This window comes from Aotus nancymaae, unplaced genomic scaffold (genome assembly GCF_030222135.1).
Source record: "Aotus nancymaae isolate 86718 unplaced genomic scaffold, 86718_ANA_hifiasm-v0.15.2.pri h1tg000030l, whole genome shotgun sequence".
NCBI lineage: Eukaryota > Metazoa > Chordata > Mammalia > Primates > Aotidae > Aotus > Aotus nancymaae.
The window spans coordinates 36,949,931-37,094,109 of record NW_026988443.1 but is presented as its reverse complement, the minus strand read 5'-3'; the positions used below and the strand labels follow the sequence as shown (position 1 = coordinate 37,094,109).

At 42.0% G+C, this 144,179-nt stretch overlaps 1 long non-coding RNA gene across 1 annotated transcript; it reads right to left on the bottom strand.

The window, feature by feature from the left end:
• Positions 1-39,578: 39,578 nt before the first annotated feature.
• LOC105726625 (uncharacterized) lies at positions 39,579-90,001 on the bottom strand. Its single transcript, XR_001109591.2, has 3 exons — positions 89,891-90,001; positions 88,209-88,252; positions 39,579-39,666 (listed from the first exon to the last, which is right to left on the bottom strand). It is a non-coding gene; the product is annotated as an uncharacterized LOC105726625 (long non-coding RNA).
• Positions 90,002-144,179: the final 54,178 nt, after the last annotated feature.

The following is a 144,179-nucleotide window of genomic DNA, read 5'->3' as shown; positions in this document are numbered from 1 at the left end:
AGATAATATCAACACGTGTAACGTGTTTTTCAAAGAAGGTGATCATCTTAGTGAGGACTGAAATAGTTAAGGAGGCTGGAACCTTGACCTTAAATATTTTATCCTATCAAGAGGGACTTGGACAACCCTAAGTTCAGAGGTAAGGAACTAGGGGTGAAATCCAAATTTTAAACATATGAAGGTCGGGTGCGGTGGCTCACACCTGTAATCCCAGCAGTTTGGGAGGCCGAAGCAGGTGGATCACTTGAGCCCAGGAGTTCGAGACTAGACTGGTCAGCATGGCAAAACCTGGTCTCTACTTAAAAAAAAAAAAAAAAAATTGGCAGGTATGGTGGCGTACACCTGTAATCCCAGCTACTCGGGAGGCTGAGGCAGGAGAATCGCTTGAACCCGAGAGGCAGAGGTGGAAGTGAGCCAAGATCGTGCCACTGCACTCCAGCCTGGGCAACAACAGAGTGAGAGACTGTCTTAAAATAAAATAAAATAAAACATACGAGGGATGCCAGGTGTTTCACCGTCATCATCTCCAATACACTGACCCTTTTCTTATCATTGCATCCTCCCTTCCCTTCTTACCCAGCTTTTATACCACCTGAGATTCCCCTCCCCATAGCCTCTCACTGGCCTATGGAAGTCTCCTAGTTTCCCTCTTTTCTTTCTCAGCACCCCACAGTGAGCCAGCAAACTCGTGGGTCATGGCAGTGACAATGCTGCACAGAGGTACAGCACTTTACAGTTTACCAAGTGCTTGCACGTCTATTATCTCATCACCATTGGTGTAAAGCAGCTTAGTCTTGTCCTCTGGAGCCCCAAAGGACAGAACTGAAACCAATGGCAGACACTTTTAGGAAGACATTGGGAACTATATATTTCTTTCTTAATCCAAGAAAGAATATCTTAATATATGGATTCATGCAACCTGGTGAAGCAGGAAGAACAAGTTTCTCTACCAAGAAGGAAACTGAGGCCCAGAAAGCTTCAGTCACATGACCACTGCTTCACAGCATGTTGGTGGCAAAGGCCAAACCGGGAACCCAGGTCCTGAGACTGGAGTCTGCTGCTCTTCCCCCTGCTCCATCACAAAGAAATTCTCCTTTGGGAGAGGTGGAGGAGAAAGGAGGACCACAGAGAAAGTACTTTGTCTGTCACAGAGCAGAAGCTCAGGTGGTGGCAACCCTCACCTGCTCCCAAGAGCTGAGGGAGATAATGGTTCACTCTTACCAGTCCTCATTCATCTCCCCGTCCCCTTGTGACATTCATTATTGAAAACACAGGCAACAGGGAAGGGCAGGGGCTGGAATCAGAAGAATGCACGGGCGCCCTTTGCAACTGCTAGCAGCTTTCTTTTCCATTTGTAATAAACTCTGTTAAAAGCCTGTGCCTGGGAGTGTAAAAAAGTGGAGCAGAAGGAACAAAGGCGAACATCTATTTTATTTTTGTAACAAAGGCTCATGGGAGAAGCTGGCTTTAGCATAATAACGTGCCTCTTGTCCGAGATGTTACATGAGCGAGAAAATTCAAAATAACTTATGGGAAAGACATGGGATTAGTTGGAGCCTTGGTAGGTTTAGGGAGCAGAATAGGACGGACTCCACCAAGGTGAGGGGCCTAGAAGGGTAGAAAGGGTTTCAGAACTGAGCAAAGAGAAGCATGGCTACCTCATCCCCAGAGGCCCGGTCCGGGGGAAGAAGGCTAAGGAGAGGTTGCCGGAGGAAGCAACCGCCTGAATATGGCTCTGAATTCACGATCCCCCAGTAAGGTGTGAAGTGGCTTTGTCCTTCCCGCTCCCACGATGCAGAGTGGTAACTTCTTACATCTCAACACACAATTGCAAATGACTCAGCAGAGCCAGCAGCAAAAAAGGCCTCTTCTATCAACTCAGAGGAAGCAGGAGTAGGAAGATGGAGGACTCCTCAGTCCCCAGGATATGCCTAGGACTACTGATGCTAAGAGTACCTACTTCCCGTCATTCCACCCCCTCTCCTCATGTCTGCAAAGAAGACCCAGGTCTCAACAGAGTTTCATTTAGGATGAATAAGTCAGCGCTTCCCAAAGTTTAATGAGCAGCCCAGAAATCAGGGTGAAATGCAGATTTCATGTTAGTAGGTCCAGAATGGGGCCTGAGATTCTGAATTCCTAACAAACTCCTAGGTGAGGCTGATGTAGCTGGTCCATGGACCACACTTTGAGTAGCAAGGCAATCAGCTTCTGTTCTCTCTGCTGGTAAAACAGATTTGATGAATAATGGCTACTGTTTAATAATGGTTAGTGATTCATATGGTTATAATACTATTACCAGAAAGAGGTCCCAATCAAGACCCCAAGAGAGGGTTCTTAGATCTCATGCAAGAAAGAATTCAAAGTGAGTCCATAAAGTAAAGTGAAAACAAGTTTATTAGGAAAGTAAAATGGCTACTCCATAGGCAGAGCAGCCCCAAGGGCTACTGGTTGGCCATTTTTATGGTTATTTCTTGATTATATGCTAAACAAAGGATGGATTATTCATGCTTCCCCATTTTAGACCATATACGGTAACTTCCTGATGTTGCCATGGCATTTGTAAACTGTCATGGCACTTGTGGGAGTGTAGCAGTGAGGAGGACCCGAGGTCACTCGCATCACGCCATCTTGGTTTTGGTAAGTTTTAGCCACTTTCTTTACTGCTGCCTGTTTAGCAGCAAGGTCCCTATGACCTGCATCTTGTGCCAACCTCCCACTTCATCCTGTGACTGAGAATGCCTTAACTTACTGTGAATGCAGCTCAGCAGTGTCAGCCTTATTTTACCTAGTCCCTATTTAAGATGGAGTTGCTGACAACACTATCCTCACTCTCTCATCGCCAGACATAACTAAAACACTGGTTCTAAAACTGAGGAGAACCTGTAAAGCTCCTTACATAGGTAGTTAATATTCCGGGTGTCCTCAGAGCACTGCCCAAACACACTTGAAAGCCAGAGAAATGTGCTCTAGAGACACAATGGCGTGGGGTAAGTGGTGGGCCACAGTAACACCCAGATGATTTCTCTCCATACATTAGAGTGGAAGATTTCAGAAAGAAATTCAGTTCCAGAATCCTGCATCCAAATCTCTTTCTCCTTTTGACTTTTACTATAATTGTAATAGAACCAAAATTATTCATCTGCAGGGATTCAACAACTTTCTCCTTACCCAGCTCAGACAGAGCTTTCAGGTACCAAAGATGATTGAACAGGTTGCTGTGGATGAGAGAGGGCTAGGAGGAGGGTGAGACAACAGGCCATGTGAGAGATCCAGACATCAGGAGAAAAAACAGTCAAATTGACCATGGACCCTCAGAGCAGATGCTACCCTTTAACACCCACCATTTCAGAGCATGCTGGCAGCTTCTTACTGCAGAAAACTGCGATAGATAATCTGCCCGATGGCATTCTCTGGTACAGAGAGCTCGTTCCTGGGGTGCAGAGAGCAGGCCAGAGGAGCCAGAGACTTGATGTTCCCCAGAGTAGCCAAATGTGAACTGAAACCTATGGTGTATGCAAACTCCAGTTTCCTTGCCCTGCAGGTGAGACAATGGGAGGTGCAGTACTTAGGTCTCTAGGAGCCCCCCAGTTACCCACAGGAGTAGCTGGTTTATTAACACACCATAGATAACTTCCTTAACTTCCCTGTCATATTAATTTCCTGTGGCTGCTGTAATGAATCCTCATACATTTGATGGCTTTAAACAACAAAAATGTATTCTCTTGCAGTTCTGGTGGCCAGAAGTCTGAGATCAGGGTGTCAGCAGGGCTGTGCTCCCTCTGGAGGCTTGAGAGGAGAATCCTTCCAGCTCTGGCAGCTGTGGGGATTTCTTGATTTGCTTCACACCACTACAATCTCTGCCCCTATGGTCATATGCCCTTCTTTTCTCCTGTGTCTGATCTCCCTTTCCCTCCTTCTTAGAAGGGTAAATGCGACTGTATTTAGGGCTCACCCAGATAATCCAGATCATCTCCCCAACCTAAGAGCCTAATTTTATTATATCTCCAAAGACTTTGCAATAAAATGTAATATTCACAGATTGCAGAGATTAGGACAGGGCTGTCTTTTGGTGCTTTTTTTTTTTTTTTTCTTGCCTGCCGCATCTGCATCACTCTCCTACTTCCCCACTGGAGCTTCCTGGGATTACCTCCCAAACAAATTCTTTGCACTCAAATCCGAGTCTCAGGGTCTGCTTCTGGGGAAACCATATCAAGACAACCCCCCTTAATTGCTTGAGAACATTAAGAGAGACTGGAATTTCCACCTGCACTAGACTTTGAAACACACACACTCACCATGGGATTAGACCACATGGGCCAGGGCTTTCTCAGTGTCCCACAATGAAAGAGAAACTCCTCACAGCAGAGGCGGGGTCTGCTGGCTCCCCTGCACGCTCCGGCCCTCCCACCTTCTCAGCATCCCAGCCGTCCTGAGGGTCTCCTCACTGTCTTGGTGTTCAGTCTCCTCTCTTCTCTACCTCCTTCTCCAGCAACCCACTGTCGAGCCTTTCCCATCTTAGAGAGGAGGTGCCGCCTGCAGATGGGAAGCAAAGGCTTACCAGGATTGAGGTCCATGGGGCCAGCTGACAGCCCACTTGCTGGGAAAAACATAGCAACCTTACTTTTTTGCCCTTTCCTTGCCCTTCTCTTGCTGAGAGAAATAAGAGGGAGAAGCTCAAAGGATCACTCTGGCCTCTCCCTTCTGAAGCCTTAAAGTATGACCCCACAGGGGATATCAACAGGATTCTCTATCATTTTCCTCCAGGGCCCTCACATTTTCTTGAAAAACACTGTGGACTGAACAAGCCTTGCTTAGGAGGTAATGGCCTGGAAGGGCATCATAAAAGCGGCTGTTCTGCAAAGCACTTTCTCTGCCTGTCACATCCCTGGGAAGAAGTTTCATTTCTAAAGGCCCCATTATACACAGAAGAAAACTGAGTCGTGTAGAAATTACGAAGTGAATTCACAGTCCTGCAATTAGGAAGTGAGGGAGCAAACATTCCAAATGAGCGGTTGGGCTTCTGACCGCTGCTCCACACGCTGCCTATTTCTTGGGTCAGCTCTAGGCTCATACTGTGGCTGCTAGTGACTGCCCAGGGCTCCAAGCTTAGCTACACACCCACTACCCATACCCAGGTACTCACCCCAAGTCACCTCCTGGGGCCTCACTGGTTCTCTGAGCTGCCTTTGACTGTTTCCTGGAAATTGACATCAAGGTTGACTGACAGGGACAGGAGCTCAGCCTTGGGCAGAAGGAAAAAGGGGAGGCCTGACTACAGCAAGGGAGTGTGTCTGCCTCCTTGGCAGGAGTCTGCCAGCCAGCACCTTATTATGCTGTGAGAGTACGCACAGGCCCCCCTCTGGCCCATTCATCATTGTTCTGCAAAGTCCATTGCTTTGACGCAGTAGCCTTGATGGCGGTTTTTCCTGCCGCTCTCGGCTTCAGCAATCTGGAAAACAGGGCAATGGATAATCAGTCTCACCACCACTAAGGCAAATGGGAGAAATGCTCCTGTGGACATGGCCTCCCAGTGTGGGTGAGCAAAGGGCAGGACGAGGCTTTTACGTGAGAAGGCTGGCTTGTGGAAGCCTGTCTCCAAACAGAGGCAGCGAGAAGATGAACGGTGCAGCTGCCTGGAGCCCAGACAGTGTCCTTCTGCTTAGATGTTGTCAGTCAGGGATGGGCTTGGGATAGGCTGTGTATGGAGAGCTCAGTCACTCTGGATGTCAAGAGAGTAGGCACTGTTTCCAGAGACGGCCATGAGAGGCTGCCTGGAGGAAGTTCTGCCATAGGTAGAGCTAACTATCTACTCAACGGGAACCCAGCACAGCCATTAGCACACAAACTCCAGAGTCCTGTAACCTGGGCTTCATTCCTGATGGCCCTATTTTTCTAGCTGTATGATCTTGGCCATATTACTTATCTACTCTGAGTCCAAATTTCCTAAACAGTGAAATAGAAATAATAAACATCACTGGATTTTTGAGGTTCACAAGGTATAATCCATGTACATAAAGTGTGCAGGATATAATAAGTCTTTGATAACTGTGAGTTGTCATCAGCCTCGTCATGGACAGAATGTGGGGCTCAATTGTAAGGATACTCTGGTCAGCCTTAAAAATGAGAAAGACATATTTGGGTCCTCAAATGGTCACCACGTCCAAGCAAAGGCCTTAGGGGCATGGGAAGGTAAGAGAGTTTTATTATGAGACAAAAAATAACAAGTGTTTTTAATCAGCATAGCACTAACTGCTTGAACAAATAAACCCCCAATCTCCAGTGGCTTAACAAAATATAAGTTATTTTTTACTTGCGTAACCAATCAGGTGTTCCTGGTTGGTAGGCAGCTTGGCTCATCTTTAACCCGTGTCCCCAGCATCACCCTGCATGAGTACATTCAGCTGGTGGAAAGGGAAAGAGTGTTGGGGAAAGAGTGTGGGAGGTTTGCATCAGCCAGGCATGGGAAAGGTGCGAACTCCATCAGCCCTCATTCCACTGGTCAGAACTCAGTCACATGACCTCATTGAGCTGTAGGGGAGGCTGGTAAATATTTTAGGAGATATTTGGAGGAAAAGAAAGTGAGTTTGGTGGACACATTTGATGAACAGAAATGAATAATTACAGTATCACTTCTCAAGAGGCCAGACCCACTGCTGGAACCTTGACATCCAGGTTAGAAAGGGATTTGGTATGGAGAGACACTACTGAGCCTCTAGATCTTAAAATTTATCAGAGTCATGTGACCCCTAGCTGATCCCTTTTTAAAATTTTTTTTGGCCTGCCTTTAGATTCTGAGCCCATTCTCATGGCAGGACAAACATAGGACATGACCTCTTCTGGAAGAGTAGTAATTATAAACATGGCATCAAAGAGAAGAGAGAGAAGCTGACTTCTGTTTTTCTTGAGGATGAAGAAAGAAAGAGAGATCCAGTGCCAAAAACCAAGCTTTAAGAAACTACTCGATACAAGAGTCTCCGTTCTTTCATTTGAGTCCATGAGGTGACACATGCCCAATCTTAGGTGGTTTTCCACTGCTATAACAGAACACCACAGACTTCATAATTTATAAAGAATAGAAGTTTATTTGGCTCATGGTTCTGGTGGCTGGGAAGTACAAGAGCACTGCACTGGCATTTGCTTAGGGTCATCGCATGACAGAAAGACAGAAGCAAGTATACAAGACAAGATATGGGAGCAACTTATCCTTTTAACAAAAGCCCACTCCTGTGATAACTAAGCCACTCTGAGATAACAGCATTAATCCATTCATGAGGGTAGAACCGTCAGGAACTAATCATCTCTTAAAGTCCCAGCCTCTTAACTGTTACAATGGTAATTAAGTTTCAACACGAGTTTTGCAGGGGACACTCAGACCATTGCATGCCCCTGTTATTTCGGGCAAGTTGACCAGACCAGACTCACTGAGGTTATACTGACACTGGTCTCTCAGTCCTTTTGACAGCTGGGAAAATGTGAATCAATCCTTGAACAATAGATTATGTTTGACACATTGTCGCAGATTGAAACCAGAAGATGGCCATGGTTTGATTGCCCAAGACCAAGACTTGGGTTTTAATTAACACTTCCCTGATTTTGGAAAGAGAAGAGATTCAAACCTGGGTCATGTAATCCACTCACAAGCTATCATCCAAATTATCTGTGATCATGCTGATCAACTTTCAACAGGTCACAATGTGGTCACTGCCATCCAGGCATTCACTGGATGATAGGAGAGTCATTCTGGTCCTTTCTAAAGAATAACTGTATATTTGATGACCAAGTATGTGAAAATGCAACAAATAACAATTTTGTTGTTAATACAATATGTTTTCCCTGAGTTTCAGCTGAGAACTATTATGCAGACATGGTATTGATCTTACTGTGTTTCCACTTTCACATCTAAAAAACAGAAATTTAACGTTATTCCCTGTACAGATTAGCTTATTATTTGGTAAATATTCTCTCTCTTTCCCTAAACATTATGCGAACACTGCACTTTCCTGCCCCACAACGTTGGACTTGGTCATGTAACTTGCTTTGGCCAATGAAATGTAGATGTAAGTGACAGTATACCACTTCTGATCCTAGGTACTAAGAAACACTGTGTAATTCCACTCACCCCGCTAAGGGCTTCCAGCCTCCACCATGAGAAGGCCTTTTCTCTGCCCTAAATAAATGCTACCCCTTCATTCTGGCCACAATAATGAAAATGTACAGAACAGAGCCAGTGAGCCAACCCCAGCAACCTCACAGATGTATAAGCAAAGAATTTTGTTATATTCTGCTGAGTTTGGGAAGGCTTGTTATACAGCATTATGGTGGCAATAGCTAACTGATACATTCTCCATATGGCAAGAATACGGCAGTATGGTCATTTTGTAATAGAAGACAACTTACATCATCAAGCAATGATCTTGAGTTTCTTAGAAACCCTAAGGTTGGACCATGTCTTTGAACCAGAGCTCTCCTCTTTTGTCAGATTAGTTCTGTGGGTCAGGTACCAAGAAATTTGTTTTCCTTCCAGCAGACAGTTTTGTATATGGCTCTATCTTCATTTGCCGGACAAGTGAAGTCAGAACTTAGAGGTAATTCTGTTCTTCACTTGGGAAGTTTATCATTTTATTTTATATCTCCAAAGTCAGGTTGGCCACACAAATCCTGTTTTTGAGAGTGCAAATTTCCTCTATTCCAAGGAAGGCAGAGATAACGACTCTAGCACAGATGGAAGAGATTTCTTCAGGGAAGGAAAGCAGCATTTAGGTTGGTTAATGCCTTCCCTGGTGAGCCATTGTATTCTTGTTTGGGGTTTCTGGGCCCTCAATTTGGATACAGCAAGACTTTTCAATGGAGATTTATGGCATGGAAACAGTCAACAAGAGCACATGAATCAATCTGGGAAGCCATCTTGCCCTCCACACAGTACATTTCCTTCTGCTTCCCCCACGTATTTACCCTTTTCTTGCAATCATTATTTATCTGATGAACCATATTAAAGCAGTTTCATGGGCATATTTAGCCGAAGGGTAACATAGTACACACGTTAATATGATTGCTGCCTTGCTTAAATATGTGTTTTTATTTATGATCTATTTTACAAAGCATCACATATTTCTATTATGAATATGTGCTAGGGAATACAAGGTGATATTCCTTGGGTCCAATCATATTCTACATTGCAGAGGGAAGTGGGTAACTGTGAAATCTCCTTAGTTGTTTATTCTTCACACCAGTATTCTAGGAGAACTCTTCTCTAGCCTGGGTCTGGACAATAAGGAGTACTGGTAATGTTGGGAAGATGTACACGGAATGCTGCCACCTCTCCTCTCTAGCCTGTGCTCTCCTCAATCTACATACCTTTCCTAGGTAATTTCATCAATTTCCATGGCTTTTGACAACCCTTATAGTTAGACCTCTAGCCAGAACACACCCCTGAACTCTAAATTCACAATAACAACAGGATATTTGACACCTCCATTTTGATCATTTACAGACATTTTAAACATATTACATCCAAATGGAATTCTTAATACACACTCTCCACCCACATAGAAACACCACATCTCCAAATGTGATTTTCTTCCAACATTCCCTACTTTCAGTAAAAGACATTTTTATCCTTTCAGGGGATTAAGTCAAGAGTCTGGGAGTCATCTGTGCCCCTCTGTTTCTGTGAGCCCTGATAACTAATGTCTTACATACTGAGTCCTATGGAGTCTATTTTCAAAACACATGTAGAGTTCATTCACTTTTCTCCACCACCACCACTCTAGCTGAGCACCTTAACTCTTCTCTAGGCTTTTACAAACTCTTCTACTTGGTCTTCCTCTTCTTGTTCTCCCCATAGTCACCCAGTTGTGTGTGTGTTTTTTAATGTGAGTTAGTCCCTATCACAGTTATCTTCAAAACCTTCCAGGAACTTCCTGTTGTAAATAAAAATCACAGATTTAGTGGCTTAAATCAACAAAAGCTGATTATTTTACTGCTCTGGAGGACATAAGTTTGACATGCATCTTGTGAGTTAAAACCAAGGTATAAGCAGGGCTGGCTCCTTCCTGGGAACTCCAGTTGGGGGTCAATTCCTTTCCTTTCCCACCTTCTGGAGGCTGCCTGCATTCTTTGGCTCATGGCCCCACATCATTCTAACCTCTGCTTCCGTTGTCATATCTTCTCCCTCCCACTTCCCCCTTACAAGGAAATTTGCCACAGCATAGGGAACACCTTATGCCTAAAGACATTTCAAGATCCTTTATCTTCAAAGTCCCTTTTGACACATAATAGATTCATAAGTTTGGGGGTTAGGGCCTAGGGGCCTAATTGGGGACCATTATTCTGTCTATCACATTTCCTGTCACACTTAGAACAAAATTAAGTTGTTTTCCTGGCCCACAAAGCTGAACACAATCAGAGACCCTCTGCCTCTCAAACTGCATGCCCTGTACTCTCTCCCTTATCCAATCGAACCCCAGATGGTTTTCTCACCATGCCTCAAACATGTCAGTCCTGCTCTATTGACTGTAGCTAGGAAGCTCTCCCAAAATACTCACACTTCCTCATGTAATCCAGGTCTCTGCCTAAATGCAACTTATGTAAAGGGCTTCCCTGACCAACTGTCTAATACAGAACCCCCAGCCATACATACACAAACACACACACACTTACACACATGCATATGTGCAAAAGCACACATATCCCACAAATACCCCATATATGAACATACACACCACACACACACACACACACACACACACACACCATCATTGTCTTTACCCAATCTTATTTTTCTTCTTTGCAGCTCATATAGTATATATTTATTTGATTATTTATTATTAAGTCCTCTCTTCTACATGTAAGCTCCGTGAGAGCAGGGACTTTGCACTGCTCTTCATACAGCACCTCAGCAGTGCCTGGTGCACAGGAAGCATTCAGTATATATTTAGTGAAAACAATGAAAGACTAATAGAATTATATAGGTGTAGTGGGTTATGTACAAGGGGTTTGGCTAACTCTAACTGTTTAGAGTGAGACTTAATAGAGAAGGGAAAAGCTAGGCAAAATCTTGAGGGATAAATAGACATCAAGCAAGTGAACAAAACACTTATCAGCCCTCCCAGGGTTGATACTCCCTTGGTGAAAGGAGATCATTGAATCATTAAATCTGTGAACCAAGAAGGCTGAAAATCCTTTCACCTCAAGGAAAGTACCAAAGGGCTTCTTGTCTTGGACTATGTCTCTTGCTCAGATGTTTATTGGTTAATAACTGTTGTTTTATTTCCAGTTCACCCAGGGCTGCTTGCCAATGCCAACCAAGGCCGGCAAACAAACTCAAGTATAATTGGGAAAAAAATATTCACATTGAGTGAGGAGCCAGGGCCTTTCTGGTGGGAGATTTTGAACAATGATAAAATGGAGTTTAGCTAGGCTGCATCTTGGGAATGCAGAACCTGTCATTTTCCACTGAATCATGTACTCTTAAAGTCCCTATCATGTGCCATACATGCAGAGTGCAATTTTGGCCATTTCCCTGAGGTGCCTGTGGTCTAGTGACCCTATTCATGACAGTTCTCTTCCCAGGGTGAGGGTCATGGGAGTAAGATCTCATTCTTCCTGGAAAGGGAGGGGAAGCTGAGCCAGCTGGACTTCAGTTTGAAGTTAGATAAGGTAATGAATATGGTAATGGGACAGTGTACAGAATGGGGGATTGTGTGTCTCTATTGATTACATTAAAGGTCCTAATTTTTCATGCCTCCCTGATTTTTTGGTAGTGTCTTCACACTGATTCTTGTGGCTTGCTTTGGCCAAGTGGATCAGAGGTTTGATAAAGTACCTGAGCAATCTGTTTCTCTCTTGGATCTGTGCCACAGCCCTGAGACCATGCCCAGGTTTGCCTATAGGAAGAGGTAAGAAACACACAAGGGAAAGCTGGCATGTCCCAACAAAGGTCTTCTATCCTTGAACAACTGTCTCCAAGCAGATCTGCTAACTGACCACAGACCTATTAATGAGCCCAGCCCAGACCATATGAGCCTTAACCAGATCAATGGAACTATCCAGTTGTCAGTTACTCATGAGAAATGGTAAGTAGCTGTTGCTTAAGCCTCTAAATTTGGGGGTGGTTTGCTATACAGCAATAGCCACCTGATACAGGGTAAAGACAGATTGTCCTGGGAAGAGGCCAACACAGAGAAGTATGGTTTGGTTAATTATAACTGTTTAGAGTAAGACTTAATAGAGAAGGGAAAAGCTAGGCAAAACTCTGAGGGATAAATTGATACTGAGCAAGTGAACAAAACACTTATCAATCCTCCCCAGGGTTGATACTCCCTCGGTGACAGGAGAATATAGAATTTGTGAACTAAGAAGGCTGAAAACCCTTTCACCTCAAGGAAAGTAACCAAAGGGCTTCTTCTCTTGGGCCACGTCTCTTGCTCAGATGCTTGTTGGTTAATCACTGGTTTTGTTTTCTTTTCTGTTCATCCAGGGCCACTTGTCAGTGACAACCAATGCAGGCAAATGAACGGTGGTGCAATGGAAGAAATTACACTAGAGTCACTTGCTGCTGTGTCCCACAGCTAGGTTGCTGACCGCTGGCCCACTGGACAGAGTACCCTGGCCACAGGTTCACATCTAAGACCTTCGAAAGGCAGGCTGTGCCACCTGCCTGAGGGTGGTCAGTTCAGTCGTTGTGGTAGTTCTGCTCCCAGTGTCTGGACTGGTCAGTCATACTGTTTTAGGCATCTAGAAAAACAAGTCTGGGCTGATGCTGATGGCCTGTGAGAGGCTCAGGAAAAAAGAAGAGAACAAAAAGCAGTGCTCTCTCTACCCATAAGGAAAGATCCTCCTTAGAAATCAAGGGCAGGATATGATGCTTAACAAGTCACCCTCCCCTGCAGGCTCAGCAGCTACCCAGACATGACCTTGAAGAAGCAACATCTATAGCAAAACAAGTACAATTTCAGCAATTCCCTCTAAAGTTTTACCAGTGTTTGATGGACACAGATAGACATTCCTCAGACAACAGAGACTTCTCTCTCAGATTCGCCCTCTCCTTGGAATAGAATCAGCTGGACAGAATTTTTTTTTCCCAAATGTAAAACATTGTTTCCCAATAAAAAAAGTGAGATGTTTTCTACAGCTGCTCCACATCCATTATCCGTTTGCAGAAGCATTGTTTGTGAGGTTTTTATGATGCAAAAAAATAATTAAGACGAGAGGCATTTCTTGTCTCTGAATCTTTTTTGTTTAAACATGTTTTGCAAATGGCCAATATCTCCTGTTACTTAGGTTAGCTTCCAGAAAATGTTAGCACTTGATTATAAAATCAGCAGCTAATGTGCTTAATGACTTTCCATTATACCCAACAATAGCTGCAGTGTGTTTTAAAAATGCATTTGCATTCATACTTCTTCGACCTATCCATCAGAACACTGAGACAACCATGCTCTAACCATTTACTAATAATTGCCCTGGTTAACCTGGGGGCCCTCCGTGTGGTGTACCCATAGAGGGAAGAAAGTGCCTTCTGGAGGGAAGAGCACAACTTGGCTCACAACTCACTTTGTCTTTCAAGAGCCCAGAGCCTGTCTGTTTACTATTTAATAGGCTGCTGGGCTTCCCATGAACTACTGAACCTCGTGTTTCAATGGGGAAGATCACAGAGAAAAGGGCCAGGATTGGCTCTGAGAGGAGCCCAGTAAAGAGGAATGAAAGATCTGGATGTTGAGGGGTACCTGGGGGCAGAAAGAAGAGGGATGAACTGTGTCTCCCCAAAATTCACATGCTGATGCCCTCACCCCCAGTACTTCAGAGTGTGGCTGCATTTGGAAATAGGGCCTGAAGAGAGGTAATTAAGGTAAAATTAGGTCATATGGGTAAGTCCAAATTTAGTATGACTGGTCTCTCTCCTTATAAGAGGAGGAAATTTGGACACAGAAGTCTACAGGGGAAGACCACATGAAGGCATGAGGAGCAGTGGCCAGCTATTTACAAGCCAAAGAGAGAGACCTGAGAATAAATCAATCCTACAAGCACCTTGATCTTGGATTCCTGGCCTCCAGAACTGCGAGAAAATTAATTTCTGTCGTTTAAGCCACCCAGTACTTTGTTATGGTAGCCCTAGCAAATGAACACAGGCAGACTCTAACAACATCCACATCACTGTCCAGTGCAACAGCCAGACAGAGTGGTTTCTGATGGTTTTCAACATAGGTATTCACCAGTGTGGTTCCTTTATAAGCTTTGCTACCCATTTCCAGAAAATAAGCTACATGCAATGCGGATTCAAGCTCTCCTTAGAACCACTAGCCCCATCTCACTCTTCACACCACAGTCCCTCCTGTTCTCCATGCCCCTGGCTCCTCCCAGGGACTGGTTCCCCCATTTCCTCTCCTGCCTTGTCTTCCAGACCTGTTGCTCTGTATTCAGCTAGTTTGCCACTGCAGTCTTTTCCTCTCTTCCCATAATTCCATAATCACTTTTTAGGCGTTCCTTCCACACAACATACATCCTGTTAGTTCCAAACTTGGTCCTTCCCATTCCAGGGCAGGCCTCCCAATCAGCAACACTGCAGACACTTCAGCACAAACCAAGTAAGTTTTGTTCTAGCACAGTACTTCTCAAACTTTAACATGCATAAGACACCTGGGGATCATGTTAATTGTGTTAAAATGCCAATTATGATTCAAGGAGGCCTGGCTGCAGTCTGGGATTCCACATTTCCAACAAGGTTGTAGGTGTCTCTGAGGCTGTAGGTACAAAGATAACCCTTGAAGAGCTCTAGCCCATGGCTTTGCAACCTTAGCACTGTTGGCCTTTGGGGCCAGATAATTCTTTGTGGTAGGTGCTGTCCTGAGTATTGCAGGATGTTTAGCAGCATTCCTGCCCTCAACCCACTGGATGCCAGTAGCACCTCCAGTTGTGACAACCAAAAATGTCTCCAAGCATTGCCAAACCTCTCCAAGGGGGAGGTGAGGGGTAAATGGCTTCTCAAACCTCTATGCTTAATTTCCTTTTTTTTTTTTTTTTTTGAGACGGAGTTTCGCTCTTGTTACCCAGGCTGGAGTGCAATGGCGCGATCTCGGCTCACCGCAACCTCCACCTCCTGGGTTCAGCCAATTCTCCTGCCTCAGCCTCCTGAGTAGCTGGGATTACAGGCATGCGCCACCATGCCCAGCTAATTTTTTGTATTTTTAGTAGAGACGGTGTTTCACCATGTTGACCAGGATGGTCTCGATCTCTTGACCTCGTGATCCACCCGCCTCGGCCTCCCAAAGTGCTGGGATTACAGGCTTGAGCCACCGCGCCCGGCCCTCTATGCTTAATTTCTAGCGTTGCTTCCTGAAGTCTTCTGACCACAGTGTCTATTGAACAGGAAAACAAACAAAGAAAGCACCCATGATGTGCCGGGTAACTGAGGAGGTAGCTTGCTGCAGAAAATGTCCATTCCACGGACTTCAGTGCCCCAGATCCATGATGGCTACCAGGAGTGGCTACATGACTTGCAGGCCCCAGTGCAAAATGAAACTGTGGGGTTCCTTATTCAGAACGTATTAAGAAATTCAGGATAGCAAGAGAAGAGCATTAAACCAAATGCTATGTGACTATATAGGTGGCACATTCATAAAGCTGGCCCTGCTGGACATCCTGAAGGCCAGTGAAGGGATTCATACTCATCACCTCCAGTGGCTGGTATGATCCACCACAAAGCAATCTCTCCCCCAGCAGTGTTAAGATCACCAATAGCCTTGTGCAAGTTTGATGAGCTGAACATTAGAACAGCTGTTTTCACACTGTTCTGTTTTGTTAAATTTGTGGTTCAATATATTTCCCACAAAGAAGGTGAAGAACTTGACTCCTTTTTAAAAGCCCCAATTGGCAACAAAGGATCAAAGAAGGCTATAAAGATGCTGAAGATGCTCACTCTTAGCAAAGCCATTTGGTACAATGACAGAAGGGCCAGTGTGGATGAATTGAGAATTGAATTCATTGACACATTGTGGTAAAACTTTCCCAGGTGAATTTCTCCCGAATAGGAGGAGACTGTCCATGTATTCTCATCGCTTAGCTTTCACTTATATGTGAGAACATGCGGTATTTTGCTTCTGCACATGTACCTATGAGCCTTAAATTAAAGAAAAAAAAAGACAAGGAGACTGTTGTGGAGAACTCAGGCTACCAGCAAAAGTAGAAAGTCTTTATTATCTCTTACCATTTTGCTTTAACCAAGATGTATGGAAATCAGAGCCAGGAGTTAGACTAAGGGGCAACCAAACAATGATGCACTAAAAACCAGGTGCAACTATTATCTCCCATACTATAGGTGGTCTGCTGAGTCTGCTGAGTCTTTTGCCGTGCAGAAGCTCTTTAGTTTACTTAGATCTCATTGGTTGGTTTTTGCATTTGCTACAATTGCTTTTGGCATCTGCATCATGAAATCTTTGCTAGTTCCTATGTCCAAAATGATATTGCCTAGATTGTCTTCTAGGATTTTTATACTTTTGGGTTTTACACTTAAGTCTTTAATTCACTTTGAGTTGGTTTTTGTATATGGTGTAAGGATAAGTCTTGTTTCAACCTTTTGCATACATATAGCCAGTTATCCCACACCATTTATCAAACAGAGTTCTTTCCCCATTACTTCTTTTTGTCATCTTTGTCAAAGATCAGATGGTTGTAAGTGTGCCACCTTGTTTCTGGGCTCTCGATTGTGTTCTGCTGGTCTATGTGTCTGTTTTTGTACCAGTACCATGCTGTTTTGCCAACTATGCATCTGACAAAGGTCTGATATCCAGCATCTAGAAGAAATTTAAACTAATTTATATTTTTAAAAACCTCATTAAAAAGCAGGCAAACGACATAGATAGGCACTTTTCAAAAGAAGACATACATGCAGCCAACAAGCATATTAAAAAAAAGCTCAGTACCACTGATCATTTGAGAAATGTAAACCCAAACCACAATGAGATACCATCTCACACCAGTTAGAATGGCTATTACTAAAAAGTGAAAAATAACAAATGAGGCCAGCACAGTGGCTCACACCTGTAATCCCAGCAGTTTGGGAGGCCAAGGCAGGTAGATCACTTGAGGTCAGGTGTTCTTGAGGTCAGGTGTTAGAGACCAGCCTGGCCAACATGGTGAAACTTCATCCCTACTACAAATACAAAAATTTAACCCTAACCCTAACCCTAACCCTGGTGGTGTGTGCCTGTATGCCCAGCTACTTGGGTGGCTGAGCCAGGAGAATCACTTGTACTTGGGAGGCAGAGGTTGCAGTGAGCCGAGATCGCACCACCGCACTTCATCCTGGGCAACAGAGCAAGACTCTGTCTCAAATAAATAAATAAATAAATAAATAAATAAATAAATAAATAACAAATGCTAGAGAGGTCATGGAGAAAAGGGAACACTTATACACTGTTGGTGTGAGTGTAAATTTGTTCAGCTACTGGGGACATCAGTGTGGTAATTCCTCAAAGAGTTGAAAAGAGAACTACCATCTGACCTAGCAATCTCATTACTGGGTATATACTCACACTAATATAAATCATTCTATCATAAAGACACACCCATGTTTACTGAAGCACTATTAGCAATAGCAAAGACAGACAGGAAATTAACCTAAATGCCCATCAATGGTAGACTAGATAAAGAAAAACGGTACATATACACCATGGAATACTATGCAGCCATAAAAAGAAAGAGATCACATCCTCTGTAGGATCTGGAGACTATTATACTTAGCAAACCAACACAGGAACAAAAATCTAAACACTGTATATTCTTACTTATAACTGGGAGCTAAATGGTGAGAACACATGGACACAAAGAGGGGAACAACACACATTGGGGCCTACTTGAGGCGGAGGGTAGGAGGAAAAAGAGAAGCAGAAAGCACACCTAATGAGTAGTAGGCTTAGTACCTGGGTGACAAAATAATCTGTGCAAGAAACCCCCGTGACATGAATTTAGCTATGTAACTAACCTGCACATGTACCCCTGAACCTAAAAAAGTGAAAAAAGAAAAAAAGAAAAGCCCAGATGCCCCTAGAGGAGCCTGTAAGCAGAGGAGAGCTGGGTAATCATAGCTCCCAAGGCGCCTGCTGCCTCTTGGCACAAGCCAGAGCAAACCCTCAGCAGCGAGATTGGTAAATAAGCTCCAATAAAGCCCGGATGAAAGAAAATTACACGTGGGTTATAAACAAGGGGACAAACAACTACAGCTCTAAACAGGGATAGCAAACAGCTGAACTCAGAGCACAGGTGAACAGCCTACTCTTGATAGTCTCTTTCTAATTTGGACTAGAATGCCATTTTCTTCTTTCATTCTTAGGGTAAATGTGTAAGTTTCCTAGGGCTGCTATAGCAATAATCAAAAACTAGGTGGCTTGAAATAATAGAGCTTTATTCTCTGATAGTTCTGAAGCCTTGAAGTCTGAAATCAAGGTGTCAGCAGGGCCCTGTTCACTCTGGAGGCTCTAACAGGGAATCCCTATTTGCCTCTTCCAGCTTCTGCTGGCTCTAAGTGTTCCTTAGTTCGTGGCAGCATCACTCCAAGCTCAGCCTCCATCTGCATATCCGATTCTATTCTGCACCTTCTGTCTTTTATAAGGATCTTTGTCACTGGATTTAGGATCTACTTGAGTAACCTAGGGTAATCTCATTTTGAGATCTTTAATTTAAATGTATCTGCTAAAAGCCTTGTTCTAAATAAGATAACATTCACAGGGTGCAGATACTCATATGCATCTATCTTTTGGGGGCCCACTAACTCATTACATTAAACAAAAATTAATAGTCTGATTTTTTAGAAAAATCTGTAATTTCAAGGAAGATATCTAGAAAGCCAGATTATGTGCTATGTTGAGGAAGACCCAATTCCCCTGCTTGCATATTTTCATGAAGGGATTTCTATCGCATTTCTTAGGAGACAGCAGGACTAGGTGCTTCTGGTTCTCTGTGTACCCCCTTACTCATTCATCCGTATGGGAAGGTCACAGACTAATCTGTCTGTGAAGAGAAGGGAAGGTTCGACATCCCCTGGGCCACCAACCAAGAACAGATGAGCAGTTAGGTTAACAGTATTTCTCCTGCAGATGATGGCTCCCTAGGGAGCTGGAGACCCTCTGCTGGCTGGGAACTTGCTTGGACTGAACGCTGAAAACCTACTTGCTGAAGATGGGTTCAAGGTCTAGATTTAAGGGTTACCTGTGAAAACACTCACTTGGACCTAAGGCCTAAGCTGTGTTCTCCAGCATGGCTAATAGGAGACCCTAAATATGAAAGGTCTGGACACTGGCCTCCTCATTAATATACTATATCAGGTGTTTCACTTGACAATCTCCTGGTTCTTCAAGCCTATCTTCAATTGGATAAGAGTTTAGAGAGGAGAGAGGAAGGAATAGAACCCCAAAATCTCCAAAATGCCACTTTTCTTTTCTTGCTTTTTTTTTTTTTAAATGGAGTCTCACTGTGTGGCCCAGACTAGTGCAGTGGTACAATCACAGCTCATTGCAACCTCTGCCTCCCGGGTTCGAGTGATTCTTTTGCCTCGGCCTCCCAAGTAGCTGGGATTATAGGCCTGTGCCACCATGCCCAGCACATTTTTTTGTATTTTTAGCAGAGATGATGCTTTGTCACATTGGCCAGGCTGGTCTCAAACTCCTGACCTCAAGTGATCCACCTGCCCTGGCCTCCCAAAGTGCTGGGATGACAGACGTGAGCTAAAGTGCCTGGCCCAAAATGCCATTTTTCTATTTTCTCAGATTTATGCATCCTTAACCATGGCTCTCATAGCCAAGGCAGGGCCACTACTGCTTATGGGCTCTTAGCCATGAAAACTGAAGTTGTATTATCTAGAAATGACAGTCAATATTTATAGATGTGGTCTTGCACACTAAGACATGGAAAGCGGTAACACATACTATCATAAAATTCAAAAGGTGAATTACATAATACAAGTTCTGGACTTGACAGCAAAATGTCAACATAAAATCTTAAATATTTACTCAGCCATATGTTGACTGTAAAATATCAAGCATTCCCCAGAATGAAAGAATAAAGAATTACTCTCATAATACTGAAAAACAAGAAACCACCTAAATGCCCACCAATAACAGATGGTTAAATGAATCCTGGCACTTCCATTCTCTAGCGTAGCATATAGCCACCAAGAAAAATAAGCCATGTTATGTAAAAACAGAAGTTACAAAATAATATGTAGCATAAGAACCTATTTTTGATAGAAAAAAGAAACCATATATTTCTATATGTTCCTATAAATGAGATGCTAGACAAAAAGCTACAGATATTCACACTAAGCTGATAGCAGTGAGTACCTCTGGGAAGAGCAGACAGCTTGGAGGGAGTGGGGCACGAGAGAAAAGGGAGTTTTACATTTGAGGAATTATTTAGATGTTTGATGATTAGAATGTATTATCTTCCTGAACAATTTAAATCATCATATCAATTAATTATTTTATTTCCTAAAAAGGGCAAGAGACAGCAATGGATCTTTTCAGAAACTGTATGAGTCAGGTTCTCTAGAGGGACACAACTAACCAGACAGATGTATATATAAACAGGAGTTTATTAAGGAGTATTGGCTCTCAAGATCTCAAGGTGAGTTCCCAGACAGGCAGTCTGCAAACTGAGGAGCAAGGAAGCCAGTCTGAGTCCCAAAGCTGAAGAACTTGGAGTCCGATGTTCGAGAGTAGCAAGGATCCAGCATGGGAGAAAGACATAGATCAGAAGACAAAGCCAGTCTAGTCTTTTCACATTCTCCTGCTTGCTTTTATTCTGGCCTTGTGGGCAGCGGATTAGATGGTGCCCACCCAGATTGAGAGTGGGTCTGCCTTTCCCAGCACACTGACTCAAATGTTAATCTCCTTTGGCAGCACCCTCACAGACACACCCAGGATCAATACTTTGCATCTTTCAATTTAATCAAGTTGACATTCAATATTAACCATCATGGAAGCTGTACAGGGATAGTTAGGTTTTATTTAAATAACAGACACAGTAAAAAAATACAATAACCCAAACTGTATATCTATAACTGTATACACACACACACTCCTATATCCATAAGCAAATACATATATGCATGTATATGTGGAATTTTATATCTATAATAGAAATTTATTGACAATCATCTAATTTCAATTTACAGATTACATGGAGCAACTCATGATTCTTTTTCAGAACCTTCTTTTTTCTTTCTTTTCTTTTTCTGCTTCCAAATAAGCCCAAGTTGCATTTAACAAAAGAGCAATTCCCTACTCCCCCTCTATCCTGGCTCTCCAAGGCACGCCCCTGGATGCTGATTGAAGTGAATCAGCTCTGTACCCTGGGAGGTCCCAGCAGCCAGACCTCCTTCATGTGATTGGTGTAGGTGGAGAAAGCTCTAGTCATCACTGTGGGATTGAAAGAGAAGGCCACATGACGTGGTAGAGTCATCAGGGATTTGGGAGTCAGATCAACCTACTTTAGGATTCTGGCTCTGCCAACTTGTAATTAAATGACCTGGCAGAATAATTCAATCTCACCTATACAATGAGGGATAAAAATAAATACTTCCGAGGGTTAGCATGAAGATTCAAGGACATGCCATACAGCAAATATCCAGCTAGAGCTCCATGTCTGGCATGAAGTCTGACTGCAAACGTTGCCTCTTGCTATCTATCACCTTTGGAGGATGGGGACGTCTGTCTTGGTCTTCCATGAGGAGAGGCTCTGTGCCTTGGGTTAACAAAAGATGGCAGAGAGTAGCAGGGATGGTTTACTTACTAACGTTGTGCCCTTGTGTGTCTTGACCAGTGTCAGATATAAATGCTATTTTCAAAAGTTTCTAAGACCCCGGTAGATACGCACTTCCTTCTCCATATCTTCCAAGGCTTTTGTGTGACTGAAAGTACCCCACAACCCACATAAGCTTGATTCTTTATTTAGTCTAATTAAAGCATGCTTTCCTTCCTCTTATTTTTGGGGCAAGGCCAATTGCATGAAATCAGTTTCTAGAGTTCCTTGAAGAAAAATACCTTCCATTCCAACTGGCATTTAACTAGTTTAAAATTACGATCCTCATTAGTAAGGCTCTATTGTCAATCTTCTTGTTTTCTTTCCGGATTCTCACTGATATCTTCAGCCGCTGGTCATACCTTCCTTAGTATTCAGAGTTTCTGAATGCTAGGGACACCGTTCAAAATTTCCCTGGGTGAATCAGAAGCTAAAATTAGGGCAGCCACTCTTCCCTATAAAACCTAGACTCTGTCCCGCCCTCTCATCTCCATAGTTTGCTCATTTGCTGCCAGTCACTGCCAGCACCTCCCTTTGCCATCTGACGCTTCCTACACACCCATCAGACCACGGCGAAGAGTCGTGAAGTGGAAGTAAATATTCAAGTGCCAGGCGGACTTTGCTACATGCATACCAGAAAAAATTAGAGGCAGAAAGGGCGGGTGAATATTGGCTAGGCTTGCTGTGAACGTTAAATTACATAACGTACGTAAAGTGCCCAATATAGCACCTGGCACATACTACTGGTGATGACAATAACTTGTCTCCTCTTTCTCCTCCTCCTTGCTTCTCCTCTTCCTCCTTCCCCTCCTCCCCTTCTTTTTCTCCCTACTTCTTCTTCTCCTTCTCCATCTCCTCCACCTTCTCCTCCTCATGATTATTATTTTTATATGAATAGCAGCCATCCTTACTTATGGAGCTCTTATTAAGCTAAGTGTTCACTTACAACATTGCATTTAATCCTCAAAATCATTTGGCAAGGCACATATTATCGAGCACCTCCAACTGTGGCAAAGGCAATAATTAACAGTTAAGACATTGAACTGTTGAGTCCAAACACCCAAGTTTGAATCATCACTTGACACTTACTCATTGTTGGGCTCTGAGCAAATAGTTTCTTCTCCAGAAGCTTTATCTGTAAAATGGTAAAATAAATATAGCAGTATCTCTTTTACGTTGGGCTGCCAAGAGGTTCACAGGACAGGGCCCAGTGTCTGGCAAATAGTAGGGCTCTCCTTGTCATGACCTTTTCTCCTCATCCCCTTCTACTGCTCCTAATTCTATAGACCAGCACTGCCTAACGGAATAATGAACTTCTGGCAATTACGTGTGAGTTGCATATAGAACTTACATTTTCTAATGGTCACATGAAAAGAAAGTAAAAAGAAACAGAGGAGATTCACTTTAAAAACGAATTTTATCTAACCTAATATATCCAAAATATTATTATTTCAACATGTCAAGAGGTAATCCAGGCAGGACATTATTAATGAAATATGTGACATTCATTTTTTTCATCTTAAGCGTCTGTAATCAAGTGGGGACTTGACGTGTGTAACACATCTCAGGATACATGGGCCTCACCGGCCACATTTCAGCAGCTCCGTAGCCACATGTGGATAGTGGCTGGTTTAAAATTATGATCCTTATTAGTAAGGCTCCATATTGTCGTTCTTGTTTTCTTTCCAACTCACTGATATCTTCAACTAGGCATATCTTCCTCAGTATTCATGGTTTCTGAATGCTGGAGACACTGTGCAAAATTTCCTTGGGTGAAACTGTCAGTGCTGGACAGGGCAGTAAGAGACAAAGAGGATACAGACAGATCGTTGAGGGTAAGTGAACCATCCCAGCTTACATGACTGACACGTCCTTCTATCAGGAGTCAAATCCTGTCTGTCTAGTTCCAAAGCCTGCCACAGTTCCATGACAGTCACACAATCCATTAGATCGTGGCTCAAGGGCCTAGTTTTATTCTTCCAGGTCTCCATGTGGAATGATAATTCTATTCAAAGGGGGGTGGGAGAGCCACCCCTCTGAATCTGGCAGGCTGCATCCCATCTCTCCAGCCAGCTGCTGTCACGCTAATGTGCACAGGCCTTTCTGTATGGAAGCCACCTCTCTCTCTTACCCTCTAAAGAAACAGAAGGTTAGAGATGCTGTGAGTCCCCCTCCCTCACCCTTCTCTGCCAGAGCTAACCTCTTCCCAGAGGCTGGTATGTCCTTTCCACTTAAGACCAGACTCATGTCAGCCTTGGGACGTCTGAGATGTCCTCAGGGTGTGCAATGACTAATTGGTGCTGGTTTCCGAAGACAGCATGCCACTTGCTTACTCACCACAGCAAAGGACACATAAGTCTTGGTAATCTCTTCAAATCACTTTGAATTGCTTGGCTCAAGTTCATGCATCTCTATCCCATCTAACATGCTCCCTGACCTCTGAGCACTCTGTAAAGCATGCTGGGCTGGGATGATCTTCAGAACAGGAGCCCTGAGGGGTCTGTCTTCACCTTTCTATCCCACTTGCTCAGAGAAGGTTGCTGGGAGCCTTGTGTTTTCTGAAAGCTGATGATTTCCTACAGTCTATACCAACAATTCCCAAAATCTGGTTAGAGATCAAATTTTTGTCCACCCTCAGCAAATGGACAACATTTCGAGTTCTGCCACAGAGCTAAATTTATTCAGCATGCAGGCTGATCTTTTTTGGTGTTCCAGTCACACACTCCCACTATTATCATTGCGACCAATGTCAGTTGGTTAGTAGGTGCCTGGATGGCACAGCCAGTGTCCTTAAGTGAAAAAACAAGAACTAATTATCTTCTTTCACATCAGAACTGAGGATCCTGGCACCCCAGAAGCATGTATTGCAAACACCTGCGCTAACCACTCATGTTAAAAAGAAATGAAAAATCCGTAACACTGTATGTAATTTTAGATTCTTCTATGAAATGGTGAGAGTAGATGGTGGTGTGGTGTTTGTCTTTGAATGTCCTTAATTGGCATAAGTTGACACTCCCATTTAAGTTCTCTAGAATTATATATGTGTAAGTGCCCACACACAATGTTGTATTTAATCCTTAAAACTGATCTGCAATGTAGACATATATAGAGCTATAAAATCTCCATGTCTGGAAACTACTGAGCCGATACTTGCATAATGGCATGAGATCTGGAAATTCTTGAAGACTAACAAGTAATGTAAAGGTGAACAACATTTTGAGGGGCAGCAGGAGAGGAGAGTTGACTCAGTTCTACACTCCTTTGGACTCCTTATTTCCTTTTCTGAAATGGGTGGACCAGCTCCTTTCTACGAGGACAACATCACAAATAGCAGCTAACACTGGTTGTGCCAGGCATCATGCAAAGTACCTGTGTACATTACCTGTGCAAAGTGCCAGTGTGCATTACCAACTTTAATTTGTTTTCTTTTCTTCTGAGACAGAGTCTCATTCTGTTGCCCAGGTTGGAGTGCAGTGGCAGGATCTCAGCTCAAACTGCAACCTCCACTTCCCAGGTTCAAGTGATTTTCCCATCTCAGCCTCCCAAGTAGCTGGGACTATAGGCATACACCACTATGCCCCGCTAATGTTTGTATTAAATATATATATATATATATATATATATATATATATATATATATATATTATTGCACTTTAGGTTCTGGGGTACATTTGCAGAACATGCAGGATTGTTGCATAGGTACATACATGGCTACGTGGTTTGCTGCCTCCATCCCCCTGCCACCTATATCTGGTATTTCTCACCATGTTATCCCTCCCCAACCTCCCTACCCCCACTGTCCCTCCCCTAGTCTTCTCCAACAGACCCCAGTGTGTGATGCTCCCCTCCCTGTGTCCATGTGTTCTCATTGTTCAATACCTGCCTATGACTCAGGACATGTGGTATTTGATTTTCTGTTATTGGGTCAGTTTGCTGAGAATGATGGTTTCCAGATTCATCCATGTCCCTACAAAGGACAGGAACTCATCATTTTTTATGGCTGCATAGTATTCCATGGTGTATATGTGCCACATTTTCCTTGTCCAGTCTATCATCAATGGGCATTTGGGTTGGTTCCATGTCTTTGCTAATGTAAACAGTGCTGCAATGAACATTCATGTGCATGTGTCCTTATAATAGAATGATTTATAATCCTTTGGATATATATCCAGTAATGGGATTGCTAGGTTAAATGGAATTTCTATTCCTAGGTCCTTGAGGAATCGCCACACTGTCTTCCACAATGGTTGAACTAATTTACACTCCCACCAACAGTGTAAAAGTGTTCCTATTTCTCCACATCCTCTCCAGCATCTATTGTCTCCAGATTTTTTAATGGTCGCCATTCTAACTGGCATGAGATGGTATCTCAATATGGTTTTGATTTGCATTTCTCTAATAATCAGTGATGATGAGCATCTTTTCATATATTTGTTGGCCTCATAAATGTCTTCTTTTGAAAAGTGTCTGTTCATGCCCTTCGTCCACTTTTGAATGGGTTTGTTTGTTTTTTTCTTGTAAATCTGTTTTAGTTCTTTGTAGATTCTGGATATTAGCCCTTTGTCAGATGGGTAGATTGCAAAACTTTTTTCCCGTTCCGTTGGTTGCTGGTTCATTCTAATGACTGTTTCTTTTGCTGTGCAGAAGCTCTTAAGTTTAATTAGGTCCCATTTTTCTATTTTGGCTTTTGTTGCCAATGCTTTTGGTGTTTTAGTCATGAAGTCCTTGCCTATGCCTATGTCCTGAAGGGTTTTGCCTAGGTTTTCTTCTAGGGTTTTTATGGTGTTAGGTCTTATGTTTAAGTCTTTAATCCATCTGGAGTTAATTTTAGTGTAAGGTGTCAGGAACGGGTCCAGGTTCTGCTTTCTGCCCATGGCTAGCCAGTTTTCCCAACACCATTTATTAAACAGGGAATCCTTTCCTCATTGCTTGTTTTTGTCAACTTTGTCAAAGATCAGATGGTTGTAGATGTGTGATGTTGCCTCCAAGGCCTCTGTTCTGTTCCAATGGTCTATATCTCTGTTTTGGGACCAGTACTATGCTTTTTCGATTATTGTAGCCTTGTAGTACAGTTTGAAGTCAGGTAGCATGATGCCTCCAGCTTTGTTCTTTTTGCTTAGGATTGTCTTGGCTATGCAGGCCCTCTTTTGGTTCCACATGAAGCTTAAGGTGGTTTCTTCTAGTTCTGTGAAAAGGGTCATAGGAAGCTTAATGGGGATAGCATTGAATCAATAAATTATTGTGGGCAGTATGGCCATTTTCATGATATTGATTCTTCCTAACCATGAGAATGGAATGTTTTTTCATCTGTTTGTGTCCTCTCTTATTTCCTTGAGCAGTGGTTTGTAGTTCTCCTTGAAGAGGTCCTTTACGTTCCTTGTTAGTTGTATTCCTAGGTATTTTATTCTCTTTGTAGCAATTGTGAATGGCAGTTCGTTCTTGATTTGGCTCTCTTTAAATCTGTTATTGGTGTATATGAATGCTTGTGATTTCTGCACATTGATTTTGTATCCTGAGACTTTGCTGAAGTTGCTTATCAGTTTAAGGAGATTTTAGGCTGAGACGACGGGGTCTTCAAAATATACAATTATGTTGTCTGCAAATAGAGACAATTTGACTTCCTCCTTTCCTAATTGAATATGCTTTATTTCTTTTTCTTGCCTAATTTCTCTGGCTAGAACTTCCCATACTCTATTGAATAGGAGTAGTGAGAGAGGGTATCCTTGTCTAGTGCCAGATCTCAAAGGGAATGCTTCCAGTTTTTGCCCATTCAGTATGATATTGGCTGTGGGTTTGCTGTAAATAGCTTTTATTGTTTTGAGATACATTCTGTCAATACCTAGTTTATTGAGAGTTTTTAGCATAAAGGGCTGTTGAATTTTGTGGAAGACCTTCTCTCCATCTATTGAGATAATCATGTGGTTTTTGTCTTTGGTTCTGTTTATGTGGTGGACTACGTTTATAGACTTGCATATGTTGAACCAGACTTGCATCCCCAGGATGAAACCTTCTTGACTGTGATGGATAAGCTTTTTGATGTGCTGTTGCAATTGGTTTGCCAGTATTTTATTGAAGATTTTTGCATCTATGTTCATCAAGGATATTGGTCTGAAGTTTTCTTTTTTTTTTTTTGAGTCTCTGCTAGGTTTTGGTATCAGGATGATGTTGGTCTCATAAAATGATTTGGGAAGGATTCCCTCTTTTTGGATTGTTTGGAATAGTCTTGGAAGGAGTGGTACCAGCTCCTCTTTATATGTCGGTAGAATTCAGCTGTAAACTCATGTGGACCTGGACTTTTTTTGGGTGGTAGGCTATTAATTGCTGCCTCAACTTCAGCCCTTGTCATTGGTCTATTCAGGGTTTTGACTTCTTCCTGGTTTAGGTTCGGGAGGGTGCAAGTGTCCAGGAATTTATCCATTTCTTCCAGGTTTACTGGTTTACGTGCATAGAGTTGTTTGTAGTAATCTCTGATAGTAGTTTGTATTTCTGTTGAATCGGTGGTGATATCCCCTTTATCATTTTTTACTGCAACTATTTGATTCTTCTCTCTTTTCTTTTTTATTAAACTGGCTAGTGGTCTATCTATTTTGTTGATCTTTTCAAAAAACCAGCTCCTGGATTTATTGATTTTTTTGAAGGGTTTTTTGTATCTCTATCTCCTTCAGTTCTGCTCTGATCTTAGTTATTTCTTGTCTTCTCCTAGCTTTTGAGTTTTTTTGATCTTGCTCCTCTAGCTCTTTCAATTTTGATGATAGGGTGTCAATTTTAGATCTTTTCTTGCTTCTCATGTGGGCATTTATTGCTATAAGTTATCCTGTAGACACTGCTTTAAATGTGTCCCAGAAAATCTGGTATGTTGTGACTTCGTTCTCATTAGTTTCAAAAAACATCTTTATTTCTGCCTTCATTTCATTGTTTATCCAGTCAACATTCAAGAGCCAGTTGTTCAGTTTCCATGAAGTTGTGCGGTTCTTAGTTAGTTTCTTAATTCTGAGTTCTAATTTGATTGCACTGTGATCTGAGAGACTTATGATTTCCATTCTTTTGCATTTGCTGAGGAGTGACTTACTTCCAATTGTGTGGTCAATTTTAGAGTAGGTGCAATGTGGTGCTAAGAAGAATGTATATTCTGTGGATTTGGGGTGGAGAGTTCTGTAGATGACTATTAGGTTTGCTTCGTCCAGATCTGAGTTCAAGTCCTGGATATCCTTGTTAACTTTCCGTCTCATTGATCTAATATTGACAGTGGAGTGTTAAAGTCTCCCACTATTATTATGTAGGAATCTACGTCTCTTTGGAGGTCATTAAGAACTTGCTTTATGTATCTGGGTGCTCCTGTATTGGGTGCGTATAAATTTAGGATCATTAGCTGTTCTTGATGCATTGATCCTTTTAACATTATGTAATGCCCTTCTTTGTCTCTTTTGATCTTTGTTGGTTTAAAGTCTATTTTATCAGAGACTAGGATTGCAACTCCTGCCCTTTTTGTCTCCATTTGCTTGGTAAATCTTCCTCCATCCCTTTAGTTCGAGCCTATGTGTGTCCTTGCATGTGAGATGGGTTTCCTGGATACAGCACACTGATGGGTTTTGACTTTTTATCCAGTTTGCCAGTCTGTGTCTTTTGACTGGGGCATCTAGCCTATTTACTTTTAAGGTTAATATTCTTATGTGTGAATTTGATCCTGCCATTTTGATGCTAGCTGGTTGTTTTGTCTGTTAGTTGATGCAGTTTCTTCATTGTGTTGATGCTCTTTACCATTTGGTACATTTTGGGAGTGGCTGGTACTGGTTGTTCCTTCCTATGTTTAGTACTTCTTTCAGGAGCTCTTGTAAGGCAGGTCTGATGGTGATGAAATCTTTGAGCAATTGTTTGTTTGTAAAGGATTTTATTTCTCCTTTGCTTATGAAGCTTAGTTTGGCTGGATATGAAATTCTAGGTTAAAGTTCTTTTCTTTAAGGAGGTTTAATATTGGCCCCCACTCTCTTCTGGCTTGTAGGGTTTCTGCTGAGAGATCCTCTCTGAGTCCGATGGGCTTCCCTTTGTGGGTAACCCGACATTTCTCTCTGGCTGCCCTTAGCAATTTTTCCTTCATTTCAACCCTGGTGAATCTGACGATTATGTGCCTTGGGTTTGCTCTTCTTGAGGAATATCTTTGTGGTATTCTCTGCATTTCCTGGACTTGAATGTTGGCCTGTCTTGCTAGGTTGAGGAAGTTGTCCTGAATAATATCCTGAAGAATGTTTTCCAGCTTGGCTTCATTCTCTCCGTCACATTCAGGTACACCTATCAAACGTTCATTAGATCTTTTCACATAATCCCATATTTCTTGGAGGCTTTGTTAATTTCTTTTCACTCTTTTCTCTCTAATCTTGCCTTCTTGTTTTATCTCATTGAGTTGATCTTCAATCTCTGATATCCTTTCTTCTGCTTGGTCAATTCAGCTATTGAAACTTGTGTATGCTTCGCGAAGTTCTCATGTTGTATTTTTCAGCTCCATCAAGTTATTTATATTCTTCTCTAAGCTGTTTATTCTCATTAGCATTTCATCAAACCTTTTTTCAAAGTTCTTAGTTTCTTTGCATTGAGTTAGAACATGTTCTTTTAGCTCAGAGAAGTTTGTTATTACCCACCTTCTGAAGCCTGTTTCTGTTAATTCTTCAGACTCATTCTCCATCCAGCTTTGTTCCCTTGCTGGTGAGGAGCTGTGATCCCTTAGAGGAAGAGAGGCATTCTGGTTTTAAATGTTTTCATCCTTTTTGTGCTGGTTTCTTCCATCTTTGTGGATTTATCTACCTGTGGTCTTTGTTGTTGGTGATTTTCAGATGAGGTCTCTGATTGGACATCCTTTTGGTTGATGATGAACTTATTTCTTTCTGTTTTTTAGTTTTCCTTCTAACAGTCAGGCCCCTCTGCTGTAGGACTGCTGGAGGTCTACTCCAGATCCTGCTTGCCTGGGGATCAACTGCAGCAGCTGCAGAACAATAAGGGTTGCTGCTAGTTTCTTCTTCTGTTATCTTTGTCCCAGAAGGATACCCACCAGACGTCAGCCTGAGCTCTCCTTTATGAGGTGTCTCTTTGGATATAAAGCGGTCGGAGAGCTGCTTGAGGAGACAGTCTGTCCCTTACAAGAGCTCAAGTACTGAGCTATGAACTCTGCTGTTCTGTTCAGAGCTGCTGGGCAGGTACATTTAAGTCTGCTGCAGTGGAACTCATAACTGTCTTTTTTTCCCAGGTGCTCTGTCCTGGGAAGGTGGGAATTTATTTATAAGTTCCTGACATACTGCTGCCTTTTTTCACAGATGCTCTGTCCACCAATGAGGTAGCCTAGTCACAGTCTGCCAGCGGAGGCATTGCTGAGCTGCCATGGGCTCTGTCCAGCTGCTTTGTGAACTTCCTTGTGATTTTGTTTACAGAGGTATAGTTAGAACTGCCTCAGTAATGGTGATCTGCCTCAGTAATGGCAGACTGTATCTGTAATGGCAGACTGCCTCAGTAATGGAGGATTGCCTCGGTAATGGCGGACTGCCTCGGTAATGATGGACTGCCTCTGTAATGGCGGACTGCCTCGGTGATGGTGGACTGCCTCGGTAGTGACGACTGCCTCAGTAATGGCAGGTGCCCTTCCCCACACAGAGCTGGACCATCCTGGGTCCAGCTGTGCTTGCTCTGAAACTCTCAATCCAGAGTGTTTCAGATTGCTGGTGTTTGTGGGGGTGGGACCCGCCAAGCCAGATCACCTGGCTCCCTGTTTCAGCCCCCTTTTTTCAGTTGAATGGGCAGCTCTGTCTCCCAGGCTTTCCAGGAGCCAGATGAAATGGCCACCCAGATTTGTGTGAGTTTTGATGCAGAGACTCACTGCGCTGGCTGAAACAGCTGTGCTGGAAACTCGTGGCACTTTTCTGCCTGGGAATCTCCTGGTCTGTGGGCAGTAATAACTTGTTTGGAAATGCAGTGATCACTCACCCTCTGCGTTGTTCTCGCTGGGAACTGCACTCCAGAGCTGTTCCTATTTGGCCATCTTGGATAGCTCTCCTGTATGTATTTTTTTGCAGAGGTGGGGTTTCACTATGTTGGCCAGGCTGGTCTTGAACTCCTGACCTCAAGGGATCCACCTGACTCAGCCTTCTACAGTGCTGGGATTACAGGTGTGAGCCATGGCACCTGGCCACAACTTGAATTCTTATAATAACGCTGTTGGGTAGACTAAGTATTCCTGCTATGGCAATGAGACTATCAAGAGGAAGCAAGAGAAGGCAATTGATCCAAAGCTGCAGAGGTAATAAGTGGTGTGGCTGGGATTCAAATCCAGGTTGTCTGAGTCTAGAGCTTGTGTTCATAAGTACTGTGTTATAATATATTGTGTAGCTATGTGGAAGTAAATGAAACATTATGGGTGTGAAAAGTCATAGAGGATCATGGATTTTGCATTTCTTTTGGACTTAGATGGTTAGCTGAGGTGTTTGGTATATATGATTTTGGGATGCCAAGATCTCTCTCCAGTTCTGATGTGGTAGAAATGAATTAGATTTTTGACCCAGGAACCTCAGATTATACCATCTTAGGCACCTGCCTGACTGACATTGGTCACAATGGAAGCAAAGAGAAGAATGTGAGTGGTTCAGGGAAAATCCATCCCAACCACTTGCCAGGTTGCACAAAGCACATATACTCCACTGCAGAAGACAGATAATTATCTTGCCATCTCCCTGAGTCTAGCCTGAACTCTGTAGGCACAGTGTACAAGGATTTTCTGGATACTTACCATTTCATCACCAACTTCTCCATGTTGCATTCTTGCCAGAGGAGTTATAATCGCACTAAAAATATGAAGTATGCTGGGCATGGTAGCTCACGCCTGTAATTCCAGCACTTTGGGAGACCAAGGTGGGTGGATCACTAGCTCAGGAGATTGAGACAATCCTGGCTAATATAGTGAAACCCCATTTTTAAGAAAAATACAAAAAATTAGCTGGGCGTGGTGGCAAGTACCTGTAATCCCAGCTAATCGGGAGGCTGAGGCAGGAGACTCGTTTGAACCTGGGAGGTAGAGGTTGCAGTGAGCCAATATTATGCCACTGCACTCCAGCCTGGGCAACAAGAGCAAGACTCCGTTTCAAAAATAAAAAAATTAAAAAAATTCCTTTAAAAAAAATATGAGGTCTAAATGAGGTGGTTTGAAGTGGAGCCTCAATTTGCCAGAAGTCTTTATTCCTGCTTTCATCATTGTTTCTCTACACCCCTCTCTTCAAACTGGAATAGTAACCACCACAAAAAAAAAGTTAGCAGATTTAGAGTTCCATGATATGAAAGTTATGATTGCACTTGGCTACAAAAAGGGGACTCAAGTGAACTCAACTAATCAACATGGCGAGCCACATGGCACATTGCTCCAATTTAGTTAATCACTCAGCCAGCTCCAGGCAGGACTTGAGTTCCTCATTGTAACACAAGAAAATAGACTTGGCTCCTGCCACCCGCCACCTTGGATCCAATCTCAGCCTGCTGCTGATCAAAAGCAGAACAACCACACATTTTCATCTGCACAACCTTTATGAGTATCTATCTATGGTTTGGTTCAGATCCAGGCACAAACTTGCATTAAAGGTTGAGATCGATGACTCAGAGCTTAGCTAGAAATGCAGGCGAGAAAATGGAGCTGTGAACTGGGAGGAGAATGTGTCTGAGGGTGAGAGGGAGAGATGGAAACGCCAAATGCTCAGACCCACATCCCAGCTCATCTGCCCCAGGAGCTCCCATTAAGCTGCGGTGCTCTGAGCAGCAGAGGGCACTATTAATACACTCTGAAGTAACTGGCACACTTAAGGAAGAAACACGGGTTTAGAATAAGCTTGTGTGTGGCATTTGGATGGGGAAGGTCATAAGATGATGGCTATTGCCTTCGGTCTCTCTTGTTCTCAAATCCAAATATTAACAAGAATCTAAAGAAAGCCTACAAGGTAAAATTGACTCTTGTGTGTAACTTCAAGTTTTTAGGATGTAAAGAATACACATACACAAATCCATGTTAAATAGAAAGATCACCAAATGCCTTGCATGCATTATCTTACTTAATCTATAACCCTGTGTGAGCAGGGACTGTTATTATCTCCATTTCATACTTAAGAAAACTGATACCCAGAGAGGTCAAGTGACTTGCCCCAAGTTACCAACTCGTAAGTGCAGAACTGGAATCTAAGCCAACTTCAGATAGCAAGGTCCATGCTTCTAACCTCCGTGCTATACTTCCTCACAGACATCTTGCCCATAACGTGAGAAGAAAACATCAACTCCTTAACCGCCAACAGGAATGGAAGGTGAAGTGAACTCCATGTTGCTACTACCTCTATGCTTCAGAAGTTAGGAAAGGCAAGGATACCTAAACCCTGCTGTAATCTATCTTCCTCCACTAGCCAGCTCCTCACTTTGTTTTGAAAAAGTTGTGGGTTAAAAAGTAGATGGCTCTGTCAAAGGTTAAACAGTCTCCAGATTCTGAAAATCTGCCTGCGGCCCAAGAGTTTTAACCTTAATGCCAACCAAAAGGTGAGGAACCAATCAGGGTTTTGAGGTTAGTAGTCACAGAAACTAAGTCAGGCCATGCTTAGAAAATCAAAGGGGTTTATTTGGAGGAAACTGGTAACTTGCTGAGCTAAAGGGGAGTTGAGAGAAGTACAGAAATAAGGACACGAGAAGTAAACCGTCATCATAATGGCCAATCCCTTTGGACACAGCCTTTGTCTGTCACTGGCCTAGCTTGGACCCTGTGCCCACTCTTGTAGTGGGTAGGAGGAAAGGGTGGACAGTCTATGCATTCTGCTATATACAAGGGCTTCATAAAATGGTAGAAATTTCCTAAAATAAATATAGGGGCTTTTTCCTGAAAAGAAAAAGAAGTAGGCTAAATGTTAGACAAGCGAAAGCAATTAAGGACCATGGCAGATACCTCTAAGTGGCCCAACTTCTCAGGAAGCCAGAGTTAGGAGTTGTTCATCATTTGATCCATCTATACCTAGACAATCTAGCACAGAACATGGCACCTAGTAAATGCTTAATAAATGATGAAAATACACATTAACAAACCAACAAACTCAATGACAAGCAAATGGAATCAATGAAAGAAGCAGACTTCATAGGTGGTTGACTTTCTAGAGATATAACCAATGTGAACGCACGATCCTCCCACCTCTAAAACAGTCTATTTTGGAACTCTTATTACACTTAATTTCTGGACTTTCCTGAAGCATTGCTCTGGCTAATATCACTAATCCTGTTCCCATAAAGTATGTGGATGAAGATACAGAGGCCATTTGTCTTGGTACTCTCAGTGTTCAAAGTGCACTGCAATTCTCTAGTTCCGTTCCTTTCCTAGGGATGACAAATACATAGTGTGTGCACCCCCATCCTCCCCACACTGCATGTCCAGGACACACCTTGTTCATGGATCACGACATTCATCCTAGTGAGCCCAGACATCCAGGAACAATTCATCAGGCTGGACCCACAAGGTAAAACCCACTTATTATGCCTGACTCAAGACATCTGAAATCACTACTTCAGCACACAGCCAAGTGATGACCAGCTCATGCCTGACCACCTTTGCAGATGGGAAATATGATCTCATGGAGGCAGCATATTCCAGCTTCAGAACTCTGTTAGAGTTTTTTCCTTTAGAGACACTTCTGGGTGAACACAGAGATCGCACACCTGGGCCTGCTGTGACTGCCTCCTCCAAAATTTTTATGAAATACTCCTGAAGATACAAACAACAGACTGCAGCTGCCCCTTGCAGAAAAAAAAAATGACAAAAATCCTCGGGGAATTTTTACTAACTGTATTGATGACAAGGATTGGTGGAAAGGCACATTTTTTGATATACACACCATATGTACCACCCTTTCATTCATAACAGCATAAATGACCCCCCCCCGCCCGCAAACACACACAAAAGTAGGGAATACTCCAGCCCCTTACTCCATTAAATTTTACTTCATCCCCTTATTCCTACACTTCCCAGGAAAGAAATGGAAGCCAATCTCCAGGAACACCCTTCTGAGATACCCAGAACTAGAGTCAGGGAGGTCCTTTTCTCCTTCCCCATCAATGATTCTTCTTTACCTCCATTCATTTTAAGAAAATGACATTGGCATGTGCTCTGATGATAATTAGGGTTGATTCTGAGACACTTTACTATCTAAGGAAAGGTTCTCTTGGTAGGAATGTGGTGTCTCATGCCCATATTGTACAATGAAAAACTACAAAAAGGGTCTGAGAAATAAAGCTGAAAGAAGAAGGTTCCTCCTCACTGCAGTGGGGCTGTAGTAAAGCTACCTGCCTACTGAGCATAAAAAGAGAGTTTGTGTATGTACACATCACGAAGATCTCATAGGAGAGGAAGAAGCCAATACCCATATGGTGTTCTTCCCAGTCCCTTGAGAAGACATCCCTTACCCTCTAAGGAAAGGCCAATACGATCACACCAATACAATACCCAGAGCAAAGAGGTCACTCACAAAATAATATGCTGAGCAAATGAATAAGAGAAAGACCAAATGAATGAATGATAAAATTAACACACTTAAAAGGAGAACAGGCATAGAACAAAGAAAAACATGTCTTTCAAAATTGTATTCTTTAAGAAATGAGCAGAGCATAGATTGTGCAGAGTTAGGTCAGGGAGCTGCAGCGAAGGACAGGTGGAAATGATGAGAGAGATACAATGCTGAATTCACTACTAAAGCTCAATGGAAATCCAGATACTCAACAGCATAACTAAGATCCTCCTTGGAGGCAGGGAATAGCAGAGAGGTAAATGTGAAAATTCAATCAGTATATGTCTGCGAGAACAGAGAGGATTCTACAGGGACAAGGAAGCTGGGTCTGTTCCTGGGGGTGCCCTGCCTCCCATCACTCACACATCTACGTGCAAATGTCACTTCCTTGGAGATGCCTTCCCTCACTATCTGAAATAGAGCCTCTCTTTTGCTCCCTGTTTACATAATATACTGTGCTTTGCTTCACATTTATTTATATATATTTGTTGTCTGTCTCCCTTACTGAAAGTTCCACAGGGGCAAGGTCCTTATCGGCCCACAGCTCAATTTGCACCTACAATGCTGGGCATGTAGGAGGCACTTGATGAGTATATGTTACATGGATGCATGAATAAAAAAGGGGAAAAAATTTATTATAACCAAATATGGTTTACTCTTTCAGAGCAAGGGTGGCTTAATAATAGGAAATCAATGATACAATGCATCTAAACTTGTGATCATCTTGTAGTCTTGTCATCTTATCAAATGGCAGATATGACCATGCTACTTTCTTATCCAAACCCCATCAATGCTTCCCATTGCTTCTGGAACAAAGACTCAAATCATGGCCCCCTATGGTCTGGTCCCTGCCTCCCCTGAACCTTATGTTCCAAGACGTGTTCTCCTTCAACAGGAGCCTTCCCCTGTACACTCAATGTGTCTCATTCTCTCTCACCTCAACGTTAACAAGTGTGGTCCTTATGCCTGGGAAATTCCTCCTCTTCTCCCAACTCACCCTATTCTACCTGGGTCTCAGCTGAATCTTCAATTTGCAAAGAAAGTTTCCCCAGTCTCTCTGAATTGAACAAAAGTTCTCCTAGTAAAGGTTCTTTGAACACCATGGACCTCTCTGACCTGGCACATATCACATTTGATATTTTATACTTATTTGGGTAGTTATTTGATCAATATCTCTCTCCTCTAGTCTGCTGGCTCTCAGAGAGTGATAGCCAATCTTTTGATATTTGGTATTGTAGACAATCTTGGACCATAGGAGCTGTTAAATTATTTTCTGAAAGAAGAAAAACTGTTTCAGCTTTCTTGGCTTCTCCTAAAATACAAAACTTAAAGCCTCACCCATGTATGGTTTGCTAAGGCAAAGAGGTGAGGACATTCATATTTCTTGATACAGTCCTATTACATGATTGTACAACAATGACAGAGGCTTAAAAGCTTCTGTTAGATTGGAGGATTTCTATTCTCCAACATGGTGCCATTAAACTACACTGTCTCCAATTTTATTCTTATGTACTTACATTCCCGGACTCCAGGGTAAAATGTTACGCTTATACCTACTAAACTTCCTCTTCTTAAACTAAGTGCAATATTTTATCCGTTTTAGGATCTTTCTGAATCTAATTTTCTCAAATTACATGTTTCTTATCATTCTTAGGTTTATGTCACCCACAATTAGTTTCCTCTAAATTATTGATGAGTGCTGTAGAATTACAGTGATGATTATAAGGATAGCTATCATTTTCTGAGTTCTTACTTAAAAGCACTGGATCCATGCAGTCCATTCGCACATTGGCTCCTTTCACCTTCATAACAACACTGGTGAATCGGTAGATCTGCACAGTTATCTTGTCCAAGATCTCACAGGTCATAAGTCGAAGGACAAGGATTTATTTATTTATTTTTATTTTATTTTTGAGATAGAGTCTCACTCCATTGCCCAGGCTGGAGCACAATGGTACAATCTTGGCTCATTGCAACCTCAGCCACCCGGGTTGAAGCGATTCTCCTGCCTCAGCCTCCTGAGTAGCTGGGATTACAGGCACCTGCCACCGCACCCAGCTAATTTCTGTATTTTTGGTAGAGATGGGGTTTTACCACATTGGCCAGGTTAGTCTTGAACTCCTGACCTTGTGATTCACCTGCCTCTGCCTCCCGTAGTGCTGGTATTATAGGTGTGAGCCACCGCGCTTGGCCAGAACAAGGATTTAAACTTAGATGTTTATGCCCCAAGACTCTTTACATTCCTCTAGTGATTTTCAAATTTTTCTCAGCCATGAAGTCCATTGTTTCAGCTAAATCTTACACAAAAGCATGCACACCAGCTAAAATCAGAATGAATTTCTGCCTGACACAGCTTCGACATCACTAAAGCACTTCAGGCTGATTTTCACCAAAGAAAATGTTAAGCCAGAAGCCTAGATAAACTCCTTAAAAGCCTCTGTTAGAGTCATAATAGTCAATTGCTCTAGAACATTCTAGAATATTCTAAAACATTCTAGAATGCTCTAGAAAGTCTGTACTTGTGGAAACATTCTGTTTCACACTATCCAAAATGATAGGCACATGGGCTGTTTAACAATAGAAATGTGGCTAGTGTAATTGAGAAACTGAAAATTTAATTTACATGTACATTTAAGCTGAAATAGCCACACATTGCTACTATTATACCAGACAATGCATTTCTACTAATTATGAGTTGACTTTATTACACCAGCCTCTATCCTATTCTTATTATCTCCAAAACACAACAGGAATAAAAACGTGATCTCAGGCATTTAGAAATCTGGCACAGAATACTCACTAAAGAACCGGTCAGATAGAGGCCATGTCACTAGATATGGCCAAAGAACTCTGAGTGGAAGTGACACATGGCTCTTTCAGGCTGAGGCATTTAAGACTTAGTGTGCCTTAACACACTTCTCCTCCCTGGCAGATCATGTGTTCCAGAAAACATAACTAGAAAGATGTGAGAAGGCACTTCACAGGGGAGATAAGCCTTGTTTTACTTAATCCACTGAGATGTCAGAGTTAATTGTTACAGCAGCAGCCTGTTGTCCAGGCTGACTAACACATGATAACAAAGAGAACGCTTTGAATTCTTAGCAAAATAAGAGCAAGAAAGCAGCAGCAGAAGCACAATTCAGAGGAGTGGGGAACCAAAGGCAATAGACCAAGGTGAGTCAGAATAAATTCCACTAACAGTAGCATTTATTTTTTTGCCTTACCCTGGTGGAGAAAAGAGGCATTTTTACAATAAGCATCCTCCAGGTTCATGGTGGCAGGTGGTTAGGAATGGTAATCTCTGTTCTGTTATCATACAGCTTGCCTGTAAAGAAAAGTCGTCCACACTAAGCATCATTTTGCTTCTTTCTTTGGGAAACAGACTTAATTCAATTATGTTACATAAGTGGAGATTACAAAATCTGCATTAGCAATGATTCTTCTCACAGCCCTATATCCTGGGATTTGTCACTTAGAAATTGTTTAATGGGACATATGTGAACCTTTGGTATTGGGAGAAATGTGGGAAATAGACATTTATGGCCACAGCTTCTCAGACAGGACTCTTTTTTTTTTTGGCTAGAGGCAATTTCTGATGGTAATGATGATTCTGCTAAGCCCCTCTCTCTCTTTCCCAGCCTGAGAAGTCAGTGCCCAGGTAGACATCATTAGTTAAGATCCACTGAATTTTTTGCCAAAAATGTGCATTCATTCAATAAATAGCTACAGAATATCTTTTCTCCCAGATTTGCATGCCATTCAGGGATTTCTCTGTGGGAATTTCTTGGGTCAGAACATAATCTGCATGTCCACTGTTATCTCCCAGCCCCTCAATCGTGCAGGAAATCATGAACTGTAATTCTCAGTGTCACAGCCTTATGAGAGTTGCAGAGCCTTGAGGACAGCATACCACCATGTAGTGATGGAGCCAGCTTTGTGTCACATAGCCCAGCTGTGAATTCTGGCTGTGCCACATGCCAGAGCTGTGACTGTGGGTAAATGAGTTATTTTCCCTGTGGCTCAGTGTAGTGAATACTGAAGATGTTGCCTAAAACTCCTTGAATAATCCCCTTAATCGGTTGGGTGTGTCCATGTCCCTACTTCAGCATGCTGTCCCCTCATGTTCTTCAGAAGATCACCTGTGGACTTCTGGAGCCACTTTGCTCAAACAAACAGACAGTTTGGGAGTTTATGACCCCAGGGCAGCAGGTGTGGTCAACGACTGGTGCAGGAATATCAATGTTCAGCAGCCTCAACTACACACAGGATAAACTCTGCTGTGCAATTTACCTCCAGAGCTCCTGCGCAGGTTCAGCCCGAGGCTGGGTCTTGACTCAAAATCTTACACTGTTTTCCTGCCCTATACTAGTTTCTTGGGGGAATACTTTCTTTGTTATACTAGTTTCCTGGGGGAATACTTTCTCTTTTTATATAATAATAAAGTTTTCATTTTAGAGTAGTTTTTATGTACAGAAAAATTTGCAAAGATAGTACAAGAGTCTCCATGCACTCCACATCCAGTTTCCTCTATTATCAATATATTTCATTAATAGGATACGTTTGTCACAATCATGGACTCAATATTGATAGATAATTATTAAGGCCATATTTTATTCTGATATCCTTAATTTTTACCTAATGTTCTTTTGTTGCTCCAGGGTTCCATCCAGGATCCCACATGTCATTTAGTTATCAAGCCTCCCAAGGTTCCTCTTTGCTATGACATTTTCCCAGGCTTTCTTTGTTTGGGATCACCAGTTTTGAGGTGTACTGGTCCATTATCTGGTAGAATGCACCTCATTGAAATTTGTCTAATATGTTTCTCATGATTAAACTAAAGGTGTGGATTTGGGAAAAGAAGACCACTGAAATAAATTATCATTTTAATTACAATATAGAATGACTACACACTCTCTAAAGTTACTTTCCTCCCCACTCTCCATACTGTACTCTTTGTAAGGAAATCACTACTTGTAGCCCACACCTAAGGAGCAGGGAATTATAATCTACTTCCTCACAAGTGAAGTATCTATGTACATTTTGGAATTCTTCTGCAGGGGAGATTTGTCTCTTCTCTATTAATTTGTTCAATCATTTGTTCATATCAATATAAACTCATAAATATTTACTTTATACTTCAAGCTGTACTACAATATACACCAGTTTTTGCACAAAGTGTTCCAGCTTGGGCCATTGAAAACTCTTTCAGTTGGATCTTGTGCCCCTCAACATACCACCATCTAATTTTTATTTCCATCACTTCCTTATTTTTTGGCACAAGATCCTGTGGAGCTCATTTATGTAATGCTACTCAAGTTCTATAATCAGCAATTTCTTTAGGTTACTTTTATTTCAAAATGGTATTAGAAGCCAATTTCTTTAAGTTACTTTTATTTGAAAATGGTATTAGAAGCCAAGATTTGTGTGCTACATGGCTACTGGGGTGTCATTATCCCTCAACTGACAGAGCAATATAGACAGGCTATATTGAAATAGATAAATCTCAACTGAGGAGCATTCTACCAGATAATAGACCAGTATACCTCAAAACTCATCATCCAAAACATATTTTTAAAATAGATATATCAGTATGTATGTACATATATACATATATATATGTATGCATATGCATGTATACCTATGTGTATATACACTAATCTCTGTATATACATATTTACACATATCTATTGATACATTAAGCCAAACATGTTCATCCTAATGTCTCTGACTCTAATTCACTATCTAATGAACATTCTAGCCATCTTTCCTTGCTTGTCTATAACCTTCAGCACCAACAGTGAGGAAGATGGCTTCCACCATCTGTCACCTATTAACTTAATTATTCATTTACACTCTACACGTATAGAGATTTCAGAGTTGTTAACCCACACTTCTATGGGAAACAATTTTATCAACTACAGTACAGTGCTTATATGCTTAATCTTACAGACTCCACTCATTTCAAAGTTACTTAGATCAGCAACTTTTTCTCTCATCTCCTTCAGTAAAGTTGGCTTATTCATTTGTAATACATGTAGATTCTTTTGTTACATTCTACATTTCATCTTGGGATCCTACAACTCCCTAAATCATATTTCCGTTTGCATGCACCAAAGTTCATTCTTTGTACTGTAAACTTATGAATTTTAAAGAATGAATACTGTCACAGATCCACCATTGCTGTACCATATAGACTAGATTTACTACTGTGAAAAACTTTTCAAAGTTGACTTACACAACCCTTTCTCCTTCCCTCAAACCCCTTTCAATTGATTTCTTTTTCAGTATTGTGTTGGTTATTACAGGTCTTTTGTCTTTCCAAGTAAACTTTAGAATTCCTTTCAATGTCTACAAAGTATCTTGCTTGAATTTGATTGAGATTGCATTGAATATTATAGATTAGGTTGGGAAGAAATGACATCTTAAAATTAGTCTTTCAATCCACAAACACATATCTCAATCTATTTATATCTTCTTTGATTTCTTTTATCAGTGTTTTACAGTTTTCCACATATAGAGTTTACACTTATTTTGTTTACATTTAAACACTTCATTTAAAAATGTTTAATGCTGTTGTAAATGAACCTTGTATCTCACAACCTTTCTAAAGTCACTGATTAGTCCCAGGAGTGATTTTTCTTTTACATGGATTATTTGGAATTTTCAGACAATCAGATCATCTATGAATAAAGAGTTTTATTTTTCCCTTCCAGTATATGTATCTTTTTCTTTTTTTCTTTTTTTCTTTTTGTTTTATGGCAGTAGCTATAACTTTCAGTACATGCTGAAAAGAATGGTAAAAAAAAAAAAAACAAAACGCATTCTTGCCTTATTCTTTTGAAGGACAACGGCCAATTTCTTACCATTAAGTATGATATCAGCTGTAAATAACTTGTATAAATGCTGTATTAAATTGAACAAGTTTCCCTCTATTCCTAGTTTAACTTTTTATTATAAATGTGTGTTGAATTTTGTCAGCTGCTTTTTGTGCATCAGTTGATATTACCACATAGTTTTGCTTCATTAGTCAATTGATATAATGGAGTACAATAATTGATATTTGAAAGTTGAACCAGCCTTGCATACTTACAATAAATTCTATTTGGTTGTGGTGTAATTTTTTATAGATTTTTAGATTTTATTTGCTAATACTTTGTTGAGGATTTTTGTTCTTGAGAGATATTAGGTCTGTAGTTTTCTCTTCCTGTAATGTCTTTATCTAGTTTTGGTATTAAGGTAGTGCTGCTCTCACAGAATGTGTTCGAGAGGGTTTCATTTACATCTGCTTGAATTTTTTGGAAGAAGTTCTAAAGTATTGGTAACTTCTTTTTTAAATCAACCACATGAATCTAGTCTCAGGATACGTCTCTAAGACACACAACCCAAGATATTATTGCCTCATCTGTAAAATGGTAATTATAATGGCTTCTTCCTCGTAGGGTTGTTCTGAGATCATACAAGTTAATATAGCAGATGCTCTAGCACCCCACCCAGGCGCCTTTACTAGTGAAGTAAAGTTGCTATGAACGCTGGCTGCTAACAGCTCACAGCTGCTTTCCAGTTACATCACAAGCCCTTACAGGACAAAAACTGTTTCATCTGGAAAGAAATGCCATTTACCAGGGGTGGCTGACAGTTTATGACTGGCAATCCCCTTGCCTGAAGTAGCAGGGACAAGCTCATGGGGCAAATTATGCCCCGAGTACCCCCATGGATCAAGCCAAGACTAGACTTTATCTGCAATTACATCCTTACTCAGCATTTCCCTTCCCTATCTGGATCCCCCTTGTCCCACAGTTTTTTCTTAAGGGCAATCTCTCAATAAATTGCATGTACTTAAATCCCTGATCAGACTTGACCTCAGGGACACTAAAACTAGGGCAATTAGCAAACAGGAGCAGTCCTGGGAAAATAAATAGAGTCTAATGTTGAGTCACTGCCAGCTAATGGACAACAAGGATTCCCATGATTAAAGTGATGTAGAATACTGATCACCCCTGACGAGTGGGGAAAATGCAACTGCAGACTTTCACATGTGATGAGTTGAAACAGGCTACCACCAGTCAGGTAGCTCACACCTATAATCCTAGCACTTCGGGAGGCCAAGGAGCGTAGATCACCTAAGGTTAGGAATTCGAGACCAGACAGGCCAACATGGTGAAACCCATCTCTACTAAAAATACAAAAATTAGCCAGGCGTGGTGGTGCGTGCCTGTAATCCTAGCTACTGGGGAGGCTGAGGCACGAGAATCATTTGAGCCCCGGGGGCAGAGGTTGCAGTGAGCCGAGATCATGCCACTGCACTCCAGCCTGAGCAACAGAACAAAACTCCTTCTCAAAAACAAGCAAACAAACAAAATAAGAAACAGGCTACCAGTGGTAGGGAATGCACTATGTCATGCAATATCACTGGTGTTTGAGAAGTGAGGGGTGGTGGCAGATAGTATGCACAAGGACAGCAGAATTGAGAGGTTATTGCTAAAAGCAACTTTTATTGATGCTTTGATGAGAGAAAATGACAGAGAGAAAATGAATTTTCAGGAAAAAACCTGGAATGTAACAACGGAAATTCTTTCGATTCTCATCCAGATTATCCTATGATGCTCTAGGAAGCCATGTCACCTAAGGGGGTTTCCCCAAATGATCCTCTGGCCTGTATATGTATGACATCAAAATTTCTAGCTGCTAAACCAAACATACTAAAAAAGAAAATCAGTCAAGTCAGTCATTCAGCCTTATGGACTTAAACAAAGAGGATATTGAAGAATCTTTGACTTTACAGAGTGTGAGTTTTGTCAGAGATAGTTCCGCTATCACGGGGCTTACAGCTTTTCCCAATTCAATTAATTGGAAACTCACAGAAAAGCAAATGCTGTAAAATAAAAGAGTCAAACATCTGGGACCCCATGTACAATCCAGTGGAAATCACTAATATGATGCAGTCACAGCTTGTGGATGGGAATTTTAAGAGCCTTTATTTCTAAGAACTCCTGTTCAGAGAGAGTGCGGCTTCTATTTATAACTAGTACACAATGCAGGTTTAGGTGGTGGTTCTTCTTAGAATGCAATTCAGTGAGGCATCCCCAGAGCATTCCTTTGATAGAAATATATTTATCAAGTACCTCTTTTGGGCCAGACACTGTGTTGAGGTACAGCATTGACCAGAGTAGACACAGGTAATGTCTATCTTCACAGAACCTAGTGTCTAGCTTCATTTCAAAAAACTCATGGCCCAGCAAGACAGCATCATGGAGAAAAGGTGCTCCTGACAGGACATGGGATGTTAAGTCAGGGTTCTCCATTAGCCACTCAACCACAAGCAAGGGCCCAGGAGCCTGGGTGGTGCAGTTTGTAGCCTCCAAAGCACTGAGTAGCAAGAAGGGAGCAGAGTGTACGTCCAGGGCAATGAAAGATAACGGCACACAGCCATGACCCAGTGATGATGAATAACTATTATTTCAGCAAAGTACTCCCCTCTGGCAATACAGGCTCCAGGATACTCTCACAGTGTCACTTGTATATAATTTTTCTCTCACTTAATTTTAAACCAAAAAATCTGCTCTAATCGATAGGATTAATTTGCGTCTTCCTATATAGAGCTTGGAGGATAATGCTCATTCCATTTCTCCTTCTATGTGACCTAGTTCTTTGGAGAAAATTACTCACTTTGAGAACTCTTAATTCCTAAAAGATCCTATTTAGCCTTTTGGTATAAAAATATTGTTAGCGATAAGATCTGTAAAATCCCAATTTGACTGCCAATTTGTGTTCGGAGCCACTTTCAAGTGAAAGCTCATGAGATTGTTGAAGAAAAAACAATTTAACAACGGTAAATATATGCCTAAAGGGTAATGGTGCATGATCAGAATTGTCACTATTAAGTGCTCATTTAGTACCCCCCAAAAGAGAACCTTTATTTCATAGGACAACCTTGACAGCAACAAGTTCTAACGGGGAGGAGATGTTGTGGTAATACAATGCCAATGATATTAACAACACTAACAACATTAGAGTGTATTTTTCAAGTGCTTATACAAAGTGCCTGACACCATACTCAGCCCTTTATACATATCACTTCATTTAATATTCTATTGATAGCATTAATGTTCATTTTATATACATCCCATTCAATACTCAAATTGCTTTTATTATTATAGGGTTTGTATTTTGTACATTTAATTGGACCCAATACTTACTTAGTTGCTATTATTTCAACATTTTTATTCACATAATTTTATGCATTTGTATACCTTTTATCTAATTTAATACTAAAATTATTATCCTAGGATTTTTATACATATTATTTTATACTTTCTATTGCATGAAGTACTCAAATTGCTATTATCATTCCAGCTTTACAGCCTAGGGAGTATGAGCCATCACTCAGAATCATAAAGCTGATGAGCAGTGGAGCTGAGTTGAAACAGTCTGTCTCTCTCTCTCCAACACAAATCAAGTGCCTCCCTCCAAATGGAATAGCTGACGTGCAGAAATCCTTACTACATGCCAAGGCCAAGTACTGTGCTAACTGTCCTTGTGTGCACTTTTTGCATTTGATCTTCACCACAGCCCTATGAGGTGGGTTCTATTTTCACTCTCTATTTTGGGGATCTCAAAAATGGCACCCAGACAAGTTATGGTAATTAAGGGAGACGTCTACTATCCAGACATCTGCTAGGAATCTAATTCAGCTAAAAATAGAGGGTCTGGACAGTTGCTACATTGGAGACTGTTTCAACCTCTCAGCACCGATGAACCAATAAGGCAACCTGTGACAGGACTTAGCCCTTAGCCTGGGTTCTATAAGAAAGGCATCAGTAGTGACAGAGGGGCAGTAGGCCATAAAAAGGTAACTCTATTTTCTTGAGATTTTTAATAATAAGAGAAGAAAAAAAAAACAGCACTGGAAAGGAAAGCAAAAACAAAACAAAAAAATGACTTCCCTAAGAAATTAGATTCTTTTAAAAATGTGGTATCAGAGTCCCATGGTTGTAAGTGACAGGAGGTGACTCTAGCTTCTTGAACAAACAACAACTACAAAAAAGATAAAAGTATAACTGTCTACTTTACACAGAGAAAGTATGGACACGACATTTGGTAGACTAAATCGTTACATGACTTAAAAGGCTGGGAGATTCTGAAGGAGGATTGCAGAGATAAAATCACAAACTACCCCAGTGAAAAAGAACTGAAGCCAGGAAAGCAGCACCATGGCCCTCAGAAGGCATCAGGTCTGAAAAGGTCCAGTAACAAAAGCAGAGCATGTGATCAGAGACAAAGATGGGACATCCATATTGACCTGTAGAATGGCTTGAGCCAAGGTAAGCCCAGAATGAATGTAGGCAACAGCCAAGGGAACAAAAAACAGAGATTGACAGCACATTTCTTGGAGAGGACTGAGCAGGGAACTGACATTTGTTGACCTTGGTTATTGTGAGTTTGGATTCTGGGGTCTGACAGAGCTGAGCTGGAATCCTGGTTGTGCCATAACGAAAGCCAGTGACACTGGAAGGCTCTTCTCTCAGATGTCTATGGGGCTCACTTCCTTGTTTCTTTCAAGTCTTCATTGCTATCATCACCTTCTCAATGAGGCTTACCCTGACCGATTCTTACCTCCCCTAACCCATCTCCAGCACTTTCAGTCTCCCTTTCCCTGTTCTACCTTTATTTTTTCCATAGGAGTAATTGTCTTCTAATACACTAAATACATGTGTCATTACTGTATGTGTTGTTTATTGTTTGCGTTGACTCCCCACATGTACTAGGGTAGGGGCATTTGTTGGTTTTGTTCAAAGATGTATCCCAAGTTCTAGAATAGTACCTGGCTCGTAGTAGTGGCTAAAAAAATACTTGCTCAGATTTCCCCATCTTTGAATTATGTGTTTTCTTACTACTGTGTTGAATTTCTTATGTACTTTGCATGTTAACCTCATATCAGATGAATGATTTGCAAATAATTTCTCCCATTCCATAGGCTGTCTCTTCACTCTGTTGACTGTTTTTCTTGGCTGTGCAGAAGCTTCCAGTTTGATGTAATCCTATTTTTCTATTTCTGCTTTTGCTGCCTATGTTTTGTGGGGGTTAGATCCAAAACAATTATTGCCCAAACTAACATCATAGAACTTTTTTCCATGTTTTCTTCTAGTAGTTTTACTCCTAGAGGAAAAGTAGTAAAAGATTAAGTTTTTAATGTACTTTGAGATGATTTTTTTATATGGTATAATGTAAGAGACTAATTTTATTCTTCTGCATGTGGATATCCAATTTCTTTTTCTTTCTTTCTTTTTTTTTTGAGACAGAGTTTCACTCTTGTTTCCCAGGCTGGAGGGCAATGGCGTGATCTCGGCTCACTGCAACCTTCGCCTCCTGGTTCAAGCAATTCTCCTGCCTCAGCCTCCTGAGTAGCTGGGATTACAGGCGCCTGCCACCGCACCCAGCTAATTTTGTATTTTTGGTAGAGACAGGGTTTCTCCATGTTGGTCAGGCTGGTCTCAAACTCCTGACCTCAGGTGATATACCTGCCTCAGCCTCCCAAAGTGCTAGGATTACAGGCATGAGCCACCATGCCCAGCCAGATATAGTTTTCCTAGCAGTGTTTATTAAAAACACTGTCTTTTCCCCAGTATGTGTTCTTGGCATCTCTGTCAAAAAATCAATTGACCATTAATGTGTGAACTTATTTCTGGACTCTCTATTGTGTTCTATTGGTCTATGTGTATGCTTTTATGCCAGTTACCATGTCATTATTATAACTTTGGAGTATTTTTTAAGGTCAGGTAATGTGATGCTTCAAAATTTCTTTGGCTATTCAGGATCTTTGATAATTCCTATAAATTTTAGAATTTGTTTCTACTTCTGTGAAAAGGGTCACTGGAATTTTAGTAGAGATTGCATTGACTAAGCAAATCAGTCTAGTTAGTATGGACATTTTAACAATATAAATTCGTCCAATCCATGAACACAAGACATCTTTCCATTTATTTGTGTCTACTTCAATTTCTTGCATCAGTGTTTTATAGTTTTCAGTGTAGAGATCTTTTACCTCCTTGGTTAAATTTATCCCTAAGTATTTTATCTTTTGTGGCTATTGTAAATGAGAGTGTTTTCTTGCTTTCTTTTTTAGACAGCTTATTGTTAGTGTATAGAAATAGTACTGGTTTTTATGTTGATATAGTATCATGCAACTTTGCTGAATTTTTATATTAACTCCAATAGTTTTTTTAGTGGAGTTTTTAGGAGTCTTCTATATATAAGATAATGTCATCTCTAAACATAAATAATTTAAGTTCTTTCCTTCTTATTTAGATGCTTTTAATTTCTTTTTCTTGCCTAATTACTCTGGCTAGGACTTCCACTACTATATTGGATAGACATTTCTCAAAAGAAGACATAAAATGACCAATAGATACATGAAAAAAAAAAGCTCAACATCACTAATTATCATGGAAATGCAAATTAAAACCAAAACGAGATATCACCTCACACCTATTAGATTGGTTACTACCAAAAAGATGAAAGATAAGTGTTGGTAAAATATGCAAAAAAGTGAAACTCTGTTGGTGGGAATATAAATTAATAAAGCCATTTATAGAACACAGTATGGGGTTTCCTCAAAAAAATTAAAAATAGAACTACCATATGATCCAGCAATCCACTACTGGGAACACATCAAAAGAAAATGAAACCAGATGTTGAAGCTCTATCTGCACTCCCATGTTCACAACAGCCAAGATATGAAACCAATCTACGTGTCCATCACTGGATAAGTGGATAAAGACAATGAGGTATATATACACAATGGAATACTATTCAGCCTTAAAAAAGAAGGAAACCCTGTCATTTGTAACAACATGAACAGACCTGGAGGACATTATGCTAAGTGAATTAAGCCAGTACAAAGAGACAGAGGCTACATGATCTCACTTGTATGTGGAATCTAAAAAAGCTGAACTAATAAAAGCAGAAAATAGTGGTTACCAGGGGCTGGGGGTAAGTGAGGGAATGGACTGGGGAGACATTGGTCAAAAGACATAAAATTACAGTTAGACAAGAGGAATACATTCAAGAATTCAAGAGATCTATTGTATAACAATGCACTGTATATTTAAAAATTATCAAAAGAGATTTTAAGCATTTTTACTAAAATAAATAAGTATGTGAGGTAATTCATGTTAATTCACTTGATTTAGCTATTCAACAACATATACATATTTTAAAATATTTTGTTGTACACCATGAATACATACAATTTTTGTGAATTAAAAAATAAATAATAATAAAATAAATACTAGCCGAAGGATCATATGAAGTCCCTTAATATGTCTGCAGGTTGCCTATAAATTGGGGGCAATTTTCACTATTTTTATGAGAATTAAGTGAGATAATGAATATTAAAATTCCTTAGCACAGCATCTGAAAAAATCATTCAATACATGTTGGTAATTATAGTTATTTTTACATCTACAAATTATTTCATTTAATCTTCATATTAACTCTGAAAACTAGTATCTTATAGATGATAAAACCGTGAACCATGGAGATAAAGCCAGTTGCTAACTTAATCTAACACCAAAGAGTCTCCATTTGTGGGAATGGGACAGAGAAGAATGCTAGAGAAGTGAAAAAGAGGTTCATTCCTTGTTTTTTCCAAGCCTTTTCCATCAGAGAATGGTTAGCCCCAGGCTCACTAACACAGGGCTAGAATTCCCAAAAAAATGATCAAATATATGTTCAATGAACATTTTGTCTCCTAATGTGTTGATCACTAGAAATCATGTTGGGTTCACTAGGAGGTATTTGTACTCTATAATTACATTTGCTTCCTTGATAATGTTACTTCAGTGAGAGAGGGAATAGCACAATGTATCTTGATTTCAACAGGGCACATAACAAGGCTTACTGAAGACCTTATGCACAGGATGGTGGCTTGTTAGATTTATTCTCTTAATTAAGGATTTATAAGGTATGGGTCTGTGTCCCCACCCAAATTTCATGTTGAATTGTAATCCTCAGTGTTGGAGGAGAGGCCTGGTGGGAGGTGATTGGATCAGGGGGATGGACTTCCCCCTTGCTGTTCTTGTGATAGTAAATTCTCATGAGATCTGGTTGTTTGAAAGGGTTGTAGCATCTCCCTCTTCACTCTCTCCTGCTTTGCCATGTGAAGACATGCCTGCTTTCCCCTTGCCTTCTGCCATGATTGCAAGTTTCCTGAGGCCTCCTCAGTCATGCTTCCTGTACAGGCTGTGGAACTATGAGTCAATTAAACCTCTTTTCTTCATAAATTATCCAGTCTCAGGTAGTTCCTTATAGCAGTACGAGAACAGACTAACACAAGGATCAGCAAAATTTTTCTGTAAAGGACCAGATAGTAAATATTTTAAGCTTTGCAGGCCATATGGTCTCTGTCATAACTATGACTCAATTCTGCCATTATAGAATTTCACACAATGAGGTGTGAAAGTAGCCACAGACAGTATGTACCAAATAAATGTGGCTGTGTTCCAATAAAACTTTATTTACAAAAACAAGCTTCAGGCCTGATTTAACCCATGGGCCATGGTTCTCCAATTCCTGGCCTACATGATTGATTGTACCCCTAAGTAAGTCATGGACTTAACTAGCAAAAGTCTCCATTACAGTGATATGATGGAAGGTTAGCTACATTTATGAGTGATACAAAGCCAGGAGAAATACTCAATATGATGGATGACAAAGTCAAGTTTTAAAATGATACTGAGGAGCCAAAACTATTAATCTAAATTAACTTATATTGTTATTTCATTAACAAAACATCATCACAACCAAGCTAAGCTACATTCTGCCAACAAAATAAAGGGTAACAATGCATTGTATATTGCTCAAAAACAATATGCTATTAGTAATATGCTTCACTAATTATTCACTCACTAATTCATTCATTCATTCACTCACTCACTTAGTTTTCAACACTAAGCCTTGTTTACTATGACCTCTGCATAGTGCTGGAGTGGTTTTGATGATAAATAAAATAGCCTTAGTTATTAAGGACACATAATATGGTCTATTAGACAGGGCTGATGCCCTTTAATTCATTTATTATTTTTTTTGTTTGTTTTTTTAGCAATTCCAGTATTGCAGCCAACAATGTGGCAGGTCCAGAATGTGGTGTGGAAATGACAAAGGCAAATAAGACTTGATCTTTACCTTTCAGGAACTCTGAAAATAGTTTTGGAAACACACATGCCTATGTAAACAGATAAATTACAATGCAGCATGGTATAAGCTGTTTCAGAAATACGAATCAAATGTTGTGAGAGCAGAGAGGATGAAACAGCTAATTCACTCTGCAGGAGTCCATGAAACCCTAACATTTGGGCTGTTTTTAGGAAGTGGATTAGGAGTCTGACTATCAGACATTAATGTATTCTCCAATGTGTGAAGAATGTTTGTGCCTGGTGACAAACAACTATGAATTCCCTTGCTTTGCTTAGTGTTCCAGTTAATAAAATCATTCATTAGATTATAGGCAATTTTTTAAAGACAATATCTTCTGGATAATATAAATAATGTTGCTTACAAATTTGACTATCAACTCTTAAATATTAATTAGGCTGCAGTTATAAATGTAATCTCTTAGTTGGGTTTTCTCCAGAAGCATTCTCTGATAGAGTTTGAGAATGCACAATATATTTGGAAGCTGTAGGGCCATCGACAAAGGAATGGGCAATCAATTTGGGGAAAGAGAGTCAGCCCCTAAGGGCTATGTTATCAAGCCAGTAGATGACTAACAATCCTACAAGGAATGGATAAAAAGACATGCCTCAGAATTATCATGGCCAAGGGGCAAGGGAAGTGGTGTTTCTATACCCCTACACCTGTTAGTCATTGGGTAGGGGCTGCTGTCCCTGGTAATGAGGGCAGTCAATTTCAAAGCACTTGTAGCCCACCCTGTGCACATGTGTGGGTGTGTCCTGGAAGCCTGTGGGTGGCCCATGGACAAAGATGCAGTTTGGCTGCAGGAAGTCAATTGAAATGCACAGAAATAGGGATGTGAAGGCACAAGGTTAGAACACCAGCACCAGCAGGAGCTGCTATGCACACTATATCTGAGTCTTTCGAAAATTTTAGACACCTTCAGCAGGAGATAAAACATACAAATAATGCTTGCAAATGTACTAAAACACACTAAAACCAATTCTAAAATAGTATTTCATTCATTGTATCATTATCTGTATACATGCACTTTTTGTTACCTAGAGTTATTATAATGCAGTTTGTATTACTTCTTGGAGTTTTCATTATAATATTTTGACAGTTTTCTTGATTGCATTTATCATAAGCATAACCAAAGTATAAGAATAACTTCTCAGATGAGCTGAGGTTAAAAACCCCCTAAGGTAATGAAAGCCTGGCCATTAGGTTGCGTAAAGCCCATTAGATACACCCTTATGATACAACTTTATATGTATGCCTTTTCACATAGGTTTTCCTTTTGGCAACTTTGGGATCTCCCCACAAACTGTGTGCTTTGAATGTCTTGTTGGGCTGGTATTACATGTCTTTGCCTCTTATGCTATCATTTTAATTTATTATTCGGGCCTGCTAGCATTATTAAAAATTCACAAATTTCTACTTATATTTTAACATAATCTGTACAGCTTTTCAAAAGTTTCATTTCCTAGAAGATGAGCAATTGGGTCTGTGTACTTAGCATGAGTCTCAAGGACTTTTGGCTAATTAATCATTTTGGAACATCTCCTTCTACTTGATCATTTACACATAACCAGCAGTGCTGACCTGTCCTGTCTGAACTTTCAACATAATCTGCTTTGTTATTTTTGGAGTTATTTGACTTATGCACATTTGTCTGACTCATTCTTTCTTAATTACTCTGATGGAAGCAAGTACGGATTTCTATTTCATAGTACTTGATTGAAGAAAATAAAAATATTCATTTGAAGTGGCCTAGCTTTGTAATAAAAGAACAGACCCAGGAGCCAACAGCCTAGGTTCAAAGTTAGGGTACCACACTCACCAGCTGTCTGGCCTTGAAAACGTCACTTAATCTCTATGAACTTCTATCACTTCATTTGTAAAATTGGATTTTTAGAGCCTATTTGTTTTTTTTTGTTTTGTTTTGTATTATATGAGTTATTTGGTGTAGGGCACTAAGCATGGCACCTGGTGATGTTAGTTGGATTTGTGTCTCCACCCAAATCTCATGTAGATTTGTAGAGGAGGGTCCTGGTGGCAGGGGATTTCTTCATGGAGGCAGATTGCCCCCTTGCTATTCTCATTATAGTGAGTTCTCATGATATCTGCTTGTTTAAACGTGTGTAGCACCTAACCTTCACTTTCTTTCTTTCTCTCTCTCTCTCTCTCTCTCCTTATTCTCTTGACTTGATTGAGGAAAATAAAAATGTTCATTTGAAGTGGCCTAGTTTTTGTGAAGACATGCCTGCTTCCCATTTTGCCTTCTACCACAATTGCAAGTTTCCTGAGGCCTCCCTAGCCATATTATCTACACAGCCTGCAATACTGTGAACAAATTAACCCTATTTTCTTTATAAATTACTGTATTAGTCTGTTCTCACATTGCTAATAAAGACATACCATACTAGGTAATTTATAAAGGAAAGAGGTTTAATCAACTCGCAGTTCCACAGGGCTAGGGAGGTCTCAGGAAACTTGCAATCACGGCAGAAGGGGAAGCAAATACTTCCTTTTCCACAAGGTGACAGGAGAGAGAAGAAGGAGAATCAAACAAAGGGGGAAGCCCTTTATAAAACCATCAGTTCTCATGAGAACTTACTATCACAAGAATAGCAAAGGAGAAACGGCCCCCATGATTCAATTACGCTCCCACTGGGTCACTCCCATGACATGTAGGGATTATAGGAACTACAATTCAATAAGAGATTTTGGTGGAGACACAGCCAAACCATATCATTCTGCCCCTGGCCCCTCCCAAATCTGATGTCCTCACATTTCAAAACATAAGCATGCCTTTCCAACAGTCCCCCAAATTCTTAACTCTATCCAGCATGAACTCAAAAGTCTAAGTCCAAAGTCTCATCTGTGACAAGGCAAGTCCATTCTGTTTATAAGCCTCTAAAATCAAAAGCAAGTTAGTTACTTACTAGATACCATGGAAGTACAGGCATTGGGTGAATACACTGAAATGGGAGAAATTGGCCAAAACAAGGGGGTTACAGGCCCCATTCAAGTCTGAAATCCAATACAGCAGTCATTAAGCCTTAAAATTCCAAAATGATCTCATTTGATTCCATGTCTCATATATGGCTCACGCTGATGCAAGAGGTGGGCTCCCATAGCCTGGGGCAGTTCTTCCCTGAGGCTTTGCAGGTTACAGCCCAATTCCTGGCTGCTTTCATAACTGGCGTTGAGTGTCTGCAGCTTTTCCAGGTGCACAGTGAAAGTTGTTGGTGGATCTACCATTCTAGGGTCTGGAGGACAGTGGTACTTTTCTCACAGCTCCACTAGGCAGTGCCCCATTAGGGACTCTGTGTGGGGGCCCTAACACCACATTTCCCTTCCATATTGCCCTAGCAGAGGTTCCCCATGAGGACTCTGTCTCTGCAGCAGACTTCTGCCTGGACATCCAGGCATTACCATACATCTTCTGAAATCTAGGTGGAGGTTCCCAAACCTCAGTTCTTGACATTTGTGCACTCACAAGTCCAATTCATGTATAAGCCACCAGGGCCTGGGGCTTGCAACTTCTGAAGCAATGGCCTGAGATGTACCTTGGCCCCTTTCAGCCACAGCTGGAGCAAAAGCAGCTGGGATTCAGGGCACCATGTCACAAGGCTACATAGAGCAGGCGGGTCCTGAGCCTGGCCCTCAAAACCATTTTTCTCTTCTAGGCCTCTGGCCCTGTGATGGGAGGGGCTGCTCTGCAGGTCTCTGACATACCCTGGGGACATTATCCCATTGTCTTGGCTATGAACATTTGGACCCTTGTTACTTATGCAAATTTCTGCAGCCAGCTTGAATTTCTCCCCAGAAAATGTTTTTTTTTTCTATTGCATCATCAGGTTGCAAATTTTCCAAACTTTATGATCTGCTTCCTCTTGAATGGTTTGCTGCTTAGAAATTTCTTCCACCAGAAACCCTAAATCATCTCTCTCAAGTTCAAAGTTCCACAGATCTCCAGGGCAGGGGCAAAATGCTGCCAGTCTCTTTGCATTACAAGAGTGATCTTTACTCCAGTTCCCAACAAGTTTCAGATCTCCATCTGGGACCGCCTCAGCCTGGACTTCATTGTCCATATCACTATCAGCATTTCAGTCAAAGCCATTCAACAAGTCTCTAGGAAGTTCCAAACTTACTCACATCTTCCTGTCTTCTGAGCCCTCCAAGTCTCTAAAAATTTCCAAACTTTCCCACATTTTCCTGTCTTGTTCTAAGCCCTCCAAATGGTTCCAACCGCTACCCAGTTTCAAAGCCACTTCCACATTTTTGGGTATCTTTACAGCAGTGCCTCACTCTCTGCAGTACCAATTTACCATATTAGTCCATTCTCATGTTGCTAATAAATACATACCCAAGACTAAGTAATTTACAAAGGAAAGATGTTTAATTGACTCACAGTTCTACAGGGTTGAGAAGGCCTCAGGAAACTTAGTCATGGCAGAAGGGGAAGCAAACACATCCTTCAAAAGGTGGCAAGAGAGAGAAGAATGAGAATTGAGTGAAGGGGGAAGCCCCTTATACAATCATCAAATCTTGGGATAACTCACTCACTATCATGAGAATAGTGTGGGAGAAACTGCCCGTGATTCAATTACATTCCCATGGGGTTCTGGTCATGACGTGGGAATTATGGGAACTATAATTCAAGATTAGATTTGTATGGAGGCACAGCCAACCCATACCAATTACCCAGTCTCAGGTAGTTCCTTATAGCAATGTGAGAATGGACTGATACAGAAAATTGGTACTGGCAAGTGGAGCATTGCTATAAAGATATCTGAAAATGTGGAAATAGCTTTAGAACTGGGTGATAGGCAGAGGTTGGAATAGTTTGGAAGGCTCAGAAGAAAACAGAAAGAAGAGAGAATGGTCAGAACTTCCTGGAAACTTTTAAAATGTGATCAAAATGTTGATAGTGATGTGAACAATGAAGTCCAGGCTGAGGTGGTCTCAGAAAAATATGAGAAACTTACTGAGAACTGGATTAAAGGTCACTTTTATTATGCATTAGCAAAGAGTTGTAGACATGCACCCCTGTCCTAGAGATGTGTGGAACTTTAAACCTCAAAGAGATGATTTAGGGTATCTGACAGAAGAAATTTCTAAGTAGCAAAAACATTTAATATATGGCCTGGATGCTTCTAAGAGTGTATGGTCACATACGTGAGCAAAGAGATGAGCTAAAACTGGAAATTATATTTAAAAGGGAAGCAGAGCATAAACATTCAGAAAATCTGCAGCTTGGCCACGTGGTAGAAAAGAAAATCTCCAGGGCGCCAAGATGGCTGAGAGAAGCCAGCACCTGAATGCAGCTCCCAGTGAATGAGACACAGAGGGCTAGAGGACTTCACAGGTCCAAACAAGGTGCCAGGTTCTTTTCTGTGGGACTGATAGGGCACTGGAATTGGGCCCAGGGAAGGAGCCACAAGGCGAGAGCTGCCCAGGGGGGCAAATCAAGATGGGAGGGGTGCATCCCCACCTGAAACGTGCAGCCTGCTTGGGGGGTTGGAGGACTTAACCCCCTCAGTGCTCCATTTCAGATCCTGTGCTTGCCTCATCCCTCCTGCATCCCTCAGACCACAACAGCACTGCCAGATGGTGGGGTGCCATGGGTAGTTGATGCAAATCTGAGCAGTGGCTACCGCCGGACACAGCAAGTTGTCACAGGGACCTGGGCAAGAGTTTGGACTAACGCCAGCGGGATGGACTGTCCTACAGAGGGAGGCAGAGTTGAAAGCAAGGAAACAGACCATAAGGACTGGCATGCCCCACCTCCACAGACCTCAAACTAAAGCCTCGCTAGAGAGGTTGGCAGCAAATACACCAGCTTAACCCCAACCAGGAAGATTGAGCTCTGGGAGAGATGCCATTGGGAAGGCGGGGCCAATCTCACCTGCAAACAAACTCCAAGGAAGGACCACCCACCCAACAACCTGACTGAACCCAAGAGCGCCCAGCAACACCCTCTACAGGCCAAAAAAGATACAGTTCCAAGCTCAATAGAAAAAAGGTCCACTCAGAGACTCCTCCTGAAATCACCAAATTCAAAGATTAAAGGGAGATAAATCCACAAAGATGTGGAAAAACCAGCGCAAAAAGGATGAAACCACCAAAGAACAGAACACCCCTTCTTCTCCCAGCGATCACAACTCCTCACCATCAAAGGAACAATAAAAGACAGAGAATGAATCTTACGAATTGACAGAAGCAGGCTTCAGAAGGTGGGTAGTAACAAACTTCTCTGAGTTAAAAGACCATGTTCTAACCCAATGCAAAGAAACTAAGAACTTTGAAAAAATGTTAGATGAAATGCCAACTAGAATAACCAGCTTCAAGAAGAACATAAACGACTTGATAGAGCTGAAAAACACAGCACGAGAACTTCACAAGGCATACACAAGTTTCAACAGCCAAATCAATCAAGCAGAAGAAAAGATACCAGCGATAGAAGATCAAATCAATGAAATAAAATGAGAAGGCAAGATTAGAGAAAAAAAGAGTGAAAAGAAATGAACAAAACCTCCAAGAACTGTGGGATTATGTGAAATAACCTAATCTACACTTGATCAGCATACCCGAATGTGACGGGGAGAATGAGTCCAAGTTGGAAAATACTCTTCAAGGTATTATCCAAGAGAACTTTCCCAACCTAACAAGGCAGGCCAACATTCAAATCCAGGAAATACAAAGAACACCACAAAGATATTCCTCAAGAAGAGCAACCCCAAGGCACATAGTTGTCAGATTCACCAGGGTTGAAATGAAGGAAAAATTCCTAAGAGCGGCCAGAGAGAAAGGTTGAGTCACCCACAAAGGAAAGCCCATCAGACTCAGAGCAGATCTCTAGGCAGAAACCCTGCAAGCTAGAAGGGAGTGGGGGCTAATATTCAACATCCTTAAAGAAAAGAACTTTCAACCCAGAATTTCATATCTGGCCAAACTAAGCTTCATAAGTGAAGGAGAAATAAAATCCTTTTATTTTTATTTTTATCTCAAGCAATTTTATTTTTATCTCAAGCAATTGCTGAGAGATTTGGTCGCTACAAGACCTGCCTTACAGGAGCTACTGAAGGAAGTACTAAACAGGGAAAGGAATAACCAGTAGCAGCCACTGCAAAAACGTACCAAATGGTAAAGAATAATGATGCAATGAAGGAGCCATGTCAATTAACAGGCAAAACAACCAGGCAGCAAAAAAATGGCAGGATCAAATTCAAACATAACAATATTAACGTTGAATGTAAATGGCCTAAATGCCCCAATCAAAAGACACAGACTGGCAAACTGGATAAAAAGTCAAGACCCATCAGTGTGCTGTATTCAGAAGACCCATCTCACATGCAAAGACTCACATAAACTCAAAATAAAGGGATGGAAGATTTACCAAGCAAATGGAGAGCAAAAAAAAAAAAAAAAAAAAAAAAAAGCAGGGGTAGCAATCCTAGTCTCTGATAAAACAGACTTTAAACCAACAAAGATTAAAAGAGACAAAGAAGGGCATTATATAATGGTAAAAGGATCAATGCAACAAGAAGAGTTAACTATCCTAAATATTTATACACCCAATGCAGGAGCACCCAGATACATAAAGCAAGTTCTTAAAGACCTACAAAGAGACTTAGACTCCTGCACAATAATAGTGGGAGACTTTAACACTACACTGACAATATTGGGCAGATCAACGAGACAGAAAGTCAACAAGGTATCCAGGGCTTGAACGCAGATCTGGACCAGGCGGACCTAATAGACATTTATAGGACACTCCACCCCAAATCCACAGAATACACATTATTATCAGCACCACATTGCACTTACTCCAAAATTGACTACATAATTGGAAGTAAATCACTCCTCAGCAAATGCAAAAGAACATAAATCATAACAAACAGTCTCTCAGACCACAGTGCAATCAAATTAGAACTCAGGATTAAGAAAAGCACTCAAAACCGCACAATCACATGGAAACTGAACAACTTTTTGCTGAATGATGAACGGATAAACAATGTAATAAAACCAGAAATAAAAACATTCTTTGAAACCAACAAGAATGAAGACACAACGTACCAGATCCTACGGGACATATTTAAAGCAGTGTCCAGAGGGAAATTTATAGCAATAAATGCCCACATGAGAAGCAAGGAAAGATCTAATCGACACACTATCATCAAAATTGAAAGAGCTAGAGAAGCAAGATCAAAACACTCAAAAGCAAGCAGAAGACAAGAAATAACTAAGATCAGAGCACAACTGAAGGAGATAGAGACACACACACAAAAAAACCCTTCAAAAATCAATAAATCCAGGAGTTGGTTTTTTGAAAACATCAACAAAATAGACAGACGGATAGCTAGACTAATAAAAGAGAAAAGAGAGAATAATTGAATAGATGCCATAAAAAACAATAAAGGGGAGATCACCACTGATTCCTTGGAAATACAAACTACTATCTGAGATTACTACAAACAACTCTATGTACATAAACCAGTAAATCTGGAAGAAATGGAAAAATTCCTGGACACTTGCACACTCCCAAGACTAAGCCAAGAAGAAGTTGAAACCCTGAATAGACCAATAACAAGGTCTGAAGTCGAGGCAGCAATTAATAGCCTACCAACCAAAAATAGTCCAGGTCCAGACAGGTTCACAGCTGAATTCTACCAGACATACAAAAAGGAGCTGGTACCACTCCTGTTGAAACTATTCTAAACAATACAAAAAGAGGGAATCCTGCCTAACTCTAAGGAGACCAAAATCATCCTGATACCAAAATCTGGCAAAGACACAACTAAAAAAGAAAACTACAGGTCAATATCCATGATAAACATTGATGCAAAAATCTTCAATGAAATACTGGCAAACTGAATCCAACAGCACATCAAAAAGCTTATCCATCATGAACAAGTAGGCTTCATACTGGGGATGCAAGGCTGGTTCAACATAGGCAAATCTATAAATGTAATTCACCACATAAACAGAACCAAAGACAAAAACCACATGATTATCTCAACAGATGTAGAGAAGGCCTTTGACAGATTTCAACAGCGCTTTATGCTAAAAACTCTCAATAAACTAGGTATCAATGGAACGTATCTCAAAACAGTAAAAGCTATTTGTGACAAACCCACAGGCAATATCATACTGAATGGGCAAAAATTAAAAAAATTCCCTTTAAAAACTGGCACTAGACAAGGATGCCCTTTCTCACCACTCCTATTCAATATAGTATTGGAAGTTCTAGCCAGAGCAAATAGGCAAGAAAAAGAAAAAAGGGCATTCAATTAGGAAAAGAAGTCAAATTGTCCCTATTTGCAGACGACATGATCGTATATTTAGAAGACCCCATCATCTCAGCCCCAAACCTCCTTAAGCTGATAAGCAACTTTGGCAAAGTCTCAGGATACAAAATCAATGTGCAGAAATCACAAGCATTCCTATACACCAATTTCAGACAAACAGAGAGCCAAATCATGAGTGAACTCCCATTTACAATTGCTACAAAGAGAATTAAATACCTAGGAATACAACCAACAAAGGAGGTAAAACATCTCTTCAAGGAGAACTACAAACCACTGATCAAGGAAATAATAGAGGATACAAACAGATGGAAAAACATTACATGCTCATGGTTAGGAAGAATCAATATTGTGAAGATGGCCATACCGCCCAAAGTAATTTATAGATTCAATGCTCTCCTCATCAAGCTACCATTGACCTTCTTCACAGAACTGGAAAATACCACTTTAAACTTCATATGGAACCAAAAGAGAGCCTGCATAGCCAAGACAATCCTAAGCAAAAAGAACAAAGCTGGAGGCATCATGCTACCTGACTTCAAACTATAATACAAGGCTATAGTAATCAAAACAGCATGGTACTGGTACCAAAACAGAGATATAGACCAATGGAACAGAACAGAGGCCTTGGAAGCAATGCTGCACATCTGCAACCATCTGATCTTTGACAAACCAGACAAAAACAAGCAATGGGGAAAGGATTCCCTGTTTAATAAATGGTGTTGGGAAAACTGGCTAGCCATATGCAGGAAGCTGAAACTAGAACCCTTCCTTACACCTTATACAAAAATTAACTGCAGATGGATTAAAGATTTAAACATAAGAACTAACATAAAAACCCTAGAAGAAAACCTAGGCAAAACCATTCAAGACATAGGCACAGGCAAGGACTTCATGACTAAAACACCAAAAGCAATGGCAACAAAAGCCAAAATAGACAAATGGGACCTAATTAAACTTAAGAGCTTCTGCACAGCAAAAGAAACAATCATTAGAGTAAACCTGCAACCAACAGAATAGGAAAAAATTTTCACAATCTACCCATCAGACAAAGGGCTAATATCCAGAATCTACAAAGAACTAAAGCAGATTTACAGAAAAAACACAAACAACCCCATTCAAAAGTGGGCGAAGGATATGAACAGACACTTTTCAAAAGAAGACAAATATGCAGCCAACAAACATATGAAAAAATGCTCATCATCACTGGTTATTAGAGACATGCAAATAAAACTACATTGAGATACCATCTCACGCCAGTCAGAATGGCGATCATTAAAAAATATGGAGACAACAGACGCTGGACAGGATATGGAGAAAAAAGAACACTTTTACACTGTTGGTGGGAGTGTAAATTAGCTCAACCATTGTGGAAGACAGTGTGGCAATTCCTCAAGGATCTAGAAATAGAAATTCCATTTGACCCAGCAATCCCATTACTGGGTATATATCCAAAGGATTATAAATCGTTCTGTCATAAAGACACATGCACACATATGTTCACTGTGGCTCTGTTTATGATAGCAAAGACCTAGACCAACCCAAATGCCCATAATGATAGACTGGACAAAAAAAATGTAGCACATATACAACATGGAATACTATGCAGCCATAAAAAACGATGAGTTTGTGCCCTTTGTAGAGACATGGATGAACCTAGAAACCATCATTCTCAGCAAACTGACACAAGAACAGAAAATAAAACATCATGTTTTCACTCATAGGTGGATGATGAACAATGAGAACACTTGAGCACAGGGAAGGGAACAACACTTACAGGGATAGGTGACGGGGTTAGAGGGGAGGGGGGGCACAGCAGGGGTAGGCAGGGAGGAGGGGAAGGGATAACACCTGGAGAAATGCCTGACACAGGCAACGGTGGCGGCCGGGGATGGAAACAGCAAACCACCATGGCATGTATATACCTATGCAACAATCCTACAGGATACAGGATGTGCACATGTACCCCAGAGCCCAAATACAATTAAAAAAAGAAAAGAAAATCTCATTTTTGGGGGAGGCGTTCAGGTTGGCTGCAGAAATTTGCATAAGTAAATAGGGGCCAAATGTTAATAGCCAAGACTGTAGGGAAAATGCCTTAAAGACATTTCAGAGAACTTCATGGCAGCCACTCTCATTATAAGCCTGGAAACCTAGGAAGAGAGAATGGCTTCCTAGGCCAGGCTCAGTGCCCTGCTGCCCTGCACAACCTCAGGATGCTCCTCCCTGTGTCCCAGCCACTTCAGTTCCACAGCCCCAGCTGTAGCTAAAAGGGCCCCAGATACATCTCAGGCCACTGCTCCAGAGGGTACGAGCTATAAGGTTTGGTGGCTTCCATGTGGTATTAAGTCTGTGGGTGCACAGAGGGCAACATTTAAGGCTTAGGAGCTTCTACCTGTATTTCAGAGGATGTAGGGAAATGCCTGCATGTCCAGGCAGAAGTCTGCTACAGGAGACATGGAGATCCTCTACTAGAGCAATATGGAGAGGAAATGTGGGGTTGGAGTCCCCACACAGAGTTCCCACTGGGGCACTGCCTAGTGGAGCTGTGAGAAGAGGGCTGCCATCCTTCAGACCTTAGAATGGTAGATCCACTGACAGCTTGCGCTGTGTGCTTAGAAAAGCCACAGGCATTCATACCAGCTGTGAAGGCAGCCACAGAAGCTACACCCTGCAAAGCCAAAGGAGCGGAGCTGCCCAAGGCCTTGGGAGCCTACTAGTGTCAGTGTGACCTGGATCTTAGACATGGAGTCAAAGGAGATTATTTTGAAGTTTGAAGATTTAATGACTGCACTGCTGGATGTCCGACTTGCATGGGGCCTGTAGCCCCTTTGCTTCATCTGATTTCTCTTTTTCGGAAAGGGAATATTTACCCAGTGCCTATGCCCCAAGTCTATCTTGGAATTAACTAACTTGTTTTTTATTTTACAGGCTTATAGGTGGAAGGGACTCACTTTGTCTCAGATGAGACCTTGGACTTGGACTTTTGAGTTAATGCGAAATGAGTTAAGACTGGGGACTACTGAGTAAAGATAATTGTATTTTGCAATGTGAGAAGGACATGAGACTTGGGAGGGGCTAGAGACAGAACGATATGGTTTGGATTTGCATCCCTACTTAAATCTCATTTGAATTGTATTCCCCAATATAAGAGGAAGGGCCTGGTGGGAGGAGATTAGATCATGGGAGCAGATTTTCCCTTGCTATTCTCACGATAGTGAGTGAGTTCTGATGAGATCTGGTTGTTTAAAAGTGTGTAGCACCTCCCAATTCAGTCTCTCTCTCCTGCTCTACCATGTGAAGACATGCCTGCTTCTACTTTTACCATCTGCCATGACTTGCTTCCTGCCATGAAAGTTTCCTTAGCCTTCCACAGACATGCTACCTATACAGCCTGCAGAACCGTGAGCCAATTAAACCTTTTTTCTTTATAAATTACCCAGTCTCAAAAAGTTCTTTATAGCAATATAATATACTTGGCATGTAGTAAGCCCTAGAAAAGCATTTACCATTATTGTTTTTTTCTGGGAAGATGATGTCCTAATTCTCCCCTATTTATTAAAATCAACTGCAGCATAAAATATATACCATCATCTTTGTCTTTTCAGTATAAAAACTACCTGACACATTTTATAATATTTTTTCTCTATTGAGTAACATTATCAACCCACAATCTTTCATGGATATAAGCTTTCCCAATTATAATTATTACTACTATTTTCCTATTATTGATGCTCAAATTGCTACCTCTTAGCTGGTGGGAGTTTCTTTACGATGGATTATTTGTCCATACAACATATTACTGGTAATTTTGAAGCAATCTTTGTTTCTGGCAAAAAGAGGGCATTGCAAATCCATTCTTTCTTCTATTCCCAAATACATAGAATAAACAAACATCCTTGTATTTTTTAGTGTAGTGTTAACAACTGAAATACAGGTAATGGGGTTGGTAAAGGTGCTGGGTAAATGTGTATAAGTTGCTGCTGTTGATTAGTCATTTTTAGCAATAATAGAGCTATGTTATTTTAAAATCATGAGTTCACACTTTTCTTTTTTTCTTTTTCTTTTGAGATGGAGTTTTAATCTTGCTGCCCAGGCTGGAGTGTAATGCACTATCTTAGCTCACTGCAACTTCCACCTCCTGGGTTCAAGTGATTCTCCTGTCTCAGCCTCCCAAGTAGCTGGGATTACAGGCATGTACCACCACACCTGGCTAATTTTTTGTATTTTTAGTAGAAATGAGGTTTCACCATGTTAGCCAGGCTGCTCTCAAACTCCTGACCTCAGATGATCTGCCCGCCTCAGCCTCCCAAAATGCTGGGATTACAAGCGTAAGCCACCTTGCCTGGCCCACAGTTATCTTTCTTAATACAACAAACTAGTTTGTGATATCCCACTTTTCAGCCAGTGTGAGTTTTTTTTTTAAATTACTACAGTTTTATTTTAATAGTAGAAAGGAGGATAAAAATGAGAGGACATGGAAGGCAAAGAAGGGAATATATAAAGGCAGAATAGCAAAGTGGCGATCTTCCACGCAGCAGTAACTCAGGAATCCAAACTTCCTCTTTTTTTTTTTTTTTTTTTTGAGCAAGGAGTCTCGCTCTGTTGGCCAGGCTGGAGGACAGTGGTGCAACCTTGGCTCACTGCAACCTCCGCCTCCTGGGTTCAAGTGATTCTCCTGCATCAGCCTCACAAGTAGCTGGCAAAATTCTTCTATTTAGTGGCCCTACCATCCCCTGGGGCTGAGTGTTCTCTAGATCCCCTGCATTTGACTAGCAGCTGAAACAAGAGACAGGGTGAAGGATGATAACATGTGGAAGGTTTTACTGGGATAGCCATGGTTGTAGTGTTCATCATGTACATCCATTGCATCAGAATGCCCTGAATATGAGCCCACCTAAATGAAAATTAAACTGGAAAATGTAATCTAACTAGTGTCCAGGAAGAAAAGGAGCATCAGTGGTCTCTACTGTATAGAGCTGTGCCTGGTTTTGTTCTCCATATTTTCAGAGCCTTTTCAGCTCAACACCAAAAAGATTTAGGTCCTCAGTAAACAGTTATTGAACTATTGAGTAGTAAATGACACAAGGCTGAAAAAGTAGCTTGGGACCAGATTGCCTGGGATCTTGAATATCACACCTTTCTTATACAGGTGACCTTTCTTATACAAGCAGTGAGAATCCTCCTATAAATAGTCTACTGAGGCTGCCAGCAAAAACAAATGCAATTCCATACAGTTAAGAGAGGACAGACATGAATCCAGAAGTAGTTGTCTTACCACCTACAGTATTCCACTCATTCTGGATACCATCTTGTTGAAAAAACTTCAGTGAAGTGGAAGCATTTGAAGGTCAACTGAGATGATACAGGCTGCAAAGTATTGCCTTTGAATGTAATTGGAAAAAATAACACACTGTTCAAGCAAGAGAAGGGGGGACCCACTGGGAGGCTGTGGAGGTGGCTGGGGTATGAAGGCCAGAAGTCTCAAATCACCTGAAAATCTCTGGGAAGTCGCATAGCAACCCCAGACAGACTTGTAAGGTAGAAGCCTTAAAAGTAATGTGGCTAGAATCATAGATCCTTTGCTGTTTTGTGACTGGCTTATTTCACTTAGCATCATGCCCTCAAGTTTCATTCATGTAGTATATGACAAGATTTCCTTCCTTTTTATGGTTGAATAATATTCCATTGTATGTATATGCCACATTTTGTTTATCTATTGATCTGTTGATAGATACTTGAGTGGCTTCTACCTCTTGAAATATACTTACTATAATACTACTGAACTGTACACTTTAAAGGGTTGAGATAGGGAGGGAGGGAAGGAAGGAAGGCAGGCAGGCAGGAAGGAAGGAAGGAAGGAAGGAAGGAAGGAAGGAAGGAAGGCAGGCAGACAGGCAGGCAAGCAGAAGAAAGAGTAAAAGATGAAAAGGTGATGTTCTACTCAGCAACTAAGAGTCTACCCCAATAGTGAAACCCTGAGATGCAGTGAACCCCTAGACCTACAATGTTAGAGATCTGATCCACCCAGGCTCCATCCTTCTTGCTCTTCCCTTAGGGGCAATAATAGCTTTGAAAGGCTACTTCCAAGATGCCCAAAGTCCTATGTGTCTGATGGCTTCCTTCTGCTGAGAGGTCTGCAACATGGGCTACTGTACACTCTGGATTCAGAATACGAGTAAGTGCCCTTAAATGCTGACATGCCAACTTTCACAGAATTTCTAAGAGCTCCATTTCCAAATATTTCCAATCTGTGAATATGGAATACAGCTTGTGATTGTAAGTTCTGGTGTTGAGATCAAACAGACCTAGGTTTGCAAACTGGCTTCTGCATTCACAATCTGTGTGTGTTTGAGGAAGTTAATTAATTTGCTTGAGCCTCAGTTTCCTTGGCAATGAAATGAGAATAATGTAAGTTCTCTCTTGGCTCTTTTCTCCAGATCTACTCTCTACACATCGACTTCCTGCTCTCTGACATGGAGACTAACCTATATGAACTATACCAATGGTTCTCATCCAGGACAGTTCTCACCCGTCTCCCCAGGGACATTTGGAAATAGCTAGAGATGTTTTTGCATACCACAAAATGCAAAAAAAAAAAAAAAAAAAAAAAAAAATGTACCCTGCAAAGCCACAGGAGCCCAGCTGCCCAAGGCTTTAGGAGCCTACTCGTTGCATCAATGTGGCCTGGATGTGAGACATGGAGTCAAAGGTCATCAGTATCTGATGGGTAGGAGCTAGGGCTGCAGTTAAACATGCTACAATGCATAGGACAGTTCTCTACAACAAAGAATTATTCAATCCTAAATGTCAATAGTTTAAGGATTGATAAACCCTGGAGTGCCCCAGCAGGTTCGCTTGCCCTCTGGATTCTGGTTGACTTCAGTCAGTGGAGAAGCCTAACAGAAAACAGCAGAGGAAGGAAAGGAAGGTTAAGCTACTGATTCCCAATTCTCCCACTCCAAGGGGTTACCTTAAGTTGGCTGAGTATCCCCATCAAAGGCCCCTGCTCTACCTGAGACAGGCTTTCTTCCTTCTGGGTTCTGGCAACTGCTACTTATCCTCACCTTTTCAACATAGAGGTGGTAACATCTCTGTTGCTACCTTTGTAAAGAAGGTAAAAAGTGAAAAGGCGATGTTCTGGACAGCAACTGACAGTCCACATAATGCTGAAATCCTGAGATGCAGTGACCTCCTAGACCCACAATGAATAGAGATCTGATCCACCCAGGCTCCATCCTTCTTGCCTTCCCTTGGCAGCAATAATGGCTTTGAAAGGCTGCTTCCAAGATGCCCAAAGTCCTGTGTGTCTGATGGTCTCCTTCTGCTGAGGAGACCATATTGTGCACCCTGGGTGCACAATGTGAGTAAGTGCCCTAAAATGCTGACATGCCAACTTCCACAGAATTTTCAAGAGCTCCATTTCCAAATCTCCATTCCTTTCCTCTTTAAAGAGGGCAGCAACAGTGATGGTACCACCACAAACCAAAAAGACAAGGACAGATAGCAGTTGGGAAAGGTAGCAGCAGAGGTGTTACCACTCCTAAGCCAACTATTTTTTTAAAGCACAGTTCCCTTTCAAATTAACACTCCTCTAATTATCATAATTTTATTGTATCATCTGTTTCCATTTAGGATTCTGAGTGGTATCAGTACCAACCTCACATGGCTGTTACAAGCTTTCAATGAGATAATAGAAACGTTTGGCACAGAGAGAGGCCTGTTGTAAATGCCAGTAAATCATAGTCTTCTCACAGGTACATTTTGGGCATGGCTGTTACTCTGGGTCCTCTTGACAGATGATCCTCCCTTCACATGAGCTACCTGAAAATTTCTTTTTTAATTTGCAGCATAGTTAAATCTTAGGAGTAGTTCAATTTTTTTTTTCCACAGCTGTGCTCCAGTGTCCAGAGAGAGCCTTTCTGCCATAGCGCTCAGATATGGCATTAAAATATGTTGTGCGTTGGAAAGCCTTTGCAGAAATTCCAGGCCTATATCTGCTCTCAGACTGCAAGACATTATTTGTGCCCCTGTCACATAAATTTGGGAGCCCTGTCTGTGCTGGCCTTTTTCTCTCCAGGTTTCCTGACTCAGTAGTAAAAATGGATGAGCCCAATTTGTATTCCTAGTGCCAAGAGGAAAACAGTAGGGTTATAGCCTACTGCAGATACAGTTGGACAAGATTCAAACCGGGCAAGGGAAATCGCCATGCTTCTGCCCAAGGGAGCATGGGACCTTGGGCAGCTTCATCGTGGTGAAATGCATGACCAGAGTCCAGGCATTGAGCCTGATTGAGGAAATGGAGGAGCCTATGGGGCAACTCATTCGTATATCCCAATAATCCATATTGATATTTGAGAGCACTTCTGATGCTTTGGCATTTAAGTTTCTTCCATGCTCTTATCTCCAGGATAGAGAATAATAATAATATAGATAATGTTCATATTCTCATTTACTGTCTCGTTTAGAACTTGCAAAAGCCCTATGAGGTAGGTGTTCCTATTGGCCCATTTTCAAGATGAGAAAACTGAGAACTAAGGGAACGTAAATCATGTACTCTAGTTTAGTGATAAATTACGGTTCATATGCAGACAGTTGGACTCTAGAGTCAGACAGACCAATATGAGCATAAAGTTACTTTTCCTTGCTGACTTTCTGTCCTCTATGACACAGACATCATGGTTCCCACTTGACTGTTCAGTCTACAGCCAATACTAAGGACTGGCAACTCGCACTATTATTAATGACTAAGGAACTTCTAGTCTGTCATCCCTGAATTCCAATCCTGCTCTGCCTGTTAAGAGCTATGCCCCTAGGGCAAATCATTTAACCTGCCTGGGCTCATTTTTCTTACTTGCAAAATGTCTGCCTTACAGGGTTACCATGAGGAATCAAAAATAAATGCAAAGCTCTCCAGAGCGGAGCACCCACACACTCCAAGGTGGGGTTCATGACGATCCACTGGGGTACAGAAAAAACTAGAATTTCTACTTGTAATTGATTTAATTTGACTCCAAAGAAAATTAAGCTTTTCTAATATTTAATGTGTGTATATATATATTTTTTCTTTTTCTTTTTTTTTTTTTTTTGCAACAGGGTCTCACTCTGTCACCCAGGCTTGAGTGCAGCGGTGAAATTATGGTTCACTGTAATTTCTATCTCCCTGGCTCAAGTGATCCTCCTTCCCCATTCGCCCAAGTAGCTGAGTCTACAGGCCTGTGTCATCACACCTAGTTAAATTTTGTATTTTTTATAGAAACAGGGTTTTGCCATGTTGCCCAGTCTGGTCTCAAACTCCTAATCTCAAAGGATCTGCCCAGCTCAGCCTCCCAAAGCGCTGGGATTCCAGGCATAAGCCACCGCCCCCAGGCTCATATCTGAACTGTATGTCAACTCTTTTCTTCATTTTGCAGTTCAAAGTAGCTGGTGACACCCTCTTATTCATTCATTTGGTTTTAGCGAATTGCCTTGTGTGGCCATTTATATATGCCTGGGTAAATTTAGGGTTTATAATACCAGGTTTTATGGCTTAAAAAACATTACCGCTAAGAATCTATTCATTAAAATATTAATAGGTAAATGCAAGTGAGCAGCCAGAAAATGATGGAACCTACCCTTCTTTCACTTCTATTTGGGTTCTTCATGGGCCACCTTAAAAGGCAAAATAAATGATAATATGAACGTTGCTGACAAAACACTGCCCATATCCATTCAAAGGAAATTATCACAAAATGGTTTGGAATATGGATTTCCACTCATTCTTATCAATCATAAATCTTTCCCTATCTCTAACTTGTACCTGGAGATACCATCTAATGACAGTACATGATAACCACAACTAGCAACACATCAAATATTATTTATTGTGACTTAATTTCCTCCTTTTAGAATTGCTTAAAGCTTGTATATGTTTCATAAGGTACTCAAAACACACCCTTTGACATTGTGTAAGTGGCTAAGCAAATGTAATTATAACAGTGGCATGTGCTTCAAATCACTTTTGTGGATGCTGTGTACAATTTTAAAAGTGTGGGAACACCTAAGCTTATGTATATAATAACTAACTCAAAATCTGCCATGCAGTAGATTCTCAATAAAAAGCAACTGTTACTATTTTCTATTTATTGAGCATTTACTATGTACAATTTTTTTACAAATCTTAAAACACTTTCATTACGAAAAATTTCAAACACCCAAAACACAGAATCATTTAATGACCCCCATGTGCCCCAAACCCAGCTTCAATGATCAACGTCATTTTGCCAATCTTTTTTTTTTTTTTTTTTGAGACAGAGTTTCACTCTTGTTACCCAGGCTGGAGTGCAATGGCACGATCTCGGCTCACCGCAACCTCCGCCTCCTGGGTTCAGGCAATTCTCCTGCCTCAGCCTCCCGAGTAGCTGGGATTACAGGCACACGCCACCATGCTCAGCTAATTTTTTGTATTTTTAGTAGAGACGGGGTTTCACCATGTTGACCAGGATGGTCTCGATCTCTTGACCTCGTGATCCACCCGCCTCGGCCTCCCAAAGTGCTGGGATTACAGGTGTGAGCCACCGCGCCCGGCCCCCCAATCTTGTTTTATCTCTTCCCCTACTTATTTTTCCAAACTATTTTAAAGTAAATTCTATACCCTTTCCTCTGTAAAGAGCTCTGCAGAGATCTCTAATTGATAAAGGCTTCTGTTTAACCACCTTGCCATTTTCACACTAAAAATTCTCTTAATATGACATTATGCACCACAACATACACAGCCTAATTCTCTTAATGTCATCTACTGTGCAATTATTATTATCTTTTGAAAATTCAAGTATGGTCAGATTCCTCCAGGGGTACCCCATCTTCTCTCCTTCACAACCATACCCATTCTCTTCACAGAGGCAAAGTCTCACACCACTTGCTTCTGCTGCCTCCACCCTAGTCCCCTGCTTTTCTCACCACGCTCAGGGCACATTCCTTCTGGGGTCCCTGAAATACCTCCTCAGCCCCTCCCTGCTCAGCACTCTGCCCTGCTGGCTCCTTTCCCTGTTCTCCCCAGGGCCAGCTCCTTCTCAGCCTTCAGGCCTCAGCTCTAAAGTCACCTTGGCAGAGAGGCCTTTCCTGACTCTCCACAGGAGACCCTACTTGCCATTTTGCTTCTCCACTGAATTACACTCATATGTCTCTGAGCACTCCTCACAAACCTGAGGTTTGTAACTTGCTTCTTGCCTATCCCCTTCATTGATCAGGAAGAGCCGAGTCTGTTTTATTCACTAGCCTTGTCCTGGGGTTGAGCTATAGGCTCGGGAGGCAGTGGCAGCCCACACAAATTATCAAACAGAAAGCAACAATGAAACCATGATCTTACCCCATGCTTCCCGTTCATTCCCATCTTACCTTTCAGCATCTGTTCTTGCTTCTCCTCCAACCTGTAGGGTCTTCCACCTCCCTTCTCAATGGCCCATCTGTCCTTCACCCCATCCTCCCCATCCCACAAGATTCAGGTAAGGCGAGATCTCCTTTGGGAAGCCTGAGCTGTCTCTGTCCTCACTTCCCTCGCCAAGTTCATGGTGTCACTCAAGCATCCCTCACGCTCACTACACTCTGCGCTCCTTGAAAACCCAGGCCCCTGTCCTACTCATCTTTGTAGTCCTGCACAAGCATGGGATCTCCATCACGTTTTTAGGACCAGACAAAGGAATCAGCCAGGGAAGGAAGGCAGAGTTAGGCCTAAACAGTCAAGAAGTGCAGAGTAAATAATATAGCAGGGATCAAGAACAGGGCCCCAGGACATAATGGGGTGTCATACCAGGAAGGTTTGGATCAATCGTTGAGATCTAAAACCCTGAACAGGTGAGAAGGTCCCAGGCTTCCATTTAAAGATGTGCCAGATGTGATCTTGGGGAGATGAAACCCTTTAAACAAACCTAGAATAATAAGAATATAAGCTTCCCTAGGAAGAAGCTTCTCAAGGGGAGGAATTTTTATCTGTACCATTCACTGCTATATCTTCAGGGCCTGGTACATAGTAGGTGCTCAATGAAGATTTCTTGAATAAATAAATAAATGGATAAGTAAACTCAGGGCTGGATGAAGACAAGGCAGAGATACAAACTGGAGACAAGCAGAGACAGGATAATAGTTATTTCCTCAGCAGCCCTGGGAAGCACCTGAGAAACCAGACACAAACCTGCCGACCCTGTGATGGTCAATACCAAACCTATTTCATTTAAACTTGTATTTCCAGCACCTAACTGAGCCTGGCTGCCAACAGTGCTCAAAAATTTGTTGTGGAATACATGACTGCTTTTGCAAGATGAATGCTAGCATTATTTAGCTTAAAATGAATTAAGGTTTTCAATGCTCTCCATGTCTTTAGCGAAAATTCTATATTAGTTCAATTTCTAAGTTTTTGTTAGCTCTGTTTTTAAGTGTTGAATCAATTCCAACTTATCAATCAAACTCAGAGTTGTCATTAGAGCATCTGCTTTGCTAACATGAGTGTGTTTATATTTTATTGAGCTTTCTACTTTTACAAGCCCGACATCCTAGTACATGCCAGGCCATCTCCAGATCAAGAAACTATAAATGGAACACCAACATTTTATGAGCTATTAATAGACCATCAATGAGGAAAGGGGAGAGGTTCTGAAGACTCATAGATTTGGCAAATTTTACATTAAATGAATAATTATTCAATGCAGGATTGCTCAGAGCCTATGTTATATTAATGTGAAATTATGATTCCACTAAGAGGGTGTCAAAAGATGTCATTTTCAAAGTTATTTATTAGTGGAACTCTATTTTAGGTGTTTCTCATGGAACACCATTTAGCAATTGTGAGGTTACTATTCCCAAAACACAGCTTAGAAAATGCTGTTTTCCAGAATATCAAACCATGAGGCTTTTTTGCATTTTCCAAACCACTTAGTTTGCTTAAATGACTATTCTACCATAATTAAGGGAGGTGTGCACTCATTCACACTTCTCACCCACTCCTCTTAAGAACAGAAGCACAAGAATCCAGAGACTGGGCTTTGATATGAGCTTGGCTTAGTACAAATTACAGCTCTGCCACTTACCAATTGTGTAACATCCTACAAATTAATTACTTCTTAGCTTTAGTTTTCTCATCCATAAAAATAAGAACAATCACAGAACAGTAGACAGACTCCATAGTCATCATGGTCAGTGATAACCATGACAGGGCATGGCCAGGCCTGGCACAGAGCAGGTGATATTTCATTCATGGAGTATCAGGCACAGTGGAGAGTCTGAATGCAGCTATTAAAAGAAAAAACAGACAAAAGTCCCCTGCCCTTGGGAGATTCTAACCCAGCAGTGATAGACAGAAAGGTACACAGAGGTGGACAGGACTCCTCAGATAGTCCCCAAGTGCAGCCAGGATGGACACCAGAACTCTAGGACATGGGAAGTCTGTGGCCAAGTTCCTGGTAAAAGGAAAGCTATGAATTGTCCTTTTGCCAAGATCTGCCTGAATACTGCCTGTGCACTGTGGCTATAGCCTAATTAGTGGCAGAGGATGCCTTGATCCCTCCCGTTCCTCAGTATGATGGAGGCTCACAACAGCAGAACACCTGTGCTACCTCACACTAGAGCGTCTTTGGACACACATGCCAGCCAGCCCCATAGTGAGGACCAAAGACACAAAAGGAGACCATTTCAAGTCAAATTCATCAATTGGAATGCAATCTCTATGTTTGCTGCTAGAGAGTGATCCCACAGATATTTGTGGGTGATAAAGCCAGGCCAGGAGCCTAGAGCCCTGTTTACTGTAAAGAAGTTCCTGCAACTTTTTGAAACAGCAACTCACACCTCGATGAGCAGATGCACTGTGCCTTTTTGTACTTGTCTCCCAATGATGGAGCCGAAGGATCCACTGAGCTGCATGCATCTTCTCCATCACCTGCCTGCCTGGAAGATGGAGAAATTGTCTCTAATGCACTTGATTTTTCTCCTGCTTGCCTCCCTCCCATGGTAGCTTTCTTACAGGCACTGGGCATTTAAATGTACATTCCACTATTCATCGTGCCCAGAGCTCAAGCAAGGGCTGCTGGCCCTAGCTTCTTCACTCTGCAGGCTGAGCACACTTTGATTCCTGTCCCACCCACCTCATAAATCATAGTTCATGTTCTCATAATTATCTCATGTTTTGGGCTCAAGAGGGAGATCCTAGCAAGCTCAAGAAGAAGGTGAAATATTTAGTTTGCACCAAATGAGGAATACAACTCTACGTACTTCCTTTGTATATCAATTAGCAGCATATGGTGAGAGCCAAACACACTAATAAAGTTATAAAGAAATATAGGGGTTAGGGAGACAGATGCTTCCTCATAGGTGCCGGCAAGAGCACATGCTGCGAGCGTTGCAATTTCCCAAACAGATTGTGTGAACACCTGTATATATTCCAGGGCCCTCGTCCTCTCAAGTGCTCTCCTTGGTGTCTCCTTCCACAAGATCATCATAATTCAGAGAGAGGTACGGTGTTTAGGGTGGAGAGGCTATGTGACAAGTTTCATCTCACCCCTAGGCTGGCTGGAGTACTGTGATGAGAAGGATTCTGAGGCTGCACTTGGGCTCAGTGGGAACAAAGGCAGTGATGAGTTATTGTGTTTGTCACAGTGGGGCATGGAGCAGGTGCATGTGCACATACTGGACATGTCTGCGAATGGAAAGAACCCTGAGAAACCGAACAGCCTGTGGCCCTGAGGAAGTCATTCCCTTTCCTTAGCCTTGGTTTCCTGATCTGTAAAATCAACATGGTGATAATATTTCCATGATGGTGTCAGGGTAAAGATCAAACCAGTGAAGTGTGTAAAAAGGCTTTGAGAACTTTAAGGCATTATGCAAATAGGCATTATGCAATAGCATAGATATTGTAAAAATATCTATGCTCAAATAACCACGTATGTGCCTGAGTGTATGTGTGTGTTTGCTTTTCCAATGCTCTGGAGAGAGGTTTCTGAACTGTGGCACTTTGACACTTTGTATTGGACCATTCTTTGTTAGTAGGGGCTGGCTGGTGCCTTGGGCTCCACCTACTCAATGCTGGTAGCATCGCAACCCCGAACAGTGATGACCAGCAAACATGTCTCCAGATATTGATTGCCAAATGTCTGCTCAGTGGAAAACTGCTCCCAGTTGAGAGCCACTGGTCTAGTGCAGTAGTTTCTCCTCTGGCTGCACATTAGACTGGCCTGGGGAGCTTTTATAACAGTGTACATGGCAGGCTTCAAGCTCGAACCAGAAAGTTTTTATTTAATTGGCCAGCGATGGGTAGAGCAACAGCACCTATCCCAAGGTGATTTCAATACACATTGCAGAATTGAGAACCTTTCACAAAAGGAAAGACTCCTTTCTAAGAGAACATAGGTTCTCCTCTCTGAAAAGCTATAGCCCTCAGGGGTTCCCCAGCTGTACAGAAGACATGAAGCCACATGCTCTTTTAGGGAAAGGCCAAGGGTCCTTCCTGTGGGGAGAAATCAAGGAGGAGGTTCCCCACTCCCCAACCCAATATGCAATGTCCTTCCTCCATTCAACCACAAGAATTTTATTTTTTAAATGAGTCTATGAACAATTTATCCTTTCACAGATGACTGAGAGAGTATGATGAAGGAGATAATGAAACAGGATGGATATCCATGCACATCCATCTTGAAGCAACTTTTCAAAGACAATGAAAGCCCTAGCATCCCTTTGATGAAATGAAGCTAGAAAGAAACATAGCGAGTAACATACGACTGGGTACAAATGGTAAAATTAAAGGCAAACATTGTTGATGAGCTCACTAGAGCCTGAAGTATTGAAGCACAATATTAGCCTTGGTGGAAAATAACTTCATTGAAGTATGTCCTTCCTGCCACAGAGCTTTCCTAAGGCTCTGAAAGCATTCGTCTCTTTCAGACTCTTGCTCTCTGTCACCAGGCATGTTCAATAGAATGAACAGAGATGAGAGTTTGGGAGTGAAAGTAAAGGATAATTGAAGTCTTGCCTTGATCTACTGTTACAACTGAATAATCAGAGAGACAAATACTCAGTCCCTGCTTAGACCCTCACGGAAGCCCTTCAGCTCCTGGGGCCAGTGGAACAGTCAGTCCATCAGCATATACTTACAAGACACCCACCATAAATAAGTCACCATGCTAAGATCTCCAGGGGAAACAAAGATGGATAAGATGCAGATCCTGCCTTCTAGCTGTTTGTCGTCTAGTTAGGGACCTATAGAAACATAATCAATAATACTGAATGGCCTAAGCCTAAGTCGAAATGAATGACATCAAAGAGAGACACCAAGCTGGGGCGTTTCACAGGAAACCAAGTAAAAAGTGGGCATGGAAACAGAGCAGTGCAATCAGTCCCTTGACATTGTTTCTTACAGATTGATGTGCATTGGGCTGTTAGCCTCCTGAGTGAAGGAGGAAAGCACCTAGCAGAGATTCATGTAACAGAGAAAAGATAGAATGACACCTGTCTCCTCCTTGGGTAAGAGACGTGGGGTGGAGGAGGCACAGGCAGGAGCAAAGCGGGTGAGGCAGAGGGTCAGAGGAAAGGATCACCTCTCTTCTCTGAGTGGTGAGCAATGGTGAGACAAGCAGGAACTTGGTGAGGGTGCAGAGAAGGGGAAGTTTTTGCCCCTTGCCATGGAGCAGAAGTAGCCTTCGGGGAAGACCTTAGTCTTTCAGCACAGAAAAAAGGGATCTTGGTATGTGGCAAGGATATGACCAGGGTGATCTCAAGAGAGCAGTATGAAACTGCACACATGGGGCCCCTGTGTGTCACCCTTTGGGGATTGCTGGATGCATTTGGCATATCTTTTAGGGATCTGTCTGTCAGCACATATCTTCATTCTGAGCTTGGGAGCTGGGGAAATGCTCTGTGATACCAGTGGATGGGCCAAAGGAAGGTAACAAAGCAGAAAACACACTGGAGGAAAGCCTGCTTTGACTACCTTTGCCTGTAAAAATATGTGTGAGGTGAGCAGTACTGTAAATAATCAGCACTATACCAGCTGAGACCAACATGTCACTAGGACCAAGCCCCTGAAATCTCTCTTGGCCAAGGAGGTTGTGCTTGAACCATGACCCCTAGCCCTGGGGGTGTCAAGGAGCATAATCTAGTGGCTTGTGTCCCCAGTGAGGCTTCGCTTGGGCCACCTGAAATCCCAGTTGGGACTTCTGGATTGTTGCTATGGGGCTACCACTAGTCCAACCCCTTTCTCCACTTGGGGCTACCACCTAGTCCAGGGCCCTTTCTCTGCTACCTCTTAACTGTTCTTGCTCCTAGAGCATATCTTTCACACAGCAGCAGAGTGAGCCTTTGGAAGCTCCAATTAGACCACAGCACTGTCCTGCTCGAAAAACTTCCAGTGGCTTCCCTTATTACTTATGGTGAAATTCACATTTCTTTCCATGCCCATTTGCCCCACAGCGTCTACCCTGCCTGCTCCCCAGACTTTTCTCCAACTCTGTCTTGCTCATTTCACTCCAGTGCCAATGGCTTCATCCTAGACCTACAAGCCTCTAACCCATTTTCTACTCAAGAATCTTTGCACTTGCTGACAATGTATTATTCCCCATATATCTCATAATTGTTCCATCTCCTCATTCAGGTCTCTACTCAAACATTATGTCTCCAGAGAGCCCCTCCTTGACTATGTTCCCTAAAGAAGTTCCCATCACTTTCTAGCTCCTTATCCTACTTAGTATTTCCTCCTAGCACTTACCTCCCAAAATCACATAATAAATTTACTGAAGTGTTTATTGTTTATCCCTCATAATAGAATACAAACTCCAGGGGGACAATCGATGCCTGGTGCCTAGAACAGTGCCTGCCACATACTAAGCACACAATAAATACATATTCAATGAAGAACGAGCAACCTCTTCCAAAACTATTAGGCAAATTCCTAAGTGCTCTCATCCCTCTTTTGAAGGAAGCCACTCACATGCACTGAGCTTCGTGATTACAAAAGGTCCCCAGGACTTTTGGCCCTAACTGAACAGTCCTGTTTGTTCCCTAACCATCCCAGCATGCATCAGCACTGGTGGTTTATTAGCTATTTTTGTTTGTTTTTGCTTCTTTCTGCCCAGATGAGTATCATCCCCACAAAACAAGAATCATGCCTGTTTGTTAACTGCTGTAACCTCAATGCCTGGCAAAGAATAAATGCTCAGTAAAAAGTTGTTGGACATAAATCTAGCTAAGCCAAGATTCCATTGGTTGCTTAATATTTTGCACCCAAGGGACAGATCTTACATTTACTATCACTAAATACTATTGTGTTAGATTCAACTCAACATTCCTGTCCACCCAAATGTCTGAGATCCTGCTTCTGTCATTCAGCATATCCCCATCCCTGGCTCTCTATGGAAATGTCATAAAGCTGCTGTCATACTGCCCAAAGTAATTTATAGATTCAGTGCTATTCCCATCAAACTACCATTGACTTTCTTCATAGGATTGGAAAAACTACTTTAAATTTCATATGGAACCAAAAAAGGAGCCCACATACCCAAGACAATCCTAAGCAAAAAGAATAAACCTAGAGGCATCATGCCACTTGACCTCAAACTGCACTACAAGGCTACAGTAACCAAAACAGCATGGTACTGGTGCCAAAAAAGATATATAGACCAATGGAACAGAACAGAGGCCTCAGAAATAACACCACATATCTACAACCATCTAATCTTTGACAAACCTGACAAAAACAAGCAATAGGGAAAGGATTCCCTATTTAATAAATGGTTTTGGGAAAACTGGTGAGCCATATGCAGAAAGCTGAAACTGGAACCCTTCCTTACACCTTATACAAAAATTAACTCAAGATGGATTAAAGACTTAAACATACGACCTAAAACTATAAAAACCCTAGAAGAAAACCTAGGCAATACCATTCAGGACATATGCATGGGCAAAGACTTTATGACTAAAACACCAAAAGCAATGGCAACAAAAGCCAAAATTGACAAATGGGATCTAATTAAACTAAAGAGCTTCTACACAGCAAAAGAAACTATCAGCAGAGTGAACAAGCAACCTACAGAATGGGAGAAAATTTCTGCAATCTATCCATCTTACAAAAGGTTAATATCCAGAATCTACAAAGAACTTAAACAAATTTACATGAAAAAAACAAACAACCCCATCAAAAAGTGGGTGAAGGATATGAATAGACATTTCTCAAAAACAGACACTTATGCAGCCAATAGACACATGAAAACATGGTCATCATCACTGGTCATTAGAGAAATGCAAATCAAAGCCACAATGAGATACCATCTCACGCCAGTTAGAATGCCATTCATTAAAAACTCAAGAAACAACAGTTACTGGAAAGGATGTGGATAAATAAGAATGCTTTCACACTGTTGGTGGGAGTGTAAATTAGCTCAACCATTGTGGAAGACAGTGTGATGATTCCTCAAGGATCTAGAACTAGAAATACCATTTGACTGAGCAATCCCATTACTGGGTATATACCCAAAGGATTATAAATCACTCTACTATAAAGACATATATACACATATATGTTTATTGTGGCACTGTTCACAGTAGCAAAGCCTTGGAACCAACCCAAATGCTCATCAATGATAGACTGGATAAAGAAAATGTGGCACATATACACCATGGAATACTATTCAGCCATAAAAAAGGATGAGTTCGGCTGGGAGTGGTGGCTCAAGCCTGTAATCCCAGCACTTTGGGAGGCCAAGGCAGGTGGATCACAAGGTCAAGAGATCGAGACCATCCTGGTCAACATGGTGAAACCCCGTCTCTACTAAAAATACAAAACATTAGCTGGGCGTGGTGGTGTGTGCCTGTAATCCCAGCTACTCGGGAGGCTGAGGCAGGAGAATTGCCTGAACCCAGGAGGCGGAGGTTGCAGTGAGCCGAGATCGCGCCATTGCATTCCAGCCTGGATAACAAGAGTGAAACTCCATCTCCAAAAAAAAAAAAAAAGGATGAGTTCATGTCCTTTGCAGGGACATTGATGAAGCTGGAAACCATCATTCTCAGCAAACTAACATAAGAACAAAACCAAATACCGCATGTTCTCACTCATAGGTGGGAGTTGAACAATGAGAACACACGGACACAGGGAGGGGAACATCATCACTGGGGCCTGCCATGGGGGCGACAGTTGAGGGAAGGGAGAGCATTAGTAGAAATCCCTCATGTAGATGACAGGTTGATGGGTGCAGGAAACCACCATGGCACATGTATACCTGTGCAACAAACCTGCAGATTCTGCACATGTACTCCAGAACTTTAAGTATAATCAAAAAAACGAAAAGAAAAAAAAAAAGCTGCTGTCACATCATTTTTAAGCCAGTGAAGACAGTAGCAGACAAGTGTTGTCTGTTCCGGCAGACAACCCTCTTCCTGCCTCCTTTGTCTCACTGCTGATCATGTTGTAAAACTCAGGGTTTAGCCCCGGCCCCTCCTCTACATACCACCCTTCTGCTACCCCACTCTCCAAAAAGAGGAGGCATAAAATAGACAATGGGCTTGGGAACAGGCTAGACCAAGGTTTGAATCCCTGATTCTTCACTTAATTGCTTTGTAAATGCTGTTAATTCCCTTTGCCTCCCTGCATTTCAGTTTCCTTTATCTGAGACATAGAGATAAATTTACCACCTCTAGAAGTATTGTGCAGACTAAACACGGTGACATGAAGTACCCAGTACCATGTCAGACACTTGAGAAATGTGTGATCTATACGCATTTAAAACAAAACAAACAGGCTGGATGCAGTGGCTCACTCTTGTAATCCCAGCACTTTTGGAGGCCAAGGAGGGTTGATCACCTAAGGTCGGGAGTTCGAGAACAGCCTGACCAACATAGAGAAACCCCAACTCCACTAAAAATACAAAATTAGCCAGGCATGGTGGCACGTGCCTGTAATCCCAGCGACTCAGGAGGCTGAGGCAGAAGAATTGCTTGAACCCAGGAGGAGGAGGTTACGGTGAGCCAAGATTGTGCCACTGCGCTCCAGCCTGAGCAACAAGAGTGAAACTCCATCTCAAAAAACAACAACAACAACTCTGGCAGGTCAAATTTGGAAACAAGAGAGGAGAGTGAAACCCAGGTATTTCACAAAGTCTTTCTAAGACAAAGTGGGGGGGGGGGTATCCCAATACATCTGCAAAATAGTCTCCAATCAAAGGTCATGTAGACAGCTGTGGCCACTGGTTTAAGGTCCGCATGCATCCATGTACCTGAAGAAGGGTTGTAAGGCTTGTACGTGGAGGAAAAAACAAAAGGGGTGAAGTACATGGAAACACAGGAATACTGGTGGACTGTTGGAGGGCCAACTGGCAGGCCTGTGGCTCCTCACTCTGCCCCACCATCCTTACAGCACCTATTCAGCACGCTCACCCAGCTGGCATTTTTGCATCTATCTAAAACTCATTTAAATAATGGGGCAAACGGTAAAGATGGGGAAATAATCATAAAAAGCTCAGGGAAAGGTATGCAAATAGAAAACTCCACAAACCTGGAGGAGGCTGGTAGAACAAAGATAATCAGAAGCATTATCAACACACCCCAGGTGTGCGCTCACTGGGAGCCTGAGTGGGGAGCTTATGCCAGGAGGGAGGAGAGGCACCCCCTCCCTGCTTAGGGTCTTATATCTGATTTTATTTATAAGCCTGCTGTTTCTCTCAAGCTCCAAAGAAGGCTGGCAGATGGAGTTCAGCCATATTTTGGAGTGGAGGAAAGTGTAAGTTAGGTGTTTCCCATAATGTCTCTTCTCAATACTGTTCCAGAAATATGTCCATCCTGATAAGCAAGCTCCAGAGATGCGTTAAAAATGAAGTCCAATATCACTGCCTTCGGTTCAAAGCTCTCAGTGGCTTTCACCTTGCTCAGAATAAAGGCTGCCCTCCTTTCCCTCCAGGTAAGACTGGCCCTCTGACTTCAGCCCCTTCCTCCTTCCCTGTCTCTGTCTAGCCTATTCTGGTCCTTGCAGATCCATAAACCCACCCCAGGGCTTTCATTTCAGCTTCTTTGCTCACCTCTCCCTCTCTTCTTTCAGTCTTGGCTCAATTGCCTTGGTCTCTTAGAGCCTCTCTCTCTTCATGCAAACTAACTGCAAACCCTCCCTCCTCCTGACTCTCCCTTTCCTGGCTTTGTCTTCATTGGCGCTGACCACCATCTAATATAACTTATATTCAGCTTCTCATTTTTAGAATCTCTTTCTCCTAACTAGAATGTAAGCACAATGAGCACAGGGCATTTGGTCTACATCTCTACCAGCATCTCCCCAGCACTGACAACATTACCTGACACATGGTAGGGACTTAGTAAACAAAGATTTGTTGAATTAATGTCTTTTTGTTGAGTAAAGCTACACACATTTCTCCCATTTTTTCTTTTTTTCTAGCTTGTGGCCTGCTGAGCTGACTAAAGGAGCTAATTCCTGATGAAAAGCGTACGTGCTACACCTGGTACAGGATACATATTTAACCAACAATGGCTGCTATTATTATTGGCCAAGTTTAACCTCTGTGAAGTGGGCACTGGTAGCAGTGCTATCCTCATTGTGCTGCTCAGGGAGAAACTGAATGAGAATAGTGGTGGAGATTAAGGCACGGTTTCATGCTACTGGCACAAAAAAGGACTGGGAGCAGGGCTGAACCAGAGGGTGAGACTCAGAGGTCAGGCAGGAAAAGTTGAGAAGACAGAGAGTAGAAATCATAACCAGGGTGACTCTCTAGCCTGTGGTCTTTCAAACTACAGGAAAAGCCATGCTGGCAGCTGCATGCGTCTTGATTACAGCTAACTGTGGATGGTGATCCCCTCCAACCACAACCCTTTTCCCCAAGGAAAACCTTTTTCTCATCACCCAAGTAAGCAAGGCACAGAGCTGAGTCTGATTCCTCCAGGGGCTCTCACTCTAGCCAGGCTGCATGGATTGACACACCCAATATGTTGGGTCACATTTCCCAAAGGGCAGTCAGTTGCATGCCATAAAACTGAGGACAATAAAGGTGGTGCATATGTGGACACCAGTCCCTTACCAACACCATCACTATACACAGAATCTCTGACAGGCCTCGGGGCCTCTTCATGGACTGGCCCCTGCCCCTGTTGCTCCCCTCCCTTCTCAGGGCTACAGTCACACTAGTAGCTCTAGTTCTTTGCAGGCCTTTTGTCTAGACACTTTCCCCTTTCCGGCATCTGTTCACCTCCTATTCCTCTTTTAGGTCACATATCCAAGCACTGCCCACCCCCGCTCTGCCCCCCGACAGAGGCTGTTTCTTACTTCCTAGGATTAAGTCTTTCACTTGTATAACCTTCCCTTGTTGCATCCTATAGGCATATTATAGGCTGTGTGTATGTCTGTGTGTGTGTGTGTGTGTGTGTGTGTGTGATTATAAATTAGTTCATAAAAATCTCACTCACTGAAACCCATCCTCCCAGAAACAAGCCTATCTCCTCTCAGTATCATTATCCTCAATTTATCATCTCTTCTCACTCTGTTTTCAGGTTTTCCATCAAGACAACAGTAGTCCCAGCAGTTACAGCCACAACATGCTCTTCAGACATTTGCAGTCCTGATTTTAGCCTGGACTGAGTACCCAACATCTCTTTCAGAACTTACCTCAAATGCATCTCTGTAGAGATATCTGCTGACCATCCCATCTGCAAAGCAGTCCCTCTACCATTATTAGCTGTAGTCTTCATCACCCTGCTAATCCTCAAAAGCTGGTTCTGAGACTAGGAGCAGTAGTATCACCTGAGAACTTACTAGAAATTCAAAACCTTAGCTTGACCCTAAACTGAGTAAGCCAGAATTTACATTTCAACACGATTCCCCAGACCACCAGGATGCATAGGAAAGTTTAAAAACCATTACAGCACTTCTCACAGCCTACAGTTACCTAATTTATTTAATAGTTGCCTATCTCACTTTCAACCAAAAACAAAGTTCTATGAAATCAGGGAAACTGTTTGTCCTATTATCATTGTATTTCCACTGCATAGCACAGTACCTGATACATGACAGGTGCCAAATAAGTATGAATGATTTAATGAATACATTAAAGAAAGAATGATTGAATAAATTTCCAGTTTCTTTAAACTCTAATGATTTATGATCAGTGGTCATCTCTTCCCAGTTCATTTTCCTGCTCCCTATAGGCTAAGTTGAGCTCACCTGCCTTCATCAGGCATTTAGACAGCATCTTCCATACAGGATGTCCTGTGCTATTACTGGGAATAGTGAAAAGCTGTGCCTGCTCACAAAGATCTCACCGTTTAAATAAAAGGTTGACTCAAGAGAAACAACTCCTTTCTTTTTTCTGAATATGTCTTTGGTTTCTAACCCCGTCTCCTGAACTCTCAACAGTAGGCACATTTTTCAGTCCTCACTTGCCAAAGAATGGTCCAGGTTCTCCCCATAGAGTCTTTTCCCAACTAGATAAGTAGAACTTTCTTTTTTTTCCAGCCTGTCACTGTTCATGTTTTTTCATTGCTAATGAGTTCTTATCAAGTTCCTGAAAATGGTGCAAGCTGAACCACTGAGGTTTTCAGAAACACATCAGAACCACTACCCTCACATATGCAATGGGCTACCTTCAGTCCCATGGAATTTCCAGCCATCATAGCCTAAAGGTTCTCATTTGCTCATTTTGCATGGCAGATTATCTACCCCTCACGCCCTAGATAACTGTGTTTAAGTCTAGCTTTAACTCTAGCTTCCTTGCTTTTCCTTAATCAATAGTTCGCCAAGTCCCTTGCTGCCCATTATGCTCTTCTCCTTCCCTCTAAGGGGACTCCTCTTTATCCTTGCAGATGCAATTTATGGTATAAGAAACTTTATTCCCACAATTGTTTACATCAACAATAAAGGACAAAAACTATGATCACATTAGCACGGGCTGAAAAGGCATTTGATAAGCTCTTATGGCCATATGTACTTTAAGTAAAACACACAAAATAGGAATCAAAAGGAAATGTTTAAATATGATAAATGCCTTGTAACAGAAGGTAATAACAAATATTAAAATAAGAGTAACTTTTCATTAAAATCAGAAATTAGATATCAATGACTACTATCACCAACATATTAGTCAGCATGGTCTAAATGGTTCCAGCTAATGTAGTAAGATAAGAAAAATTAAATAAAAAGACCAAAACTGGAAAAGAACATATAAAATTTTACTTTGTTTGGCTGATGATTTGGTTGCATATGTAGAATGCCCATATAAGTTAACTTTTAAAATTCTATAATTAGTGAGAAGATTTGATAAGGCTCAAGGACCTAAGAAGAATCTGAGGGGAAAATAGATTCTCTAACTAGCAATAAGTACCTAAAAATGGAAATAATTTTAAAATTTACAATACTTAAAAAATGATTAAAAGGCAAATTTATTTATTTATTTTCTGAGACTAAGTCTTGCTCTGTTGCCCAGGCTGGAGTGCAGTGGCGTGATCTCAGCTCACTGCAACCTCTGCCTGCCAGGTTCAAGCAATTCTCCTGCCTCAGCCTCCCAAGTAGCTGGGATTACAGGTGCCTGCCACCATCCCTGGCTAATTTTTGTAGTTTTAGTAGAGACAGGGTTTCACCATCTTGGCCAGGCTGATCTTGAACTCCTGACCTCGTGATCCACTCACTTCCGCCTCCCAAAGTACTAGGATTACAGGCATGAGCCATCGCGCCTGGCCAAAAAGGTAAAATTTAACAAGAAAGTCATAGAACCTATATAAATAAAACTATAAAAACTTATTGGAGGACATAAAACAGATTTTGAACAAATGGAAAGAGAAACTAAGTTCTTCATTAGGGAAATGTAGTATCATAAAAGTGTCAAAATTATACATATATAAATATGTAAAATTTAATGATACTTCTATTAAAACATGAATAGAATTTTTCTTTGCTTTGAAGGTAAAATTAACTTCAGTTGATATAGATTTAAAAATTGCTCAATAATACTAAAATTTACACACACACACACACGTGTATATATATATATGTGTGTGTGTGTGTGTATATATATATATATATATATATATATATATATATAAAATTAAGATGAGGGATTCGGCTTACCAGACATCAAAACACACTACAAAGCCTCTTCAAACAAATAAATATAATAACAGCATAAGGATAGAAAAATTAATCCGTGGAGAAGATCCAGAAATAGATCCTAATGAATATAAGATTTCTATATATGGCAAAAGAGATATCTTCATCCAATGAGGAAAAGCTAGCTTATTTTATAAATGACCATGCCCAAATGGCTCCTAGATTAAAAGAATAAGAAGTTGGACTATCTCATACCACATAAAAAATAAATTCACATGTCTTAAACAAAGCTCGCTATATAAAAAGTTATATAAAAAATTGCAAAAAAATTGTACTTACTTATACTCTAGGGGTGGAAGGCCTTCATACCCAAGAAGGGATCACTAGATTTTAAAGGGAAACACAAGACACATGTCTATGTAAACATCAACCACAAACTATATATGATGTAACTAGAAGCCATAACTGTACAAACATAGCTAAGGGTAACATTTTCCAACTTAACAGAGAAATCAAAGATTTGGGAAGCATTTGCAATGCAGGTGACAGATAGCAGGTTAATATCTATGCTATATAAACAGCTCTTACAAACTGACAAAGAGAAACAGTCCCATAGAAATATAAACAAAGAATATGAATACGCAATTCAAAGAATAGCAAACCCAACTGCCAATTAAGATATGAAAATATATTCAGTCTCGTTGGTAGTCAGAGAAATGTAAATTAAAGTAACGAGTTATTATTACAGGCTCATGTACCAGGCAAAAAATTTAAATGATAGTTAAGACCTGTTGCTGGTGGGGATGATGGGAAAGTTCTCTTATCACTGGCAGAAATACAGAGCATTTCTGGAAACCACATGGATATATGTATTAAGGTTAAAAACGTGCATGCCCTTCAACCCAGAAACAGCATTCTTGCAGTTTTGCTCTACAGAAATAAAAGTTTCAGTCGCTAAAGATACATGTTTAGAGATGTTTATTACAGCATTCTTCAATGAGGAAAAAATATGGAAAATAGTAAATGTCCATTAGTAGGGGCATATTTATTACATTATAGTATATTCACACTATGAAATATCATATTATATGATGCAGCCAAATAAATAAATAAGAATTCGAACAATTATTGAGAATAGAACTATTATGAAGTCCCAGACATAAAGCAGTATGCATATTATACCATGTTTTAACAAAACATTTTTTAAAAATCCTATGTGTGTGTGTATGTGTGTGTGTGTGTGTGTGTGTGTGTATGTATAGATAAAAATAATTATGTAAGAATGGAGAACAGAATGGAAAATATGCAACCGATTATTAGCATGGGTTTATGGCATGGTTGAGAGGGTCAGTTAATAAGGAGTTGTGGCACTGATTAAGGTGGAGCTGAGCAGAGAGATGGCAGAGCAAAGCAAGCCCCAGAGAAAAAAAGACTATACTAACAAAAACATCAACAAATCAGTGGGCATAATATGACTCCCTTTTTGTATGAAGTGTTTGTGTATGTGTGTTAGAAAACAAAGACAGAGCACCTGATCTAATTTACTTCTTACAGCTTCATCCCTGCCTAGCAGGGTAACCTGCATGTTATGATATTTTTCAGCCAACCTAGACACCAACTGACCCCTCTGTACTCTTGTGTATGGTGTGGAAGTGTCTGCATTCTTTTGTCATGAAAAGAAGGGTAGGGAAATCTGTACAAACCTCAAGTGGGATGAGACAAGAGGATATAGGAAATGGAGTATTGGTTGGGGGAGATGATGACCCTTTATGAATATATCTAGTGGTGAGCCCCTACTGACTCATAAGAGTTCATTGTTAAACATTCAGTTTACAAGACAGCTATTAAACCTAGCCATTATAGGCTGGCCACGGTGGCTCCCACTGGTAATCCCAGCACTTTGGGAGGCCGAGGCGGGTGGATCACCTAAGGTCAGGAGTTTGAGACCAGCCTGACCAACATGGTGAAACTCCATCTTTACTAAAAATACAAAAAAATTAGCATGGTGTGGTGGCACGTACCTGTGACCCCAGCTACTTGGAAGGCTGAGACAGGAGAATCGCTTGAACCTGAGAAGCAGAGGTTGCAGTGACCTGAGAATGCACCACTGTACTCCAGCCCAGGCAAGAAGAGCCAAACGCCATCTCAAAAACAAAACACAACAAAAACCTAGCCATTATTAAACATTAAATTATATAAACTTATAATTAAATAAATATATTAAAAACATGAGTAACAAATAGGTAATACTTATGACTTCTTAATTATTTTACTATTTTTACTATTATCTGTGCTCTTGAGAATGCTATGCAATGGAGTGGGACTGTACATCTCTTTCCAGCTCCATGGTCAGTAATGTCACATTGGTAGTTTGAAACCAGCCATGGTGGAAGTATTTACACCACAGAAATTGGCAACCACTACAAGATAGGGCTTGGCTTATTGTTTGGATCACTGCCTAGAGTTAAGAGGGTGATGGAGAAGATGTTCATAATGCAGATTAAACTTAATGGGTATGTCTGTAGCTGTTACATTGTGAATAGCACAAAATGTTGAGAGTGTATTTTTCAGGTTATCCAATTCAATAAAGCTGTGCCTAATGTCACTGATGAATGAGTAACGTTCTGATATGTTTTCACTGTTTCCCTTTTGCCTTACATAACATTACAACATTACTGTATATCTTTGTTAATCTAAATGAAAATATCAATCAACTTTCATGAACACATACTTGCTTGTTAATTGCAACTATCATTTGTCTATGGATGCAAGAGTTTGGTAAAAAATCAACAAAAATGTTCTGTGAGAATTCAACTGTCTATCTACATGGGATTTATAGTAAAGAATATTCATATTTTTGTTATTTATAAATGGCATGCTATGTATCCCCACTCATAATAAGCTGATGTAAGTAAAAACCTATTTTTCCCAGAGAACTTGTTATCAAAGATTTACCTGATTACCAGCACTGCTTGTATCACTTATCATTATAAGCATGCACATTTAAAAAATATATAAACAAAAGAAAAATCTTAAATAGTTAAAAGGCACCTCCTCTGAGAAGCTTTTCCTGGTTCCCCCAGTCCTCCCTGCTTGATACTCCACCAGCAACTTTATGTAGCTCTTCGTTGTTGCATTTGCCCTTGGAGCAAGGATTGTGTTCAGTCTTTTCTCTCACAGGGGCCACCTCATGCAGAGTAGCTGCCCAGCACATGAATCCATCAATCAACTGGGCAATCCGAATGAGGAAGGTGCATATGACAGAGGCTCAGAGACCAGATTTGAACAGGAAAAAGTGGGCCAGCTTCCCTCAAAATACTTACTTGGGACCCCAGGGGACTGGTAGTAATTGAACTTTCAACTAGAATTCTGTAGCTGAGCTTGAATCCTTTATGGATTCATTTCATCAACAGAATTTCCAGCTCCTGCATTGTGAATATGCACAAGGATGTGTGCACTCTCTTTGTTTCTTTTACCTGCCTTCTTTTTATCATCTTCATTTTCAGAGTGTAAGAGTTACTCCATAAATAAAGATACAATCTCATATTCTTGACAGTAAAAGGTCCTGGCCCCTAGTAGGATTTTCTTATCTCAAGTTGATGGGTAGACTGAAAAATCTCAGTGGGAAGGTACATCTTGCTCTCTGAGGGTCTGTGTGCTGCAGCCAATATAGCTAACCATGACAGGGAGTAGAGACAGGCTGAGAATTACATTGTTACAGAGAAAAAAATAAACATCTTTATTTTTTCAAATGAAAGCATTCCTCTCAGTGTGGGGTGTAGTATTGTGCAGGGGCTTTGAGCCTGGAGTTGTCAGAAGGATCTGCCCTCAAACGTTAGCCCTGCTACTGATTAGCTGCTGGCCTTGGGCAGGGTAGTTGCCCTTGGTGGACCTCACTGTCTTCATCTAGATGACGGGGATTGGAATTGCATTGTGCCTTTCACATGTTGTAAAGATTAAACACAGGCTGTGAAATGAAAGCATGTGTACACACAAAGACGTATACATGGATCTTTGCAACAGTTTTATGTGTAATAGTGAAATGCTGAAAATAATCCAGCTGACACCAACATGTGAATGTACAGACAAATTGTGGTACATTCACATAATGGAATAGTACTCAGCAACAAAGAGGGATAAGCTGTTGATATGCACCATAACATGACAAAGTTCAACATAATTATGTTGGGTAAAGGCAGTGAAACCAAAATTTTATTTTACTTTATTTTATTTTATTTTTTGAGACGGAGTCTCCTCTGTCACCCAGGCTGGAGTGCAATAATGTGATCTTGGCTCACTGCAACCTCCACCTCCCAGGTTCAAGCGATTCTCCTGCCTCAGCCTCCCTAGTAGCTGGGACTACAGGTGTGTGCCACCATGCCCCACTAATTTTTTGTATTTTTAGTAAAGATGGGATTTCATCATGTTAGCCAGATGGTCTTGATCTCCTGACCTCGACATCCACCTGCCTCAGCCCCCCAAAGTGCTGGGATTACAGACGTGAGCCACTGCGTCAAGCACAAAGTTTTATTTTTATAATGTTCCAGAAAATGTAAATACAGTGAGAGAAAGCAGATTGGTGGTTACCTGGGGACAGAACTGGAGGTTACAGGAGAGAGGAAGAAAGAAGGGAGTAGAAAGAGATATAAGGAAACTTCTCAGGCTGATGCATGTGTTCATTATTTTGATTGTGATCATGGTTTCATGGGTGAATTGTTTGTCAATACATTAAATTGTATACTCTAAATATGTACGGTTTGTTAAATAGCAATTATAATTCAGTAAAGCAGCTTAAAAGTTTGTAGAGTAATAGATGTGACAGTTGCTGGTGTACAGTAAAAGATCAATAAATGGTGGCTGTTAGGGTGAAGATGATGATGAAAAAGCAGACTATGATGACAATGACGATATTCCTGCTGTTGTCACTCCTGGGAGAGAATACTCCTTCTTGATCACACTCTTTTTCTCTTCCTCCATTAATCACTTTGACCAGCCAAGGTCCACATTAGTTCTTATCTGCTCAGTGCTTTGCTAGGCATTCCCTCTTCTGACAGCCAATATCCTCTCTGGCTCAAAACATTTCACTGTACACCATTTGAAAGTCTTGACCAGAGGTTCAGGCAGACAGGGGCTGACATCTGCTTTATTACTTCCTAACTTGTACAAGCCTCAGTTTTCCAGTCTGTGAACTGGGGATGGTAATAGCAGTGATATCGTTGGCACACTTAGAGGAAGGAATACAGGTAAAACACCGAGACTCATAGAGTCAGCATTCAATGTGTGGCACCTCAGTGACTTATGTCCCATCTCTTGTTGATTGGGTTATTCAGGAGCTGCTAAGTAGCACCCTCTTCTCCTCCTGAATTCTGAACAAACTGAGGCAAAGATGAGGGAGAAGCAGATGGAAGTCAGCACATCACTTTCATTCCCAAACAAGCTTAAATTAGATGGTGTTGCTGAGGTGAAATCAAAGCTTATTTTTAGTGCTAAACCTCTAAATTTGACAGATTTATCCATGTACTAATGGCAACACTGAACTTGGGCACCCAGCCTCCCAACGTGAGGGCACAGGATGTTCCATGCCTGGAAAAGAATAGAGGAATTATGATTCTTCTGGGTCATGCACTCCCAAGAGAAAAGAAGGCAGTTTCTGAATAAAGAATGTTATGCTTATGATTCCTAATTTTTTTGTTGTTGTTGAGATCGAGCTTTGCTCTGTCACCAAGGCTGGAATGCAGTGGCATAATCTTGGCTCACTGCAACCTCTGCCTCCCGGGTTCAACTGATTCTCCTGCCTCAGCCTCCCGAGTAGCTGGGATTACAGGTGCGTACCAACATGCCCAGCTAATTTTTGTATTTTTGGTACAGTCAGGATTTCACCATATTGGTCAGGCTGAACTCGAACTCCTGACCTCATGATCTGTCCACCTCAGCCTCCCAAAGTGCTGGGATTACAGGTGTGAGCCACAATGCCCAGCTGACTCCTTAATTTGTATAGCATAAAAATCTCTCCTTCCTCATCCTTCAATGGTTGGGAGTGAGCAGAGGGGCAGAGAGAGCCCAGGGGCGTCACACTGGAGCTTCCACCATCAAGTGAAACACCAGGAGTGAGAAATAAAAACATTCACCTTCTAAAATGCTACTTTCATTGGTGATTTTGTTGAGCAGAAGTACCACTTTCCTAACTATATCATAAGTATGATTCCTGAGCACAGAAGCAAACTAAGTAAAGTACTGAAATCAGCATTTCAGGAGTCGGCACAGAGAGAAGAACCTCCTCAGGGAAGCAGCCCTCTCTAAAGCATCCATGTCTGATGGGCAAAGTCATGGAGCTCACCACATCTTACACCAATTCACTACCCAGGATACAACCATTGTCCCAACAGATCATGTAACCTTTATCTATAATTTCTGAATCGGTACTAAGCAAGAGTGTGCCATCTTCCATACGGAATACCTCCAGTGGCTGAAGGAAGTTATCCATATCACCCTTAAGTCTTCTGGGTTGCAGGTTACACATATGCCATTTTTAAAATTCTTTGTCACATAGTATGGTTTCCAAAACTCCTTTTCGTCTAATTCCCTTTGAGCGGGAATTCCTCTCCAAACTGTCAATGTCAATTTCTCTCCAAACTGTCAATAACCCTAAAATTGTATCACCAGAAAACAAAGGCTACAGGTGCTGTTAATCAATCAATCTAAAAAAAATTAGATATTTTAGCCACCAAAAAAAAAAAAAAAAAAAAAAAAAAAATTGCAAAAACTGCAATTACTTTTGCACCAACATATCACTGAATGAATCAAGTGCCCTGACTGGCACTGTCCCAGGACAGAATCCCATGCATCCGTGCAAAGGAATGGAGGCTTACTTGTGTATTCTGGGCAGCATCCATGCTCCATTAACGCCTATTGAACTTGTGGTCGAAAAAGGCCCTAAGGTATTTATTCACAACAATTACTGGCAAGCCAGGGTTTCCAAATCTTGAATTTGCCCTTCTGATCTTTCGAGTTAGAATTCAAGATTTTCATTTCACTCTATCATAATTCACCTTTTCAAGATGTAGCCAACGTGAGGGGATTAAGAGCATAAGCACTCATTAAAGGCAGACATAGTACAAGCTTTGGATATGATTCTATGAGCTTCTATTTTCTCAACTGTAAAATGATAATAGTATAATAATACTCATGTCATGAAGTCATGGTGAGAATAAAAATGAGATTATGCATGTAAATGGCTTAGCACAATGGCTGACCCAAAGAAGGAAATAAATATTAATTCACATTATTATTATGTTGAATACATAAATATTAACATGGGAGTACATAAGTAAGAAGACACTTGATGGAATCATGATTTGAGAGGTATTTATTTTAATCATTTTAGAAATGATTTTGGAGTTATGTGAATAAAACAATTGATATTCTGAATTTTTAGTTAGTTTAACTGCATTTTAGGGGGTATTGTATCATCCAGTGTACTTCAGAATTGGCAGATTTGTAGATGTCATAGTGAGACAAATATTTCCTTTATAATGTCAAGGGTCAACCATTTTAAACGAACTAAATTTAAATTAGTTTAACCATTGTGGAAGACAATGTGATGATTTCCTAAAGATTTAGAACTAGAAATAACATCAGACCCAGAAATCTCATTACTGGGTATATACCCAAAGGAATATAAATCATTCTTTCATAAGGACACATGCACACATATGTTTATTGCAACACTATTCACAATAGCAAAGACATGGAATCAACCCAAATGCCATCAATGGTAGACTGGATTTAAAAAAAAAAAAAAAAAGTGATACATATACATCATGGAATACTATGTAGTCATCAAAAGATTATTTCCTTTGCAGGACATGGATAAAGCTGGAAGCCATTATCCTCAGCAAACTAACGCAGAAACAGAAAACCAAAGACCACATGTTCTCACTTACAAGTGGAAGCTGAACAATGAGAACACGTGGACACAGGGAGGGGAACAACACTCACTGGTGCTTATTGGGGGAGAGCTGGGGTGTGTGTGGAGAGCATTAGGGAAAAGAGCTAACACACGCTGGGCTTAATACCTAGGTGATACGTTAATAGGTGCAGCAAACCACCATGGCACACATTTACCTATGTAACAACCCTGCACATCCTGCACATGTACCCGAGAACTTAAAAGAAAAATTAAAAATTAACATAAATTTTAAAAAATACAACTTCTCCCATTTTTCATGATGCCTTACAATCACAGCCAGCAGTTCCATGATCAAGTTGTTCAATAGTCTGGGTTTGAATTCCCATGGGACTGCAAATTTGGACTCTATAAAGAACTAACTATCATTTCCCGGTCTATTTGGCCCTAAGTTATTTTGTATCCATACTTGTAGTACTCTCTTTTCTGATGTGAAGGCACTGGAGGGCCCTAAGTTATCTCTCATTCATTTTTATAGTAATCTCTCTCTTCCAGTGTGAAGGCACTCTTCCAAGCTAGAGAAAATAGAACTCAAATAACAGCTGGGTGGCTGAGCCTTCCCCAAGCTACACATCTCTCTTCCCTCTTCATCTTTCTCTGAACATTGCTATAAAGACCTTTCTTATTTAGATTTAACTTTATTGTCAGGGCCCAGCACCTTCTGGAGTATAGCCTTGGTAATACTAAAAATTATAATTAATAAATGTGTTAATTACAATTAGTCACACCTCTTATTACCCACACCCTTGGCCATGTAACTTTGCAGGGTCCTCTCAATCTGGGCAGAGCATTCTGCCTCACCTCTTAACTCTGAGCTCAGCCATGTGATATGCTTTCGCTAATGGGATATTAACTTTGGCTAATGGGATAATGTAAGTTCTTGTACCACTGCAAGTGCCACATACACATTTCCCAGATATCCCTCAGGAGGATGAAAGTCATCCCAGTAAACTTGGCCAACCTGGCCATGACTATCCTAGATCAACCAACACCCATTCAACCCACAGATGGGTGAACAAACCCAGCCAAGATCAGCAGAGCCAATTAACAACCCGCAGCCAACCCCAGATACATGGAACATTCAAAATCAGCTAAGTCCAGCCAACATCAGCTAATCCCTGCAGATTTCTAGGCTAAACAAATGTTAATGCCCTATGCTAATGATGCTTTATGGATGGTTGTTAGTCAGCTTTATTATAGCAATAGGTAACTAATATAGCCTCCCCAACATGAACCGACAAGAATTGTGTTTAGAAGATTTGAGAGTGAAACAGGTAGGGAACCTTATTCCATTCTTATCAGTTACTACTCACTAAAGCTTTAGGTGGTAAAGAAAGCTTAGTGTGGCCTAGGGCAGTGGCTGATGCCTGTAATCCCAGCACTTTGGGAGGCTGAGGTGGGCAGATCACAAGGTCAGGAGTTTGAAATCAGCCTGGCCAATACGATGAAACCCCGTATCTACTAAAAATACAAAAATTAGCTGGGTGTGGTGGCAGGTGCCTGTAGTCTCAGCTACTCACAAGGTTGAGGCAGGAGAATAGCTTGAACCTGGGAGGCAGAGGTTGCCGTGAGCCAAGATTATGCCATTGCACTCTAGCCTGGGTGACAGAGCAAGACTCTGTCTCAAAAAAATGTCCCACAATCTCAATTCACAAGGAGTCGAATCTTGATGATTTCACTAAACTTGAAAAATTATCCAATTTAACAAATAGACACCATCAATGGCAATAGAGACAACACTCCATTTGACACTAATACACTCAAACTAGATGGCTTGTCTATTCTCTGTCACCCAGAACAATTTTACCAGTGTAAGCCTGCTTTTAAAATATGAAATCTTGGTAGAATTACAACTTTCTTTGCAGCTTGGACTTTTTTTTTCTTCTACGGAGAGCTATTTTAAACACCCCCAAACTTGTGTGGGAGTGCCAATCGGCCACATTTAATTGGCCAGATTGTTAGCCTCAGCGATGCAGCACTCTTCAGAAAATTAAACATAGACATGATTGTTACTTTGCTCTGTTATTGTGGCTACAGAATGGCAAACCAATCTGTTGAAACTGAAAAATCCAGCCGCTCAATTATCTGTCGGGCTTACACAGCTAAATATCCTATAAGTAGATTTTTTTTTTCTACTTAGCTGAGGCCCATTTTAAGTGAATATGTTGCTTGCTTGACACTGTGCATAGTCAAGGCTCAACGTCTTCCTAACAGCCTGTCAAGTGTTTAGGACAAGCTAATCTTAGAAATATAGACCCTTACTCATTAATTTATTTATTTGTTTTGACACATACCTACTCTCTGCCAGAAACTGTGTTGGGTGATGGGAATAAGAAAACTTTAAATAACCATTAGTTAAATAAACAACCAGTCAGAGGGTAAGGCAGAAACAGAATTTAAGTTTCTGACTCTACAGCAATGGTTCTCAACCAGGGATAGACAATTTTGGTCCTTTCCCATCAGGAAACATTTGCCAATATCTGGAGATATTTTTGATAATCATGACTGAGGGGAGGCAGGTGCTATTTGAATCTAGCAGGTGGAATCCAGGCATGCTGCTAGGCATCCTACAATGCACATGACACCCCTCACAACAAAAGATTATCCAGCCCAAACCATAAGTAATGTGGAGGTTGAAAATCCCTGCTCTCAAGCTGTGCACTAAGGTAATTTCTTGAACAGCAAAGCCTCTATCTAATTCAACACTGCCCCAGCACAGGGCCAAACACAGGCATGTACTGCAGAAATGCTGGATGGATGGTTGAATAAATGGTTGGAGATGGATGGATAGATGCATGGATAGATGGATGGGATAAATGGGTGGATAGATGGATGAATGGAGATAAGGATGGATAGATAGATGGTTGGATGCATGGATAGATGGATGTGTAAATGGATCTCACACTCAAAGGTACCATCAATAGATGTGCACAATGGGTATTGACTAAGTGTTTTAGACCATCAGAAATTAAACAGATGTTCCTATTTTCCACTAGAGTTTAGGTAGCTCTAAGAAGGGAAAAAATTTGGTAATTTTGACATGAATTTCACAGGGCTATGACTTGTGATGAATTTGGCACTCCAAAAAAACCCCAGCTCTGACCTTCCTTAGCCACTTACCTCATTCCCCCTTAAACTCAGACAAGATGTCCTAGGCTTTTTCTGCAAACCTTCCTGGCCTGAAAGGAAGATAATATGTCTTTTATTTCTTAACCACTGGAAATGAGGGTAAATTCATCATAACCAACATTCTGTAGATTCATCTGGCCAATTCTTCTGCTTTTGGTCTGAAATCATCCCTAGTAATGTACAATCTGTTTTAGATGTTACTTTTTAATGGTGTGATTTTGGCTTGTCCTTCAAACAACTTGAGTAGAAACACTGATTTAATTTTATCCCTTTCATCAATGCCAGGGAACAGAATAAATTACTCAAGAATATGTTCTTTTGCCTTTACTTCCCCCCACCATAAGAAATGATAAAGACAGTAATAAACATTAAAAGGTTGATCTTCTCTCTTATGGAGTGGCTGTGCATCCCCATTATGAATAAGGTGTGAGGTTGGTGCTGTGGAAGAAGACACTCCAAGGCCAGTAGGAACCTATCCCTACCCTTTGAAAAGTCACACTAAATAGGGGCTCTATGCTGAGATGCTGGCAGCTGTACCTGGTGTCCAGGATAAAAGGTCAGGTAGAATCCTGAAAATTACTGACATGTATATGTCTCCCATTGGATCATAGGATTCTTAGAACACAGACCAAGCCTTTAATGAATATGCTTCTCCTGTCTACCTTCAATTTGGTTCCTCATTAGAAACCAACCATAAAGAATTATCTATCGGAACAAGTGTTTGGAAAGTTTTTCCTCTTAAAGATTCATACGAAATGTGTGAGTTTTGGTGACACAGGACTGGCCAGCCAGGTTCAGCTGTCCAGTTGCTTACCTGGCCCCCTAAGACTGTGTGCTGTATTTAAATAATACAGTGTTTGAAAACTCACCAAACAACTGTCATCACAACTGCTCTGGTGAGTCAGATAGACTTGGCCAAAGTTAAAAAAGGTGAAAAAAAATTCCTTTGTTTGTTCAGCAAACACCTACTATGCCAGGCAAAATAGGTACAAAAGACACTAACCACCAGGCAGATACATTCACTGCTTTCAAGCTGCTTCCAGACCACTGTGGGAGATGGGTAGAGGTCTGCTTCCAGACCGCTGTGGGAGAAGGGTAGAGGTCTGCTTCCAGACCGCTGTGGGAGATGGGTAGAGGTCTGCTTCCGCCTACTGTGGGAGATGGGTAGAGGTCTGCTTCCAGACCGCTGTGGGAGATGGGTAGAGGTCTGCTTCCAGACCGCTGTGGGAGATGGCTAGAGGTCTGCTTTGGTTTTGAGTCCCCCTTTCTTTCTGTAACTCTTAAAAATCCATAGAGAGATAAAGACCTCTGTGATGATAACTTTCTTTTTGGTTGCTTTTACATTTCCTATCCTCTCCTCCAAATTTCTGGTATTATCCTTGAAAAGGCACAAATAAGAAGTCTTGAGGTAGACCACTGGCAATATTGGCTCATGGGTCACAGTCAGTCAAGGACAGGATCCTCTAAGATTCTTATTCTTTTTTTCTTGTGCTCAATGCCTCATGTTACAAAATGGCTGCAGGAGCTCCAGGCATCATGCCTACAGGATACAGAAAGAAAACAGGAAGGCAAAGGGTGATGATCTATTCTGACTGAATCTGACCCTTTCAATAAAGAATAAGAAAGCTTTCTGGAAGCCTCTGCCCACAGAACATACCTAGAACATGTCTAGGTATATTCTAGACATACCTAATTGTCTAGAACACTGACACATGGCTACCTCTATCTGGAAAGTGGCATACAGGAAAAGATTGTGGAGAAGGGTCAATCTAGCCAAGCCAAACAGCCTATAAAGCAGTCCATATGGAAAATATCACTGAAGAAACATGTTTATAAAGAAGTCTTACAAGATGTCTCCTGCATTGACAAACTAAATTTAGGTGCTACAAATACACAAGAGGTTCTTGAAATTTGGAGTCTGGGAAACTACAAATAGGTTATATTGCCTTCAATACTTTCTATTTTATCATCAAAATTAATCATTTCACCAGTCTATGGAATAAATTTAATTTTTAGCCCCATTTCACAAAGAAATGGTGCTATTAAGGTGAAGTAACTAGTCCAAGGTCATACAGCTAGGCGGGGTAGTCTTCTTTTTCTTTGACTCTGTACTTGAGCATGGGCATGTGTGTTATTACTCACTGATGCATGAAATATGTGCACACACACCCGGCACTGATGTGAAGAAAGCTGTGATTAAAGGGTAGAAGTTTAGCCAATGGACATGTCTCCAGAGCAAGTAAGCTTTGAACCAAAAATTCCAGAGCAGTTGAAAGACTCATTCATTCATTTCCTCATTCAAGAATGAGCAACTACTTGCCTCTATTCCTGGGCTGAAGATACAGATGAGAAAGACAGGACTCCTTTTTGCATGTGGATCATTGTCCAGACACATCAATGACCAAGTGGTCATACGGAGGGTGATGTCCTGCAAGAGAAGGACATGCAAGGCACCCTGTGAACCCATGCAGGTTTCCTTTACCCCGTTGCTTCAGAAAGTGAAGCCTGGAACAAAGATCAAAGAGAAGCAGACTGTTTAGAGTGTGCCACCCCAGGTGGTAAGGGTGAGAAAAAAGGTGGGGTGTGGGGGGAAAGTGAGGCAAACACAGAGAAAAGCAATACAATACAATACAGTCCTGCACTGTCCAGAGCTTCACAGTGAGGCTCAGAGAGCCACACAAGCAGTGGTTAGCTGAACGATGTCCTCCGGAGATGCCCACATCCAAATCCCCGGAACCTGTGAAAATGTTACCTTATGTGGCCAAAAGGATTTGTGCCTGTGATTAAGGCTTTTGCGATGGGAAGGCTTGTGCCATAGATTAGCCAGACGGGCCCAGTGGAGGCACAAGTTCCTTATAAGTGGGAGGGAGGAGAGTCAGAGTCAGAGGAGATGTCATGACAAAAGCAAGAGTGTGGAGTGATGCAAGAAAGGGGCCATAAACCAAGGAATGCAGATGGCTTCTAGAAGCTAGAAAGGCTAAGAAATGGATTCTTAAGCCTCCAAAAGGAATGCAGCCTGCCAACTCATTTTATACTTCTGACTTCTATTTTATACTTTCTTGTATATTCTATACAAGAATACATTTGTATTGCTTTAAGCCACTAAGTTTGTAGTAATTTGTTATTGCCACAAGAGTAATCAAATAGAATATCTATCAGCAGGCATGTTTGCTGGGAACCCAACACTTCTCCAGAAGGAGGTTATAAATGGAGCTCATGGAGGGGGAAAGGAGCAAGAATTTCTATGTCTCCAATTGCCTTCTAATGTCTCCCATTCCCCTTTCCTCAAAGTGAACCTCAAAGGGCGCTAACTCCCCACCCTTCTGGTTTTCACCCTCCAGCCCCTTGGCGGCCCCTTGGGAATCTATATCCCAGGACCCACAGTTTGCTCCTCCTGCTCATCTAGACATGGAAGAACAAGAAGTGTGGGTCAGATGTGACCACAAAGGAGAAAACAAAGGAGAGGCTGTCAAACAAGAATCTGAGAGAGGTCACGGTTATATCCAATACCAAGGGTGACCACCAGCTCAGGAAGAAAATCATCCAAACACTTGCCAGCCCTTTCTGTAGACCTGGTGTCATCTCCAGGGACCAAATGTCACCTGTGCATGCCTAACATCCAATTTTCAGCTCTCTGGGTAACTGTACCCTACTGTCTTAGAAACCCACCCTTCCAAACCCCATCCATATCCTGAAATAGTCTGACTCCACTCGCTCCACCACCATTTATTTCAGAAAGAGGCATGGCCTGAATCTGGTCATCAGAGCCAGAATTTCCTCACCACCCAATTGGCTCAGGGACAGGCACAGCTCCAAGCCTGGCCAATCAGTAGACTGCATCTCCTTGGCCACAGCAATTGGTTTAGGGTAGATCATATGACCTAGTCGGTTCATGGGTCTCAGTTTTGAAACACGTTAAAACTACTGGGAATACAGCATCTCTTTTTATCCCATTAGTTCTGGGATTTGAAAGCATAGGAGCCTGAAATTTTCCAGGGCCCAGGGGAAAGGACTTTCCTGGGCATGAAGCCAGCATGAAGAAGCCATCAGTTCACTTTCTGGATCCAACCGTACTTGAATATGAATGAACTTTACATTTATGTGATACATTTCCTTTTTGAAGTTAAGTTAGCCTGAAGGGTGTTTCTCTTTTGAAAGATCTCCAGTACAGTACTTCCTTGGGGACACATTTTCACTTGCTGCCAACAGGAAGGCCCCTTGTTGTACAGTTAGTTGCTTCCTGAGGTAGGGGGAGTTAACAAAGCCAGAGGCAGGTCAGAGACAGGCAATGGCCCAGAGTTTCCTAAAGATTCCAGGTCCTAATGGAATACCCCAGCTGCACCATGACACAGTGTTCACTGTGCCCAGACCCTTTCCTAATAGCACTGAATGCCCCCCACCCATGGCTCTTGCCATGGTCACTTCAACAGGCTACCTTGGAAAGTTGTTCTTTCTTCAGTCACACCCCATCATACAGAGCAGGAAAGCAGCATAAAACCTCTTTCTTGGGGCATGAACAACACAACTGCAGATTGGAGGGATGTCTGACCTGTTTGCGCTGCCCAGCCCCCACTGCAGTGATTCTAGTGATTAAACATGGCTGATTTCAGCCTCCATGAAATGGAAAATTGCCACCAGTTGTAGAGGATAGGTCTGGCCCAGGCTGAATCCAGCCCGTACACCGTCCCAAGCATGAAAATCCTCCTCCCCACTCTGCAGCCCCTGTCCTGAAACAAGGACACACACCTCTCAGAAATGAAGAAAAGGCCATTTCCAAGGAAGTAATTGCATAATATACAGAATGTAACAAAAGGGAGACCCCTGAGCTCCATTACTTTGAAGGGTCTGTCAGTGTTTTCATTAAAGTCCATTTTCAGCTGTGATTTATCTTCAGCTGTGAAGCGGGGATGACAGCTGGGGCACAGCACCCACAGGTCCAGCTCAGGAGAACCATGCAGGGTTTCATTTAGTTGAAATTGTCCAGCTAGCTCCATGCTGAGGACTTGCAAACTGTGAATTAAGTCCAAGTGTGGGTCCCCTGGCATTTCTGTGGCAGTTCTTGTTCCAGGCATCCCTGGTAGATCACTGGCAGAGTGTGCTTTTCTGACAGGCTGAACTCTCTGAGACCAGGAACAAAAGCAGGAGAGTCACTTTTTGTGTTCTTCAAAGGGCTATTTTTGAGGGGCAGAGGGGAGAATTTACAGTTGAGATCCATAAATATAGTTTATGCTTTTCAAGTTAAAAAAAAGTATCATGTAAACTCAGATAACCCTTTAAGAGATGCCTCCTGTCTTCTCTCCATCTACATGATCCTCACATGACCCCTGTTTCCAGCCTCAGTTACAGGCTCTGGGTCCTCCTGAGGAGGGGAGGACATGACCTGCAATGCCCTTAGCCCCAACACAGGACATCTCTCTCCTTGGGAGTGGAGAGTCCCAGAGTCAACATCTTGGCACAGTAAAGTCCTAGAAATTAAACCCGGAAGGAATCACAAAGTATAGCTCCCAGGTTGGTTGATGTCCATTCTGGAACCTGGTATTTAACATCTGGATTCCAGCTCAGAGACTAGGATCCAGCCAAGAACTTAGCAGTCTATCTCTGGATTTAGAACAGGCAAGAGGAAGGTAGAAGATCAGCCTTAAGAGGTTCTTTCCTCGCTGTTTCTCTCTCTTGCCCTACTGGGCACTAATAGCAGAACCTATGAGCTTTCTCCATAGATCATCTTCTGCAAGTCATATACATGTCCACAAGCCCTGAAGTTCTCACGTCACTGTCTTCACCATCATCATCATCCCCACCAGCAACATCTATCAGAAATTTGATCTCAGTGTGGATCTAAAGTCAATTCCACCATCACCAATCTCATTAGCAACGTTTTTCAACATCTTATCTCAAGGCTGATCCTGAACCATGTGCTTTCCAGGTGGTTGTCAGTAGATCCTCATTACAAGTTTCTGTGCAAGTGGCATTTCATGCCCATTTTAAAGTTGAGGAGACTAAGCTTAAAAAGACAAGCAGGCCAGGTACAGTGGCTCACAACTGTAATCCCAGCACTTTGAGAAGCCGAGGCGAGCGGATCACTTGAGGCCAGGAGTTCGAGACTAGCCTGGCCAATATGGTGAAAGCCCGTCTCTACTAAAAATACAAAAATTAGCCAGGTGTGGTTGCACCCACCTGTATTCCCAGCTACTCAGGAGGTTGAGGCTGGAGAATCGCTTGAACCCGAGAGGCAGAGGTTGCAGTGAGCTGAGATCATGCCACTTCACTCCAGCCTGGGCAACAAAGCCAGACTCCATCTCAAAAGAAAAAGACAAAGTGAACATGCCCAAGGTTACCACGTTGGATAGACTGGCCCGACACTCGTGTTCTGAATCAGTGTGGGTTACTACCTATCAGCTATACAATGTCATAGCATGGGTTCCCATGGAAGCCAACTCAGATATGGTGTTTGTATGTTGGCATGTCTATTAGAAGGTGCCCTTGGGATCAATAGCTGTGGAAGAGTAGAAAGAAGTGGGCAGAGGGAGAAGCTGGGCTTGGAAGCAGACCCAACAACTGCCCCAGCTCACCCCACAGGATACCGTGGCGCCAGAATGGTTCACCTTTTAGATCATCCGGCCTTGGGCTAGAATGGCTGGGCCTTTAAATCCATTTCCCATTGCTGCTATAACAAATGATCACAAACCCAGTGAATAAAAACAACATGAATTTATTCTAATACAGCTCTGTATGCTAGAAATACGAAACAGGGCTCACCGGGCTAAAACCAAGGTGTCTGCAGGGCTGCACTCCTTTGGGAGGCTCTGGGGAGATCCATCCTTTCCAGCTTCTAGAGGCTGCCTACATTTCCCTTCCTCCATCTTCAAACCGCATCACTACAGCCTCCACCTGCATCATCACAGCTCCTTTTCTGTCCCTACCTCTCCTGCTTCCTTCTTACAAAGAACCTTGTGGTTACGTTAGGCCCACAAATATAATCCAGGATCATCTTCACATCTCAAAGTCCTTAACTTCATTACATCTGCAAAGAGCCTTTTGCCATATAAAGTAATGTGTTCACAGGTTCTACAGATCAGGGTGTGGCTATCTTGGGGGCATCATGGCTCAGCCTGCCACATGCCCCTCTCAATCACTCTTTGTCTGAGGTTCCTCCTGCTGAGGCAATCCCCAAAGGAGGCTGAATACCTGAAGGCTCTTTTGACTACACAGGTGGGGCCACCAATCCTTCCCTAAGGGGGTGTTGGTAAGCATCTCCATGTCCATCACACGCCCTCAGAAAGTACAGGTTTAACCCAGCCCAGACTATCCTTCCCTTTGCCCCAAAGACCTACATTTGCCCAGCTTTGAATCTCAGCTCTAAGTGCCATCTCAGACTTCATTACTGGGGTCTGCTTTAATCTTCCTCTCCTGTGAATCATCATACTTTGATGTTATATTTATAACCAACTGTTTAAAGTACTTCTTGAGTGTCTGACCACAGCTCAATTGTCCATTACTGCAATAATCATCTGTCTCTTTGTATTCAGAAAGCAGCATAGTCTAGGAAATGCAAAGTCTGCTTTTGGCATTGAGCAGTTGTGTTTTGGGGGGCGTTTCTCCCCCTGCTGTAAATGTGTTACACTGAAGCATATTTCTATCCATCTGCAGCCATGCCATATTGCAGGTAACTGTGAACAAAACAAGCAGTAAAACTGCAGAGGGGCTGCTGCCTTTTCATAGACCTCAGCTCTCAGTTACCTGTGTTAACGGGCTAGGCTCTTGTTCTTAGATTCCTTCCTTGCCAAGCAGCCCCTGTGACCAGGAGACACCCAGGCAAGTCAAGAAGGAAAATAAGAAAAAGCTGTGAGATGGTGCTTTTTAAAAATAAAATCAGGCCTGGGAGAGACAAAGTCATGAACTCAGACTCTCTCCTCTGATCCTGCCTTCTGGATGATCCCCTTTCTCGGACGTTCATATTGCAGAGTGAATGATGAACACCACTCTGTGCATTAGAGTGGAGGCTGGTTAAGTTTCTGCCTGTCTCTCATGCCTTTCATTGGGGAAGTGCTAACTGACCAGTCCATGTGGTTCTAGAGGGGCTGCCAGTAGAGAGATCCCTATCTCCCACACATGGTAGTGGAGGTGTATTGACTGCCAGAGACGTGGGATTCGGGAAGCTGTCATTAGAGCCACCCACGCAATCCATCAATCTCTAATTTTCTCTCTCCCTATCTCTTTCTATTTCTTTTGTTCACTGTCTCTTTCTCTCCCCCTGCCTCTACAAGTTTCTAGGCTGCAAGGATGTAAGTTTGGGGCAACTTGTGGCCATATCAGCTCAGCATATTATATCTCCTGGAGAGAACTGGAACCCTGGAGTCTTCATTGAACTCCTAGAGCCAATCATGCCTAATGGCAGCACTACATAGTTCTCAGTTATATGATCCAATATATGCTCTTTCAGGCATGAGTTACTTTTAATGGGTTCTACCACGTGATAGCAAAAGGGTCATATTACCCTTTTTGTGTCTTCCTTTAGATGCTTCAGGAGCCTCAAGCTCAACATACTCCAAAATCCCTTCAGTATCTTGCTGTTCCTATGCCCATGTCTCCTAACTTTGCTATCTTTTCCCAGATTTTCCACATTCCAAGATTCGAGGCCCTGAACATTCTGCAAATCTTTCTTTCCTTCCAGTCGCCCACCCCTCTCATTGTCTTCCCCTTGTTCCCGTCTGTATGACTCTGCCCAGGGTAAGACAGTAGTTTCCTGCATCTACCCTTGCTCCCCAATACTCCTTCCCAAATGCCAGCTTCACCAGGCCTGTCTCTGTGCCAAGATCCCAATGGTCCCATGGAGTACAAGATGGGGCCCAAATGTCCTTGCTTGACTTCCAAAGTTGGGGAGTAGCACACACAAGCTTGGATTTTACTGCCAAAGCAAGAATCAAATCTTAGCTCTGTTGCTTCTTGGCATGGTGATTTTGAACAAGTTACTAAACCTCTCTGAGCCCAGTGTCTTCATTTTTTAAATGGAGAGAATAGTACCCACCTTGTAAGGTAAGAGTGGCAATTAAATGAGTATGTTAAATACTCAGCACAGAGATGGAAGCAGCAGCAGCAACTAACAATTAGTTTAACAAGTATTTCTGGAGCACCTACTAAATATCTATTTTTTTTCTTGAGATGGGGTCTTACTCTGTCACCCAAGCTGGAGTGCAATGTTGTAATCTCAGCTTACAGCAACCTCCACCTCCTGGGTTCAAGCTATTCTCCTGCCTCAGCCTCCTGAGTAGCTGGGATTACACCATGACGCCCAGCTAATTTTTGTATTTGTGGTAGAGACGGGGTTTCACCATGTTGGTCATGCTGGTCTCCATCTCCTGATTGATCAACCCGCCTTGGCCTCCCAAAGTGCTGGGACTACAGGCATGAGCCACCATGCCATGCCTTACATATTGTTCTTATGTATCAACACACACACAGACACACACACACACACACACACACACACACACACACACACACGTAGAGTTTTGGTTCCAGCTCCCACTTAATCAGTGCGTTCATTCATTAATTCAGCAGACTTGTGCATGTGTGTCCTGCATGCCAGTGCTCTGCTGGACATTGACAATACCTTAGTGAAGAAGAAGTGGCCCATGACTTTAAGGAACTCACATCCAGGAGGGGAGAGAGACAACAGACATGTAAATAAACCATGTCAGATACCATCAGACTTCGGCTTTGTCACAGCCCCTAACAGGAGCTTCTGAAAACTATTTCTCAAATTCTGTGATTCTATAAAAAGTAATTTTTCCTTTCCAGAAATAGAGACAAGAAGCCCTGTGGAAGAGTCAAGAGATCTAACCAAAGCCTCCCTCCACTACCCAAGTTCCAAATTAGACAATATACTCCCATGGGGAAGACTCTTAAACCCCATGATACACGGCAGTGACGCCCCAGCGGGAGAGAACTGGAGTCTGCAGGATGACTTTCAGGAGAGCAGCTTGTCCTTACAGTCCCCATGATGTCCCTTCATCAGAATCTGTTTCTTCAAGGGACCCGAGCTTTAGGGACGCTCTCCAGAGAGGTGTGGTCAAAACAGTGGCAAGCCACACCCTTCCCAGGCATCACCAGGATGACTCCTTGCTCCTGCCCAGTGTGGGCTGGTGAGTTTGTGGGAAGATGCCTATAGAGGACACTCTGGGACCTGGGGATCTGGGAAAGAGAAAACAGAAAAATAAGGCAACTTCTGGAAGCATGGGCAGCAGGGAGGGTAACGATAGAGCAGGGCTTCTCAACTTTGGCTCTTCTGATATTCGGGGCAGGGCCACTCTTTGCTGGGGGACCACAGCTGTTAAGCAGCATCCCTGATCTCCACCCATGAGGTGCCAGTAGCACTTCTCCCAAGTGATAGCAGCCAGACATGTGTCCAATTATTGCCCCTGGTTGGCAAAATTATCCCCGATTGAAAATCAATGGTCTGGTGCCAACGCTTCCTGGAGGGGAAGGAATATGCTCAAGTATAGAAAAAGCCCAACACAGAAATGAGAGAGAGAGAGAGAGACAGAGAGAGAGAGAGAGAAAAGAAGGAAGTTCTGACAGTACAGCCTGCAATGTGAGAAGAACAAAGGCAGGTGCATACATTGGCTGTAGAGTCAAAAGACTGTGGAAAACTGGGCTCCACTGAATGAATGACCAGGCTTTTGTCAGTGCCTCAGAGTGAATCTACAGACAGAGGAATAAGTCTCACACACATCAGAAATGGTCTTGAAACACCACTCAATTCATCTGATTCCAAAAGAGCTGTGTGGCTTTGAGTCACTCACTTGACCTTTCTGCCAAATGAGGAAGTGGCACTGGTCCAGGAATGGAAAATAGTTGTTCTGTGATTACACCCCTCCCAACTCCCAGGCCTGTGGCAGACATCACTAATCAGTCACTGCACACTTTACTCTTGAGCCTGAGTGAAGCCTCCAAATCCTCCTTCACACAGTGCTTCCAGGAGCTGATGGAGCCGTACTAATTGGCTGTTGGTGTCAAATTATGTCAGCGTTGTTTACTATCCTTAGAGCAGTCAGCAATTTTCAAACTGTAGTCTCAGGGCTCCTCAAGAGCCTCCCCAGAACCACTTTAGGGAGACGGGAACAGGGGAGAAAAGTCTCTATGTTCTCAAGGTCCACTTCACCCAGAGCTTTCATCTGCTTTCCACAATGCACTTCTCATCAAATTTCACGTGAACAAAGTAGTCTCTCAGCTAACTTACCAAAATATCTATTTGTTTGCTAGGGCTGCCATAAAAGTACCACAAACAGAGCGGTTTAAACAACACAGATGTATTGTCTCATAGGTCTGGAGCTTTGTTGATCTGAGATCACAGTATCAGCAGCATTGGTTCCTTCTGAGAGCTGGAGGATGAATCGGTTCCGTGCCCCTCTCCCAGCCTCTGGTGGTTTGCTGACCAGAGACTGGGAGAGAAGGTTGAGAGTTTCTTTGATATGAAGAAACATCACACCAATCCCTTCTTTCATCTTCATTTGATGTTACCCCATGTTCATGTCTCTATATCCAAATTTTCTCTTGTTATAACAACACTTGTCATTTGGATTAGGGCCCACTAATGACCTTGCTTTAACTTGATAAGCTCTGTAAAGACTTTATGTTTAAATCAGGTAATACTCTGAGGAACTGGAGTTCGGGATTTCAACACACAAATTTGGTTGGAGGGGGCAAAATCTAATTCATAACACCCTGCCCTTTACACTCCAAAACTCATGTCCTCATGTGCAAAATATATTCACCCCACCCGCCATCCCTAAATTTCCTAACCCATTTCAGCTTCAACTCTAAATCCAAAATTGTATCTAAAATCATCTACATCATGTATGAGTGATACTTGGGCTATGAATCATCCTGGAGCAAAATTTCTCTCCATCTGTGAACCTGTAAAATCAGACTAAAAGTTATCTGCTTGCAAAATGCAATGGTGGGACAGGCAGAGGACATACACAGTGTCCAAGGCAAAGGTCAAGTTTTCACCCTGGAGTCTGGCTATCCCGGCCTCTGTCTTTCTCAGGGCCTTCCCATGAGTGGTTTTCTCACGGGAAACCACATCCCTACTGGATGCACTATGAAACATGACTCTTTTGGGAATCACCAGTTTATGGGTCTGTTCCTCCCAAGCCAGATCAGGTCAAAGCTTCCCCGATGGCAGTAGAAATCTTGAGAATCAAGCATGTGACATATGATGAAGCACAGAACATGGGCCTCAAAACCCTAGTAACTGGCTTCTCACACCTTCCTTGCTTTTAGTTTTGTATCTATGAAAAGGGAGCAAAAGAGATAAACTCCTAGTGTGTTTTATTTCTGGCTACATGAGAATCAAATATATGATGCAATATTCCCATTGTATATGAATTCACTTTGAGATGTCCCTGCTATTCCTTGTCTCAGAGTGCTGTAAGGACAAAAGTCCTTGAAGATCAATACTTTCAACCACCAGAGATCTCAAGAGCCTTTTGCTCCAGTTAGATAATGCACTTAGGATTTTAATCAACCTTAACATGTGGATTTGACACATTATTCAAGACGTCCTCTAGCCCCACATAGATCCTCTTGTTGACAAACACCCTGTTAGAAGCGTGGGTTGCCTCAGCACAGCACCAGGACCCTGTTGGTATGCATGGCAGCAGCTCCCTGAAGGGCTGAAGTCAACATTTATCTGAGATGGCACTAGATCTTTAGAAATTGGACATTTTCTGTTCTAAAGAAAACTCCCCAAGTTGCTCCCTGTGCTTTGGCATTAATATGAGCTTCAATGTAAATGTTTACTTTTATGGCGATCGAGAAGGACATACATGAGGAAGTAGCTCTGGGTAGGTTGAGGAAATGCCCCAAAGGGGCCATTGCTCCCTTCATTCTGTGGAACAGGAGCTCAGTGAAATGGGGACTGAGTCAGAAGTACCGATTTCTGCCTGACACAGTGGTATCCTAATGAGCTTTAATTGGCACCTAGTTCTCAGGCTCCAGGGTGCATTTAGTGTCAGAGGTGGGCAGGAGAGCACAGGCTACAGTGTCTATCTACCAGGACCTACTCCACAAAGCACAGAGGGTGGAGGATTAGGAGTCCAAGCTCTTGCAGACCACAGGAGGTTCACATTTCACCGACTAATGTTAGTATTATCTTCAGAAAATCACTTAACTTCCCTCATTTCCTTCATATATCATATGGGAAAAGTCGCTGCACCTCCATCCTAGTTTGGCTTGAGGATCAAGTGTGACTGTGTACAAGCCAGTTTTCACTGTGCATGTTGTATAGGCCATGTTCAACCAAGACGAGTGTTCCAGGGTCCACAAATCTCAGGGAATCACCTTTGTTCATGTCTCCAGTAGGAGCAATAATAACAGCAATTTCCATAGTTATTATTATAACAACTTCTAGTAAGAGCAAAAGATGCATTTCTTAGAAATAATGCTAATCTTTTTTTTTTTTTTTTTTAAGACCGAGTCTCTCCCTCTGTCACCCAGACTGGAGTGCAGTGGTGCGATGTTGGCTCACTGCAACCTCTGTCTCCTGGGCTCAAGTAATTCTCCTGCCTCAGACTTCCGAGTAGCTGGGACTACAGGCACGTGCCAGCACACCCAGCTAATTTTTGTATTTTTAGTAGAGACAGGATTTCATCATATTGGCCAGGCTGATCTCAAACTCCTGACCTCAAGTGATCCACCTGCCTCGGCCACCCAAAGTGCTGGGATTACAGGTGTGACCCACTATGCCTGGCTAAAATAATGCTTGGTGGTAACAATAATTATGATAAAACAGCCAACATGTATTAACCTAGACCCTACACTAAGTACTTTACAAGCCTTCCTTCATTTAGTGCTCACAACTATCATGTGGGTACTGTATTTTCATCTTACAGATGGAAAAATGGAGGCCCAGAGAGGTGAAATAATATGCACAGAGTCAAAAAGCATCAGATCTGGATTTGAATCCAGGCCTGTCTGGTACCAGAATTCATGAACCATATTATACAGGAGTCAGGTAGCACATTATTTAACATCTCTGCACCTCAGCTTTAACTGGACATGATAATTCCTAACTCAGCAGAGCTTGTAAGAATTGAACTGGTCAAGACAAGCCTGGCCAACATGGTGAAATCCCATCTCTGCTAAAAATACAAAAATTAGCTGGGCATGGTGGTGCATGTCTGTAATCCAGCTACTTGGGAGGCTGAGGCAGGAGAATCACTTGAACACTGCAGTGAGCTGAGATCACGTCGTTACGCTCCAGCCTGGGTGGCATAGCAAGACTCCATCTCAAAAAAAAAAAAAATTGAACTGGGTGTCACATTTAAGGGTAATGTTTTAGGCACACAGAGTTCTGGCTAGAAAGTTGGGTATTTGTTGTTGAATGCATCACAATCTGCCCTCCATGGACCCGCTGGGGACACTGTTACCCTGCAGCTGAGAAACTCATAGTATCTGTTACAAGACCACCCTGCAAAAAAAAAAAAAAAAAAAAAAAAAGCAATGCCAGGAGAGCCATAACCTAGACGCACAGGCAGGCCTCAGTCCAGAGAAAACAGTTCTCTCTAACCCAGAACAGCGTGTTCAGTAGAATGGGTCCCCAAAGATGTCCAAGTGATGTCCAAGTGACATGACATTACATGGCAAAGAGGACTTTGCAGATGTGATTATGTTAAAGGCTTTGAGATGGGGAGTGTATTAGGGTTCTCTAGAGGGACAGAACTAATAAGATAGACAGAGAGATATAAAGAGGAGTTTATTAAGGAGTATTAACTCACGTGATCAAAAGGTCCCACAATAGGGCATCTGCAAGCTGAGGAGCAAGGAGGCCAGTCCGAGTCCCAAAGCTGAAGAACTTAGAGTCCAATGTCCGAGAGCAGGAAGCATCCAGCACAAGAGAAAGATGTAGGTTGGGAGGCTAAGCCAGTATAGTCTTTTCACACACTTTTGCCTGCTTTACATTCTGGCTGTGCTGGCAGCTGATTAGATTATACCCACCCAGATTAAAGGTGGGTCTGCCTTTCCCAGCACACTGACTCAAATGTTAATCTCCTTTGGCAGCACCCTCACAGACACACCCAGGAACAATACTTTGCATCCTTCCATCCAATCAGGATTCCATCCAATCAAGATCAATGCTTTGCATCCATCTGATGTGACCGGTCACATCAGATGATGTTGTGTGAATCACTGAACAAATGTGCGACAGAGAAAAACCACAAAATAAGCCATCCAATCAAGACGGAAGGATGAAGGATGCAAAGTATCAGTATAAAACTGACAGTCAATATTAACCATCACAGGGAGATTACCCTGGATTGTCTAAGTGAACCCAATGTAAGCATAGGGTGCTTGTAATGGGCAGGAAGATTGGAGCAGAAAGGAGATGTGATGGCAGAAGCAGAAGTCAGAGAGACGGAGATTTCAAGATGCTTCATGGTCAGCTTTAAAGATGGAGAAAGGGGCTATGATGGTTAACACTGAGTGTCAACTTGATTGATTGAAGGATGCAAACTATTGTTCCTGGGCATGTCTGTGAGGGTGTTGCCAAAGGAGATTAACATTTGAGTCAATGGACTGAGAGAGGCAGACTCACCCTCAATCTGGGTGGGCACCATCTAATCAGCTGCCAACACAGCTAGAATAAAGCAGGCAGAAGAAGGTGGAGAGAGAAGGCTTTCTGAGTCTTCTGGCCTTCATCTTTTTCCTGTGCTGGATGCTCCCTGCCCTCCAACATCAGACTCCAAGTTCTTGAGCTTTTGGACTCTTGGACTTACACCAGTGGTTTGCTAGGGGCTCTCGGGCCTTTGGCCACAGACTGAAGGCAGCACTGTGGGCTTCCCTACTTTTGAGGTTTTGGGACTCAAACTGATACACCACTGGCTTCCTTGCTCCTCGACTTGCAGATGACCTATCATGGGACTTAATCTGATGATCATGTGACTCAACTCGCCTTAATAAACACCCTTTCATATATACAGATATATATATATCTCCTATTAGTTCTGTCCCTCTAGCGAACCCTGACTAATACAGGGACCATGAACTAAGGGATGGAAGTGGCTTTTAGAAGCTGGAAAAGACAAGAAAATGGATTTTCCCCTGGAACTGCCAGAAGGAACATAGCCCAGCCACCCGTTTCTTACTTCAGACTGCCAGAACTGTAAAAGAATCAATGTATATTATTCTAAGCCACTAGATTTGTGGTAATTTCTTACAGCAGTCATAGAAAACTAATACACACTGGGTTCCCCACAGAGCTAAATGGACTTCAAACCAACCTCCAACCTCTCTTCCAATAGGGAGAGAGAAAGGCAAATTCCCTTCTACGTTGTACCATTGTGAGACATCATGGTACAGCTGGGCTTTAAAACAGATTCTGTTTTGTTCAAATCTTGTTGTTAAATATTCAGAAGGAAAAGAGACATGGCCTCATTCAGAAAAGAATGTCAGCGTTTTGCATTTTCAGAAAGCCAGACTGTAAAACAGGATGACACGAAATCTCTTTGTAAAATTTGAAGTGAGAGACACATGTAGTGGATTATTATTATCAATATGAATTTTAAAATCCCAGAAGCGAGTTTCCAAAGTAGCACTCTGGAGGCTGTTCCACCACCCACTCGTCTTTGGGAGCAGAAAGAGCAAGGGGAAGCTGGCAGCCAGGGCATGGCGAGGACCCAGGCTTGCCCAGGACTGGGAATAGTCGGAATTGTCTCGAAACTGGTCACATCAGATGATGTCACGCGAATCACTAAACAAATGTGCGACAGAGAAAAACCACAAAATAAGCCTAGACACAGAATGCTAATAGGCAAATAAGGGGAGACAGTCATTTGAATATTCATGAGCCTCTAATCAGAAGGTTTGGGTGAACACAGAAATGGTCCCACTGGTGAAAACATGCTCCGTGGGAAGGAGAATCCTGCCTGAGAAGGGGCAAAGAAGTGTAAACCCGACCTGTCCCAGGACTCCCAGGACACCAGCTTGGAATTTCATAGAGTGGTCCCACTATCTGATTTCTCTCTTCATCTATCACTCACACTACACTGCATTTGGGCTTTTCTTGCCATAGAAAGTTTCTACATTCAGGGCTACAAAGGGTTGGATGGGGAGAACATTCACATGCCCAAACATCTTCATGCGCCAGACCTGAGCCACATTCTCTCATCTCTCCCTCACAGCCAACCTTTCATGGAGATGTAACGATCCCATTTTACAGAAGAGAAAACTAGGGCTTACAGAAACTACTTCTTGCCAAGTTCAGAAAGCTAGTAATTGGCAGAGCTTAGATTTGAATATCTTCTCTGTGCAACACCAAAGCCTATGTTCTTTCCTCTCCATCATACCAGGTCACCAGGATTCCCTCTAGACCAGTGTCCTCATGAAATGTACATAAGTATTTGACTAAAACATAGTATTTGAAAATAGGAGTGGTGGAAGTCTGTGTGCAGTGTCTGCAGCCACAGAGGCAAGGAAGTGACTCAGAGAGGAACTAGGGTGAAGAGTCCCCTCGGCAGTGGGGCTGAGAAATTCCCAGCTCCCTGGGTACGAGGCAATTCCATGAGAAGGTCCTCAGAATCCACTGATGTGCTCAGAGTGGTGAGGACAGGGACCTCAGGCAATCCAAGAAGGCCTAGGAGTCAGTCTCCCCTGCCCCATCTCTTCCCCTTCTCCACAACTCCTTGGAGAAAGGGTGCAGGCCACAGAGACCACCTTCAGGAGGGTGGGAGACCCAGAGAAAGCCCTTCTAGGATTGCCTGAGCACATCAGCAGATTCCGAGGAATCTTCTCATGGGATTGCCTCATAACCAGGCAGCTGGGTATTTCTCCTCTTACTGCAGAGAGAAGTCTTCACTCTTGTTCCTCTCTGTCTTGTCCCTGCCTCTGTCTTGCTATGGCTGAATCCTGATCCCTGCAGCTGAGCCATGAGCCCCCCTGAGAAGAGGATGACCAGGAGGAATCCAGGAGGGTCCTAGGTAATAGGCTGGGGTTTTGAGGTAAGAAAATGTTCCTGGTGGAGAAGAACTAGGCTTCTTAACTGGGAACATGATCTGAATCTAGGTGGGAACCTGAAACAGATGCTGAAATCCAGGGCTGCTATGATCTGGTACTTATTATGCAACTGTCTGGCATGTTCTGCACAGATTATCACATTTATTTCTCATGATCTATCTCTGAGGTGGATATTATCTCTGTATTCATTCTCTAATGTGATTTCAATTACTACAAACTTAGTGGCTTAAAACAACACACATGTATTATCTCACCGTTTCTCTGGGTCAAGACTGGGGCACACTTTAGCTGGGTTTTCTGTTCAGGGTTTCACAAAGCTAAAAGCAAGATTTGAGCTGGGCTGTGTTCTCATCCAGAGGCTTGACTGGGACAGATTGCTTCCCAGCTACCCCACTTAGGTGCTGAATTTACTTCTTTGTGGCCATAAGACAAGACCAGGATCCCTGTAGTCTTGATGGCTATTGTCTGTGAACCACTCTTAGCAAGCAGATGTCACTCTCAGCTCCTTGCCAAATGGCTCCTCTTGTTATCTCTCTTACATTTCCAGCCTCTCCAGTTTCAGGAAGGGGCCAGTCCGATTTAAGGTCTCACTCGATTAAGTCAGGACCACCCAGTTAATCTCCTTGGTTAACTCAAAGTCCTATCTCATCACATTAATTGGTTCTGCCCTTACTCAAGGGCAGAGGATTATACAAGGTGTGCACACCAGGGGGCAGTCATCTTGGGTCCATCTTTGAGTTATGCCTGCCAGAATTCTAAGAACAGTAACTGATACGATTAACGGCTGTATCTTCTATGTGCCAGGCATTATTCAAGTGGCTTAATTTGCAACTGGCAAATTGTCACATCAACTGTAAAAAGTACTCCTTCTTAAAATGATGATATAGAGGTCAAGGAGCTAATAGCTTCGCAAAGGACACATGGGCCCAGCAAGGAGAAGTCAGATTTGAACCCAAGTCTGTGTCATCCAGAGCCCAGCCTGCCCTTCATGTCCGCTGTCGTAAAGCTTATTATCTATTGTACCTGCCCAAAGGTCTTGCTCTCTCCGAACAACTGGGCTCCAGAGGCCCCCAGAGGGAGCCCCTCTACCTTCCTATAAGCCTTGGATGGATATCCCAGAATTGAGGCAGAAAGCCCATTTGAAAGGAATGGGAAGTGTCCACCATACAGGGCCACAAAGATATCACAGGGATCCTGGAAACAGCATCACAGCCACAGCAACCCACCTACCAGACCCCAGTGACGGGGAACAAGGCAAGTGGGGCCTCAGGCCATTTCCACTAGAACCAGAGCACTCCTGCAGGTCTGAGGAGTCTCAGAAATTTCCAGGGCATGCAGACTTGCATTGGGAAGCATCTCTCAGACCATCAGGGGCACAGCTGATGTGGGCACCTACCCACAGCTCCGTGGAGCCCACACTAAACTTCCCAGGCCTCCAGCCCTCCCCCACCACAGAGCCGGAAGCAGATGGTCCAGAGTCACTCCAGTGGAAATTAATGGAGTCAGACTATCCACACACTTCTTTTCAACCATAGAGAAATATTTTCCATGAGTCAAACACCAGATGTGTTTTGTTTATGGGGCAATTTAGCACTTGCGAGGGTAAGACACTGAAACTGGAGAAGAGTCGAGCTTGCGTTTCAGGCGGAGCCTAAGCACACTCCAGCCGTCTGCAGTAAACTGTGGGGCATCATTTCTGAGAAGTAGCCTGGACCTTGAACTCAACGCCTCAATACCTCCCAGAGAGAAAACACATTGCTTCAGCAAGTGATTTGATGTCTATTCCTATGGGTTCAGTTTGTGACCGTGCTGGTTGAATTGGCAGGAGCCCTGGAGATGGGGAGGGGCGAAGGAGGAGAAACGGTAACACTAAAAGAATGAAAAGGTTCTTTGGGTTCAAGAACAGCCAGAAATGAACTAAACTAGCCTGCACCAGTGGTTCTCAACATATGGCTTCCAGGCCAACATCAGCACCAAAACAGAATTTGTAAGAAATGCAGATTCTCAGACACTGCCCCAGACCCACTGAATCCAAACCTCCAGGGGTGGGGCCCAGCATTCTGTGTTTAACACATCTCCAGGGGAATGTGATGTTCCGTGGAATTTTGGAGCCACCTCTCCAAACCCCAGAAGTATACTTTACACATAGCTCTTGTATAGCTTTATGTAAGTTAGTTAACTGCTCCGTGACTTCGCGCCCTCATCTATAAAGTAGATTAATGGTAAGACTCATCTTCTTAATTTATCGTGAGGATAAAATGAGGGAATTCATCTCAAATGTTTAGAACTGGAACTTGCATGGTATTCAGCATCAATGAACTTTTGCTGTTATCATCTTTATTATCTGCATTTACACTTTCCATCAGCTGTGACGCTAGCTGGTAACACTAATATGCACTGTACGCACTTGTTATGTGCCAGGCACTGTTCATGTGACTTCATAGGCAAATGGATAATGTCGTGAGCATAAAAAGTCCATTTTTATGGTATTCCTTACCTCAATTCATTCATTCATTTATCCATTCATTCCTCCCTGTTCCAGGCTTGGATAACAAAGCAGACATATCAGAGCCTTCATCCTAATCCAAATTCATTGATTTTATAGTTACCCGCTGTGATATTTATAACCTAAATCCACCAAGGTCTCATCACCTCTGGTTTCTCCTTAGCACCCTCAGGGCCCCACCAGCTCCTGCACCCTCAGGGCCCCACCGGCTCTGGCACCCCCCAGGGCCCCACGACCTAGCTCCCTACATCAGCTGCCACTCTCCACTCAGAGTCTGTCTTTGTCTCCTGCCTCCTCTGAGTCCTTTCTTCACCCCCACACCTTTCACAACACTCACCCTCATGGAAATGTGGGTGCTTGTTTCACCGCCAGCAGGGCCCACTCCAATCAGCGGCTAAGTGCTACTTCCCTTGGCCCTGACTTCCCTTCTTGACAGGGGTCTCAAAGCAGTGTTACTTGACCTTGGGGAGTGGCAGGATGGCTCTTTTCATTTTCTAAACAATAGCTGTAGGCATGTTCACGCCACTAGGGTGTGGAGCAGGGTAGATTCAATATGTTAGTAAGTAGTCAGGGTATAAAGACATTATATTAACAATTCAAAGGGCAAGCTATGCATGCAAGTGGGAAAATTTTAGAGCTTCCAGCCTCTCATTCACTCTCAGGGGTGACATGATTCTAAGGCTTAATATCCTAAACGTCCAAACACCTACATGGACTGTTATTTACACAGCCTCTTATTTATCCATTTGTTCATCTAGTTTGCATATCTTTCTGTCTGTAACTGGAGGGTCACAGGTATGGAAGACAGGCCATTTGGAATCTGCAAAATGAAGTGTCAGTCTTGTCTCCAGACACCCACTAATGCAGACAGTGTAGAACAGAGGATTGAGAACTGCAGCCCACAGGCCAAATACAGACCAGGGCCTGTCTCTACAGAGTTTTACTGGAACATAGCCATGACCATTTATATATTGTCTCTGGCTACTTTTGCACTATAGGGGCAGAGTTGTGTCATTCTGAGAGAGACCACCTGGCCCACAAAGCCCAGAATATTTACTGTGGGCCCTTTAAGAAACAAGTTTGCCAAGTCCTGGTCCAAATAGCAGATCTTATGCAGCCTGCCTTAGAAGAAATCCAGCTGGGCGCAGTGGCTCATCCTGTAATCCCAGCACTTTGGGAGGCTGTGGTGGGTGGATCACCTGAGGTCAGGCGTTCAAGACCAGCCCAGCCAACATGGCGAAACCCTGTCTCTACTAAAAATACAAAAATTAGCCAGGCGTGATGGCACGTGTCTGTAATCCTACACGGGAGGCTGAGGCAAGGAGAATCGTGTGAACCCGGGAGGCAGAGATTGCAGTGACCTCAGATCGTGCCATTGCACCACAGCCTGGGCAACAAGAGTGAAACTCCATCTCAAAAAACAAAAAAGAAATCCAGCTTAGCCTTTTCACTGGTCTGGTCGATTAGTTTAGCTATGGAACAAAAATACCCTCTTTAGTCTATCTGGGCTGAGACTCAGCACAGGCATTTTAACTAATTGTATACACATAATTGTACCAATAATATAACCATTTAAAAATTAGCTAATGAGTATGCTGTTTACTCAAAGCCCAACACTGCCTCACTCAATGTCAAAGAAATGCAAATTAAAATTAAAATGAGATTCTATGTTTCACTTTTTGGTTGATAGACAGCAATAAGTTTGTTAATGTATAAGAGGTAAATGCCAGGAAGTAGAGATGAAGAATTCACTAGCAATGGGAGTAAAATTGTGCAACCTCTGTGGCAAATACTTTGCTAATATCTGCCGGAGCTGTAAATACACCTACCTTCTGACATAGGGATCCACTTCTAGGAATTTATCCTACAGATGTGTTTCCAAATGTGTTCAATGACATCTAAATATTATAGTATTGTTTACAATAGCAAAAACTTGAATGAGGGTGGAAGTTATCCAACAATAAGAATATATAAATAATTTCTGCTATGTTAATACAATGAAATACTATACAACCATAAACAAGAATAAACTAGACCTAATCCACCTCCTACAGTGAATAAAGAATGCATTAGCTCGAATGCAGGCTGTGTGGAATATTCTCCAAGATAAGTCATTAAGTGGAACAGAAAGGCATGATGTATGTGTGTGTATGTAGTCAGTGCCCACTGGTATAAATGAAGGACACACACACACACACACACACACACACACAAATACTTGAAAATGGGTAGAAAATTTGGATATTCTACAAACAAGAAACTCACAACTATGATTGTCCCTTGAATAGGCACCTGAGGGTCTCAACTAGACAGGACACTACATTTTGACTTTATACTCTCTTGCTCTGCTTGATTTTTTTTAACAATGTACAGATTTTGTCATTTAATTAAAAAATAAGAAATTAAAAATTTCTTTATTTTAAAAAAGAATGTGTGACTCTAGGTTGGTCTTACAACAGTGCTCCCCAAGACCAGAGTTCCTTGTGTGTGGCGGGGGATGGGGAGGTATAATGCCGTTGCTGTTAGCCTCAATCACCTTCCCCAAGACCCCAAGAAAAAAGTAACTCTAGCCAGGAGCAGGCCAGCAGACTGCAAACTCTCAGGCCACTCCCTAACTTGCAAACTCTCAAGCCACTGTTTACGAGAAGCCAGTGCTATTAAGAGGAAAAATAATCAATAATCCATCGAGGTGAGACCTTTGGAGTCAGCCTAGGAGTCTCTGGATTCTGGTGACGCCTCCAGCAGCTGTGAGATTGCCTGAAGAGTCATATCAAAGCCCCATGTCTTGATTCCTCACGAGTGAAAGCAGGGATCACACTGCCCCCACGCACAATGGTCTGGGGATGGGCTCACATTTATCCAGCACAGATCCTGTGTGGACTCTGTGCTAAGCATGTCACAGGTCACAGGCTCTACTGCATTCTAGTCCTTATGGCAGCTAAACTGTTATTCTCATCTTTCTGATGGAGAAATTGAGGTTTAGGGAGCCATAAATCAATCATCCAAGGTCACAGGGTTTTTAAGTAGCCATCAGGGCACATATCCAGGTCTGTCTGTTTGAGCCTGCAACAACTATTATATCATGCCTTTAAATTAAATGAGATAGAATGAACTCATCCACCTAAAATGCCCTCTTAGATAGTAGTTACTCAACACATGCCATTCATTTCAATGTTCCACAGACTCCCAGGGTGCCAGGATAAAGGTGGCCAATGGTCAGGACCCACCAGGCCCGGCTTCCACATAGCCCTGCGCACCTCCGCCATGGTATGGCTGGCTACAGTGGCCTAAGTTGCCTGCTCTTGGCCCACCAGGCCCTTCCCAGCCAAGCAGAGCATACCCAGCCGAGGGCCCTGGACACTGCAGCAGCACCCTTGTGCCCCCTCTTGGCCTGACCATTATTGAAGCTCTTCTTCCAGCAAGCAGAGGTCTCAGCTTTAACACCCACTCCTGCTGTTCTTCTATCCTTTCTACGTGCAGATCTGTGGTCCCTCTCCATCTACACGTACCTCTGTGTGTCGGTGTCTCTTTCACTGTATCTCTCTGTTTCTCTTTCTACCTCCTCTTGCTATTTGTCTGTGCAGTCTCTGTCTCCAATTCTGTCTCTCTTTCTTACTCTCTCGCACACACACCAGAATCAGAAGAGAGATTTCAGTCGCCTTGCTGAACCATATCTGGCTTCCTTCCTTCAATCTGGGAGCTTAGGACTCCTCTGGCAGACAAGAGAGCCCCCAGCCCGGGATACATTCAGAAACAACCAGATCAAAGTGAAAGATTAGATGGGGGGTGAATGTGCAGAACTAAGAGATCATATTTCCCCAGAGAGAAAGAAATGAAAGGAGAGAGGAGACAGACAGGGAATAAAAGGGCTTATATTCAACTTTTCCGTTTAGTCTCATGCGATTCTCCCAATATCTTATACCATCAATGCCCTTTACTCAAGTTAGGTCAAAGGGCATTTTTGTCTTGAAGTAAACCACCCTTGACTAGGGAACTAATTAAAAAAATTAAAGATTCTCAGCCTCATTAGTTGTTCACAAGACACTGTTTTGTGGATTGATTGGGATACCCACCATGTTACTAGGTTATTGCTAAAAAGCAACTGCACTTGAAGAAATAGCTCATAGTAGCACTTAAAGAAATAGCTCATAGTATCCTAAAATATAGTATAAAATGTATGCAGTTTATTTTTTTACACAGCAATGTGTGTGTATGTATGTATGTATGTGTGTATATATATATGTGTGTCTATATATATGTATATAACATTTAGTTTACCTAAGGATACACAGGAACTAAGGCAGTCATTTCAGTTGCTCAGTTTAAAACCAATGCACCAGGTCCTCTCCTGAGCTCTTCTCAGTGGGTGGAGCCATGTGAGGGCACACAGAGTGGCTCACTACTGGTCCTAGAAGGAGCTTCATTCCCTAAAGATGCCCAAATCAAAACACACACACACACACACACACACACACACACACAGAGAAGTACACATATACACACACTCACAAAATACACATATACAAAGTAAACAGACACAAATTATATCCACGCGCACACACAGATACACAGAGAAAGTACATATATACACATGCAAAGTAAACATACACGAAGTATGTAAGGTCATTCCTCAATATCTGTGTGGGATTGGTTCTGGGACCTCCTGCAGATACCAAAATTCACCAATGCTCAAGTCCCTGATATAAAATGGCATAGGATTTGTGTATCACCTATGCACATCTTCCAACCTCCTTTAAATCATCTCTAGATTACTTGTAATGCCTCATACAATGTAAATGCTATAGAAATCGTTGTTCTACTGTATGATTTAAAGAATAATGACAAGAATAAAGGTCTGTATACATTAGAACAAGTGTAGTTTTTTTTTGCATATTTTCAATTTGTAGTTGGTTGAATTCATGAATGCAGAACCCACAGATACCAAAGGCCAACTATATGTGTGGCCAAATTACACACATGCACATAAACACATACAAAGTATGCACATACATGCACACATAAGCAGAGAGATTATTAAAAGTCATCAGGTACCATTCAAGGTGTGTTCACACCTGCCATAGTAGCAACAATGTAAGGAGTGCTTATTAATTTTCCTAGCACCCCTAGGAGACATGGTCTCATCAACATTCAGCTTTTTAAAGGTAAGTAACTTGCCTGGGCAACACCTCTAGGACACAGTGGAGCCAGATGTGAGCCCATTTCTGTTGAACATCTCCCCTCTTTGATCAACTCCAGACTGCTCTCTGTAGGTAAATGTGTCTGTGCATTCCTGCCCTGTCACAGACAAGGCATCTTGTATATGTGTGTCTCCCTGTGATGAGATCTCAGCACATTGTACATCTCAGGGTGTAGAGCAGTGCTCTCTACACTCCAGACTGCTGACACCATTCCAGATTTATTGCATTTATTTAAAAACAACAAACATTCTCAATTATTTCTATGCTGTTTGGGGCCATAATTTACTCAGAGGTATGAGCTATCAAGTTTCTCAGGGATCGCTTCAAAATGTCAGATCTAAAAGATGACTCCCATGTTAGTGAATATGAAACACCCATTTGTATTTTTCATTTTTATTTTGATTTAATTTTCAGACAATTCAACTTTCTCCCCATGCCTGAGTGCCTAAATTCATTTCACTTGTCAAAAGAGACAAATTTTCATAATTACAAAATAAAACATGGTGGCCCTCCTTGGTGACCGCATATTTCACATCAATTTTTTTTCTAAATGAAAATGCCTTTCCTAGTCTAGTTGACTTACTTCTGACATATTTTTATTCTGCCTCTGCTTAGAACAGACAAGGGTGCAGGCTAAACATTCACTAATGTTTTGTTATGTTAATGAACATCTGTAAAAAGGGAGATGAAATTTCCCAACCTAGTCTGTGATGTTCACACCTTCTTTTCTATAATTTGCACTAAAAAAGTCAATGTTCTGAAATTATGAGCTGTAACATGAAATATGCCCTATTCCCTAATGGTTCTCTCTGCCTTGACCAGAAAGCCTTAAGTCCTCCTGCTGAGCTCTGTCAAGGTGTTCAATTCAGAGAGGTCAGAAACATTTAGGGTTTTCTCACCGTAGCTGCCAGGCATATGCACAGGATATAGTGGGGGTGGCGGGTGTCACTTTTTCATTTATAAAAATAATATATGTTCTGCATATGAAAGTTTTGAACAAACAAATTATCACAGAAACAGTAAAAACCAGAAAAAGATGGCCTATAGCCCCAACATCTAAAGCAAAACACAGCCAACATGCTGATGTGAATTCAGATTGCTGTTTCTAAATTAAAATTTGCTTTTAACTCGGTTGGGCTCTAGAATACTTAAAAATGGATGCTTTAGATGAAAATGAAGAGGGAAAGAAAACATTTTCTTTTTTGAGCCTGTTCATTGGTACTACAAATTTCTAACTCATAGGTTGTTGAAGTGCCAGGTTTAGTCACTAGTCCCATTCCCCTGCTACCGTCCCCGCATACCTGGACACAGACCACTCCCTAAGGAAGGTGATGGAATTTACAACCCAGTAGTCAGTAAAGACTGACAAGCACAGAGCATGAGAACAAACTGTCGAATGAGGAGAATATACAGGGCAAGGTAGGACAATCGAGAGTGGGCACTTTCAGGAGCAGACTTAAGGAGACAGAAAATATTCTTGATGCACCTGCACATGCACACGTTTATACAGACATACAGTTGCTCATCTCCAGCTCAGCATCTGTTCCCCAAGGGCCCCTTGTTTTAGATTGGGGCCCCCGGGAAACAGACTCTGAGCTGGAGATAAGCATCTGGGAAGCTTCTTAGCTCATGCTTGTGGGATTGCCACCTGTAGAGGAAAGGCATGGACGCAGGATCGGGCGTGGGGGAAGTTGAGCTGAGAGAGTCTCAACAAAGCCTCAGTGGACCCCGCGGGGAGCTGTGAACCCATGACGGTTCTTTGGCGTTGTCCCAAGACAGTGTGAGAGGGCAGGCCTTTCTAGCTCATACATCAACCAAATACTGGATGTGAGCTGTCCTGGGTGACGTGGTGCTCTTCAGCCCAGGCAATTCCTGAAGCAGGCTGATGTCCAGGGCTCGTGTCAGCAGTTTTTCCAGCATGCTGAAGCACCTGCTACACTAGTAGCTCACTGGGGCAATGCCTCCTTCCCCGAATGAAAAGGCACACAGGTCATCAGGCCCTCAAGATGCTGCTGCCAGATGATGCCCAGAGCTCAGAGGCAGAAATCAGCAAGAGGCCATAATGACGCAAGTATCCACATGCTTGTACTCACAAGCTGCCAACTCAGCCCAAAAACAAGGGGAAAAAAAGGAAAGAAAAGGCACAGGCCACTTTGCACAATGCCTAATACTCTAATCAATATGGTAGTATATACAACAGGAGACAGCCTTGTCTTGGGATACCCTAAATTTAAATTAATCCAGAACTTCCATGTTCACTGCCACTACAGCTATACTGACAAATCTGTGGCTGGTAAAAATCAGTATTTCTCATAAAATAATGACTGAAAGAGCAGGCCTCTCAATCTCCTCACTGACCAAATTCTCAGTGCCCCAACAGGGTTCTCAGCTGACCTTGCTGCACTGTTTATCAGAGGTTTAGGGATGTCAGGCCAAGGAAGAACTACTAGTAGGCACCACATGCCACCAGATGTCACAGGGAACTCTTCTCTCCCACTCTGGCACTTGACTCCTTCTTGCCTGATAAGTCAGGAATGCATCATCATTCTCACTTTACAAATGAGAAAACAGAGGCCCGAAGTCTTATCCAAGATCGCCTAGAGTATGCAGTGCCAGAATTTGCACCCTATCCAGAGCCCAGATAGCACGGTCGTCAATTAGGCCATACTTACACCCCCATTCCCAACAGTGTTGCTTCCCTGCTGTCTGAGCTGTGGCCTCATTTCAGTATAGTCATTATTGTCTGTTATCAAAGGGCATGACTTTCCCTGCGAGCAGTGAATTCTAAGTCTGTGGTTCCCTAGCAGGGAGGGTTGCTCAATCTCTAAAGAATGACAATGCACAGCAAGACATGATGACTCTCTTCAGCTTTGGAAGAACGAGATTTCACTCATCGTATGTCTAGCAACCTAACTGTAGGGAAAGAATAGTTACCTTAAACCCCTTATCTTTTGCCTTTTACAAGCTGAATGTGTCCCTTCAAACCTGCATAATGGGTCTTTTGACAGATAACTACAGCAAAGATAAGAAGAAAGGAATAAAACCCCATGAGAATTCCCGGTCCACCTAAATGCCGTTTCTCTGACAAGGCCAAACCGAGACTATAGCTGGGTGTGATACTGTCGATATTCTAATAATATCAGGAAAACACGTAAGTACTGGTTCTTCATTTAGTTAATGCACCAGACTGAGCCTCAGTTTTCCCATCTGTAAAATACAAGGCTCTGGCTAGGTTATCCTTAAGATTCTCTCCACTTCTGGTATTCTATGATCAGGTTCCACAAACCCCTGTCTTACTCCACTTGCCTTGGAAAAAAGTGGAAAAGATGTAAAGCTACCACCACCATCATAATAACATCGCCGCCCAAAACAACAACAATGCTAAACTTCCCTGAGGTGTCTGCTGCCCCAAATAGAACACTAGAAAAATGCTTATGTCAGAAGTTTTTAAAAAAATGTTCTTGTTTCGCTATGGATGTAGTAATAGAAACATTAGCAGACAAAGACCCAAAGCAAGCTGCAATACCCCCCAAAGCTCATTGCAATGTTTAGACGATAAATTGAAATTAGAATTACAAAAATGACACTCTGGAAATTATTTTTAAAACTAAAAACAACTAAAAAAACAGACATGGCATGCGACTCAGCGGTTCTGTGGGCACCCCCCGAGTTAGAATGTCTCAATTATGGCAACATCGTCGTTACTCTCTCAACTGAAATTGCATGTGAGAGCGTTATGATTTACATTTGTAGTTTATAAAATAAATTAGGCATAAAAGAATCTCATAATCTCAAACACATTTAGCTTACCAGATTTCATGAAGGTAAATGGACGTAGCATGTGATCCTTGAAGCAGCAAACAATGATATTAATGATTCATTAATATGTTCATTAGCAGAGCTTTGATAAATGCATAGATATTCTCTTCCAGACAACTCTCAGGCAATGAATTAGCAAAACTCTCCAAGACATGCCCCTTCCCAAAATGACAGGTCCTTTAAAAAGAGTGCTAAGGAGAAGGTTGACAGCTAAGTGACTAGGGTTTCTGACCTGCTATTTTTCAGTATTATGCACACTGGCTGAGGCATGAAGTCAAGTGCATTGCATTTAGAACCATGCACAACAGATATGTTTGAACCAGTGCTCCAACTTGGCCCAGCCACTACTATCTCTTGGATAATGGATTGAATTATCCATTGAATAATTATCCACTGCCTGGATTTGTGCAGTGGCTCCCTACTGCTCCCTCTGCTGCCTTCCTTAACCTGACTCCACCCTTTCTCCATATAGCAGCCAGAAGGATGCATTAAACATGTACCTGCATGCAACTTGTCAGCTTAACTCCACTCAGACAGGCAACACCCTCAAAGTCCACATGATGGGGTCCCACCTCGTCTTTCTTACTTCACCTCCTATACCCTTATCCCATAACTCATTTTGCTCTACACAGTCCTGTTTGCTATTACTGGAACTTTCCAGAAAAGCTCCTCCTTCAAGGCTTTTGTGGTTTCAGTTCTCTCTGCTCTTTCTTCATATACTCATGCAGGAACCTCCCTCATCTCTTTGAAGGTTTAACTCCTAGGTTACCTGTCTTGACCACTGTCCTTAATAATATTACCTACCACCTGCCACAGTCCCCCTGCACTCTCATGCCCTATTCCCCTAGTTTACTCTTTGTCTAATAAAATATAAAGCTTCACATACTATTTACTTATTTTTATGTTTGTTACTTAATATCTGTAATCCCCAGGAGGGTAGAAATCTTTATTTTGTGATGCTGTATCCCCAGGCCCTAGAACAGCATCTGGAGAGAACAGACACAGCATAAATACGGAAGGGAAAAAAGGAAGAAAGGGAAGAGGAAGAAGGGAAAGGAAGGCAAAGAAGGAAGGAAGAAAAGCAGGGAAGACAATAATATTAAAAAAGAATTATTGGGCCAAGCACGATGGCTCACGCCTGTCATCCCAGCACTTTGGAAGGCTGAGGTGGGCGGATCATGAGGTCAGAGTTCAAGACCAACCTGGCCAACATAGTGAAAGCCCATCTCTATTAAAAATACAAAAAATAGCCGGGTGTGGTGGTACATGCCTGTAATCCCAGCTACTTGGGAGACTGAGGCAGGAGAATCGCTTGAACCCAGGAGGCAGAGGTTGCAGTGAGCTGAGATTGTGCCACTTCAGGCCAGCTGGGCAACAGTGCAAGACTCCATCTCAAAAACAAAAGAACTTTTACATTACGATGACAGAATTATGCTTATGCTTTTCTCTATTTATAATACTTTAAACTATTATTAAATCATATTGCAATTTAATTTCAAAACATCTATATAGCAAATTATTGGCATTTTGAGGTGCTGTCTTGAAATTTTTTTTTTCTTTTGGAAACAAAGTCTTACTCTATCACCCATGCTGGAGTGTAGTGGCACATTCTCAGCTCACTGCAACCTCCGCCTCCTGTGTTCAAGCGATTCTCCAGCCTCAGCCTCCCAAGTAGCTGGGACTACAGGCATGTGCCACCATGCCCCACTGATTTTTGTATTTTTAGTAGAGACAGGGCTTTGCCATGTTGGCCAGGCTAGTATCAAACTCCTGACCTAAAGTGATATGATCGCCTTGGCCTTCCAAAGTACTGGGATTACAGGTGTGAGCCACTTCACCCAGCCTTGAAAATACTTTTTGTGTTCAAATTGAAGACTCAATTTCAGTGTGTCATTGAGAACTGTAAACAAACACATTAAGTAGAATATACCCTTGCAATACACAGTTTTATAAAAATGTAAGTCAAGAAATCCTACAAACAGTGTTCAATTTCAGATTGATAATAAACACAGGGAGAGGGGTTATGGATGACTGTGTATGGGCTCTGATATATTCCCTTCCTTCTCTTTTAACGCCTCATTCTTGCTGCCCAATCAACTTGGTTGTGTGGATGAGGACACTCCTGGGCCAGTGAGCAGATATGTTAGAAAGAGCTCTGCCTGGTCAGCCTTCCCTCCATGTTCTATTACATCAAGTCCAACTCTTGATCCATCTTCCTGACCCCGTTTTACAGGCCTGTTACTTATAAACTCTTTCTTTTTTTCTTTTTTTGAGATGGAGTCTAGCTCTGTGGCCTGACTGGAGTGCAGTGGCATGATCTCAGCTCACTGCAACCTCTACCTCTCTGGTTCAAGTGATTCTTCTGCCTCAGCTTCCCCAGTAGCTGGGACTACAGGTGTGTGCCACCGTGCCTGGCTAATTTTTGCATTTTCAGTAAAGATGGGGTTTCACCATGTTGCCCAGGATGGTCTCCAACTCTTGACCTCATGATCCACCCACTTTTGCCTCCCAAAGTGCTGGGATTACAGGCATGAGCCACCACACCCAGCCTATGAACTGTTTCTTATACCTTCCCCAGTAGTTTTGTACTTTACAAGTCTAGATTCCAAGATCTAACATTACAGTCCATTTATGCAAATTCAAATATACGCACCTGGCCAAAGAGGAAGGAGAGAAGAGGCGTTGGAGGGTTGCAGGAATGGGGGACAGGGAGTCTTGCGGGAGAGAGAGTCCCTGGAGGAACACTGGTTGGGATGGCTCATTGGGAAACATCAGGTAGGTCCCCAATGTGCTCAAAGGATGTGACATATACAAAACTCTGTGGACAGTTCAAAGGATTGTCCAGGGTCATTTGGACTCCATGTGATGTCTATTTCATGCTTTGATTTTAGGCCTAAGCCTGGGGTTGGATTTGGCCCCATTGTTTGTTTCATTTCCCAAGGCCATCTAGCCCCGGATGTATTTCAGTGTTTTCATTAACTTACTGGCTCACATCAGTGCCCCACACCCAGTCATTGTTACTGAGGGCCCAGCCCACTCTATACACACACACACACACACACACACACACACACACACTTGCTCACCACCAGTCTGAAATGGATGAGGAATTCTAGGTGGTGAGGAATAAAGAGTAGACATTGGAAGGTACCAGCTGGGCAACAACTTGCCAGGAAAACCTTAGTATACTTACAATAAAAGTACTTAAAACAGAAGAACTTATTGAAGGAATACATTAAAGAAGCACCAACTCAGGACCAAAGTTCATGAATGAGTAGAACTAGTAAGTGAAGGATAAATAAATGAACAACCCATGAATAATGATCAGGGTATGCTTTTAAAAAACTGAGCTCTAAAGGCCAGGTGCAGTGGCTCATGCCTGCAATCCCAGTACTTTGAGAGGCTGACATGTGCGGATCACAAGGTCAGGAGTTCAAAACCAGCCTGGCCAACATGATGAAACCCCGTCTCTACTAAAGATACAAATAATTTTCTGGGTGTGGTGGCAGGTGCCTGTAATCCAAGTAACTCAGGAGGCTGAGGCAGGAGAATCGCTTGAACCTGGGAGGAGGAGTTTGCAGTGAGCCAAGATTGTGACATTGCACTCCAGCCTGGGCAACAGGGCGAGACTCTATCTCACAAAACAACAACAACAACAACACTGAGCTCTATAGCTTTCAAATGTGTTCTAGCTCATTCAAATGAGTTCCAGAACCTCCAGCCAACTCTGGTGACTTTGGAGATGCAACAGCATCCACCAGGTTCCCTGGCAAAGCTAAGTCAGTTTCCATGTTCCAGCCACCAAAATATCCAGTAAGAATGGCTTATTTCATCTATCTATTTATGTATGTATTCTATTCAGGACGCAATTACAATTTAAACTCCAACTCATTTTGATGAGCTGATTTATTCAACAACTATCGATAGAGCAGCAATTTTATGTCAAGAACTTGTGCCAGAACTTCTGCTCTGTGCACAAATCCAGGCGATTTCTTCCACAGAGCACAAAAGCATGGTGAGGGCACATCAGGAGGTGTGAGAGTAAATCCAGACTCCACTGCACACTCTTGAACTTCTACATTCTGTCCTCTTTTTCCTTTTAAAAAATGGGAAATCTTTTCTTCAGAACAGAAGCATCAAGAGGCCGCTACCCACACACATAAATCCTCTTGCTTCTCTATTTCTCCCTTGCCTGTCATGCATTTTTGCTTCTATTTATAAGAATTCAAATTAAGAATTTAAGGTCAAAATGAAATCTGACAGAGAGACATAAAAATTCTTAACTAGTTGTGTGGAGATGGTGCCAATAAAATACCCCAGGGACATGCTGCATAGTTTTAACTTGCTATTAGAACCTCTCAATTCAAATGTGAGAGCTTACGTGCAGAAGATGAGACAAATTACGTTATATAAAATAAGAAAGGTGGGGTTTTTTGCAAAGATGAAAGACGCTGATGCTTCCCTCCTGCAATGAATTAGAAATGACTCATCTACTCTTTGGGAAAATCTGAAGTGGCTGGTGATTTGATTGCTTTTTCTGTTGTAAACATATCCAAGAAGTGCAGTCCAAGAGATAAACAATAAAGGACCCTGTGAAATTCACATAATTTCATTTGTTTCTTTCCAAAATGACACTGCCTTGAAAATGATTTTTAATGTGAACTATAAACTCTCTTTTATATTGGAAATAGCAGTTGTGGCCACTGAGTCCACTAATTTTGGCCAACTACAAATTGTGTTTACCCCTTCATAGGATTCACCATAAATGTTAGTCCAATTCAGTCATTTTATAAATGAAAGTCACAGGATGAATTGCACATTTTCTTACAACTTACTGGTAAGACATCATTCTGACTTCATTTCTGTTTCTTTTTCTTTCCAGAACCTCTAACTATTTTGATAACTCACAAAGCTAAAAAATGTTCAATGTTTAGGAAAACACCAGAGAACTTTTTAAAATTCATGGTACCCCAAAGGCTGACAGCAAGAATATACTTTCTGGTACATAAGAAAGAAAAATGTATTTGGTATGACTGGCTGTTAATATGTCATCAAGATAAATCAATCATAAGTCTTATTCTTGGGAATCTTAATAAAAGAAGTCACTTGAGACATGGAAAGTACAAAAATAATCACCAGGAGGCTCTATCTTTGACTAGAACCTGGGGAAATTTTGAAAGTGTTCATTCATAGAGACACTTAAAAAGACATTGCCCAAATTTATCAGTGTCATAAATTCTTGGTGACTAAAAAGTTTCCTTAGAGTAATTTACAATGCCCATCATAAAATACTTCATCAAAAGGAAATGCTTAGATTTAATACAAAACCGTAAACTCCCAAGGACTCTGGGACAATGGTCTCAGCCAGTCTCCTGAGAAGATGGAGTGATCTATGGCTTCCATGTGCCTCAGGACTTGGTCTCACCCTCGTCTAACGTTCCTGCCTTCTAGGTTGTCACACGGCTGTGGGGTGTTTGTTTCCTTCTGGGACTCCAGAAAGAAATGTGCTTTGAAACAACACTCTGTCCTTCACTGTCTATCTGAGGGGAGCAAGGGCAAGAGGAATGCTGTCTTCTGGACACCGTAACTGGGTGATGGAATGAAGTAACAATGATTAGTAAAGTAAATACCCTGCATCCACATTCCAGCCTTGTGGTTGGAAGGAGCTAGTCCTCTCTAAATGTTTTTGGGTGCCTCAGTCAATTGAGGCAATTGGTTTCACTTTGTCTTAAGGTCAGGAAAGCTGTTAGCTAATGGGCCCTTCACAAGACAAAAGAAGTCTATATACTAAAGAACAGAACCACCAGCTTTCCATCTTTCTGCTATTCTTCCCTATAAGCTCCTAAGGCAATTAATCCAAACTCTGGCACTAACCCTGATGAACTGGTGTGCTCCAGCTTTGCATTCCCACTGCTGTCCACTTCTCCTTCCAGGTGTTCTTGCTTTTAATTTCTTTTGCTCAACTAAAACTCGTTGTCTTCCTCCATAATTTTTCTGTTCAGTCAAGGCTTCACCATTTACTTGGATTCAAAACCTCTCTCTAAGTTGTACACAACCAGCTTCTTAAACACCCTCACTCTCTTCCCATGTGCAATCTCATTTCCAAAGGGCTGGGCCAGCCAGACATCTCACTTTACTCTCCAGAATCTTTAATCTACTTTTGGTCTCTACCTGGAAAAAAAAAATTCTGTACAACATTACCAAATAAATCTGGCAAAAGCACAGCTCTCCTGATGTCACTCAGACACTCAGAACTTATCAATAGTTTCAGATCTTCTACCAAAAGTAGTTCACACTTTCTATCTAGCTTTGGCCTTTGTTGTGATAACTAGCTATGGAGCCTCACTTCTCACTAATTCAAGCTACACATAGATGCATGAAATGTCCCAACGTTATACCTCACAATCACTTCTGTTGCCATTGTTCTTGCTCCTTCCTTGGCCTGGAAGGACCTGTCTCCACTGCTACTGGTTAAAATTCAACCCTTCTTTCCAGGTCAAAATAAAGTACAACACTCTCTGCCAAGAATTCCTTTCCCCACTCTCACCATCAAAAAAGCTGTTTTGTTTTTCTGTGGAATCTTGATTATATCAGACTGACTGCATTTTGCTATAGTCTATTATTTTATACATATATTTTATCTCCCATGTTAGATCGTGAGCTGTTGAAGGCAGGGATTCACCTTTGTCCTGATTTAGGTTTGTATTATTCGATTAAAAATTTTTTTGTTGGATGAATAGATGGAGGGATGAATGGATAGATGGGTGGGTAGGTGGGTGGATTAATGGATAAATGGATGGATGGATGGATGGATGGACGTATGGGTGAGTATATAGATGGACAAGTGGATGGATGGATGAATGGATAAATGAGTAGATGGATGGGTGGTTGGGTGGTCAGATGGGTGGGTGGATGTACGGATGAATGGATAAATGAATGAATGGATGAATAAATGGAATTCATGATCTCCATACATAGAGTTGATTCATAAAACCATGAAGCACAAGGTCTCTATGATCAAACCTTCAGCTGTAAGTAAATAGTACTCCCTTTTTTCATCCTACCTATAAGTTCTGGATAATCCCTATCTAAGTTGTAATGTTGACAGTTAAAGGAAATGCCAAAAGAGCAACAGGACCAAGAAAAAAACTACTTGAATGGAACATGATGAAATATGACTATTTCCCTTAAAAATCTGAAGACCTTGCAATCTTGGAGGAGGGTATGAAACAAGGAAAACATGAACTCTGGTAGACTCCAGGAGTCAGCCAAGTGAAGACAGGGGACTGAGGAGATTTTTAGGCAGAAGAAACAGCCTACATGTATGCTCAGAGGTTTTAAGCATGGAATATTCAAGAAAATGCAAGTAAATGGTTGGAGCTTATTATTCAAGGAACTAGGTGATGAGAAGCGTATTACAGTTCTCTAGCGGAACAGAACTCATAGGAGATACAGACATATATAAATATATATGCGTTTATTAAGGAGTATTAACTCACACGATCACAAGGTCCCACAATAGGCCATGTGTGCAAGCTGAGGAGCAAGGAAGCCAAACCAAGTCCTGAAGAACTTGGAGTCCAATGTTCAAGGTCAGGAAGCATCAGCACGGGAGAAAGATGTAGGCTGGGAGGCTAAGTCAGTCTAGTCTCTTCACACTCTTCTGCCTGCTTTTTATTCTGGCCATGCTGGCTGCTGATTAGATGGTGCCAACCCAGATTAAGCATAGATCTGCCTTTCCCAGTCCACTGACTCAAATATTAATCTCCTTTGGCAATACCCTCACAGACACACCCAGGATCAATACTTTGTGTCCTTCAATCCAATCAAGTTGACAGCATTAACCATCACAAGAAGTAAGGCTAAAGATGTAGAAGTGGCCATTAAATATTGACAACTTTTCAGAAACTACTCCCTTGAGCAGTTTGACACTTCTTGCCTTAGCCTACGTTATTCCCCTCGGAGATGAGTTCTTTGGTAGATTCAGAGAGCTCTGTTACCAGGAGGGCCACAGCGAATGAGCATTGACCCCAATTAGTGACAACAAAACTGAACCAGGGGCTCAAAAGGAGCTCCTTGGGGGGCACTAAAATTGGCGCTGGCATTAGAATGGTTGTAGGCTCTTACCAGGGCATCACAACTAGAGGCAGGTTGCGGGAAACAGTACCAAAAGAAAGTTGATGATGAAATACATTCTCGGAAGCTGCTAAAAGGCAGTCAGAATCACTAATTGCAGTCCGAGCTTCACTCTTCTCATAGGAAAAGTAGAAATTTACTGCACATATACCCCTGAACTTAAAAGTTGAAGGGAAAAAAAAGTGGAAATAGCAATAATGACAATGACACAATCAACACTGCTTGGGTACCGATTAATTGTCAGGCACAGAGCTAAGCACAGGGTAAGAGAATTTTTCCCCACAACAACTGTAACTGGGAGGCATTATTATCCATGTTTGACAAATGAGGAAACTGACATGAATCTGGATTAAGAAATTTCCCCTAGCCCCTGTACGTAGTGACAGCTGAGCTGTGCTTCAAACCCAAGCAGAGGCAGGCTTCAAGGCTCCACTGCCTTTATTCCCCTGTTCTCTGGGCTGATCAGGGCTTGACTCCAAAGTTTATACAAGGCTGGTCTGGGTCACTGCAAGAATTGAGAAATCAGTCTCATTGGGAAAAGAGAAATTAAAAAGCTATTCCTGCCCAGTCCCTAATTACAAGCAATCAGGAGGCCAATGAGTTATCCACAGCCCCAGAGTGCCTCCTAAGGCTAACAATCAGGAGGGACAGAGCCATAAATAAGTCCTTGCAGTGACTATAGTCATTACCCTGTCCTTTAATAAAAATAAGAAATCAATGCATTACAGCAAGGCCAGAAGCACACTTCTCTATAAGCCTGCAGCCCACAGAGCCTAGGGAGAACCTTCAGGGGCTGGAGTTCCCAAGGAAAGGACCCAGCAGCTTTGAAGTAGGAGGGGAGGAAAGGCTGAGGGTCAGAAAGTGAGGCCTCGTGAAAGAAAAAATATCATTGGGGTTCTTCAAGGAAGAGGTAAATGTGGCATAGTATAAGGGCCTCAAAGCATTGCACAGAAGGTATGAAAAATGTGGATGAAACAACAGCAATCTCTGCACAGCAGCAATGACCACACAAACTGCAGCCAGCTCAGAACCAGAGCTGCAGACCACCCGAGCACACTCACAGTCCCTTTGCATGGTGATGGGCAGAGACCAGCTGCCCAGGTCTCTCTGTAAGGCAGGATTTGTTGTCCGAGCTGCGATGAAAGCTGTCAGCCTGTAGTCCTCAGCTGTCAGCTCTTTCAGGATTCTCCTCACTCGAGGTCATCTGCTTCCCTGGGCAACCCCCATCAACAACAGATGGAGGCAGAGGGATAAAGGCCGAGCCATTTTGTCCCGAAGAAAGACAAGGATGATGGGACATACGGGCTCCAGAGCTCCTGCATCACAGCTGGGCTTGCCCTCTGCCCATCCTTCTTTCTCCCTCTCCCTTCCATGGGTGTCCATCCAAAACATCCTTGCAAATCAGCATGCTGCATGTCACCTCTGTCTCAGACTGCTTTCCAAGGAGGACAGCCTGCGACAGGCACATGGCCTGTGTTTAACCCTATCCCTGGGTCCCTCCCATTTTCATCTCTTAATTATAGATAAGCCCTACACATCTCTCTGTATTAGGCAGCCAGATTCGGGGATCTTCCATGATAAAAGAAAGAAGAAAAGGGAAGATGGGGAAAACAAAGAGAGAGGCTCAACAACCCACTTATAAAGGGCTGAAAGGAAGGAGGGGATGAAAAAGAAAACGTCCTGTACAGACTGAAAGTTGAGGGGAGTTTTCAAAGCTTGATGGATGCCAGTATCTGGAAAAAAAAGAGGACTGTATTTGTGATAAAACAGGTTTTGAGAGCAGTCACTAAAATTATGACTCATATCCCCATTGGCATTTTTCCAAAGACACAAGTAAATACTGGAATCACTTTTTAATTACACCTGTATTGGACTGTGCATTTAATATTCCACTCCACATATTAATAGAATTTGAGACTCTGACTTTATTGAGTGTATTAGTAAGGGTAATTAACACTAGCTGCTTTAACAAACAACTCCAATTCTCAGAGGCTTCCTTATAATGAAGGTTTATTTCTCACTCACATCATGGTCAATGGGCACTTGGGCAGCCTCTTTTGGCAACTCTTCTCCAAGTAGCCCATCTGGTGATGTAGCCATTTTAAACGTGTTTCTGAGATTGTCACCCAACTGCTGGGTCTCTTTGCTACTCAAATAGCTTCCCATTTACTTCCACATTCCCCTTCCCCACTGCCTAATTTCTGATCAACCTTTCCCCATCTTGTTTTCTGTTGTGCTAGGCTGATCTGTATGGATTACACAACAAAGGGACACCATGCCACGCTGTAAACTTTCTGGGTTCCACTGAGTTTGGCCACTGGGATTCAGGCAGATCAGGGAAGGAGGAAGGAGAGAAAGGTGGATTTCTCCAGGCTCCTCCCTATAGGGTCACCCTGCCAAAGCTGGATCACTTGACTGAAGGTCACAGCTCCTCTCCAGGTGGTTGTCTCTACACATTCCCATCCCACAGTCTTTAATCAAGTCTTTTATTTGCCCCTTCAAGTCTCGGATTAGGAACAGCCCTGTTCTTTTGTAATATCCCTTGTGGTCTCCCTACACCCTTTAACGAAACTTCCTTGGATGATATTAATTTGAACATATCAGTTTTTAACTGACAACTTTTGAAAAGGAGCTGGGAATTATAGTATTCTGTGTGCCCAGGAAAGAAGAATATGAACCGGAATCTGACACACAGCATTTTCTCCATCATTTTTTGTTTGATTTTCTTCTGGGAAGCAAACACTTTACATTTCAGGATAGTGTCCATGGTCTTTTGTCTATGTTTTATACTGTAATTATACATGAAATTTGCCTGCCCTTTTACTTATTTTCATTCAATTCATTTTTTTCATTTCCCTTGAGACTTCTCTTTGACCCTTAATTACTTAAAACTGTTGTTAATTCCTACGGGTTTGGAGATTTTCATGTTATCGTTCTGCACTGATTTCTAGTTTGATTTCATCGAGTCAGAGGATGCTGTCTGCATGAGTTCAGTTCATATAAATATGTTGGTTTTCTTTTTTATGGCCCAAGTTATGGTCTCTCTTGGTAAATGTTCCTTGGGTACTTTAAAAGAATGTGGACTCTGCTGTTGTTGAGTGTAGTGTTCTATAAAAGCCATTTGGACCCTGTTGACTGGTGATTCTTCTATAATCTTGCTGATTTTTAAATTGTTCTATCAATGTTAAAGGGAGGGATTTTGAAGTCTCCAAGTATAATTGTGGGTTTCTCTATTTCCCTGCGCAGCTCTATCAGTTTTTGTTTTGCATCTTCTGAAGCTCTGTTGTGAGGTACATACACATTTAGGATTGTCTTATCTTCTTGGTGAACTGGCCCTTTTATTATTGTGTAATATTTCTCTTTGTCCCTGGTAATTTTCTTTGTTTTGAAGTCTGTTTTAACTGATGTTAATATAGCCACTCCTGCTCCCCTTTCTTTTGATTAATGATAGGTCACTTTCCAAACTTTTACTTTCAATCTACTTATACTACTCAATTGGAAATAAGTTCTCACCTACAGCATGTATTTGTATTATGTTTTTTACCCATTGTCAATCTCTGTATTTTAATTGGTGCATTGAGGTCATTTAAATTAAATAAATAAATGTTTGAGATGATGGATATGATAATTACTCTGATCTGATCACTTTACAGTACATGTATTAAAATATCACTATGTACCCCATGAATATACAAAATTATTACCTGTTAAAAATAAATAAATAAATGAATGACATGTAACAATAAAAAATTACTGCCTTTTTTTGTTTGTTGTTTGTTCTGTTTGTGAAAAAAGTTAATACTTTTTATTTCTATTTTCTTTCTCTTTCCTTCATCTGGGTTACCTCAACATTTTAAAATCCATTTTGATTTATCTGTAGTGTTTTTCAGTGGTCTTTTTGTATATGTTTTTTAGTGGTTACTCTAAGTATTGCATTATACAGTAGACCTTTCATATTCATGGATGTGAATCTGCAGATTCAACCAAACTGGACAAAACATATTTGAAAAAAAAACACTGTGCCTGTAGTGAACATGTACAGACTGTTTTTCTCATCACGATTCCCTAAATAATACAGTGTAACAACTATTTACATAGCATTTACATTGTATTAGGTATTATAAGTAATTTAGAGGCGATTTAAAAATATAGCAGAGGATGTGCATAGTTTATATGCCAATACCACATTATTGCATAGCAGGGACTTGTGCATCAAGACGTCTGGTATCCATAGCGGGTCCTGGAACGAAGCCCCCACAGATACTGGGGAACAACTGCACATACATAATTTATCACAGTCTGCTAATACTGTATTTACCAGTTCAAGTGACATGTGAAAACCTTACCTCCCATTAAGTCCCTTTATCCTCCCCCACATAAATATTACCTGTTACTTCTGTATACATTGAAAAGCACAATAGGCGGTATTATAATTTTTGCTTCAACTGCCAGGCATGGTGAGTCAAGCCTGTAATCCCAGCACTTTGGGAGGCTGAAGTGGGCAGATCACTTGAGGTCAGGAGTTCAAGACCAGCCTGGCCAACATGGTGAAATTCTATTTCTACTAAATAGAATTTAGTAGAAATAGAATTCTACTAAATAGAATTTAGTAGAAATAGAATTCTACTAAATAGAATTTCTCCCAGCTACTTGGGAGGCTAAGGCATGAGAATCTCCTGGAGATTGCAGTGAGCCAAGATCACACCACTGCACTCCAACCTGAGTGACAAGAGCCAGACTCAGTCTTAAAAAAAAAAAGAAAAGAAAAAAGAAAACAAAATAATTCGACAGGAAAAAGAAACAAAGAAACTGCATTGTGTTTATCACATGTCTACTCTTTCCATTTTTCTTTCTTCCTAACTGAAGTTCCATGATTCCTTCTTTTGTCATTTCTTCTCTGTTTGGGAACTTTCTCTCAACCATTCTTACAGGGTAGGTGTGCTAGTGACAAAGTCTGTTACAATGTCTTCATTTCTCCTTCACTCCTGAAGGATATTCGCACTGGACATAAGTTTCTGGATTGACAGATCTCTTCTTTAACCATTTGAAAAATATCGTGCATTTTCTTTTAGGCCTCCATGGTTCCCAATAAGAAATACGCTGTCAGCCAAATTGTTTTTCCCCTGCAGGTAAGATATGATTTCTCTCTGGCTGTGTTCAAGAAGGCTTCTTTGACTCCATTTTCACAAGTTTGGCTATGATGTATCTTGGCATGGATTTCCTCGGGATTCTATTTCTTGGGTTTGCTCATTTCTTGAATCTGAGGTTTATGTATTTTGCAAAATTTGAGAAATTTTCAAATATCTTTTCAGTTGCACTCTTTTTCTCTAGTCCTGCTGACTTTAACATACTCTTCTTTGTAATCCCACAAGTCTCTGAGGAGACTGCATTCATTTTTCTTTGCTCTATTTTTACTGTTTTCCAATTAACTAATTTTATTGTTCCATCTTTCACTTCACTGATTCTTTCCTCTGTTCCCTCCATTCTGCTGTTGAGCTCATCCACTGAGGTTTTCTTTTAATTTCAGATTTTGTGTAAAAGTGGAAATTTACTTCTGAATGTTCCATTTGGTACTTCTTTATAATTTCTATTTTGTTTCCCCTAAGACATTTCTCTTTTTTTTTTTCTGAGACTTTCTATTTTTTCATTTGTTTCGAAACTGTTCATGATTGTCCACTGAAGCATTTTCATAGTGGCTGCTTTAAAATCCTTGTAGGACAATTTCAACATATGTGTCACCCAGGTGTTTGCATCTGTCAATTTTCTTTTCTCATTCAAGTCAGGATGTTCCGAGTTCCTGATATGATGGGTGATTTTCAATTGTATCTTGAAAATGTTTCTACTGTATCATGAGACTCTGATTCTTAGTTAATTCTTGCCTATTTAAACCATGGTTCTTATTTAAACCATGCCTGTTTTAGCAGGCACCACACCATTCTGACGCCACCCACCTCGTCACTGCCAAGTAGCGGTGAAAGTCTGAGTTTCCCACTCTGCCTTCATTTGAGAGAGAAGGGGAACCTCATTACAACTGGAGGGTGGAACTTCACATCCCCCACTAAGGCCTCTGTTGATATCATACTGCCTGGCGGGGGTAGGGCTCCTCACTTCCTTGTTTTACCACTATGGTAATATGCCATGCATATTAAAAACATGCAAAACATTTTAAAAGCATGATATTATTTTAAGTAATATAAAACAAAACTCTAAGAATCATTTGTTCACCACACTGGAAACCACTGCTTGGATTCCATTCAAAGGGCTCAGAGAGAAGGTTTTCTCTCTTGCTACAAGTCCTTGAGTTCTGCTGTGTTCCCCAACACCTCTGGGGATCCCGTCTCCGTGTTGTTTAGACATGTGTCCTTCTGTGTGGCAGATCGTGGAAAGAAGCTGCTGGTGTGACCTTCAACCCTGCAAGGCACCTAATGAGGGATGAGTGACCTGATCCTATTCAGGTTTAATGCATCCCCAAGGAGACCAGTCAGTTCTGTTGATAAGTAAGATCCTGAAATGGACACAGATCACTTACAGAAGCCTTTTATGTGGTGATTCTTTCTGTGTAGTGCTCCATATGTAGCTATAGTTTTCAACACTCAAAAGTATCATAAAATTTATTCCCAAGCTTGGATCTTGCTGAGTCTTTGGCTTCTAACAGCTCACGTTGTTCCTCAAGAGTGGTACTGGTGACAGCAGCAACATTTTGCATCTTTAAGTGGCTTTAGGTGAAGGCAAGGGAGGCTGCTACCTACTGAGTTGAACTTCAAGCCAAATTGGAAGACTTTGTGGCCTAAAACTACTCTTCCAACTCAACTTAAGAGGTCTGAAGACTTGCCTTCTTCTCTCCCCACTTCCCTTACATATTCACTGGTGCACAAACACTTAACCTACATATGTATATTGAGCAATTATCTGTTGAGCTGCTACTCGACATGAGGCCATGTGCTAAACATGGCTTTGACAGAGATCACCAAATCAGACATGGTCCTATAATATAGGGAGAGAGGGATTCTTCTGCTGAAGCTAAATTGCCTTAAGTTTATGGAAGGTGAATGCACAGTACATATGCTTCCTACTCCTCACCCTCAGCAGGCAGCACTAATCAATCATGGCATTCGGTGCAGCACAGCACCAGTGAATGTGGATTTGGCTTCAGACTCCTTCTCAACACCCTTTCCCTGTAATAATACCAATCAATCAGAGTTGGCCCACAAGGTGGGAGGTGTTTGCCATCTTCAGATTAAAGCTTTGTTCTCTGCTCCAGCTCTGTTCTCATTTAGATCCTTTGGATGGTTCTTGGAGGATAAAGAGCCCTGTGTTCCTGAGATTTGATGCTTATTTTCTAGACATGCTCTCATTGGTGGAAGCCATGTGCAGTTGATTACGCTTTGTGTGAATTCTCCTCATAAACTGGTATTTTGTAAATCATGGAGCCAGAACATCTGTAAGGCAATGTTGTCCCTTCTTCCTCCAAGATATTATCATGAAGTAAACTACAAACTTGAGAACAACTCTGACATTTTAATGAATGCTTTTCTTCATAA